The 143,876-nt window shown below is 33.5% G+C and overlaps 4 protein-coding genes and 2 long non-coding RNA genes across 14 annotated transcripts; 3 read left to right on the top strand and 3 right to left on the bottom strand.

Moving 5' to 3' along the window:
• Window positions 1-2,749: 2,749 nt before the first annotated feature.
• On the bottom strand, window positions 2,750-4,208 carry LOC135130323 (uncharacterized). 2 transcript variants are annotated; one of them, XR_010280729.1, is made up of 5 exons: window positions 3,725-4,208; window positions 3,581-3,669; window positions 3,475-3,497; window positions 3,349-3,417; window positions 2,750-3,297 (listed from the first exon to the last, which is right to left on the bottom strand). It is a non-coding gene; the product is annotated as an uncharacterized LOC135130323 (long non-coding RNA). The 2 variants fall into 2 exon arrangements; XR_010280728.1 differs by having other exon boundaries at window positions 3,354-3,417.
• A 628-nt stretch (window positions 4,209-4,836) lies between these two features.
• On the top strand, window positions 4,837-8,503 carry LOC135130111 (uncharacterized). Of its 3 annotated transcripts, none has more exons than XM_064057438.1 (6): window positions 4,837-5,098; window positions 5,199-5,790; window positions 5,841-6,085; window positions 6,737-6,925; window positions 6,975-7,227; window positions 7,280-8,503. In XM_064057438.1, exons 2-6 carry the CDS (start codon window positions 5,274-5,276, stop codon window positions 7,438-7,440), a joined length of 1,365 nt encoding a protein of 454 aa, XP_063913508.1. In that variant the 5' UTR covers window positions 4,837-5,098; window positions 5,199-5,273; the 3' UTR covers window positions 7,441-8,503. The 3 variants fall into 3 exon arrangements, with proteins under 3 accessions (XP_063913508.1, XP_063913507.1, XP_063913509.1); XM_064057437.1 differs by having other exon boundaries at window positions 4,838-5,098; window positions 7,274-8,503; XM_064057439.1 differs by lacking the exons at window positions 4,837-5,098; window positions 5,199-5,790 and having other exon boundaries at window positions 5,798-6,085; window positions 7,274-8,503.
• A 19,523-nt stretch (window positions 8,504-28,026) lies between these two features.
• Window positions 28,027-118,817, bottom strand: LOC135130174 (uncharacterized). Of its 5 annotated transcripts, none has more exons than XM_064057525.1 (12): window positions 118,724-118,806; window positions 118,546-118,658; window positions 89,579-90,000; window positions 76,655-76,738; window positions 63,110-63,285; window positions 55,607-55,816; window positions 48,778-49,195; window positions 48,611-48,725; window positions 45,136-45,351; window positions 36,602-36,665; window positions 32,082-33,203; window positions 28,027-28,182 (listed from the first exon to the last, which is right to left on the bottom strand). In XM_064057525.1, the coding sequence occupies exons 2-12, from the start codon at window positions 118,656-118,658 to the stop codon at window positions 28,084-28,086; spliced, it is 3,039 nt and encodes a 1,012-aa protein (XP_063913595.1). In that variant the 5' UTR covers window positions 118,724-118,806; the 3' UTR covers window positions 28,027-28,083. The 5 variants fall into 5 exon arrangements, with proteins under 5 accessions (XP_063913595.1, XP_063913594.1, XP_063913598.1 ...); XM_064057524.1 differs by having other exon boundaries at window positions 118,720-118,801; XM_064057528.1 differs by lacking the exon at window positions 32,082-33,203 and having other exon boundaries at window positions 118,546-118,817.
• On the top strand, window positions 77,304-78,097 carry LOC135130187 (uncharacterized). Its single transcript, XR_010280699.1, has 2 exons — window positions 77,304-77,880; window positions 77,943-78,097. It is a non-coding gene; the product is annotated as an uncharacterized LOC135130187 (long non-coding RNA).
• On the top strand, window positions 86,303-88,540 carry LOC135130221 (uncharacterized). The gene is made up of 4 exons (XM_064057575.1): window positions 86,303-86,457; window positions 86,521-86,855; window positions 86,910-87,274; window positions 87,325-88,540. Exons 2-4 carry the CDS (start codon window positions 86,578-86,580, stop codon window positions 88,212-88,214), a joined length of 1,533 nt encoding a protein of 510 aa, XP_063913645.1. The 5' UTR covers window positions 86,303-86,457; window positions 86,521-86,577; the 3' UTR covers window positions 88,215-88,540.
• A 6,355-nt stretch (window positions 118,818-125,172) lies between the features above and the next one.
• LOC135130071 (zinc finger protein 501-like) lies at window positions 125,173-138,750 on the bottom strand. 2 transcript variants are annotated; one of them, XM_064057385.1, is made up of 9 exons: window positions 138,512-138,750; window positions 138,241-138,456; window positions 132,175-132,309; window positions 131,970-132,122; window positions 131,776-131,916; window positions 130,154-130,492; window positions 126,432-126,589; window positions 125,532-125,867; window positions 125,173-125,410 (listed from the first exon to the last, which is right to left on the bottom strand). In XM_064057385.1, the coding sequence occupies exons 2-9, from the start codon at window positions 138,376-138,378 to the stop codon at window positions 125,218-125,220; spliced, it is 1,593 nt and encodes a 530-aa protein (XP_063913455.1). In that variant the 5' UTR covers window positions 138,379-138,456; window positions 138,512-138,750; the 3' UTR covers window positions 125,173-125,217. The 2 variants fall into 2 exon arrangements, with proteins under 2 accessions (XP_063913455.1, XP_063913456.1); XM_064057386.1 differs by lacking the exon at window positions 138,512-138,750 and adding an exon at window positions 133,358-133,518 and having other exon boundaries at window positions 138,241-138,304.
• Between the last annotated feature and the right edge of the window lie 5,126 nt (window positions 138,751-143,876).

The following is a 143,876-nucleotide window of genomic DNA, read 5'->3' as shown; positions in this document are numbered from 1 at the left end:
TTAACAAAAGAAAGTCGATGACAAATTAATGTATTTATTTGTCAGTAACATTAAATGTACAATTTGAAAAGGTTACATTCGTACAGTTTTGGAATAAACAAGAAGCTCCACTTATAGTTTTATCATTTACAGTATTGTTTACTTGATTAACTGAATTATTTCGTATTTTATTAATAATTGATTTGTGATGTTCATCGTCGAGTTGCAAATAAGGTTTAATTGAGTTAACGTTCTGGTGTCCTGTGATTTTCATCAACTGCTGTTCTTCGACTCCAGCTTTAGCCAAAGCAGACACCGCTGATGAGCGCACAGAATGATTTGATATTTTCCTTCTTTTAATATCTAAACCAGTCACTATTGCTAACGACTTTACCCATTTACCAATTTCATTAACTCCAACGGGACTATTTTTGTACCACACTGCATTTTGTATTTTGTTCCAAAAAGGATTGGGTGTTAAAAACATTCTGTCGGTGTTTATGTTATTTCCTCTTTTCATCATTAGTAGATGATACAGCCTATAAAATGGAACAGTTTAATACATGACATAAAATGGGAAAGAAAAATACCTAACGGGGCAGAGGTTGGGGTTGTCTTTATTTTTCGTCAACCATTTACTACTTGTTAGTGGTTTTGAACCACCTTGTGCTGTTTTAGAAAACACAGGATTATATTCAATCCGGCCTATAATAAGTCCTTTATTGTCAATTTCTGGCTTAAAATAGTATGTGAAACAACTGGCTCCTTCACCACCACGCCAAGCTAATTCAAAAGATGCTATTAAAAAAAACTTCTTTTGCAAACCGTCGGGTGTATTTTCATTTAAAATTTGTACCATATTTAAGAATTCATTTTCAGTTAGCGCAGCTGAGTTTACTGTCCTTTTTCCTGGTAGTGTTTGAAGTTTTCTTCGGGTAGCGTCTCTGGCGTCTCGTGCTGCCTTGAAACATGGATCCGTAAATGGATTTATTTTAATATTCCACTCATTGAAATATTTTTCTTGAACTAGCTTCGCTGTTGTATTAAACATGTGTTTAATTACATTTTCCTTATAATCAGTACCATCTTTTTTTTCATGTTAGAGGCCCAACTTTTCAAAATAGTATTTAAACTCTCAGGAGAAGTAGATTGCTCTAAATTATAGCCATTTTCTTTTAAAAAGCTGGAAAATTGCCGCCATACCGAGTCGCGTGATTTTTTTGTGTTCCATGGTGTGCTTTTGGATATCTCGGCATCTATTTCTTCTTCTGATTTTGACCCAAATCTCTTTTCTTGCATTTGCATGTTGAAATCACAGAATAACATCAAAAAGTGCATCAAATGTCACGGAAGTTTTATTAAAAAAAAATGTTTATTATCTGTTGATATGGAAATGAAGGCATGTGTAACTTAATTTTTCTTACTTTTTGGTTGAATTTTAATCTGAAAAATTGTTGATTCATGGAATAGTCCCTCGAATACCATGCGTAGTCAAAGTTAAGTCGTATATTTTTGCGGTGGTTCCACTTATGGGCATTTCGCTTGGAAATGAAAAAATCCAAGCGTAATGCCCATTCGTGACACCACTGCAAAAATAATCGACATAACTTTGACTACTTATGGTATTATAAGTGATAATTCAGACGATTTATTAGCTAAACGAATTTTGTGTTGCGATGGAAATATCACGAGTTGCGCAGCAACGAGTGGTATTTCTTGAGCGCAACACAAAATGAGTTTGCTAATAAAAGTCTGAATTATAAAAATATTCATCCTACGAATTGTATTTTGCAAGACGATTCCATGCAGCTAGTACCAAAGCGCAATAATTATAAACAATTTTCTTCTGTATTTTTAATTCACTTTCTACGAAAGAATTGTTGGCAAATGAACCCATTTTTTAATAATGTCAAAAAATTAATTAGTTTACATGATCGTAACTATGGTTTGCTAGGTTGAAAACACCGTTTTTTGACCCAGTGGGGATGCCGAGCTACTGCGGGTCCCCGCGAAAAGCCCACGCTACATACCAATCAGATTGGTTCTTAACCGATATGCATGGAATAGTCACAAGAATTTTGAAATTCGACGAATTTTCTCAAAAAAGTAATTTTTACTGCAACAAGTTTTTCTACAACATAAAATTTTGCGATCGTTTACTTCCTTATGTTTGTAACCCATCGACTTGAGACTTTTGTACCCCTTTAAATTCCAAATATTTTTGCTTATAAGCCAAAAGTGTATCTATTGTAAAATATTGAGTTTTTTCGTTGTATTGCCAAATTAGTTGTTGCAGGTCTTTTTAACACATAATTTGAAAAAGTGTCAGTGTGTTTTCGTTTGAAGTTTTCAAATTTTCATTTTTAGTGACAATTTTCTCTCCAGTTACGCGACTGACCTAATTTTTTTTTTAATTAACAAATAAATATTTAAAAACTTTGAAAGTCACAGAAAACATGTTAATTATTTTCATCATTAACTCTTCACGCTTGGGTTAGGAACTATCTTTTTTCATTTGCTGATAGCATCTTTTTATTGAAATTTTTTGTTGTAATAAAATAATTTCCCCAGTAACATTTTATATGTAATCAATATTGAAGTTCTAACATTTAAATAATATGGGTAACGACAGATTTTTTTTTTTTAAATCAATATTGGTTTTAAATATTGAATATATATTTACTTTCAATGTTTAATACTTATTTAGTTCAGAACATTTAATAAATGTTCTTCATATGAAAGGGGGTATGGATATAAAAAAAACTTGTATGGAATACAATATAATATTTATTAAATACAAAAATACATTGTCACTGGAAATAACAGTGTATTTGAAACGTTGCGGCAATATTTATACATTTAAAAATTATTTGTCCTAGAACCAATTCGTTGAAAATTTGTACCGGGTGATTTTTTTTTAATTTCTGCTTTTTTTTCAGTTTCACTGCATATGTCAGCAGTGAAACTGAAACTGCTGGCATAAGCTTCATGGGCAGAAATTTAAAAAATCACCTGATGTGAAACACAATATAAATTTTTTAAACATAAAAATACACTGCCAACTTACAATGAAATAAAAATACATTGTCAATGGAAATAACAATGTTCTGCTACATTTCAATCATTATACAGAAATATTTATTTAATAATTATTTGCTCTATAACCGATTCATTGAAAAGCGATATAATTAATTAAAATAAAAAAAATCATACCTCCTGTTTTTTTCGATGAGAATTCACTCTTGCTTTTGTCTGCGCTTAATGAGGTCCTACCATTTTTTAAATTTCAGCAGTTTTTGTGACGTTTCCGTGTGGTACCTACAATTAAATTAACTTACAAATTTCATAATTTTTAAGAAATCACATAACTTTACATATTGTAGCCTTGTTAATTGTGAGTTCACTAAAAGAGAGCTTATTTTTTCCTTGCCCTGAAAACTTGAAAGCAATTTGGTTCATTATTAATAATTTCTTCAAAATTGCATAGGTACCTACATGTTTTTTTACATCTTCTCTTCCTGGAAAATAAACATTATTATCAGTCTGAAACTAACTAGTTTATAAATACTAGGAGTTAATAATAAGAATAATAAATGCTTACCAATTCATTCAATTTCTGCGTATCTCCCGCAATTTCTAACTGGATTTCTTCTTTTTTTTGGTTGCGCCCGGACATTCATCATTTTGTTTCTACATTCATAATGTGCTTATATTCAGGAATATTAAACCTCTTAAATATACTTACGTGTTGAGAAATTGCATTTTCTCCATTGCTTGTAGAAGTGAGGTTATGTAGAATTAGTACTGTTTTCTTGACAAAACGGTATTTACTACACTATTCTGAATTTATCGCAGTACCGATAATCACAATTCACAATAGAACAAACACCATGAACTTACAGAAAATACTTTTTGAACCACCAACAACAACAGAAAATATGTATATGTTGCACATTGCGCAAACGCGTTCCAGCAGAGCAAGCGCAAATTTAAGTAAGTTTTACAAAAATGATGAATAAAATTATTATTTTTTGTTCGCAAAAATAAAAAAAATATTACTTTTTAATGAGCAATTAATAGTGTGCAACACGATATTTCGAATAGTGTCAATTTCACAATAGCTGGTATTTTTTCAAATCAATTTTTAATATTGCTCCGATAAAAACCCTATGACATAAATTACCTACAAGTTGTCCCAACATGGTACTTTTTTTTCATTTTTGTTGTTCGGTATCTTGATAAAAAGACATTTCATAAATATAATATATGTTGAAATTCATATATAAATTTATAAATATAAAATGAATATTATATAAATATTTGTAATATCTAATCAACATTTAATATTATATCAATCTTATATAAATATTAGAAAAATATTGCTTGCTACTGGGGTTTCGACATTTTAAATTTTAGTGACAGGAATCAGAAATGTTGCAACTTGATAATATTATTTGAAAGAACAATACCTACATGTGGCAAATCAGCCTCAAGTGAACGTCGGTCTCACGCACGGATAGACAAACCGTTTTGTCAATGAATCAGTTTATCCAACGTGAAGAAAAAATTTCATGGCTCACTTTTGTTTAAAAACATCCTGAACGGTTTATAGTTAGTAATTTACATGGCGTTACATACAAAAAAAAATAAATAAATAAATAAAAATACTGCGCAGTTGGAATTCATCCTATTGATTTTTTTCTAAACATTTTTACCCAACTTTAACAAGGAAAGTCAAAATAACGTGATATATATGTGTGTTTTTATTAATTGGCAGAACAGCAGAACTTCCTAGTCCATTAGCTAAAAAACTGATTTTAAGGTCACGTTGTATTGATTTTCACTCATTCATTTTAATACATCTTGATCCAGTGATACCGCTACAGTCGGTCGGTGACGTCAATACAGCCTGGCCTGACCTTAGTTGATAGATTCTCACTTTTTTGTTTGAATAATTGAATTAAACAATCTTATAGTGTCCTTTTGTTTATGGCTTAGGCTCTCTGTTTCCAGATGACCGTGTCGAGTCTTTTGAATATTGTCTTCAATTTTAAAAACATCAAATGCCAGCGTTATCCAAATGTTAAGTGTTATGTGATTTGCTAAGAGTATACCTAATGTAAGTACAAAGTTAAAGAATAAAGTTTAATATCAGGTTTAATAACATTCATGGAGGTTATGTTAGAATAGAAATACACATGGAATTGATATGATTGCAGTGAAGCTACGGTTATCATGCAGTCATGACCAGTAGGTGGTAATGGACATTATAACAAGTTTTTCAAAATAAAATAATGGATAATGATGAAGCTGGATTAATGCCGATTACCGATGATGAGTCAATATCAGAAATTGAAGAACAATGTCTTCCAGTCAACAAGTCCGTTAATCGAAATAACCACAATTTCACATATGTGGAACATACTAAGACCGAATTTGTTATATTCAAATTAACATTAATTTTTTCTACATTAGCGGTGGTTATTTTATTTCCACTTTATTTAAAAAATGTTAGTCTTGCTGGAAATGTTTACAGCTTATTACTAACAAATACCGTACTTTCTGCAGGAGTATTTATTTTAGGATCGGTTTTTTTAAAATTATTATTTTTTAAATTTGAATATACTGGAATTTTAAAATTACCGTTCTCAAAATTAAAATTATTTAAAATCACTTTAATATATTTTTCATGTGCTGCTGCATTAGCATATGCATTAGATCAAAAAAGAGTTGATTGCCACTTTCAGGATCCTATGAAAGCTCTTGTACTTCTCTTCGCATTTTTATATTATTTTTTCGTTTGTGAGAGATGTAAGTATTGTACATTATGTGTTTTTCAATTGCTATTCCTGGTTTTGTAGTTATGTGCCTTCGGCGGATATTTTCTACAACTATAATCATCACTGGACTATTTGTTGCTTTAGATTATAGCTTGTGTAATAAATTTAAATGCAGGGGATATGAAATTCAACATACGTCCGATGACTCAGGCAACTGGTCAAAGCAAACTCATGCAGTATGGACATCAGTTTATATTATAGGGCTAGCACTGTTCGCAGCGTTCTTTACTGTTCTAGAACAAATTCTTTTTAAAGTTAAGAAAGCGGTATGTTTTATCCTATTTGTTTATAAATATATACATGTATATTTGTGCTGACTCTAAAGTGAAATGTGTAGAAAATCTCATTCCAACTAAATATTACTTCTTCTTAACTTGTTAAATAAGTTTTGACTAATTTTGTGACCAACTTGACAGATTTAGAATTGGGCATACTTGAAATACAATATTTACAATGTAGAAGTATTGCAGGTATATACATATATATAACAAAAGTAAAATATGTAATAATTTTGGAAGCTCAAATTTTACTGTAAATTGTAGTTACTGTTTTTATAATAATCAATCGCAGTTAATCACCTTATGTAAATTATTATTAATAAGTCAGTGTCAGATACAGTGAAATTGAAATAATCGTAATAAATTGAGAAAATCTAAATTACATCGACAATAATTTCGGGATATTTGAACAATATTCTTTTTATTTCAAACATACTCAGGATGTGAAATGAAATAAAAAAGATGGTGCTGTTCGATACACGGTATTACTGTAGCCATCGCCTTAAATGAATACTCAAACAATATCAACTGACGGTGTAATGAAAGTCGTTTTTTAGAATTGCACCTTTTGTTAGTAACATTATTAAAAAAATAATGTATATAAATTGTGGTCCTAAAACATTTATTTTTGAATTGCAGATACCAGGTCTCTGTACAGTTTCTTCTTCAGTTTCTACAATGAGCGTTTCCTCTTCAGTTACAGAACTTGAACAAATAAATGTTTGTAAAAAGATCAGTTCAGTTCAGTTAGTAATGTGGTTGCACATTTTTGGCATACTGATAGTGGGGAGTTTGTTTTGGATCGAGTTTATTCCACAAATAGGAAAGGTGGTAAGTTCAATAAAAGTTTTTTATCGTTAGCACATTTTATTTGCAGGGATCTAACGCGAAAGAAGTTGTAAACAATACATTTAACGGAATCCATTGTCACTTTTCAAATGAAGTAGACTGTAGAAATACAACAATAATTTCATGGTTATTTTTGTTCTCATACACGGGATTTGTTGCTGCATCAATTCATTTTTTAATATTGACACAGTCTGCTGTATACACTGTAGCCACAATGTCGACAGCTCTACCTTTAGCTGCAGTGTGGTGGTCATTTGTTCAGATGGTGCCAACAGAAAATGGTAAATTACAAATCCCGTAAATATTTACTTTTAATGCATTTAACAGATTTAGTGATATGGAAACCTTCCATTACCGGAGATTTAATTTCATCGCTTCTCGGCCTCCCGATAGTAACATTGGGACTATACTTTTGGTATAAAGCACATATGAAAGATTGCCAGCAGTTTTCAAGGATAAGTCATCTTTCTATACGAGGAAATCTAATTACTTAATTCGTCGTATGCTATATGGCTTTCGGCTAGTTATTTCAACAGAACTACAACTATGCCGACATTAAATAAAATAGTATATTACATTATAAGGGAAGTAAACAGGATTTACTATGTCGAGCGAGAGATTTTCAATCTCGCGAGACAGTGTTAATCCGTTACTTCCCGCATAATGTATATTATTTTTTTCCCGACCCAATCACTAACCAACAAATAATTAATTCAATATTGCCAAAATGCATAATACTGAATGAAAATAGGTGGTCTCCTTTGTGTTGCTAAGGGTATCAATTAAAGATAATTTCAAAAACACATTTTGTTCATTTTTGTTACAAAAAATCGTAAAATTAAACGGTGTTGTTGTATTGAGTCCTGTCATTTCATTTACTTCCCTAGCGAGGTAAGTAGCCCTAGGCCACCACAACACGGTTAGTAATTTGAACTTACCTTCGTCAAATGTGACTTGGTAAAAGCGACTTACGAGAAGGGTCGGGAAAAAATATTTTTATTTATGACGCTGAAGCAGATTTCACTTATCTCACTCATCAAACTTGGTGAATTACATTATCACACTAGTGGGGTAATATTAAAAATAGTACCCACGTAAAATAGTATATTATTAGCCAAGATTGCAAAGCCAAGCATTCTAGAGCAAGCGCAAATTAGAAGCAAGAGGTCTAGAAATGGCTTTGCAACCGTGGTTAATATAGGTACTATTTTTTTCACTAATAGAAACCATAAGACAATAAATTGAAAAAATAAACGTTCAATTTTTTGACGCAATATGATTTTGTTTTGATTTCTAATCAAACTTAATCTAAATCTTCAACACAAAGAAAACCGTTTACACTTGTCGCTGAATTAATCATTTTATCTGCTGCCGTCTACCAACTACCATGCGTATACCTACTCAAGTAATGTTAGTAGCACACATTCATTCATTTTTTAAGAAATAATCACATCAAATATTGCGTACATAACCTCAATCTTCTTTTTGAACCCGTGGTCGCAAAAGTTGAATTTGCTACCTCTAAATGAGTCGACATTTGCATGCTTCATGGCTGCTCTGTGAAAAATAGTATATTATTAGCCAAGGTTGCAGAGCCAAGCATTCTAGACCGAGCGCAAATTAGAACCCGAGACGCGCAGCGTCGAGGGCTCTGAAGCGCGAGGTCTAGAAGTGGCTTTGCAACCGTGGTTAATATACTATTTTTTTCACTAGTAGAAACCATAAGACAATAAACTGAAAAAATAAACGTACAATTTTTTGACGCAACATGATTTTGTTTTGATTTCTAATCAAAGTTAATCTAAATCTTCAACACAAAGAAAACCGTTTATACTTGTCGCTGAGTTAATCATTTTATTTTCTACCGTCTACCAACTACAATGCGTATACTCAAGTAATTGTAGCACACATTTGTTAATTTTTTAAGAAATAATCACATCAAACGTTGCGTACATAACCTCAATTTTTCTTTTTGAACCGGTGGTCGCAAAAGTTGAATTTGCTACCACTAAATGAGTCGACATTTGCATGCGTCATGGCTGCTAGTGAAAAAAAATACATTATCGCATTCATTCACACAAAAAGAAGTAAATATTTTCACTTCCTGAGCGTACGCTGTCTGTCTCTATGGCGTCTGTGTCCATTTTTATTAGACACGTAATCTCCGAAACTAGTGGGCTGATTGTTATCAAATGTTGTACGTATATTTTGAATATAATAGTTAACGTCATGATTAAACCTTTACCAAAATTTGCTTAATCATTCCTACCTACAACTGGATGACGTCATTTCAAAGATTTCTGTTTTATAATAATTTAAATGTTATACAATAATAAGCTCGGATGTTTGTGGTGTACGAATCTACTTCCTTTGAGTTTTTTCTCTGTAACAGCCAAAAGTTCATAAAAAAATTAACACACTATAATAGCATGTTACCACTGACTCAGGATATAAGCGATAATGGCACAGCATAGATAACAATCAGTAGAGACAGCTCGTGTCGGCGCCTTTGTTCTTTCTGACCCGAATTTTAAGCCGTCATGGGTGGTCGTTGCCTAAACTATTCCTAGATGTCGCCACCCAATTTAAAAAGTATCACTTCATTTACAATTTCAAAAATTGATTCGTGTACGCAATTTATTGCAAACTGTCTAGTTTGCTCAAATCGTATAATCGTGAATCGCAATAAGAAAAAAGAAAAGTCCATATTTAATTTATAAACACGATGATTTGTTACAGTTTTTATTTTATTCATAACCACCGTTGTTGTTCGTTTGCGACGACTTTTTAAACAAAAAATGTGTTATGTTTACTATCTTTTCCAAGAATTCCAAACACGAGGGAGAGAATAAGACGCACAACAGGGATCCGGTATGAAAATTCATCGGACAAAGATTTTACCTTTTATTGTGAAAATTACATTTTTATACTATTTGTACAATTCTACCGGAAAAGCAGTCTTAAACAAGCAAAACTGGCAAAAATATTGTAACAAAACTGCCAAATTTCAAATATTTTAGACGTCAGTTGGGCGCCCTCATTCGGTCATAATGCGAACGACCACCAACGAAAACGGGTCACGAAAAACGGCGAGCCGTCTCTACTGATTGATATCTATGCTGTGATAATGGTCAAGTGGTTAAGCCATCAGCATGCAGTCCGGAGGTCGCAAGTTCGATGCCAAAGTTCGCCGTTTCTTTTTTTCTCGTTCTCTTGCGCTGAGTAGGTATTATCTATATTTAATAACAAATTTTTTATTGATCAAGTTAAGAACGAGTTACCGCATTTTCTCGGAAAGGTGAGAATACGCACGTCTTTATTTAACAGGTATTGTAATAATAACGTTCAGGGCGTTGTGTTCGACTGTGGCTTAATTAATAATTTTAGTCTTCTGCTTTGAGGCGACAAACACATTCATATCAAACAAATTTCTACGTGACAAAAAAAAACACTTGAAGCTAAAGCTTATTATTGCTGAAAAGCCTTTTTTCCCGTTGCTTATCTGCGTTAAATGCCTTTTACGTTGTCCATACTTGTACAATTTGCATTCCCTTGTAATATGCACCCCAGTTATCACAAAACAAATATGAGAAAATCTGATTTTACAATTTTTCAAAAAAGCGGGATTTGTGTACTTGTATTTCAGGAACGAGGGAAGTTCTGTCGAAATAAACTTCGACCAATTTTATTTATTGTGCTTGTTTTTTAGAAATCCTGTGGTCGCAAATAAAACTTTGTATAACAAATATTTGGGCCACATCATAGTGCAAGAAGACATGGTATGCTACTCCGGTGGATAAAGTTTAGTCTGCTTTGCGCCAGCCACGTGACGTCATATTGCCTTGAAAACCGTGCTCTTCTTATCACTTATCAGTAACATGTGAGGATATCACGGAGGCTGAGATTCGCTTCAGTTTTTAATCATGGGTTAACTTATCTTCGAAGGTGTTAAATTGAAATCAATAATAACATGTGTTCAAAATTTGGCATTGTCCGTTGATAGTGATAATATATATGAACATGTAACAAGCCAGAATTTAAAGTTGGCGGTCATGACAGCCACATGACGTCACCCAGAATGCGCAATATATCATACCATGTCTTGTTGTACCATGGGCCACATGTTATCCTACTCGTGTGATTAGCCAATGCCTCATTGTGAGCAGATTTCATATAACATAAGTAATGATCCTTGCAGTCCACTGTTAATGCAAATATGATGTAGGTCCCGATTAACCTATATTTTAAACTGAAAATAATATTTTATTTGTTGTTCATATTTTGAGTGAGCGGAATTATTTGCTTGCCGTGGTATCGATGTACGAGTATGTGTATTTACTGATTTATGTTAGATATTGTATTTGAATGTTAATTATTGCTAAGTGTTAACGTCCTGGGGTCCAGTATATTTCTGAGTTGTCAAAGCATCTCCGTTGAATTAATGAATATGGCCACAAGGAATTTGTTAGACATATTTTTTAAATCTAAATTAAAGTGAACGCAGCAGAACATATTGAATGTTGTAAATTAATTGATGTAAATATCCAAATATATAATTCGTTAGAAATTATTAAGGCGATATTTATTAATTCAAAACGGTATCATTATCCATCACTCCAAGATACAGAACAGTAACTATTTTTTTATAGACATTGTGATTCAGCCATTTTCGAAAACACCTGTATAGGGGAAGTGTTATTTTTGGTCACAATATTTTTTTTTTGTATACGCTCCCAAAAACAGCTATTTTACGGACTCGAAAGTGTCCGTAAAATGAGTCTTTTTCGGACTCAAACCCAAAAAGTTACCATGGCAACTATTTGCTTTGGTCAATCTGGTTACTATGATTTGCAGCCCACTATGTATTTTCGCGAAATCTTTGCTTCGGTCACATTTAGTCGTATTAAGAGATTTATGGAGGTGTTTTTAGGAGCTTTAACAAAAAAATGTTGTTTGTGACACGTATCTAAAACGTTTTCTGGGACTCATTTGTTATTCCGGACTCGGCTTCGTCTCGTCCGAAAACAGCAAAATTCATCCCAAAAAACTATGTTTTACATACTTGTAACAAAAATAACTATTATTTTTAAGATTATTACAACTAGAAGACTGGATGCAAATATATAGTGTCAAATTTTTAATACGGTGATATAATCAGTGTCAAATATTTTGTATATTTGTTAATGTTTACATTAGAAACCTGTCTATATTTAGCTAACATGTACTTAAGTGATGTAAGAATACTTATAAATACACAAATGAATATTTATTTTTCTTTTTTTAATAGCTATTTATGTAACAAGTACATAAACAAAGGTTTATACTGAACGAGCAACGTTTATGGACGTGCAAGGAACGAGTGAGTCTAAAAAAGGGTGGGTACAGTAACGCCTGATCATGTCCGAGTTGCATACGTAGCTTTACGTTTGACTCAACACAATCGTTTTTTCTGCAACTCTTTCACCTCCAGTTCAATATTATTATTAATGATTTTCAGTAGGCGTTGTCGCTGTTCCAGTCAAATGAATTGTTTGTTAAATGATTTTTTTTTATTTGTGAATTAGCTGCTTAAATCGTAAAATATTGTTGAATTTTCAAGGATTTTCATTCGAAATGAGTTTAATTGGACTCCCCAAGGTTTCCTAGGAGATCCCAAACATTGTGTCATAGGCAAGTTGAATTGGAGTCCAAACAACTTTTCGTATGCGACTGTCCAATAAAGTACCTAGTAGTTTATAAACTGTTGTAAATTAAGTATGTCGTAATAAATCACATGTTTTGATAATTGAGTTGAATATAAAATGTTTAACTGTTTTATCACGAAATTTCCAGCAGCTAGAGGCATAAAATGGAGCCACAAAATTTTGCATACGCTAAAAATAATGAAGAAGAACATGTAATTAATGTTAGAATTGTTATTGGTAATGGTACTCCCGCCATTTAGTTGTAAAAATTTAATTTAACTTTGACAATGGTCAAGATGTGTCAACAGCAGTAGACGTACAACAAAGGAATGTAATACGTTTAGTCTGTATTATTATAATCAGGGCCTAAATTAATGTGCACTTCTACACATTTTGTGCAGTTCAAAAATGCATTTGTGCAGCTGGAAATTGCAATTTGTGCAGTAACTTTTTCACATTATTAACATTTTTACTTCCCGAGCGTAAGTTACTATTACTGACGCCGGTTCATCCCTTCACCGAAAAGAATCGAGGAATTTTTATGATTTTATTTGTCAAGTTGGAAACTCAAGAAACCCCAGATGTGCTATTTTCGCTCTGTCACGTACCTGCTTAACAATAACACTTGTCTCAGTGATTTCGAAAAATTGCACAACAAAAATTTTATCAGTCGTACTTGCGGAGTCGTACTGCCTTCACAGCTCTTATCACTTTGGTTTTTTCTTGCATTGGTAATGCGCTGTTTCTAATTTTCTTTTGTGCTATGACAAGTATTATTTACATTATTATTGGCGTCATCACAAATTTTTTATTGATCCAATTAAGAACGTGTCACCCCATTTTCTTAAAAATATGAGAATACGCAAGTCTTTATTTAAAAATGACAAAATAAGAATTATAATAATAAAATTCAGAACATTTTTTTCGATTGTGGCTTAATTAATTATTTTAGTCTTCTGTTTTGGGAAGACAACACACAAACTTTTGTGATGTACCTTTAAATAGTGATATATGTATGTATTAATCGTGTCGGTATTATGCCTTTTTTAGATTTTTGTTTATATCTTTACAATATATTTATTTTGAATTTGCGTTTTGCTATTATTTATTTATTATTAATGTTGTAGGTATTCTCACAAAATCGACAAAATCATACTGCACTTTAATGGGGGGGAAGGGGGAGAGGTGTAAAAATACTATTAAGAACACAAGGGGGATTATTGCGATTGTGCAGTTGGAAATTTTCCTTAATTTAGGCGCAGATTATAATTAAAGTCATTTCAACTGTAATCCTCTTTTACTTAACAAACAAAACATGGTGTCAGAAGTGGGATGTTCGGAAAACGATCAGCCACTCAAATAACCACAACGGATGGATACATTGCAAGTTTCCGAATAGAGGTTAGAACTACCACGTGCAAATTCAAATACTGCAAATTCACAAAAATTGATCGAAAGTTGTTACGACAGAACTTCCCTCACTCGTATATCACTTGGATTGGTGCAGTGTAATACTAAAAATAACAGTATTGTATTCCCAACATTTTCTGGGAAAATGTAGTGAGCCGTTCCTGATTTAATAATTAAATAAATTGACTCATTTATTAATTTTTTTGAGCTACCTGTTTAAGCAAATGTAAAAAATATGAATGCAGTGATAAATTACAAGTGTAGAGCGATCATATTTTGTACATTTTTGATAGGATTTATTCGGCAAATTTTTTTGGGATTGATAAAGAAATATGTATACTCGTATTTTGATTAAAAAGTTATCATGCTTACAATAACTTCAAAACGTCTGCAAGATTTCAAAGTATTTAATTTTGCAATTCTTGATTTAATCAACAAAAAAAATTTGAGTCAGTCATTATTTTTTGTGAGACATCCCGTATAAGCAAATCTAAAAAATATTAATGCAGTGATGTTATAATGTTGTCGACCGAGTTTCTGATCCGGTAAATGACACATGTACCCCTAATGTGAATAATTGTACCTACCTCTGATAGAACTTTATTCCCACCATTGATTAAATACATACCGTCGCCTGCGTTGACAGTTGCGCTGATAAAGCCTGCCGAATAGCCACCTTTGACAGATAATCCAGTAGTTACTTTCGACGCCATTTTCCTTCTGAGGGCGCTAGTTATCCTTGAATGACAGTTCAAATTTGAATTTGACGCATTTGTTTGTAATGTAATTTTCGTAATTTTGAACTAATAAAATACGATTAAAAATGCATTGTTGTATACCATCCTGTTCAAACAGTGATTCAAATGTTACCTACCACGAGTTTCCAACGCAGAAGCAGAGGTTTTGTGCGTGGATAAAAAGTATCACTCTTGGGGAAAATTTGAAAGGTTTGCATTCATTAACTATTAAAAATAAATAAAATTCTTGATATAACGTAATAATGAACGTTAATTTCATTTAAGAAAACTTTGAACCTCCTTCGGAGAGGCCAAAAATCTGTATTCTTCATTTTAATAAAAATTATTTTTTCTACGATTCTGTGGGTAGATGCAGGCTAAAAAGCCATGCAGTTCCCCAGTTTAACAAAGGTGTAAGAGAGAGGTGTAAGAAGGTGTGTAACTAATTAACCGAAACCATTTTCATCAATCAACAATAATCAATGAAAAACTTCACCAACAATCCTAAAGCTACACGGAACATCATAAACCAACAATTTCTTCTGTACATTCAAATTGGTCAACTGTCAACGAAGGATAGCTAGCGCCCTCAGCAAAATGTGTCCAAATTTTGCATATCGTCCAATTTCGCTATTCGGCAGGCTTTATCAGCGCAACTGTCAACGCAGGCGACGATACATACAGACCCATCCTATTGTTTGGAGCGAACATGCCAAAGGCCGGCGAATAAGAGATGGAGCACCAACATTTGACTGTCAAACGCCGTCGTATAGTTTGGACCCCAAACGCGCATAGACTACCCCCATACATCCCCATAACAACAACAAAACTATTGTTAAATCTACCACTATAGAGGGTGACGGAAAAAAAATTGTAAGAATCTCATAGTAGGCATTAAGATAATTTACAACTTTGCCAGATGAGCCTAACACAACTTTGCCGATATTTCTAGTCAATTAGATTTTATTTCGTTTAGAAGTTTCTGATAAATAAATGTGATTATTGAATGAATGAATGAATGAATAAATAATACAAACAAATTATTACTTGTTGTTTTAAATACTCGTTAGTGCTATTGTGTTAGTGCTATTGAAAACGTAAAAATAAATATAAATAACACATTAATTTTTTTGCGCTTTTGTGAGCTCGCTTTGGTTACTAATAAATATATAATTGTGTTCGAACGTGTAACACAGTACAGACGCACATTTATTGACCGTGATTTTATTAACTATTACCGTTTGAAATTGGCCCAAAATGGGCCCAAAGCCTAAAAAAGCAGTGCCAAATGCTCAAAGTGACATCCAAAGTATCATTAACCAATGTTTAGTTGATTTTTTTGATCAATCTACAGTGGACTGTGGTTGTGCTGCTGATTATGCGGTTTTGCACGAAGAAATTGGCAGCTGCAAAACACTTATTGTGGCCCAAACGGCCCTAATTCAACAACTCCAAAGCGTCGTAAGTACTCTACAATCCGAAATTCTACAGTTAAAGTCGGCTGCAACAAGGATCTCTAATGAACCTAACCATACCATTGAAAATCGCAGAATATCGGCACCTCAACAGCCGTATAATGTAAAAAATAATGATAGGAAATCATTATCGACAATAAAAGATAATGTTTTTACTGTCCAGCCAGCTGAGTTGTTAAATATGAAGAATCATCGCCAAGGTAATCCCTGCCGACGTTCGGATTTGCACTTATTTCCCGAAGTACAAATCGTGGAGCAACCGGAGGACTCATCTCAATCCGATGAGGAATCCCAATTTGAAACTTATAAAAAGTCACAAATAAAGATGGATGATGCCCACTCCCACTCAATTCTTAAAGATGACGGTTTTGTACAGGGTAAATCAAAAAACCTGCACAAGAAGATGACTCACAACAAGAAAAAAAATTATGTAATTGGTACGAGCCAGTCAGACCAAAGTAATATGCTGAAAGCTGCCCCTAAAAAAGCTCTTCTATACGTATCAAGACTTCGTCCAGGAACCACTGAGGACCAAATTCTAAATTTCTTAAAAAATGATTTTCCGGAAGTGAAAGTTCAGCCTCTTGTCGCCAAGTATCCGGAATACTACAGTTCGTTTAAAATAATCGTGGATTTAGTCAACAAAGAGAAAGCCATGGACGGGAATAGGTGGCCTCAGGGTACCTATATATCGCGTTTTTTTCACAGAAGATCCAAGGCAATAGAGGAAAAGTAGAGTCCCAAAAAATGAACCTAAAAATACTATACGCCAATGTTCAGTGCTTACGTAATAAGATTAATTTAATAGATGCTCAACTAGTAGCATCTGGTGTTAGTGTTCTGTGCCTCAGTGAACACTGGCTAGATGCTCCTGAGCTGGAACTTGTTCGCATCGGTGATCTTAAACCTGCTGACTATTTTGCCAGAGTACAACATATTCACGGAGGAGTCGTCCAACTCATTAACTCCAATATTCCCTATAAAAATCTTCCTTACTTAAAAAAAATATCTATTGAAATACACTGTGAAATGACAGGCATCTTCATCGCACATCTAAATTTGATACTGGTATTAATATATAGAGCCCCTACTGGTGACATGCAGATATTTCTCGATAAAACTACAGCTCTAATGAATATCATTGATTATAGACAAAAGCGTGTGTTATAATAGGAGGCGACTTCAATTTACTCTTTAATCTAGAATATGACGCAAAAGCAACTTCCTTTTGTGAACTACTCCTAAGTTATGGATTTCGTCCCTTTGTCGACTTTCCAACCCGCAACAACAATCGCTTAGATAATGTATTTGCAAACAACCTATGCACAAACATTGAAGTCTCACGCTTAGATTTGAATCTCTCTGATCATGTAAGTATACTAGTCGATTTATCAATAATTTGTGATGAAACAGACAAGGTAACGAAACTTAAACTATGTAGACCTTTAACTGCTTATGGAAAGCTAATGTTTTTTGAATTCATTAGCACCATCAACTGGGATTTTATTCATGGAGACATAGATGTTGACAACAAATTCTCAATGTTTTTAAACAACATGCTCTATATGTACTATATTGCTTTTCCTGAAAAAAAAAAATTGCATACAATCTTAAATCAAATAGTCCTCACAATGGCTGGTTTACTACAGAATTAAAATCCATGAGAGAAACTTTAGGTTTATTAACTGAGTGTTACAAGTTGAATCGTTCAGCTGAATCAAAAAAGCTAGTAATAAATTTTAAAAAGAAATATAATTTAGCTATAAAAAGAGCAAAAGTTAAATACAATGAAAGGTACATAATACGTAATAAAAATAATCCCAAGGCTTTGTGGAAAATTATTAATAATTCTAAAGAAGCAAAAATAATAAAGAATTGTAGGATAATCCCTGACCATTTTAATCACTTCTTTAGTACAATTCCCAATACCATAATAACCAGTGGCGGCTCGTGACTGTCTGATGTGGTGAGGCGATGATAGAAGTTTGACAATAATAGTAATATTACTTGGTCTTACTAGTTAGTAATAATAGAAGTCTTGCCTGAATACCTGTCATTCCCGGGTCAGTGGTAGGTCCCAATAATAATAATAATAATAACACCCATAACACATTAAATCAACAATGTTTTTACAAGTCAAAATTTTGTTGAAAGTAGCACTTTTTTGGAGGGATCCGGGAATAGTTGTTGTGTTCATTTCTAAACGTTTTAAGCCCATAAAATTTTTAATGTGTACTTTGGAACTTTCATGTAATTTTGCACTTCGGATGAAATTCTTTAAATCGTTATATCCCGGGATGTTGTGTAAATATTACGGCAGAGCCATTTATATGTTTCGTAGGTACTAAGTTGATTTAAAAAACTTGGAGTACTGACGATTCTGTCGCTTATCAATGGAATTTAAATGAATTAACGGTTTTGACTGCTCGATATTTAGCAAAATTTGCCGACGTTCTAGCTCGGTTCGCCGTGAAAACGGCGTTTCAAGAAGCAACATGACGATATCGTACTCGGGGTTCATTTTTCACTCACCTTTACCTATGAAAGAGACAATAACACAAAACACCAACACGTGGGTTTTTATTCACGTTCATGCTAATTACCCACGCACCCCGCAACCCTACCGTTCTGTAAAATAAATGGAAAAATGGTTTTCTGAGTACGCCGAAATTGGCCGAGAAGCACCGAAGATATCGCCTCAGTTCCGAGCGAACGCATGTATAGGAGTATAGAAGCTGAGCCATGGAAATCCGTGTCTGTGATTGGGCTTCGCTGGTTCAAGTGAACCGACGTTCTGGCCGCTTCAGTTAAAGAACTAGGGGCATAAATCGTACGGTATTCAACGAAAAATGTCAGCAGGAAGCGTACAAAATAAAAAATCATGTACAGATTTCCCATTTCAACATATTTTTGTAACTAAAAATGCATTGAAAACTCTTTTTTAATTATAAATTAAGTCAATCTGTTCTTAAGATATATGCTGTGAGGCGCCGCCTCACTTGCCTCATCTGACGAGCCGCCACTGATAATAACATCTCTACCTAAACCAAAATTTGATCCTATGTTGGTATTAACTCACTTGAAAGTCAGTACTCATTACTTCTTATTCCAGCCAGTGTCTCAAATAGAAGTACGTGCAGTTTTAGAAAGTCTACGTAATACTAATACGAGGGACATATATGGATTTAACGTCAGTCTTATTAAAGGTATAAAGAATAATATCATAGCACCGTTAACAAAATTGATCAATCATTGTATTGAATCAAATATATTGCAAAATAAATTGTTATCATCTAAACAATTTGGATTTCGAAAAGGTCATTCTATTACTTCTGCTATTTCTACCTTACTGGACAAAATTACACAATGTTTTGAAATGAAGGAAATTTACACTACAGCTTTTTTAGATCTAAACAAAGCGTTTGACTGCGTTTCACCTGATATACTAATGCGCAAATTGTACTTTTATAACTTCCATCCTAGTAGTATTAATCTTATTATGAGTTACTTAAGTAATCGGACGCAAAATGTTTATTTTAAAGAGTCAATGTCGGATGAATGCCGAATTGTTTATGGGGTGCCCCAGGGATCCATTCCTGGCCCTATCTTATTTCTCCTATACATTAATGATCTCCCTCAATTCATACCGTCTGCGGATATTACGCTATATGCCGATGATACCTCCTTGGGCAATGCAGCGCCATCGACTGATCTTTCCTTGCATGTAAATAATAGGCTAAAAGTTCAGGCAGGAGACTGGTTCTGCCCTAATCGTCTGTGCTTGAACAATGATAAAACGGTTACCATGCAGTTTAGCTTAAAACGTGATAAGTATTGTCCACCTGTAACTACAAAATATCTAGGCCTGTTTATAGACTCAGAGTTACGCTGGACCAAACATGGTGACTACGTAGCCACCAAAATATCTAAAGGCATACATATATCTACTTCGTAACTTAAGTAACAATCTTTCATCCAAATATATCAGAATCGCTTATTTTTCATTGTTACATTGTCATTTTGACCATGGTATTCTAAATTGGGGTCATTCAACTTCATTACAAAGACTTTTTAAACTCCAAAGAAGAGCTGTTAGAATTGTGGCTGGTATTGGTTACCGAGACGAATGCAAACCACATTTTACTAAACTAAAAATTTTTAGCTTACCTTGTTTGTTTATATTTCGTTGCCTTGAGCATTTAATTAAAAATTTTGGGAACTATTTTCCACTAAAGTCGTTTCATCAATATGAAACTAGAACGGGTGAAATCGCCTTTAAATTACTAAGACTGAGCAAATCTAAGTCTGGCACTTCATACTATGCCATCAAGTTTTTTAATAAATTACCGAATTCCTTTAAAAAAATGACTCCTAAACTTTTCTTAATGAAAATTAAACAGCACCTCCTTGACCACGCATATTATTCCTTCGAGGAATATCTGCATAACAATTTGTTTGAAATATAAAATCTAGTCTTATTGATTTCTGTTATCAAATATATTAGTCTTATTGTTATAAATGTTACATATTATTTTTTTCCCTATTAGGTACTGACTTGTGTAAACACTATTGTGTATTAACATGAATAAAGACATACATACATACATACATACATAGGAAAATAATTTTAAATGCGTTTTCTCAAAATTATTTTTTTTTTTTTTTAGAAAACTTATTAGATTAGAGACAGGCAGATATGCACTAAAGGCAAGATATATGCATTAATTTAATTATGTCTTAAAAAACGGGCCAAATTTTCCGCATAAACTCGAAAATAAGTCATTTTCTTTGGCATTTTATGATATAAGTACAATTAAGTATATCGATAACTCGTTACTGAAAATTTATTGAAATATAATTTGTGTTAAAAAAAGATTTTTGTGATTTTATGGTTTATTTAGATAATTTACTCATTTACAATGAATGTTTTAATACATAGTACAAGTTCTTGATATTATTTATTTTTATTTAAAATAATAACCGTGTTTTGTTTAATTTTAATCAAGAAAAATTTTCGCTTATTATCTAACATATTTTTGTACATTTGAGAGCACTCTACAATGGTTAGTAGTTATAATAGCATTATTCCATTGATAGACATCGTCCGATCAAAGAATGACTTGTTGAGTACTGTCCTGACACTTATCTACCAGATGCAATCGCCCAGGTATTGTGTGGCACTCTCCGCGCGCAGTAATGTCGACCACTCGATGCGGTCAGCTACATCGAGTGCAGTAGCGGGACCTGATACTCGCGTGATTGCAAATTATAAAAAACGTTTCTAGTTAATACGACCTGCCAAATGACCACTCTGCACGTGGATGTAAACACTGAGGGCCTTATGCAAGTAATAAACATCGACCATTGGGGTATCGCTGCTACCCCGATACCTGACCGTCCGACACGTTTATGCCAAGGCATCCTCTCTCTCGCGCGCGCCACTGTTACGTACTTGGTAGATAGTTGTCAGGACTTTAGTCATCACTCATCACAGGCTGGGTACACAAGCAGGTGGGGAAAGCCGCCAGTGGCGTAGTCACCGTTATTTTGTGTGTATTATGTTCCATAATTTTGTTCATCCCTTTAAAAATAAACCATAACAGAAATAAGATTTCGCTCTTTCGCCAGATCTCCTAGATTTAATTGGTTGTCTGGTATACTTTATTAGTATTTAACAATGATTTAAATTAATATTAGAACACAGGTCTGGTGAAACACGTGAATTACAAAACGAACTGCAGCAGACGCCACTGAGGAACTGCCTTCCCTCCTTTTTGAAAATGGACTCGTCCTGTTTCAGTTTCATTCTTTGCGCGATTCTTTTACGCCTAATTTCATTCCACTCTAGCTACAAATAAAAGTTCGATGTCAACAGCAACAACTTTTAAACAAAAATTTGCATTGGGGGGAGATCTCAAAATATCATATTGGCTACCTGTAAAATGGTTAAAGTTTGTTTGACCACAAATTTTAAATATTCTGCACCTGTTTACTCAAGTATTTATTAATATATTTTATTTCTGTAAGGCGCAATTGATTTTTTAATACAATTTCTACTAATGTACCTTCTCGAAAAATTAAAATTGATCCATAAATAGCGAAAACTAGATAATTTCATACTCATTAGTCATTACAATTTAACGCGTTGTAGTTTTTTTTACAACAAAATTTAAAAAACGGAAAAGCAGTCTGGGTAGGGTTTTTTACACTCATTTCAACGGTGTAAAGTTAATTACAATCAGCCGTATACTCTTGGCAAAAGTTTATATGTATTTATCTACAACTGCTTTATAAAGGTCATATTACACAACTCATTCGGCACTGTTTGAGTTGAGTAATAAACCCTCTTATTCCACTAGTGGTGTAATAGAAAGATTACACCACTAGTGGTGTAATGAAGGTCTCCAATTCTTAGTTGAATTTTATTAACATGTAAATTACAACAAATTACATTGATTAATTCTTAACTTATTTGTTATACACGTCGATAATACATTCCTTACAATTACTGATATTAATACCAGATGAAATGAAATGATTTGTATCTTTGTCCATAATGCTTAGGTTTTGTTGACAAAATGTTTGTTACAGCTCCAGTATTTAAGATTTCTCTTCTAACAATGCTTGAATCTCGGTTGTAGCTACTGGCAGTATTTGTTCTGGCTCCAGGATCACCTCCAAGAATATCAGAAGCGGTCTTTTTCTTGTTTTCAATCGAAGTGTCGATATAACCTTCACATGCAGCCCAAAGTCTGCTGCATTTATAACTTTTCGACAAATCTTCAAAAAATGGCAACAGTACCTTCTATCTTGCTTCATGATTTATTTTCTTGCATGCACACCAGTCAGTGAACCGTTTTTCGTATTTAGTTTTTGATTTATCAGGGAACAATGAAGACACTAGGTTTGTAGCAGCTTCTTCTGTTTCGAAAGGCAAGCTTTCTGCTTCAGAATCACTCATTTCTCGATTGAACAACATTTTTTTTTCTAAAAACTGACGCGTTGTTTACAACAAATTTGAGCGGTTGTCATAACACTGCAAAAATCCTCTTGATTCTTGATTTTTAATTAATAAAAAAATTTAATCGGCTTTTTTTCTTTTTCATTTTTGGGCAGTTGTAGATAAAGTTTTGTATGTCATACGTGGGCTAGAGCATATTACAGCAACTCGTGTGATTACAGATGACTGGGTCTAACGACCTCGTCTTCTGCAATCTTCACACTCGTAGTGCTGTAATAATGGCTCTATCCCACTAATAAGATAAATAACTATTTCCTATGTTAGAATATGGTTTAGCTCACCCTTAAAATGATAATGTACATTATGGTTACCTGGATTCTTCACAAGTTTTGTACTAAACTCTTTTTAGATTTTAACTCCCTACTGGGTTAATCTTCTCTTGTGGGGACGAACCAGGTATTAAGTGTAATTTCTATGACACCGTGTTTGAGCGGCGTATAAGTACTACTTATACTCCGCCGGCGTATAAATAAAACATTTATGCTCCGCCGGAGTATAAAATGTGAAAATCATAGTGGTTGTCAACCATAGTAACCATGGTAAGTGAAATCAAGGCAATTCCTTAATTAATCAATGAATGGTGCTGAACTGCCAACCGGAGATATAGCCCATCAAACCAAAATTTTATCTTCAAACTTTGCCTTCGACTTAAATTTTATTTGTAATTTCTTCTATATTGTTTGTATAAAATCCATCGTTACCTTCCATCTCTGAATAGGCAAACGTAAAATATTTTTTTCACTAGCAGCCTGGACGCATGCAAATGTCAACTCATTTAGTGGTAGCAAATTCAACTTTTGCTACCACGGGTTCAAAAAGAAAAATTGAGGTTATGTACGCAATGTTTGATGTGATTATTTCTTAAAAAATAAACAAATGTGTGCTACAAACATTACTTGAATATACGCATGGTAGTTGGTAGACGGTAGAAGATAAAATGATTAACTCAGCGACAAGTATAAACGGTTTTCTTTGTGTTGAAGATTTAGATCAAGTTTGATTAGAAATCAAAACAAAATCATGTTGCGTCAAAAAATTGAACGTTTATTTTTCAGTTTATTGTCTTATGGTTTCTACTAGTGAAAAAAATAGTATATTAACCACGGTTGCAAAGCCACTTCTAGACCTCGCACTTAGAGCCCTCGACACTGCGCGTCTCGGGTTCTAATTTGCGCTCGGTCTAGAATGCTTGGCTCTGCAACCTTGGCTAATAATATACTATTTCATCGCCCAGCACAAGCACACGATTGTCCAAAAAATGATGAATTCTCAATAGCCGGCAACATCTGACAATTCTCTCTATCTGCAATGCTGTATGTTATGTACATTTAGCTCTTTTACTGTATTTTAAGTTGTTTTTGTCTATTTCTCTAGAAACTGTTATATGGGAACTCTAAACAATCGAGCCAATCTTCTTGTTGATGTTCCAGGCTGTTGTCTTTCTTCTTAATCTTTCTAAACTTTCTAAATTGAAAATTCGTGGCCGATCACTTTTTGGCAAATTAATACCAGGTGGTATTGCTACTTCGCAGTCTTTAATTGTTCTGTATATAGTTACGAATGTAATATATTTGGTCCAAAATATATGCACAATTTCACTTTTATATACTTGGGTAACTAACTAATATATGGCAATTCTATTTTGTATGACATTGTTTAAGCGTTAATTGACATAAATCTATGACATAAATTGTATAAAATGGGAAACAAAAAAGGTTGCTTGGTTATGCTGTTGCAAATGTAACTTGATTCGATTGCATTTTAAGTTAAAAAAAAGATATATGTAAATTTTTCTCAAATTTTTTTTACGTACTAGCTGTGAACGTGAATTGGAAAATCTTAGTAAAAGTAAAGACTACTACAGTTAATATTAATCTAGTTGAGTGCATGTATTTATGGAAATTTTAGTTGTATTGATAAATTAAATTCTTAGACGGAAATAACGATATAGATGTGAAAATTCAAGAAAAAAAAATAGAATTTGAAAATATACATGATCTTAATTTTTCCAATGGCACTACATACTTTACTTATAAAGCTGTACCAATGTACCCTTGAATACTAAAATATATACCCACCAATTTTGGAAATAAAAACTACCATTTGACTCCAGCAAAAGTATATTTAGGAGTTTTGTTTCGGTAGAAAAAATTAACAGAAAATGGGTTTCATATTGTTTGTTTTGAAAAAATATTTTGTTTTAATTCGAGGAATCTTGATGCAAAAGTTTTAGCCCATTCGGAGAAACCCTCAAAAATCACCCCCAAAACAATCTTGCAGACTGAGGGTTAAAAATGTTCCAATCAAGTCAAAACTCAATAATGTTAAATTTAGTTAATGTCACCTTTTCAGAGCACCTATCTGTGACTCGATTAATATCAATTAATATCGCAGGTCTTACACTTAGTACAAGATGATTTCAGATGTAAGTCCATAATCTTTGTTGCCGCTCTGTCAAGTTGTGAACAGATTTTAAAACCAATTAATAAAGTAGAATAGCTAAATTCCTACCTCTAATTTGGAGCTTGATTATATTATAAAATTTTGGTAACAAAAACTTGCTACTTAGGTTGTGTATTATAAATAAAAGCAAGTTGTTAGAATAAATTAATTTATAAATTACTTTTTTTAACAAGTTTATATGCAAAGTACAACTAAAAAACAAAAATAAAGATTCAACGCTTTTGTAAAATATAATTATGAATAAGTATGAGAATGATTACTAAAAATACACTGACCGGCAAAAAAACCGGCCACCCTGAAAAATTTCGCAAAACCACTTTAAAAATTATTAAATTATAACTAGTGATCGTTATTTTATTAAAGAACCATTCAGTATTGACACATGATGTACAAATTAACAAAAAAAAAAAGAAGACAAACGCAAAATTTAATTTAATTTAACAAAATAACAGAAACAGACCAAGTAGGATATTTTCTTAATTAAAACAATAAAGGAGGCTGTTGTTATAAACAGTGTTTTTCATCATTTGATTATAAGTTTGGCAGTTAGTAAACGTTTACACGCGAAAACAATGCCGTTAACTCTTACAGACGTCTCTCAAATTGTCGCTCTGTTTCTGTTATTTTGTTAAATTAAATTTAATTCTGCGTTTATTTATCTTCTTTTTTTTTGCTAATTTATACATCATGTGTCAACAGTGAATGGTTCTTTAATAAAATAACGATCACTAGTTAAATTAATAATGTTTAAAGTCGGGTTTTCGAAATTTTTCAGGGTGGCTGGTTTTTTGCCGGTCAGTGTATATGCATTAAAATAAAGTTACAAAAGGTAACAAAACAATATTTTTCATAATTAACAATGCATATTAAGATCATTAGGTGATTAGTTGTTATAGGAATTAGCTCAGTTTGCGCGAAGGTGGAGATAACACGACGACCGTAGCAACGAATCTTAACCAATTAAAAACTCAACTAAATTTGCTGCTGGTGCTTTTATATGCTTTCTTATGAAATTATTTTTGTTTTATGCCTAGTATCCCGCAAACGCTTTCGAGCACGCCACTGGAAAAACCAGTTTCTCGGAGGACCTGGAAGGACCATTTATGACCCTAGTAGAAAGCGCGGTACCAGGCATTTTTTCAAGCTATTTTCCCTCCTCTCATTCTACCTCTATGGTACTTTAAACATATGTACTGTCTCTTTATATGTGTCTGAAATTTTTCTGCTACTTGTACTTTAAATGAATGTGAACTATCAATCATTTTTATAAGTTGTTTCAAGGTGACTAAAATTTAACATGATAATTTTTTGTGTAAAGAACTCAGCAAGTGGTAACTTTCGACTCAAATGGAGTATTTTTAAGCTCCCGTATGAAAGATTGCTGGGGTACTTGTTGAGAGCAGCTTAAAAAAGGTTGTTTTTTTTGCATTATCACTTCTCGTATAGATAAAAACTAAACACCAAGTTTCGATTTGGTAATAATATTTTTAAGGCCCAGTCTACAAAGTTGTTTTGGGGGTAGTTTTTGACGGTTTCTCCGACAGGTTGAAATTTTGCATCAACAATATTCGTATTGAGAAATAAGCAAATCTCAAAATCTCGAGTTTTGACTTAATTTGAGCATTTTTAACCCCCAGTCTGCAAGGTTGTTTTGGGGGTGATTCTTGAGGGTTTTTTCTAATTGGCTGAAATTTTGTATCGATAACCGTCGTATTGTGAAACTAGCGAATATCAAATTTTGACTTGATTGGAGTATTTTTAAGCCCCAGTCTGCAAGGTTGTTATGGGGGTGGTTTTTAAGGGTTTCTCCGAACGGGTTGAAATTTTGTATCAACAATCTTCGTATTGAGAAATAAGCAAATGTCGAATCTTGACTTGATTGCAGCATTTTTAACCCCCAAGATGCAAGATAAACTGTGGTCTGCAAATTAGACAGGCCCCTTCCTCCGTCCAACGTCCACGGTACAGGTGTATGAATGTATGATCAAACAGTTTACCTGTACTGAATTTCGTTTGTTTATTCGTAATCGTTCAAAAACTAATTCAGCACCAAAATTCTATTTTGCAGAGAAATTTGTAGAATGAATTTATTAAAATTATAATTATTTTATTTTCCATTTTTGAACATCGTAAAAGTTTATTAATAATAATAATCTAGACTATCTTCATAAGATGACGTTTAATTCTTTTGGAAATTCAACAACAGTATTTAAATAAGGAATCAAATTATTACAAACGTCATATTATGAATGCAAATGGACTATAAATAACAAGCACAAAGAAATAACAATTGTTTTGATAACAAGGTGATTGATTGTTGTATGTACATTTTAAAATTATCACATGATTAATTGTTATCGTAATTACTTAATTTTTGTTTTACTTCCTTTGAAATACTCCTTGCTGTTAGACTATGCACTGGTTTATTCTTGTTCTGCTGAACAATCTGTAAAAAATAGAACTCAATTTAGTATATATGTATTTCTTATTTTTTATTAATGTAAAAAGTATATTTTAAACTATTGTTCTCTAATATTTTTGTAACATAACATGTTTGATTAGTGAGAGATGTTTATTATCTAAAGTCGCAGATAAAACTTACCAACAAAGAAACGTCATTAATTTGTGTGAACGTGTTCAGAAGATTTATATATTATAAGATAAGCTATACACAGACCTCGACTTAGCCCCAGTTCCATGTGGTAAAAATTTAGTTTAACGCTAATGTCACTCATTGTCAAGTGAACGTTCAAATTCACATCATATAGTTCATTGATTCAATGCAGACAGATAGTTCCATCCTATAGTTTCAAGCATGCAACCTGACGGCCGGGGAATAAGACATGGTGCACCAACGTTTCGCCGTCAAAGGCCAGCAAATAGCTTGGGCTGCAGTCGCACCTCTAGACTACTTGCACACAACAAAAGTGCTTTTGAATCTACCACTCAATAGAGATCGATGGAACAATTACCACCCAGTGAAGATGTCATAATAACTAGGTACTCCCTCTGTCCCAAAACAAGTGTCCAATTTGTGTACCTACTTTACTAAATATTACCTTCATTTTCAAAGATTAAGATGTTTTGTTTAAAACTTTGTTGGGTTTTAACGTCAAATACATCATTTTAATTAAAAAAACTTGGCAGGTGTTTGTTTTGGCAACAATAATTCTTTATTTCTAAATGAATTTAAAGAGATTTTGTTTATATAAAATACCGGTGTGGAGAAAATATAGCTCTGAAAATAAGCATTTGCCCCAATTCAAAGAGAAAAGCTTAACAGAAAAAACTCGTCAGGGCCTTTATCATTTCCTTCTTGAAGTAAGCGTAAATGGGAAGATTAAGCACGGTCTCGTGCAATCTACAGGATTTTAAATTTCAACAAACACTGTTGCTCGCATTTGGCATCAAGGACGGTAGTCCTTGCGACGTTTAATAAATGTAGATGTGAAGTCAACAAAAGTTGAAAAAATCCATTATGAACAGTCCTTTTCGCGATTTTTTTTTCATTGTTGTACACATGTTTCAGTAGGGTTTCTTAGTTTTACTCCAGAACCAAGTTAATGTTGCCTTACTTGCAGTTACGTAAATTAATATAAATTAATTAATCCTATAACGAAAGTTCAATATTTTATGTGAAAGCCTATAAGATTTTATACTTATGTATTATAGTAGTAATAATTATTTTTCAATAAAAAATTTGGTCGAAGGTTATTTCGACAGACATTCCCCCCCCTGAAGTACAAAAAACATATCTAGCCTTTGCGAAAAGTTATGAAATTGGTTTTGTGTATTTTATTACTTCTGAGCAAGCAAGTTTAGTAATCGAGTTCATCGGACAAATTGCCACTTTTATACATATTTTTTTGATGTTTCATGACCCCTAGACTACGAAAAAAGTGAACTCCCGTTTCGTCTATCTGTTTGTCTGGTGATTATATCCATATTTATTGGACAAGTAATCTCTAAAACTACTGGACCGACTGTAGTCAAATTTTGTTTGTATATTAGAAATATCGTGTAGAAGGTTAAATATTAACCAAAATTTTTCTAATCATCCCCACCAACAACGTGATGACGTCCCCTCAAAATTTTTCATAATAACCAGGGTTTAAATATTAAAATATAACATACTTGTGCACTTGTTCTTTATGACTTTGTCTTCAAATTTTTTCCTAGGCATTTTAATTTTCGCAAAACAAATCGAAATTGTAGATCAACCTTTTCTGCGAGTGTAAACGAACTTACAGTATTGTTATTATTTGTATTGCACTGCATATTGTAAATTAAAAACTCATTTGAAACATAGGCGTAGCACGTTCCTTTATATTTACTTTAACATTACACACAAACGTTTATTTTAAAATAAAATTCGCAAAGTCAAATTTGATAATTTTTCGAAACTGGTGGAGGTTTCATTGTACTACAGCGGCGAGGGAACTTCTGTCGAAACAACCTTCGAATAATTTTTTTAATCGTACATATGTTTTACTCTATGCGTCACTTGACACAAAAAAAAGTATCTCCAAAGTCAGTGAAAAGTAAGTAAAAAAGATCTTTATACGTATGTTGTTTGCACCAACATATTGAAATTTTCAAAATGCGAATTTTTTTCAATCTTTATGTTTGAGGAAAAAGTATTTAAACAAGAGAGAGAGATATGCCGTATTTATATACTGTTTGATCCAGAGTTTGTCGCAGATTAATTCCAAAATTCTCAGTAATAAAAAATCATTACTTAATGAAAATTTCGAAATACGTGTCATGATGGTAACAACAATATTTTTTATATAAATTTAAAGACATGGAGTACAATCATATTTGCACTGTTAGAATCAATACTATTCACGTGAACTACCGTTAAAAAACAAAATTTGAAGTAGATTTTAAAATATGTGATAAATAGCAGAAAAATGAAAATACGAAAATTTGAAAATTCATGAAAATAATTGACTGACAACACAATTTTAACAAACAAAAATCGATTTAATACAATGAAACGTTTTGACGTATTTTTGAACACACGCACTAAAATACAAAACTTATTTTATTCCTAGTATTTCAGTTATTACTAAAAAAATATAGTTTGCTGCTTAAATACGAGAAAAGAGCAAAAAATTGAGAGTAAGAATTAAAAAAATTGATCGAAAGTTAATTCAACAGAACTTCCCTCGCCCATAAAATACAATAAAACATATCCGGCTTTTTCGAAACATTATAAAATTTTATTTTATGAATTTTTAATTTTTTTAAGAGAACCCCTATAAGTTAAAATAAAACATGTAATGTTAAAGTAAATGTAGAGAACCGTGTTACGCGAATTCTTCAAATGAGTTTTTTTCTTTACAAAATTTTGTGGTGACGTGATCAATATTTTTGCAAGGATACGTATATCAATTTGGATAGATGCAATGTAATACTAATAATATTGTATTCCTAATTTTCGGGAAAATTGAGTGAACTCTTCCTTAATTCAATTAATAAAATTAATTGACTCATTCATTAATTTTTTGAGTCACCCTGTATAACCAATTCTAAAAAATATGAATTCATTGATAAATCACAAGTAAAGATTCATCACAGTTTGTGCATTTTAAATCGCATTTTTTCGTCAAAATTTTGAGATGACGTCATACATTTTTTGGGGGATCAACAGATATATTTTGATTAAAAATTTACCATGCTTATGATAACTTTGAGAACTTTGAATTTCAAACAATTTAGTTGTGCAGTTACTGATTTAATCCACAAAATTAATTGACTCTTTCATCAATTTTCTTAACGATTTACCATAGTTACGATAACCTTAAAATGTTTACAAGATTTCATAGCTTGTAAACATTTGTGTAGTTTCAAAGTTAAATTGTAAAATATTGTTATAAAATTTTGATTTTTTTTGCTAGGATGAAAATTCGACACTGATTCACACACCACAAATGCAAGTGTTTCTGATTTTATAAAATTATAAAAAAGCTATTATAAATTTTGGATATGACGTCATTCCATTGGTTGTGGGAATGATTAGTAAAATTTTAGTTAGCGTTAACATGATGTTCGGATATTCCTAATATACTTACAAAATTTGACTTACAAACAATCGGGCCGGTAGTTTCTAGATTACGCTTTTAATAAAAATGGATACAGATAGACGGAAACGGGAGACCACTGTTTTCGTACTCTAGAGGTCATGACACGTCGAGAAAATATGAAAATGGCAATTCGTCCGATGGAGTCGACTACTGTACTTAATTAGCTTAAGCTCGGGGAATAAAAATCAGAAATAAAATTACTAAAATCAATTCCCAGCTCATCATCGTCATACGCAATTTAAGGCAATCTACTTACTTCATTTTTTTCAAAAAGTTTCTTTAGGTCTTTAACAGAAATCAATCCTTCATATGACTCTGTGCTTTCCACTTGTTTTTGTTCTATATCTTCACTTAAAAGAGTTCTCACGTTTCGTTTGAGCTGATGAGTACTAACTGAACGTGTCTTCATTAAGTTTGGAAACGCTTTTGAAAATTCACCCAACCTGTTAGCAACAAGACGTCTCTCTTTTAACTCATTACAGTCATTATCGTATGTCGTCACGGATTCTTCTTTACCCCAGTCACTATCAGAAAACTCCAGGCTAAAATTATGTGTCGCCGATAATTCCTCCTTGTCATGATTATTTGTATCTTTTTCCAAGTTATTACTTTCAGAAAGATCTACAGAATTATCCGTTATAGACTCTACGATCTTTACTCCTGAACTTGATGCTACTGTGTTATTTCTTTCATCTTCTGGGGATTTATTTTTTGTTTTGCTGCCTCCTTCGTCCGTTATCCATGGAACATGGTCTCGATTTGTTAGTGCAAAATTACGAACGACTGGATTTGAGTAAATTTTCTTTATCCAAGTATTGTCCGATTTTTTAGAAGAAACAAATAAAGTTCGGTTGTCTTGATTTTCTTCATTTTTTCTTGGAGCGCTGGGTAAATTGTTGCTAATTTTTGGGGAAGAAATAACTTTAGCTTCATATTCTTTTTCACTTTCTTTGTCCATGTTACCATTAAATGCGGCAATTGGTTCTTTTACTAAATTCTTCCCAAAATCTACGTTAGAATTTGTATTACTATAAGTAATAAAGTCTAACTCAGCAGCAACAATTTCTTTTTTATTAACCTGAATTTCTAAAGTACGTTCATTATCTTGAAAATTATCTAATTCAGGAGACACAATTTCCTTTTTATTAACCTGAACTTCATATTTTGTTTTATTATCATGAGAGGGTTCATAATATATTTTAGAATTTTGGACATTATAACATTGAACAATGCTTAAATCGGAGCTATCTTCAGGTTGTTGATCATTTACGTTCCAGTCGAGATTGTTTTTCATGGTTTCTTCTTCATCGTCTGTTATTGCTACTGGATCAGCACGGTGTAATGAGCCTTCATAAGGTGTCCAAGAAAAGTTGTCATTCTGTGAATAAAGAATGAGAAACAATAATTAAGTTTCTGATATTTTTGGGCGAAGGAATTTGAGACAAAATGAAGTTGTTACAAGTCAAATATTGTGACAGACAATAACATTAATAATTAAATTATTTACAAAAAGTACGGTATAAATTACATATTCACCTCCAGTCATATATTGTTGTTTCAGTGCTATGTTTACAGTAATGTGAACGTCCGGTAAGTGTAACTAATTTTTAATGTAACAAATATAAAAATTGGGTGATTTTATTAGTATAGAAGTCCACCAAAAACGTAACGTCCAGGTATGATTGCACGAATTGTATCATGATAAATGTTACACGAATTCCACATATTTGTTTTTATACTAATTTAATTTTTATTACTTTCCAAATGTTGTATTTAGCATGCGGTTGATATAAAAGTAATCAAATTGTGACATTCTGAACATTAGTGGTCATTTTGTCTCACCTTCCTTGTGTTTGTGAGAAACTGAATCATATAAAGACAACAACAGTAAGTTGTTTTAAAAGCTGGGAAGTATTGTTAGTAGGTATGTAGTACATAGAAATTTGTTTTTAAGAAGAAGAGTGTATATGTATTAGTAAACTCATTTTAACTAATTCCACACCAGAACTATTTGTTAATAAAAATAAATGAGTTTGTTCTAATTTTTAATGTGTATCCTTAATTTACAAAATAAATAAATCCACATATGCTCCGAAAGTAGTCACCCTAATTTCCAAAACGATATAGTCCCGAAAGTTTAGTAAATTAGAATATCAGTGTAATTAAAAATGATTTATGATTTGTGTTTTCACGATGATATAACAAAGTTAATATTCAACTGCGTAAAATGATGAAAAAGTACCTGTAATCGACAAAAATATGCATATGAATCTTAACGAGAATCACATTTGTTAGATAAAATTAAACTACAGCATTATTATAGAAGAAAAAATTTGTAGGTAGGTAACTAAACAACTTTTATAAAAATTTACGAATGACAAAAATGTAACGTATCCTAGCGCTAACGTTGCTTTTACCTCTTTCGTGTGAACAACCGTTCAAATTTCCATAGGTTTTTGTTTCTTGCATGTTCGTGGAGCAAAGTTGATTTAAACAAAACTTTTCATGTCGTACCTGTGTTTGATATATTTAGTTATAAAGTTTTCAAAACTGGTACAAATTGCGGTACCAATAATTTTATGTTATGTAATGTTAATATTGTATGGAGTATTGAACGTGTTCAGTAATACCAATTTAAACTGTTTTGCAACAAAGAAAAACAGAGAGGACAGTTCATGTGCAAAACTATTTTCCCACAGAATTTACCTCGCTCCTGAAGTATACCTAAAACATACCCAGATTTCTCGAAAAATTATAAAATTTGATCTGAATGCACTGATAAATTACAAGTATAGACTGATCATATTTTGCACATTTTAGCTATGGTTTATTCGGCAAAATTTTCAGATGACGTCATCAATTTTTTGGGGTTGATAAACAGATATATTTTACTTAAAAAGTTACCATACTTAAGATAAGTTCAAAACGTCAGCAAGATTTCAAAGTTTTCAGTTTTGCAGTTCTTGATTTAATCAATAAAATCAATTGACTGATTAATTAATTTTTTTGCACCCTGTATAAACAAATCTAAAAAATTTTAATGTAGTGATAAATCGCACGAATATTTTGAGGTGTCGTGTTCAATTTGTTAGGGAGGAGGAGCAAATACATTTTGATCAAAAATGTATCCTGCTTATGATAACTTTAAGACATCTCTAAGATTTCAAAGTATTCGGTTTTGCCCGTATAAGCAAATCCAAAAAAATATCAATAGAATGATAAATCACAAATTACAATTATAGACTGATCATATTTTATACATTTTAGATAGGATTTATTCGGTAAAATTTTGAGCTGACCTGATCAATTTTGTGGAGGGGATAAGTGAATATATTATTAAAAATTTGCCATGCTTATCATAATTTTGCAAGATTTCAAAGCGTTCGGTTTTGTAGATTCAAAATTAAATTGCAACTGTTGTTTTATAATTTTAATTTTTTTTCCAAAAATTTTGACGTTTCGGGTAAAAACTCAACATGTATTTTACATACATATCTTTATTTTAGCGTACTTATAGGGGTTCTCTTAAAAAAAATAAAATTGGCAAAATCAGATTTGATCATTTCTGCTGGATATGTTTTATTGTATTTCAGGGACGAAGGAAGTTCTGTCGAAATAACTTTCCACTAATTTTTCTACTTAAGTCTTTCGTAACACGTCCCTTCTTCAATGTTGATAAAATATTATTGTTTTACTCCCTAGCCTTTTTGTATATAACATGTCTTCTTTTCTCATACCCTCTTCCTCCTGCCCCTACCACTTCTAGTCATTGGTGACACCTTGAAGGAAATATTTCCTCTAAATTTGTCAAACAGAAAAAAGAACAAAATATAATGTAGTGTTACATTATATTCATAAAACGAGCAAGAATCGAGAAACTTTAATAAAGAGGTTGTCTTAAAAAATGCAAAGGAGATATAAATACTTAGATGTTAACACAAATATAATTTATTCTATTTTAGAACCATAATCTTATTTGTAGGCACCCAAATGCGGGCTTAAATTGGCCTTTTTAGCACTAATCAATTAATTATTCAAACATGCTTCAAAATTCAACGTTTTTCTTAAGTTGGAAAAATAATATTTTATCAAATCATTACCTGACCGACTTCGAATTCTTCTAAACTTTCGTTTGAATAAAGGTTTTCCGCTTCTTTAATTTACATTTTGAAAAACGAATTATCAAATAATCAACGTGGTATCCATAACAACACCAAAATAATAGCCAGCTATGTATTAAAATTCGCATCGGCACAATTCACACAGTCTTGCCGAAAATACTCAATATTCCGTTAAAAATAGTTTAGAAACTAAAATAGAATAAAACGTTGTATGTACCACGTGCCACAATCTCCCTAATTATGCTCTTAATACATAAATAACTATTACTTCACGTTTCAAAGCTGTTGTTTAATTTTTTTAGGTACTGCAGATTACAGTGCTACACTTACCATCGCAATATGATAATAAAATAAAAATAAAAATAAAAATAGAACACGATCATAAATCAGTTGGAAATATAAAATATGTTTTATTTCGAATTACCAAGCTATCACAAGAACAATAACAACAGCAACAAAACTAACTAATCGATAACTAGAAAACAAAACAAATATAACTTATAAATCAAAAATTTAAATTGACATTGTCGTTAAAATTAAGTAACGGATTTTTTACAAAATTTTTTGTAGAATTTCTTGGTGTGTACAAACTTCTCGGTAGGCTGAAATATGTGTATCTTGCTTCCAACTGATCAATGCGGTTCGATAAACTTACCTCATCAGGTTTTGTTCTTCCTGACGGTAAACCAGCTTGCTTGGTATAATAGTCTCTTCCATATCTGCAATTGTTAAAGAAATTTAAATAATTGGGATTTTAACTAAAGTTTCTAGTGTGCTTTATGGTTATGATAATAATTGATAGTATGGTCGAACTAATCGAATTTGATGGCGTAATGATCCAGACAATGAGCATATACTTTTTAAACAGGTTGCTATCAATATGTGTGGGTAGATAATTGTGCCAAAAGTAACTAACCAAAAAAAAAAACATAATTATCATTATTGTAAAATATTTTTGCATTACCGTTATCACATTTTTATCAAATTATGCATGCAGTTGTTAAAATTTTTGTTTTTTTTTCCATAATGAATTTTTCTAAACGAATTAATAATTTTAAATCCATTTGCTCATAAAGCTTTATACTATTGACCGGAATGTTAATTATATTTCTCGTCAATCGGTGAAAAAGCACCACCTCTTTGCACCCCCGTTTCTGACTATCTGTCTGCCGTCTATCCGAATTTTTATTCTTGACCCATAGAATATGAAAAATTAGATCTCCCGTTTCAGTCTGTCTGCGCCTGTCCAGGTTTTTGTTAGACAGATAATCTCCAAAACAACTTATGACCTATCGTTGTCAAATTTTGTATGTATGTTATGAATGTCTTGTAGATGGTAAAACGCTAACCAAAATTTGCCCAATCTCCCTATCAATATGATGACACCTTCTCAAAATTTTTCATTGTAAGCAAGATTTAAATTTTACAAAATAACATACCCCTATACTTGTTTTATTGATCAAATCTCTAGAACGGTACACCTCAGTGTTTTATTCTTAGTATTACACTGCATGTGTCGGAATTGATATTATACATGCCTTTGGTGAAATAATCTTGACCCAAACATTTTCAAATGGGAAACCTCACCAATACATTAAAAATATAGTTTTGCCAATTTTTTTTTATGAGGACTCCTCTAAGTTAAAATAAAGATATGCATGTAATGTTAAAGTAGATGTAAAGAAGTGTGTTATGCGTATGTTTTAAATGAGTTTTACCGTTAAAAAATTTTGGATGACGTCATCATCATTTTTGCCAGGAGACGTGTATCAGTTTAGATAGTTGCAGTGTAATAGTAACAATAACAATATATAGTTTGCAAATTTTCGGGAATATGGAGTAAGCCGTTCTAATACATAAAAATAAATTGACTCACTATTTTTTTTGAGTCACCCTGTATAAGAAATCCGAAAAAAATATGAATGCAATGATAAATCACAAGTATAGACTTGTACATTTTTGAAAGAAGGATCGACGGACTCAATTACAATACTTCCTTCGCTAGAACAAGAATATTTCCTGCAACGATGAACGAATTTAGTTTCGTTATGAATACATATACAATTTTATCTTCAGTTATCTAAAATCTAAGAGATCCCCTTTGATTGATTGTTTTCGAAGTAACCTATTTGTTGATGAGATAATTTTCACTGACGTTATTTCAATAGCGAATGAAAATATTTAATGGTTATATTGACCAATGTATTGGGTTTAAAAGTACCTCAGTATTTTTGTTTTCAATCTGATGTTGTTAATCCATCCTATAAATAAGTTTTACACCGTTAAGTACGCAAGTGTAGTCGGTTATATAAGTAACATGTAATTACAATATTAAAATATAGTACTGATGTCTATATCTCCACAACTCACCTGTGATTGCGATATCTTTGTCTGTCTGCGTCTAAAATATCCACAATTCTGCTCATGTTCTTAGATGTAAATATATATTTTGCACGAACTGTAACGACACAATCTAATGTACTCAATTTATTGTTTTGTGAACATTCAGTTGTTATCAACTTAAAATTATTATTTTTGATAACTGTGTGATAAAATAGTTAATTTCAAAATATTTCACAAGTATCTCTTTATCAATATAAAATGTTATGAAATTTAATTTACAGGGATAGGTATAGAGTGTGTATCTTATCTTTTGGTTCATCGATTAAGAAAAAAAAACGTATTATTTGTTGTACATCATTTGTATTAGTATATTAAGTATTAAGAACGGTAAGGGGTGTAGTAAACCCCCTTAACGTTCGTGATGCTTATACTATTTTTTGTACGACCATCAAAAGATTTGCGTCTTTTTATCAAATTCATAAATTGAAAGAATTTATATCAAACATCAACAATGTCGTTTTTTAATTTAAAATTTGTTACTATGGTTTCGATTAACATAAACAACAATTTTAAAAATCAGTTTCCATTTTGACCGCTGTCGATTTAGATTTGATCTGGCTTGATTTCGAGTTAATTTTCTTTCCGCGACTATTAGTGAGTGCTTTATTTGCTTAAAATATCAATCATGAGTGATTCTGAAAGCGAAAATGTCGAAGTCGAACACGCATGGAATTTAAAATAAAAAAAATCTTGAATGCATGATTACTTACCGTTCAGCTGAACAGTAAGTAATTTACTTACCGTTCGCCTCTTATAGTTGTTAGTCGTAGCAACCCGTAAACTGAACTTACTGCTATGGAAACCTATACGGTAAACGATCGAAAAAGCAATGGTCGTACAAAAACTTATATTACCTTCCTGTGTTTGTGGAGTGAGATTTTATTACTCTAAATTGTGGGGAATAATGAAGACAATACAGTTTTGTAGTATGTTTTCAAAAGTTTTAGATCTGATATCAGTTTTTGCTTCCCGAGTGTAAACTAAGGAGGTAAGTATTGTAGTCGAGTCCATCAAACGACTGTCTGTCTGTTTGTCTGTCTCTCTTTCTGTCGGTCTGTCTGTCTTTCTGTCTATCTGTCTGTATGTCTCTCCGGCTAGCTGTCCTCCCAACAATATGATGATCTCAGGTGAAAATTGTACGTAGTAAATGAGTTTTAAATAGTATAAAATAATTTAGTTCTACAAGTATAGTCTATGAATAAGTGTTGTTTTACCCGAGACATCCAGATTTTTGAAAAAAATATAATTAATTCGTATAAATGACTTATTTTTAATGATTTTCTGGTTATATCATGGAGGTAGAGTAAGAGGAGGGAAGATAGTTTGAAAAAGGGCCTGACACTGGGCTTTCGACTGGGATCATAAATGGCCCTTCCAGCTCCTCCGAGAAACTGGTTGTTCCAATGGCGTACTCGAACACGCTTGTTGAGAGCCTGGACATACGATACAAAAATTAACATGTAGCAAGTTAATGGTATCGATTAAGTATATATATGTAGGGTCGCTGGAATGTATGGAAACGATCAAATATTTTGATAACCAATTGTACAAATCAACTGAAATTAGGTACAGGGGTACAAGAAGTAGTAGGGGCAAGTGGTACATAGTGGGACGCGGTACATAGTGAGATTTCTTGTATAACACAAAATTTAATCGAAGCAGTGCAACTAGAATTTTAAGATTCAGTTCTACAACATCCTAGTAAACGTGGGTGATAACGCAGTGGTTGCCATTTAAAAGTATTTTTGTGATACACCAACTGATTTCGGTAAGAACTGTTCTGTGTGTGGTTACGAGAAACATGTTGATGGGCGTATTTTTGTTCAATATACATGAAATTCTTGCAATTTTTCGCCATAGCTTCAAAAACATGAATCTAAGCTAGTGCATGTGTTGCAATTCATAAGAGCCCTATCACTTTAATAAAATCGTACCTGATTTACATTTATGCATGACAGTATTTACTGGGACAGTCTGGTATATAGTGGGACAATTATACTTAACTTAAGCGTTGTATCATATATAACTCTGAAAAAAAAAATGTTGGTAGGAGTCCAATATGCCCAAATATCCAAGGAGAAGTATGGCAAAAAGGTTTCTCGAAAGTCAATTGAGAAAATACGTAATGCCGTCCATGAGGTATTTCAAGAAATATGACTATACGACAAGCAGCAAACCAGTATGAAGTTAGTAAATCTGCTCTTCATAGGAAAATTACGAAATATAAAAGTTTGGAAGATGAAGACAAGGAGAGATTTAATTTTTCCCGAGAACATGGTTTGAAATGCGTTTTTACTACGGAGGAAGAAACTCTTCTAAGACAATATTTGATTGAAGGTGCGCAAATGTGCTATGGTTTGACACTCAAATCAACTCGGGAATTGGCCTATAGATTTGCCATAGCAAATGGAAAAAATGTGCCACAATCATGGGAAAAAAATAAAATGGCTGGAGTGGAATGGGCTCACTGTTTTCGAAAACGAAATCCCGATCTTGCACTTCGTACTCCAGAGGCGACTAGTTTGAGTAGAGCGACTAGTTTCAATAAACATAATATTGGGCAATTTTTTACCAATTTACGGGAAGTGTTGGGCAAATTTAATTTTCAACCAACACAAATCTTCAATTGTGATGAAACAGGTATTACAACTGTACACAGACCCCCTAAAATACTAGCATCATCTGCCCAACGACAAGTTGGGAAAGTTACTAGAAAGAATACAAGAAAAGGGCAGAAAGAAAGCGCAGTCAACAATTATTTTAACTGATACACCAGTTAAAAAGAAAATTGAAGAGGAACATCGAATAAGATTATTAAAACAAACGAAGAAGTTGCAACCTAATAAGGTAAAGAAGAAGGTATTTGAGGAAAGTTCAGATTCTGAAGACGTGAATGAATAGGAGTTTGCGAATGATTCTACAGACATGGAGAGTTTTACAGAAGAAGAAGATTTCAATAACAATTTAGATGAAGTTTTGGTAGAAGATTACATTTTGGTTAAATATGCTACAAAAAAGACTGTTCGGCACTACGTTGGACAAGTAAAGGCAATACGAAATGAGGAGTTTGAAGTAAGATTTAAAAAAAAATTACTTGGTTCTAAATTTGTTTTTCCTGACAAAGATGACGAAGACTTCGTTGACAAGGAAAACATAATTCTAAAATTGCCCAAACCATTTGTGTCCGGTGCGACGCAGAGTTCGATCCGACAACTTTCGTTCAATTTAGATCTTAGTCAATACAACCTTTTGTAACTTATATGTTCCTTGTACATTACTAAAAATATATATTATTCTTATAAACTTTTTGTGTGAGTAGATTTGTTCATAATGAGTTGCGTTTGAATAGTCCCAGTATATACACTGTCGTTTCCCACTGTATACCACCCGGTGGTTTATTATGGGACAAATGGTACATAGTGGTATAACTTTTTTTTTACGTTAAAAAATTTGTTTTTTAAATTTTGGGGGTTGATTACATTACCCGACACCGTTTACCTAACAGTAAAACAATATATGATTTGAAAAAATCTAAATTTGCCAAAATTATGAAGAAAAGTTTTTTTACGTCCCATCTCGTACCACTTGCCCCTACTCTAATTACTTGTTAAAAAAAATTTTTTTTGTTTCACTTATTTTCGAGATTCAAGGCCAACTTGATTTTTTTTTAACGGTGCTATCGTATAATTAATGCATTTCTGAATACAGCTTTATTTTCTGAATTCATTGATATAGCACAATCATACTTTTAATTGAAATGGCTAAATCAATTAGGCTGCCGAAGAACCGACGTTCTACAACCGAGCCCGACCAGATGCACTAGGTGATGTCCTGGACGTTGCTCTTGTCAAGAATCTCCGACACGAAGTGGACGTCACCGTCGTCACCGAGCTCCACTCTGACCACCTCCCGGTGATTATGCGCATCGGGAACGAACCCAGCGATCCCGCGGCCAACATAATCACGACCACGGACTGGACGAAATTCGCCGAACACATCAAGGACAACTTTGGTGAATTCGTAACGAATTTCCAAGACAGCGAGCAAGTCAAAAGAGCAACTCTGGAACACGAGAATCGTATCCGGGCCTCCATCGACGCCCTGTGCGAACATTCACACGGCCCGCGATACACAGCGTATCGCGAACCTCATCAGGGAAAAAAACAGAGCCAGACGAACTGCAGGACGAACCGGAGAACAAGCCGACCGAACTGCAGCGAACCACCTCCAATGGGAAGTCCGGCAAGCACTGCTCAATCTTAGGAACGAGCAGTGGGAACAAAGACTAGAATCCCTCAACACCGTGACCAGAGACCACTTCCACCGATTCACAGCGCCAACAACGGCATCGTCTTCACAGATGAGGACAAAGCCGCCGCCTTCGCTCACAGTCTGGAAAACCAATGCCTGACGAACATCGACCCTGCCAGGCCAGATGGCATCCCGAACAAAGCATTGAAGAACCTCTCCGACGAAGCCATCGTCGCACTACCAGGTATCATTAGTGCAATGTTCAAATTTCGATTCTTTCCAGTTAGGTGGAAAGAAGCCCACGTCATCTTCATCCCGAAACCCGGTAAAAACCACATTTTTCCGGAAAACCACCGCCCCATCAGCCTCCTCTCGTCCGTGGGGAAAATCGCTGAGCGAGTGATTCGGAAACGACTAGCCGAGATCGTCAACGATCTCATCATCCCCATCATCCCCAATGAACAGTTCGGCTTTCGCCCCCAACACTCCACCTCCGATCAACTCCTCCGAGTAGTAGAATTCGCCGCAAAATCAACTGAATGGAAACAATTGACTGGCGCGGTCTTTCTCGACGTTGCCAAAGCCTTCGATATCGTTTGGCATGATGTATTTGTTTACAAGCTTCATCTGGCAGGCGTGCCGCTGGCGATGGTGCAGCTCATTCAATCCTTTTTGGATGACCGCACGTTTAAAGCACGCATTGGTCACGCTTTATCTGCGGAACATCCAATTAGCGCCGGAGTCCCCCAGGGCTCGGCGCTTTCCCCGCTCCTGTATGCGGTTTTTACCGCGGACATACCCAAACCCCCTCGAACTAGCCTTGCCATCTACGCAGACGACACGGTTATCCTTGCACGCTCCAAATCGCCGCATCTCGTAACCTCCTACTTACAGGGAGCCGTCGAAGTGCTGGAGGAGTGGTGCAAATGTTGGCTCAATACAGTCAATCCAGAAAAGAGCACAGCGCTTCTTATCTCGAAAAGACGTATTGGGCCAGCAGGAAATGTCACGATGTTTAAACGGGTTATTCCTTGGCGGGGCCAAGCAAAATACCTAGGTGTCATCATTGACAAAAGCCTGACTTTTATCCCTCATATTGACTACATCGTAGCCAATACGAACAAGATAAAGGGTTCGTTGTCTGCGCTAATCGGCAGGCGCAGTAAATTGTCGATCAGGAACAAGTTGTTGCTGTATCGCAAAATCATTCGCCCCACCATGTCCTATGCTTCAGTGGCCTGGAGCTACCAACCGTCCAAATCACAGTTCCACCGTCTGGAAGTCGTCCAGACAAAAACCTTCCGACAGGTTTTCAAAGCCCTGGTTCGTCAGAAACGCCCAACTGCTCCGAGAGGACAGCCTCCCGCCGCTGAAGGAGTTCCTGCACGAAATCGCCCTGCGATCCTTCAGAAAAGCTGAAAAACACCCCAACTCCCTGGTGCGAGAAGCCGTCGACTACGAGATTCTGTTGACAGAGGCTACATTAACACCTACTAGGGCGGCCACTGTTTTTCGACTCATGTGAGGGTCCTTTTCCACCATTCCTAAGACTTGGTTTTTTAATTGGTGTCCAACTCTCTCGTAACGACATTTACAGCTTTTTTAAAGATTTTCTTGGTAGGTGCTCTTTTCTGCGGATAATGTTCCGCATACATTCTAGCTGCCAAAGAAGCGTTCTTCCTACATTCCCCATAAATGAGAATCAGATCCGTTTTATCGTTATTTGAATACATTTCAAATGCTGACAAACAGTGACAAATTTCTAACGCACGGATAACTATGTTTAGCGCTATTTGAAATTTAAAAGAGGCATCCAAGTAAATTTTGATACACAGAAAAGATATGAAAGAAGCTATTCACGTGTTTATTTTCTACATAAATACCCACACTTTTAAATAAAATGCAAAAATGTTAACATTGTCCTAATGGAGTTTCACGGCGCTTGTCAAACGCTGGGTTCCCGCCACAGCGTGACGTCACGTGTTAGTGGCTAATTACAGATCAAGCAAGTACGAGTGTATACGCAATATAATTTGGTTCCACAGAGAGACAGAGAGGTCCGATATATTGCTCTGCCGTAGTGTTTTCGAACTCTTTTGAGGTCAGTTAGTAATATAGTATTATTAGATATATGGACAAATTGCTAATTTTTGCACTTCGTACTAATTTTTAAGGTTTGACCATTTTAACTATTTTTTTTTATGCGTAAAAAATATACGCATATCATATCATAAGCTACACTGGTAAAAATTTCGTTTGAGAAAACATGTAAAGTTTAGTGAAGTAAAAAGTTATTGGTTAACATTTGTTCATCTAGATCTGAGCTTAAGAAAAACTACTTACAAAATTTTAGTGTATAATATGAATAATCGAAAAATACGTAAAACTCAAATAACTCTACTTTTATGAATTTCGTAAAAAATAGTACTAATCCCTTCTGAGTCGAAGTCTAAGTTAAATTTGCTTAACAAAAATGGTTTAGTATTCAGTAGATATGCACTTATTTATTCAAATTCATTATTAGCAAATACTTACCTCTGATTTGTTTCAATCCTTTTTTGAATATTCTCTGATGAATATGGATTGTTTGGAATGGTAACAGGATGATTCCATTTTTCTTTGTCTTTTTGGCTGTAACTTCCTTGAAAAACTGACAAATCAGTTTTATTCCTGCTTGGATCTTTCAGCGGTTCTTGTGCAATTTGATTATCGATATGAGAGTGTTCCAGCCCCAGTGACGATGGTACCTGCCTGAAAAAACAAGTTCTTACATTATGAAAAATGGTATAAGTATCTCTTTTCACCAATACATACATACACATCAGTTACATTTTTTTCTATCAGTGTTAAGACAAATATCATACATACTGTAATATCCCGATTCGAATTTAAATTGCGCGCAAAAAAATTGACAACGTCGCGAAATCACCTCACCAAAAACGCCAAACTTGGACATTCCGACCGCATTTTCTGTTTATTTCTCATGTGTTTGTTTTTGTTGTGTAAGGGAAATCGATTCACGATATAAGTTCCTGAATTAGATTTGGAATGTCCAGCAATTTGAATTACTGCATAATTTAATCTAATCTAAATTCTTTGTTGATTGAATTGTTGATAAAGTGTGGCATAATTTAATCTCACGTAAATTCTTTGTTTGAATTGTTGATAAAGTGTGGCATAATTTAATATCACCTAAATTCTTTGTTTGAATCGTTAATAAAGTGTGGCATAATTTAATCTAACGTACATTCTTTGTTTGAATTTATTGATAGTGTGACATATGTAAATTCTTTGTTTGAATTACTGTTAAAGTGTCGCATAATTTAATCTCATGTAAATTCTCTGTTTAAACTGTTAATAAAGTGTCGCATAATTTAACCTCCTGTAAATTCTTTGTTGATTGAAATTCCTGACTATGACGTAATTAGTCCGCATGGCGAGAGCGAAATACGTTTCTGCGATTTTAGCATTATCCAAAAATGTTGGAAGTAAATGTCAGGGAAGACTCAGGTCCGCGTGAATCGCGTAGCTTGTTAATAGCTTTTTGCGAAGAATGAGTAGAGAGTATCGTCATGCTCATGCTCAAAAAAAATTGATGAAAACGCGGAGTATGCTTTGTCTGTGTTTCAGAGTAGAATCACCGTGGGGGGGGTGAGAAAACGAAGGGTTTAAATTCCGCTCTCGTTACGGCCTCCTTACAGCACGCCCGTCGTTCCACGACTACTCATTTTGTTTAATTTGTTTTCTGCGTCTTTTAATTTGTTATTTCATCATTTTAATTTGTTGTTGCGTCATTTTTAATTCAATTTATCTGTCCGTCTGTCTGTAAGTATTGTAATCGAGTTCGTCAACCGACTCTCTATTTTTACGTTTTCTCGACCTGTCATAACCTCTACAGAACGAAGAAATAGGTCTCCCGTTCCAGTCTATCTGAACGTCTGTCTGCCGTCTTGGATTTTTATTAGACAGATCATGTCCGAAAGTACTGGGCCAATTGTTGTCAAATTTTGTATTTATATCAGAGATGTCATGTAGATGGTAAAACGCTAACCAAAATTGATCTAATCATCCCCACGAATATTGTGATAACGTCACTTCAAAATTCTACATAGTAAATGGGTATAAAATAACATAGACCTACACATCTAGTTTATCACGCCGTGTTGAGTTTTTATTCGAAACGTCCATATTTTTGGAAAAAAAATCATAATTATAAAACATTTTGCAATTTAATTTTGAATTTGTAAAACCTAATTCTTTGAAATCTTCCAGAAGTTTTAAAGTTATGATAACCATGATAATTTTTTAATCAAAATATATTTACTTATCCCCTCCAAAAAAATTGATGACGTCAGCTCAATCATCTAAAATGTACAAAATATGATGAGTCTGTACTTGTGATTTATCATTCCATTCAGATTTTTTGGATTTGCTTATACAAGGTGACTCAAAAAAAATTAATGAATGTTTGAATTTAGTTTATTGATTTAATAAAGAACTACAACACCGAATCCTTTGAAACCTTGGAGATGGGTTAAGGTTATCATAAGCATGGTAAATTTTTTATCACAATGTATTTGCTCATTAATTAAAAAAATTGATTACGGCATTTCAAAATTTTGCCTAATAAATCCTATCTAAAATGTGCAAACTATGATCAATCTATATTTAGAATTTATCACTGCATTCATATTTTTTAGATTTGCTTATACAGGGTTGATTTTATTTATTTTATTGTAAACATGGTAAATTGTTGTTGTTTATTCCCTTTAAAAAATTGATGACGTTATCTCAAAATTTTGCTGAATAAATTCTACCCAAAATGTGCAAAATATATATGATGAATTTTTACTTGTGGTTCATCATTGCATTGATATTTTTTCTTAATCAAATTAAAAACGAGTCACCCGATTTTCCCGAAAATGTGAAAATACAAATGTCTTTAAAAAATTATAGTAATGATATTCAGAACATTTTGTCGATTGTAGCTCACTACTTAATAGTTTTGATCCTCTATTTTGAGGGGACGAACTCATTCAAATCAAACTAATTTCTACGTGACATTCTTCCGATGTATAAACATAAACACTTTCAATTTTTTTTTATCGAGGATAACCTAAGGACGTACAGTAAGGGAGTCCGTCGGGCAATTTAGTACTTTCATATTTTCTCGATATTTCATAACCCCTAGACAAGGCTGTAGTTAGGAGGAGGCTAAGGGATGCTGAGCCTCCCCTAGATCTAGACAAGTTATAATTAACCAGATGTAAAATACTACTTCGAAAATCAAAATAAAATGTAATAAGCGGAAGTCAGAGCAATAAAATAGTCTGGACCGTCGGCATTGTGAACCGGTTATTGCAATTTGTAGAAAATATGTTTTAGTTTAGTTTAATGTGGATGACATTAACACAACACAACAAAACTCAAATTTTGTAATAGAAAAACTCACTTGTAACACACGGTTAGCACGTTTCTTTACCTTTACTCAAACATTGGATACATATTTTTATTTTAGCCATAAAATGGTTGCCATAAAAAACAAAATTCTCAAAATCAAATCTTTTAATTTTTCGAAAGAGTTGGATTTGACAGTTGTACTTTATGGGCGAGGGAAATTCTGTCGAAGTAATCTTCGACCAATTTTTTAAAATCATGTTTGTAGTTTTATCTTTTTTTATATAAGTATCAAACTGTTAGGAGCGTTTAATTATCACCTCTTCCCCCACATGCAGTTTAGTTCTTCCATTTCCAAGAGAATAAACAAACTGGGCAAGACAATATTCGCAAAAACCTAGTTTCTGGCACTATGATATATATAACTAATTTTGAAGAAGTTTAAAGATATTAATACAAAAAAAATGAGAATATTAGATTTTTTTTATATTTTGTTTTTAAACAATAAAGACAACATTTCAAATAAATGGATAAGGGAGCGTTCTTCCTAAATTTAGGTTTAATTTTGTGTTTTGTGAAATAAAACTTATTTTATATGAATTGAAATACTTACTGTGAGTTTGTTACTGATCTTCTGTACAGTGTGGTTGGGAGAGACGAAAATTTTTCTAAATATTCTGCATCTTTTTCGGCACTGAATGCAGAAATTAACGAAACGTCCTCTAAATCTATAAGATAATCATTTACAACATTTATAAAACAATATTAAACATTTCATACTTTCACTGATATCATCCCAATTAATGGTAATGATTTCATTATAGTCGTCTCTATCTTCTCGAACACCTGAATCAAAGGATGTTTCTTCTTCTGAGAGGATTTTTTTTACTGCTGAATCAACTATCAATTCTTGAATTTGAGAATTTACATTGACGTCATCAGAGTTTGCATCAGATAAATCTGAGGTATCATCGACTTCTTTATCACCTATCAAAACTTTAGCAGACGTTAATGAGTTCGGTACCAACATAGGTACAGGCACGGGTGAATTTGTCTCATAAATTTGAGGTTTCTGTAAATACCAGTTATGTTGATCGTTATTTAATCCAGAAGAGTAATTTTCATAGGAATAATCCACCTCATCATCCTCAACCTCACGTTCCACTTTAGACGGAATTTCTTCAATTCGTTGTTTAATCTAGAAAATTAACAAAAAACTAAATAAATATAAAGCAGCTGTCACTGGAAGTCTAAAATCATATTAATACGTTACTAAAAGTATATTGCGTCGGGATACAGAGATTGATAATAATAGTATATTAGGTATACGCCAAGGTAGTGAAGACAATCATTACATACCGAACGCAGATTAGAGCCCGAGACGCGAAGCGTGAGGTCTATAACGGTCTTCACTACCGTGGTGCATATAGTTTTTTTTTTCACTAGTAGCGCACTATAAAACACTGATTTGAAAAATTTTCAATTTATTAAAAGTATCATCAATCCAAACTGAAATACGTGTCCTTGACTATTTGTAAAAATGTTGATGGCGTCATCACAAAATTTTGAAATTGAAAAACTGAAAAAATTAACATTGAAAGCTAGAAAAGTTACATCTTGACAATTCGAATAAACGAAAAATCGAAAAAAATTTAATTGAAAAAACAAAAAATTATAAAATCGGAACATTGAAAAATTGAAAGATTGTAAAAATAAAGAAAATTAATGAAAACTCAAAACGAAAAATGGCAAATCGAAAATTTGAAGAAATAAAAAATTAAAGAATCGAAAAATTAAAAATGAAAACTCTAGAAATTTTAAATCGAAAAATTGCACAACTAAAATCAAAAGTTGGAAAGTTGAAAAACTGAAAAATTTACACTTGAAAACACCAAAATTTGCAAATCAAAAAACTGAAAGAACAAAAAATATCAAACATGAAGAATTGAAAAATTCAAGTCAAAAAACTGCGGAAGTGTTATTTACGCCATTATAGAGGTGATCAGAAAACAATAATCTCATTTTATTTTTATAATTTTTCAAAGAAGCGGGCTGTACTTCAGAGGCGAGGGAAGTTCTATCGAGATAACCTTCGACTAATTTTTACTTCCCCAGGGTAAGCAAAGCAAGTATTGTAATCAAGTCCGTCGGCCGACTCTCTACTTTTGCATTTTCTCGACCTATCATGACCCCTAGAGAGCGAAAAAATAGGTCTCTCGTTTCCGTCTGTTTGTCCGTCTGTCTGTCCATCTGTCCGTCTGTCTGCCGTCCCGGAATTTTATTAGACAGATAATCTCCGAAAGTACTGGACCGATTGTTGTGAAATTTTGTATTTATATTAGGAATATCATGTAGATGGTCAAACGCTAACCAAAATTTGTCTAATCATCCGCGCCACTAATGTGATGACGTCATTTCAAAATTGTACATAGTATATGGGTTTTAAATTGTATCAAATAACATAGTCTTACACATGTAGATTATGACTCCGAATTGAGATTTTACCCGAAACGTCCAGATTTTTGGAAAAAAAATCAAAATTAGGAAACAACATTTTGACATTTAATTTGGAATCTACAAAACCGAATGCTTTGAAATCTTGCAGATGGTTTACAGTTATGATAAGCATGATAAGTTTTTATTCAAAATATATTTACTTGTCCCCTCCAAAAAATTTATTACGTCACCGCAAATGTTTTCCGAATAAATCCTATCCAAAATGTAGAAAATATGATGAGTCTGTACTTGTAATTTATCATTCCATTGATATTTTTTGGAATTGCATATACAGGGTGACTAAAAAAAATAATGATTGCGTGAATATATTTTATTTATTTAATCAGGAACTACAAAACCGAATGCTTTGAAATCTTGCAGATGGTTTACAGTTATGATAAGCATGATAAGTTTTTATGCAAAATATATTCACTTGTCCCCTCCAAAAAATTGATTACGTCACCGCAAATGTTTTCCGAATAAATCCTATCCAAAATGTAGAAAATATGATGAGTCTGTACTTGTGATTTATCATTCGATTGATATTTTTTGGATTTGCATATACAGGGTGACTCAAAAAAATTAATGATTGCGTGAATATATTTTATTTATTTAATCAGGAACTACACAACCGATTGCTTTGAAATCCTGGAGATGTTTTACATTTATCATAGGCATGGCAAATTTTTGATCAAAATATATTTGCTCAACCCCTCCCTCCCCCCTAAAAAATTGGTCACGCCACCTCAAAATTTTTCTTAAATGTGCATTGGGCAAAGTATGATGAGTCTATAATTATGATTTATCACTGCATAAATATTTTTACTTCCCGAGCGTAAGCAAAGGAAGTATTGTAATCGAGTCCGTCGGCCGACTCTTTACTTTTACGTTTTCTCGATCTTTCAAGACCCCTAGAAGACGAAGAAATAGGTCTCTCATTTCCGTCTGTCTGTCCGTCTATCCGTCTGTCTGCCGTCCCGGATTTTTATTAGACAGATAATCTTCGAAAGTACTGGACCGATTGTTGTGAAATTTTGTACTTATATTAGGAATATCATGTAGATGGTAAAACGCTAACCAAAATTTGTCTAATCATCCCCACCACTAATGCGATGACGTCAGTTCAAAATTGTACATAGCAAATGGATTTTAAATTGTATAAAATAACATAGTCCTACACATATAGTTTACGACTCCGAATTGAGTTTTTATCTTAGATCATATAATAAATAGATACCAATACTCAAACTGAAAGCTGTGACTAGACATGAAGGCGGTGCGGTGGGACACTCAGTCAGTGAACAGATTAGCCAACCCCTCGTAATGACATTGTAAAATTTTATTGTATGCAACAGAAACGTTTCCACTATAATTTTCTTCACGATGCGTAACGTCGGTTGCGAGCCATTGGTCTGCCGTGGTCCATACGCAGCGCATAAATTTCAACCGCCTAGCCCTATTTTTTTTAGTATTACACTACAGCTATCCAAACTGACATACGTGTCCTTGCAAAAATGTGGATGACGTCATCGCAATTTTTTTTTAAAATGCTCCGCTACAAAAATGTAATGAGAAAAAAACCTAATAGGCATGCCGTCGTCACGTTTCCGACAGCGAGGGAAGTACTGTCTAAACTCTTTAGACTAATTATTTGTTTGATAGGGAACACAAACATAAATTTTAATTAATGTTCTATAATTACTAAATCAATTATGGGATTTTAAAAATGTAGAGATATGTTCACTACTGGATACCATCCCATTTATATATAACACAAATTTGATTTTTTAAACATATCTTTTGAGTGACCCGTAGACAAATCTTTACAAATATGAAAGGACGGTTAGCCTTTATACATTGTGCTCTAAACTGAATTCCAAATACGAAGAAAAGTCCTAATAATTTAACAAAAAAAAAAAAAAAACAAATACATATACATACAGGGTTAGTCACGAGAGAATTACTTCTGAAAATAATTTTTACGCAACCCAAAATACTAATACCCTGTACCACTTGATATTATCTAGATTTAAAATGAAATGCCTAATCCATGATTGCTTTGACTTTGGCAGTGTCACTTTGACGTTAATTAATTTTTAACTTTTTTTTTCATCGTTGACTCGCCTCTAGAGCCCCATTGGATCGACGACATACAGTCAGATCAATCTGGGCTATACTGAAGCCGTAAGTGCTCTACCAATGTTGTTCGCCGCCAATGTGCATCTGTTAATTCGCCATTTCTGCGTCACCTAGAGCCTCTTCGAAGTGCAAATCTGCAACCTCTGGACTTCTTCGGCCATCCATTTACAAAAAAGCCGTAGCATCCCCCCAAAATGCCCAACATTTTCAACAGATTAGTAGTTAAATTATTTACTTACTTGTTTGAGTTTGTGTTGTAACCTTTGAATAAAATGCCGTAAAAGGAATTTTTAGAAATAATTTTCTCGTGATTAATCGGTTGTAAAAGATCAAGAGGCACACTGACAAATTTATTAGCGGCGCCGGAGGAGGTTTCCGACTGGCTGCGGTACCACCATGGACACTCGCGTAACCTCATTTTCCACAATTGTCAAAATGAGATTGCCAAACTCAAACCAATCATGGATTAAGCATTTCATTTTAAATTCAGTTAGTATCAAATGGTACATGGTATTCGTATTTTGGGTTGCGTAAAAATAATTTTCAGAAGTAATTCTCTTGTGACTAACCCTGTATGTGTATAACAGACTGATGTTGGAATTAATTTTTTAAGAGGTATAACGATATACCAACACTAATTTGATGTTCGTATCTGAATGAAACATTTTTTTTGTAGTATTTTGGATAAAATATGTATAATTTTATTGTTGTATGTAACTTTTTAGAAAGAACACATGTACCAATTTGGAAAGGATAATACTAATAATAAAAGTACTGTATGCCCAAAATTTTTAGAAAAATGGGCATACAGTACTCAAAAAAGTTATGAATGAAATAATTTATTTTGTTGATTTGATCAACAAAATAAATGTTATATTTCATTCATAACTTTTTTGAGTCACCTTGAATAAGCCATTTATTCGCCAAACTTTTGAGATGACGTCATAATTTTTTTAGCGGAAAAACGAATACATTTTTTAACGACTTACCATGTTTACGATAACCTTAAAATGTATGCAAGATTTCAAAGCATTCGGTTTCGAGGTTTGAAAGTTAAATTCTAAAATGTTATACAATTTGGATATTTTTCTGCGAAAATCTGGATATCTAGAGTAGAAAATCAATACAGATTCATAAATCACATATTTTGAGAATATGTTATTGTTGGTGGAGATACTTGAATGAATTTTACCGTCTACACGACATTTTTAAGTAGTTTCGGATATTACCTGTGTAACAAAAATCGACACAGACAGATAGACTTCATGTAGACAGAAAATTTGATTGATATTGTCTCATTAAGACAGAGGAGAGGAATGTTTAATTAAGCTACAATAGAGCAAAACGATCCGAATATTATTGTGGGTGAGGAGCTATTATTGTAATATTATAAAATACAGGGGGTGCTACTTATTGTCATTTTCGAAAAAAAAACGTCATTGACTTAATAAAAAAAATTGGTCGAAGGCTATTTCGACAGCACTTCCCTCGCCGACAAATCCAATTCGTTTTGAAATAACCTTTGTAAAGTAAAAACCAGCGACATAAATAACACCATCACACCCACTTAACTAACAGGATAAAATGTCCTTCAGCACTAGGTAACAGCAATCTGAAGCTCAAGTGTTTATTTATGTTTATACATGGAAAGAATGCCACGTAGAAATTAGTGCGATTTGAGTGAGTTTATCTTCTCAAAACATAACAAGTATTTGAATTTTTTTTGGGGTTATCGTAGATTGATTGCTCAACATTGTCTATGTAGGCTCAATAACAAAGAGAATTTTCAATCTTACAGTGCGTGCGTAGTCGTTAAATTCATTGGACATTTTTGGAGGATAACCGTTTCTTTCTATAAAATAGCTTAGTCTTTAGTCTAGCGATTAAAGTCGATGTAAACCAAAGCGGATAGTAGTGTTGACGCTGAGTAATATACAGTGCCACAGACTTTTTAATTACCATGTTCATAAATTGCTCTCAGGGTTTGACTGACATCAACAAAATGTTCTAAGGTCTTCGCGAAAGTTATAAGCAGGGGTACATATAGTAGGGAATGGCACGGTTTCAGGTTGAATTAAAAACTCCACAGTAATTGAAAGTGTCGGATGATGTAGATCTTCGGGTACAAATAGATTTTCTTCACGTTTTACTTGAATTCACCGAAAGTTGTAGAAAATAAGATCCAACGATCTATTAAATTACCGATACTATTATGTTGAGTAAGTTGAAGCGGGTCACAAAATGTACGGAGTGAGTTTACTTTAAAGCAGGTAACAGAGAGAGTGTTGAACGTTGATAGGTTGAAATCACCAATCAGTAGTGTAGCTTGATCAACAAGAAAGATTTTTAAAGCTTCGGAAAATATCCGATGTGATTAAGACACCTATAAATCCTCTTCGTGCTTTAAATCTATTGTCGCAAGAATGTTTTATCTAATTAATTATACAGGGTGTTATTGAAAGATACATACAACAAAATTGACACTTATCCGTGAAGTCTAAGAAGTCTGAAAAACTTATTTTGTGTTATCAAAATTATAAGGGAAAAATTAACCCTTATCCAACCTTTTTAGACGCTACTGAAGAATAAATAGGTAAAATTAATTTATTTAAGTAAATCCTAGCAACTGTAACAATAAAACTTTTGTCAAGACTAAATGTTGCTATATAAACGAGAGATGATCTTTTTATCAGAGGCATACAACGAATAAGTTTTGTCTCTAAAAGGAGAACACTTTTACCTGAATATCTTTTTACTTTTAGCACCCATACTTCGAGACCAATTGCCGATTTTATTTTGTACGTACCTTTACACGCTGTATATAATAATGTTTTTGCATATTATTACTTTTGCAGAGTTGAATTTCTTATTCAAGATACAGTTTGCCTTAAAGAAATACAAATTTACAAGTCAAGTTTATATGAGAAAATGTTTAGAAAATCGGTAAAAACAAAAAAATTAATTATTACTTTACCGTCAAAGATATGCGATCAACGTATTTAGATGAACCATGACTAGAATCACTGTATAAGTAGTCGTCTATACTTGAAATGGAAGTTGAATCTAGCTGTCTCCATTTACTGTCTTCTGTTGTGTCTTCCACATACTTTTGCTTACTGATTTTATCGTCTGAGGTACTGGCTTCGGACGACCAGGACAGATAATTTTCTTGTTTATTAATTATCTAAAAAAGCTGGGTGTTACTTCATAGAAATTTAATGTCGCAGATTTTGATTTCCAAGTAACATAATTAGGTCTGTAAAATATGAGAGGGTTCTGGGTTCACATACAGAAACTACTTGATAAATTCAATAAAATTTACAAAAAAGGTATGTTGATTGTCAGTTGTACAAAATTTTGCAGATACGACTTTGTAATTATTCTAGTCTTCGTTCCATGCGTTTGTCAATTGTTATCAAAAATCTAGCGATTTTTGAAGACGTTGATACAGGAATCTTACACAACTTATCATAATAGTATATTAAGTATTAAGAACGGTAAGGGGTGTTTACTGGTCGAAGGCAAAAGTTTGGAGACGGAGAGAAGCGACGTCTCCAATTTGTCTGAGACCAGTAAACCCCCTTAACGTTCGTGATGCTTATACTATTTTTTGTACGACCATCAAAAGATTTGCGTCTTTTTATCAAATTCATAAATTGAAAGGATTTATATCAAACATCAACAAGGTCGTTTTTTAATTTAAAATTTGTTACTATGGTTTCGAGTAGTACAAACAACAATTTTAAAAATCAGTTTCCATTTTGACCGTTGTCGATTTAGATTTCATCTGGCTTGATTTCGAGTTAATTTTCTTTCCGCGACTATTAGTGAGTGATTTATTTGCTTAAAATATCAATCATGAGTGATTCTGAAAGCGAAAATGTCGAAGTCGAACACGCATGGAATTTAAAATAAAAAAAATCTTGAATGCATGATTACTTATCGTTCAGCTGAACAGTAAGTAATTTGCTTACCGTTCGCCTCTTAGTTGTTAGTCGTAGCAACTCGTAAACTGAACTTACTGCTATGGAAACCTATACGGTAAATGATCGAAAAAGCAATGGTTGTACAAAAAATTTGTTTACGCATTGTTTGAGGGACGATTTGATTTCAAACATACTTAACTGGAAGAAAATACGTCTCATTGATTGTCTTCAGTTTTTAAAAGTAATTTGAATGTATTAACTACTTAGGTACTATTTTGTAGCACACACTGAACATTTCGCAACACGTTTCGTGTATGTAACAAAAAATAGTATAATACATCACCACGAATGACAATGGAACTTTGCAGACGAGGGGACTTGTTAATGAATACGAGAACACCAAGCGGTTTACTGTCGGTTTACTGTTTTTATTAAATTCAAATTTGGATATCGCATTATAGCATGGGTGGTGAACGTGCTTTGCCTAATCTATGAATACACAACACAGAATTAGTATAAATTTTAGTACTTAGTTAGTTCCTTCAATGGATCATGACGTCTAGACCACGAAAAAAAGATTTCCGGTTTCCGTCTATCTGTCTGTCTGTCCGCCGTTCGTGTGGATTTTTGTTATACAGATAATCTCTGAAACTACTGGATCGATTGTTGTCAAATTTTATACGTGTATTATGAATACCATGTTGATCGTAAAAGACTAACCAAACTTTGACGTCATCTCTAAATTATACACAGTAAATGGGTTTTAAATTGTATAAAATAACATACTGCTACACGTATGTTTATGAAAACGTGTTGAGTTTTTGCTCAAGCCATCTAGATTTTTGAAAAAAAAAAATCAAAACCGTATAACAACATTTTGCAATTTAATTTTGAATGTGGAAATGAAATGAAATTTTACAGACGTTTTAAACTTATCATAAATTTTTGATCAAAATAGATCTGTTTATTATGTATAAACATAAACACTTAAAGCTGTTGTTCTTGCTAAGGGGCTATTTTTTCTTATTGAGCGTAAGCTAAGGAACTATAGTAATCGAGTGCATTGGGCGATTTGGTATTTTCATATTTTCTCGACGTTTCATGACCCCTAGACAGGGCTGCAGCTATGGAGAATCTAGAGAAATTTTTACCTCCTCTAGACCTAGATAAGTTATAATTAACCAAATGTGACTACAACATCGAAAATCAAAATCAAATGCAATGTTTTATTTAATAAGTGCAAGTCGAAGCAATAAAAAAGCCTGGACCATCGCATTGTGATCCCGTGAAAATGTCGATTAGTTTAGTTTCCCTGTTTTACTTTCACGTGTACAATCTCGACAAGTGTTATCGCAGTTTGTCTTAAATTCCAAGTATTTATGAATGCTTTTCAGTTCAGTTGCACCTCTGGTACTACACATGGCGGTCGTGATTACATTTTTTCGTTATTTTATTGATTAAATCAAGATTCAATGACGACTCCCACCATTTTCCCGAAAAATTTTGAATACAGCAACTGTTATTATTAATTAGTATGTACCGTCGCGAGCACAAAATTCTGATCGTCAGTTTCAGTGTCTGCCACTTAATTCTGTATAGCGACGGTACTATTACACTGCATCTATCCAAACTGATGTGTCCTTGCAAAAATGTTGAAGATGTTATTACCAAATTCGGAAAAACTTACTTGAAACAAACGCGTAGGACGCTTCTTTAGCCTTATTTGAACATTACATACATATTATTTTAACTTATAAGGGTTATCATAAAAAAAAATCGCAAAATCGAATCTTACAATTTTTCGAAATAGCTAGATTTGAGGTACTGGACTTTATGGATGAGGGAAGTTCTGTAGAAATAATTTTCGACCAATTTTTACGAGTGGTGTTCATGTGTATTTAAAAAGTTTTTTATTTTTCTTGTATGGAAACTTTTGGTAATTTTTTATTTTCCTTTAAGTATCGTAAATAAAATCATTGTAAAACAACGATTCCCGTCAATTACCTACTTGTTAAGTTAAATTGCCTAGTCACTGCAAGATCTTTGCAAGCATTGTCACAGAAAAGTGACACCTTCGAGTTAAACTTAGTGTTGATATGACCGGCTTTCTAGACAATTTTAGAAAAAGATTTTTACTTCTCGAGTGTAACCGAAGGAACTATTGTAATCGAGTCCGTCGGTTGACTATCTACTTTTACTTTTTCTCTACCTTTCATGATTCCTCGAGTACGAAGAAATAGGTCTCCCGTTTCCGTCTGTCTGTCTGCCGTCTCGATTTTACAGATAATCTCCGAAAGTACTGGGTCGATTGTTGTCAAATTTTACATATATATTAGGAATAGATAAACTCTGTTTAAACGAAAGAGTCAGTGATCACGTGAAACCTGCATGATGGATCCAAGTACGCGTAAGACTACTGCCCGTGTTACACTCTAGAGAAATTTTAAGTTCTGATTTTGACAAAATAATGCTTACAACATCTGACATGATAGCGCTTACAAGTATAAAAACAAGCAAAAGCACAAAGGACGATCACGCGTCTTTATTGCTGACTCATTTACTTGAATATACTATAAAAAAACACAAACCAAAATTTGTCTAATCATCCTCACCGTTAATGTGATGACGTCAACTCAAAGTTGTACGTAGTAAATGGGTTTTAAATTGTATAAAATAACATAGTCCTACACATGTAGTTTCTTCGTACTGTAGGGGTCATGAAAGATCGAGAAAACGTAAAAGTAAAGAGTCGGTCGACGGACTCGACTATAATACTTTCTTCGCTTACCCTCGGGAAGTAAAAACTAATAATGGAATAATTTCAAGTTGAGTTAGTGACGTTGCAAAACGGCATTGCTATGGATGCATCGCAAACATCTTACAGAATTTTTGTTTTATTTTATTTTTTTATTTTATTTATTTTATTTTATTACGTTCCCCTACAGGCCGGTGGCCCAATTACAGGGGAACGGGGGACATACACAACACCCAGAGCTGGGCGGGAATCGAACCCACGACCCAAGGTGTAGCAGGCATGCACGAAGCTACCTAACCCACCCGGGTCCTCTTGAAATTACGCTATAAAGAACCAAAAAACGCAATATGAAAATTATGAAAATTCAATAAATAATTCGATTTACTATGAAATTTTAATATACAAAGAAAAATTATGATAATTGATAAATTGTTTAAGATTCATGTATCAATTTTTTCAGAAACGGGTAGATTTTTGATAACTGACAACACCGCCGCGAATTCTTCCATATAAAGTGTATTGCTTATAGGTTTTGTACGCTGCCAACTCAAAGTGGAACGGACGATAGAACGAAATTTTTTGGCAGATACAACTTTATAGTTTTTGCTTTCTAAGATGTAAAATATTACCGGCTGGTCATGACTTGATTATTATGGGTATTTTAGGGCTCAGCAATTCTATCTGCTTTTATCTCAATTTTTCAAATTTATCTGACTTCGTCATTCTCAATGAACAATACCACTTTTCACTGTACATAAGATTACTTGGATACGTGAAATTGTCAATAGTAATATTTCCAACACATGGCAATTGACGATGTCGAAAATTTTAGAGAGTTTGCCATACACGTGGGGTATTTTGGCAGACTATTTTCCGAAAAAAAATTGTACATTTATCATTCCATTCCAATAAAATTGAAAGATTAACGTAACTTTACCCAAAAATTATGAACAGTCAAATATTTCTGTATCTGTAAATATACAAATTTTTGGATGATTGATAACGTAAACAGTGAAAATTAAAATTGCATTTCGGCCGGTTTGGCGAAATATGCACATTTCAAAATTCCAAGTTAAATGCCTTTTTGAAAAGGAAAAACGATGACTACAAATTAAAATAATCCAGTGTTTTTGTCAAACCAGAAATGGACAGGTACTTTGGGGGCTTTCGACGATTCCTACTTACATCTTAATACATACAACTAGTACATTTTATAATTTGAAAATGTAATTAATGCATTTTTGTGGGTATGACAATAGATGTTGCCGGGGCATGCCGCACCTACGAATTATGCAAAATGAAAATATAAGATACTGAAAATAAAGATTCACATTCTTGTGCAATACTGTTATTAATAGTATTACACTGTACCTATTCAAATTGATATACGTGTGTTCTTGCTAAAAATGTTGATGACGCTATCAAAAGATTTTTGTATGGAAAAGCTCACTAGAAATATTTGCAAATGATGCTTCTTTACCTGTATTTTAACAGTTTACACATATATTAATTTTAGCTCATATGGATTATCATAAAAAAAAATCTCAAAGCTAAATTTTGTAATTTTTAGGAGCTATATTTGTTCGATTGTCCTTTAAAGGTCAAGGAAGAACCAGAGCAACATTCACAATTGTATTTCCTTACACTTTTTGATTTAATTCCGGTGAGCTGATTTATAACCAAAGGAGGATTTAACTGAAAATTTAGTAAATACTACATTACTGTACTGTACTGCAGGTACACATCAATTTATTATCAATTGTAAACGGAATTTTTAGTGTAGCTCTCAAAGGCGATATAGTCAATGAGCTTTAATTATTAACCCTCATTTAAGACACAATCACATCTCTCGCTATGGAGTACGCATTTTAGGGCAAGCAGTGGTAAAAGAAGTACATGGGCGTGAGGACCCATCGGTGGTGTAATGGTCTTTCACAGTGTCGTATTCGGCCTAAGTGAAACATAATAGTTCAGTGAAGGTGTTGACAAGAGAAGATCGCAAGTTGAGGTGAATCGGCCATAGGGTAGTGTTGACGTGTATAATTTCCTGGCAGATACCTTGGTACATATGCACCTGGGCACTGAGGGCGTCCTCAGGTGGGGTGCTTTTGGCCCATGACACAGCAGGTTAGTGAAAGCTGTGGAAGGGGTGTACTGGGTGTCGACCTACCGGTGGTGGTGGTGATGACAACTGAATGTAACATGGAATACGTTGACTGGTTAGGTGGAGAAATTAACTCGGTTTCGGAAGAAAATAGTGACATGGAGGTGTCCTCTTCACTTTGATCGAGATAGTGCTCCTTCTGAGAGGGCTGTAGGCCGGCATTACATTCAAAACTGTACAGCTAGGACCTTCTCAAATGTGTAGATCAACGTCATCAGGCGCATCGAAGACAACGCTATGAGTTGGAATTGCTAGTCAACAAGGAATGGGGAAGGGGGTGGCGACCCCCCAATGTGTGACCTCATTCTCATTAGCGACAGATAAGTGAGGTGTATCTATTTTCATATCCATTATTGTGGCCGAATTGTCGCGAAGCGGGACCTGTATTAGAGCATCACATTTAAGAATGAGTGAATCTGTCCGTCACTGATAATGAATATTTCTTGATAATTTACGCTAAAGACCTTATTTGGCCAAGAATCATCTTACACACTACGATTTGCTATTATACTTATAATACTTACTACTGAAAGAAAACTGGTCGAAGGTTATTTCGACAGAACTTCTCTTGCCTATAAAGTATTGCTGATTTTTTCAAAAATTATAAAATTCAATTTGCAAATTTTATTTTCTAATGATTAACCCTGTAAGTTAAAACAGAGATATGTGTTGCGCTGTTAAATTATAGGTAAAAATGCTAGACGTATGTTTCAAATTAGTTTTTCTGTAAGAAAATTTTGTGATGACGTTATTAACAACATTTTATCAAGGACATGTATAACAACTCGCATATGTGCAGTGTAATTCTGATAATAACAGTACTATAGTAAATTAACATTTTCAGGAAAATAAGGTGAGGCGTTCTTGATTTGATAAAAAGATCAAATTCATAATTCATTAGTTGATTTGTGTCATCCTGTATAAGTAATGTTAAAAACTATGAAACCATTGATAAACCACAAATAAAGGGTTGTAATATTTTACGTATTTTAGATAGGATTTATTCAGTAAAATTTTGATATGTTTTAATTAACGACTTACCATGCTTACGAAAACTTTAAAACGTTTGCAAAATTTCAGAGCATTCAGTTTTGTAATTTCAAAATGAAATTGCAAAATGTTATACAATGTTGATTTGTTAGTTAAGATTTGACACACATGTACTATGTAAAATTTTGAAGTGACGCCATCACATTGCTGGTGAGGATGATTGGTTAGCGTTTGATGATATTTATAACACACATGTCAAATTTGACAACAATCGGTTCGGTCGTTTGGAGATTATCTGTCTAACAACAATAGGCACAGACAGGCAGGCACGTAAACAGACAGGTAGACGGAAACGGGAGATCTAATTTTTTGTACTCTAAAGTCCACGACATATCGAGAAAATATAATACTTTCATGTCTTCTCGATCGAGTCCATCGGGCTACTGCCAGGTGCCCGATAAACTTGCCTACAATACTTCCTTAGCTTACGCTCGAAAAAAAAAAAGTAAAAACGCCAAAATGTATAAAACATGTCCGAAAGTTGATTTTCAATAAATGTGTGTGCTCCAAAAACTTTAAAGCAATAAATCAAACAAAAAACTGTTTTCATGAAATATGGGACATATTTTAAAAATATCAAACCTTATTTAAAATGGCAGTTGCCAATAGATCTTCATACGTTCGTTCTTCTGTCGCTACAGTATGATTTACTGGCTTACGAAAGCGAGGCAGCCGTGTCGCTTCACGTAAAATTTTTTCAATTAAAAGCTTTAAACTGGTGTGGGCTGAAGATGGTGTCTGTTCTGTAAACGATGCATCTGAAATAAACAGTGTATATAATTAGATAGTGAAAGTGTGAAATCCGCTATAATATATAATTAGGTATAATTTGTAACACAGAAAATTCAAGAAGATTTTTTGGGGATATTATATGGTGGGCCAATTTGGAATGATATAAAATGCACAGACTATTAATAACATATTTAAATCGGTTCATGCACTTCATGCATTAATTATTTTTGGATATCCTCTGGCGCATATATTAAAGTCATATTACTAAAATATGTTTTTCTTTTAAGATAATAACCCTGATAAAAGTAAGGACATTCTTAAAGTATTAGATCTAAAATTTCCCGAAACTCAATCCAATACTTTTACAATTACGGCCTGTAGAGAAAATAAAGTTTGCTATTTGCAAATTGTCAAAAAATATATCAATATTAGATCCAAAATTGTAAATGTACGTTTTTTCATGCATTATCAGGGAGGGAGATGGTTAATCAACCCGTCGGCAAAAATAAAATCGCTGAAATCTCCTGTAAGATAGCAACATATTTGAATTTAGACAACCCTAAAACCTATACAGGCCATTCGTTCAGAAGAACGTCAACAACTTTGTTAGCAAATACGGGAGCAGAAGTTCTCATACTAAAGAGACATGGGGGTTGGAAGTTCGGTAGTATTGCGGAAACCTACGTTGCTGAGTCTATTACTAATAAAAAAGCAATTGCTAATAAAGTTTTATATGATAATCAGGATACAAATTCTACTGAAGCCTCCTCGGCGATGATAGTGTCAAATGAAACCACAGAATTACATTTTGCTGATAAAAATGATGATAACAACATTGAAGTATCCTCGGCGATGATAGTGTCAAATGAAACTACGGAACTAATTGTTGCGGATAAAGAAGGTGATAATAACATTGAATTATCAAAAAATGTAATATATAAATAATATAAAAATAAATATCCCAATTTTGTTAACAATGTTAGTAATTGTACAAACTGTAACATTACCATAAATATAAATTAACAGAGCACGTGTCCTGATGCACTTTTTTCCCAAATGAATGTGGAAAACTAGAACAATTAACAACCGAATTTTACAAAATGTATATTTTTTCTAATTCTTTTGAAAATGTGATCCTAAACGAGGATGATTTTTTAAATAAGTTATCAGCTTCAAAACGTGTACCCTGTATCGGATCGGATGTATAAGATTATTTGTACTTAATGTTAAAAAAATGGACTACTGAAATTATAAAGCTGTTGCTTCACATAATGAAAAGGTGGTTGATCGAATCATTTTGGATTGAAGCAAAGGGTCTGTTGCAGCTATTTTTAAGATACGTGACAAAATATTAGTTTCAAATTACCGTCCCATACGTCTCACATCTACGTGTTATAAAATTCTTGAAATAGTGTTTTGTGGACAACTGAGAGAGTGGGTTCTTGACCACAACTTATTTCCAGATACTCAGCGCGCCTTTATTCCAGGACAGTCAGTCATTTCATGTTTGTTAAAATCATAGAAATAATATTATATGGAAGTAACTTAGAGAGAGACACGCGTTGTCAACACAGTGGGGCAGAGATAGGGCTCTCTGGGTGACAAAACATTGACGCGAAACTGCAGAGCACTGTGTTTCTGGAGGTTTCTTTCCTGCTGTCGCATGGTGTTTGAAGGTGTATTTTTGCAAATTTACGTTTTTTAGGCTCCAGTTACCTTATTTAAGTGTCTACAGTCTTCTTAAATTGTATTTTACTTCCTCTTGTCTTGTTAAAGCTCGTTTACTGTCGTCTGAATTAACTCGGTAAATTAGCCTTTACACGCACCCTGCCTGTAAAGCGTTACCGTGGCAGCTTTACAGGCACCGTGCCTGTAAAACGTTGTCATGACAGCACCGGAATCAAACACACATTCGCTGCGTCGGCCTTTTTCTTAATCTCACTAATACTGTGCTAATACTAACGTTAAAATCACCTTCAAACTCTTCATCTTCATCGAATTCCACAATTAACAGAGCTCAGAAACAAAATTAAACTATTTAAATTATTAATCGAATTTACAAATTGACAATCCCGTTATTTTCAAACAATTCAATTTTCCATAGTTACCGGAGCAAACTATGAAAAATGACTATAATTTCTATGACTGTAATTTCAAGTAAAATTTCTAGAGATGCCAAAGTTGTTCATTTTCAGGATTTTCAGCAAGAGGAAGTAAAACGTTGTACGCGGCTCGCTTGCAACTAGCCTTTACTGGGGCTCACCGGATTACAGAGCTCGCTCCTACGTCGCTCGCCCTGCAAACATTCCGGCTCGCCCGTAAAGGCTAATTTACTAAGCCTGCCACGTAAATAACTATTATTGGACTATTTGTTAAACATCGTGAAATCGTGTTGTGCCTATAATTGCATAGAACGTGCAAAGAAAGCAATCCTGTTTCATTTCATAGGTAAATAATCACATACACAGACGAAGGATTTCGCAAATAATTTAAAAATTTTGTTAGATTCCCTAAACATTCCAAGTTACGAAAAAAAAACGGATTATTGCTACAAAAAGAGGGAATTTATATCTATTGATTATTGTTTTAGTTATTTGTACGTGGATTTAGAAAATAGATTTTAGTAGAAAATTCCACACAATTTAATATGTTTAATTTAATTGGGCACCCTGTCACTTTTATCGAAAGTTTAATTACTTTTATTCTAAAAATTTCAGAATTATCAATGAACATATACTACAAGATTAGTTAACGTGTAGAAGATTATTGTACTAACTGAATTCGTAATAAGTATATTGTAGATTCTGTATACATTTCATTTTATTAAAAGACTATCTCCACCACTTAACATGATTTTTGTGATTTCACGTTACATATAATTTTAATGTAAACTGTAAAAATATAGTTTTCATTAACAGACGTTTGTTATAATTGACTGTTTGAACAAATTCGTAAGAAAACGTATCCATTCCCGTTCAAATGAAGCGTTTCTTGCCACCCAGCACGTGATACGTCAGCCGTCCTTTCCCCACTGATGCATAACCGCTCTAGCTATTTCTTTCTTATGTTGATTACAATGGTTAAAATGTTTAGACCAGTGGTTCACTAACTGATAATACTGTTAAGTTTGTCTGGTATTTAAAGTCGGCGTGGGTAAAACTAAAGAATTTATTTCTCCCCTGATCAGAAACGTCCGGGGTGTCTTTCATGAAGTGATCTGGGTGAACAATCTTTATTTTCATGTTCAGTTCTTGCTGAATCCTGTAAACGACATCGTTGATCCTCGTCACGACAGTACATATGGACCTTCCCAATCTGGTGACGACTTCGGGCAACGACCTTTCCTTCTTCGGGGGTTATAAAGCCATACCAAATCTCCTGCCTGGAACTCTACTGAATTGTCCTTAAGCTCGTAACGTGTCTTCATTCTATCGCACGTAACCCATTCTTGTGGCTCAGCATTTCGTGAACGCTGGACAGCTTTTCCTGTAAGCAATTGCCGTAGCCTTTAACCTTCATCCTGTACTTGTTTCCTTCTTCGATCAGTCGGAGTGGACCTGCTATGTCTACTGCAGTCCTTCCAAAAGGCGAGCCGGCGTTGTGTGGTTGCATCATCCCTGTCGCTCTAATCTTCGGCTTTGACCGCTGCACAGCTCGTACACTTTTTGCCCCAGCTCTCGACGTCTTCTCGACAATTGACCCAGTAAAATCTCTCCCTAACTTTAGAAAGCGTCTTGTTGATTCGAGAATGAACACCAGAACCTCCGTTGAGCATTTCTGGAAGTACTTCCTTGGTTCTCAGGACCGGAACTAGCAACTGCATTGTGACATGCCTCCCATCCGAACTTTGGCAAGCCGGCTTAAGCAATCCACTCTCGGCACGTAGCCCATAACGCATTGAAAGAAGGTGACTCGTGTGATAGCCAGGCCGTTCCTTCCCATCTTCTTTCCATCTAAGGAGAGGCTCAATATCCACGTCTTCTTTTCGGTCTTTTTTATACCGAGCCGTAGTTCATTCATCATCTTCTACGATTGCTTTCTTCCTGTGGTTGACCCGTGTTTTGCACTGATAAACCTCGTCGCAGTGTTTGCAGTTTTGAGAAGCCATCAATCTTATAGGCTTTGCTTCAATACTACACTGATTCAGCATGAACTCTTCTTTTCCAAGACGTAAGACTTCCATCTCTGAGTCAATTGTCAACCCATGGCGGGTAATCGGATCCATTCCCAAAATGAAGTCATCTTCCACGCTAGCCACGAGAGTCCGATGTCTTATTCTTAACAGACCGATGTAGATTTCTGACGATGGTTCGCCTATGATCGGCGTCGACTCTCCAGTACGATTTACAACGTCATTTTTTAGTGTTGACAGATGCCATTTTTAATAATTTTTATAGGAATTTTTCAATTATTATTAAATTCGCATCAAAATATATCTCAAAATTACGAAGTTAATTCTTAAATTTTGAAGTTTAATATTTTCAAAAACTTGGTTCACAGATTTTTTTGACTATTTTTTTTAGAGTTTTGCAGAGCCTCCTTAACAATGTACCGTCAAAAACAAGCACGTAGATAATTTTTTTGACCACCCTGTATGTGGATTACCTAAATTTAAACAGCTATTTCCTTAAACAAAAAGATGCAGAGGAACGTAAAATATTAGGAGTAATTGTTATAATTTCACTGAAATCTCGTTATAGATAATCATTAGCCTTTGAAGTGTGTCAATCTTCATTTTAAAATTAAATTTAATCACACTCACTACATTATCAACACTTATAGTCACTATATTATCAAAAGCAAAGTTCTTATTCTTAGTATAATTTTGTAAATGCAAAATCCTCTTACAGGACGTTTGATTATATTTATGGCGCTGTTATGAAAGTGTCATAAAGTGTAAATTTTGTCATAATATTACGATTTGACTTTGAAACTAAATTAAATGGAAAATAACATGTAACTTACTTACCGAAATAAAACTCCAGTAGATAATAATAACAATATAATCCTACACAGAATATTATCCATAGGGTAAGAAGGACACTAGTTAATACAGAAATAATCATTTTTTCCACTAGAACCTATACATATCTGAGAAGTTTTAAACTGTATTCAATACTACACCTAAATATCACAGCAATATAAAAAGTATGTACCTACTACACTTAGTTTAAGATAATTGATTTTATCGTAGATATTAGTTGTTATCATTTGACGTCCTTATAGATGTTATTTCCATAAATACTTAACTCACACCGATCTTTGCTCGAACATTTTGTGTACGATTAGCATTTTACCACTTCTAACACTTCTCAAACATCATTCAGCATTCAGTATTACATTGCTTATAACCTATAAGCTCTAAGTATAATGCATGTATTGCTATAAGAATAAGTACATCGTCACGCTAAAATATTAATGAAATCATTTACGTAGACAGTTGTGAAGGTTAAATAGGTAGGTACATCTATTTATGCATTAAATAACCAAAGAAGTCAATTAAACATTTATCATTTTAATGGATGTTAGCAAAAAAGATACCAATTATTTACGTATGGATTTACGTAAGAAATATTTATAATGGATGAACTTGATGTAACAAACGTGTTTCCAGATATAAAGGAAGCCCCGTGTCCAACAATTTTAAGATAACAGCAAATTACTGGGTTTTATATTCTATTTATGGAAGATTCTAGAACTTTCGTCTTTCTGAAATATTTACAGAAAAATTTACACAGGCTAATTTCGTTTTTAAAATAAAATAAACTGAGGGTAATATTGTAAAAAAAGCCTAACATTGATAATTTAAAATTTCTAAGTCATTACACAAAATTTATCTATTTATGTTCCCCCATCCTCCAAAAACTTGATGACGTCTCCCAAAATTTTGTTGAATAAATCATTTCTAAAATATGCATAATGTTATGAGTCTCTACATACTTGTGCTTTATCAATGCATTCATACTTTCTAAAATAGCATATGCAGGGTGATTAAAAAAAATTAATGGAGCAATTTATTTTATTCATTAAATCAAGAACGGTTCACCCCATTTTCTCGAAAATTTGAAAATGCAATATTGTTATTAGTACTTAATATACGTGTCCTTGCTAAAATGTTGATGACGTATCACATAATTTTGTCATGCAAACCCTTTGAGTTTTTTTTGACAAATGACGTAAATAAAATCAACAATTACATAAAACGCTGAATAAACGACCTAAAGACTAAAACTGACAATACATTACGTGACAATCATAGCCGTTAATTCGTCAACGAAACGCGATAAAAATCATAGAGTACGGTAAATAGAAACTTGCGCAGTAATAACTCAAAGACACCAAGCCTTCTTTCTGTCTTGGGAGATTACAAATAACTATTTTTCCATCATTTTGAGCCCGTGGTTAACACTCTTCCAACATATGATTTTACGCATCCACGTCAGTCTTATCATATATTATCAAAGTGAAAACTGCACTTGACACATACTCATAACATGCTTCTTTACCTGCAGTTTAAGAGTCCATACATATCTTTACTTTAACTTGTAGGGGTTGTCATAAAAATAAATGCAATTCGCAAAATAAAATTTTATTTTTGTATGAAACTGGTTTTGTTTGATTGTACTTCAAGGATGAGGAAGGTTCTCTCTAAATTAATTTTTATTTAACAAAATTCTAAACATTCACATGTTATTAAGCGCAACCTTGTAAGTGATATTTAGTTCAATTATACCAAATGATCAACAGATGCCGATGGCTGTGAAATTCGAAATATAGTTGGCAGTATATCGTGTATAGTAATTTTGAAAATATGAAATTCTTTGTTGATATTACAATTGACTTGTGACATACACGTGTCAAGTCATGGTGCAACATTCGTCGTTTTCAATTTGCTTATTGGAACGAAGTTCCTTACGGCAGGCTTGGAGGAGATAGGAATTTTGCTGCACGACCGAACTGAAACAAATGTGATCCTAAAACCGTAACGAAAACTCCGTGGAATAAAACCGTTAAATGATACGTGTGCAGGCGCGACCAGAGGTGGTGCGAGCCGCACTTCAGACGGCGGCCGCCTTACAAGTGTAGGTAAGCAGAGAAAAAATGTTGTGCCTCGGTGGGATTCGATCCCAAGTCTCGTTGCTCTCCGAGCAGGTATGCTGACCACTACACCACGAAACGACTTATTTATTCTCTGCTTACCGACGTGTTATTGTGCCGCCACACAAGGTTGAAGGTCCGCACACGTGCAGACCGTCTTACAAAGACACCGCCAACACGTGGAGACCGCACCGACAAAATATAAAAAATGTCCTAAACACTTTTCGTTCTCTCATCCCTTCTCTCTCTATTACCACTCCACCCCGCCAATGCATAGTATATACTCATGAATTCATGGACAAGCACGTGGCGAATACGCACATTATAGATACATTTTACTCGTGAGTAGCCACGTTTATTTTCATACAATTTCAAACCGTCAAAACAATAATAAATATATAGAAGATGATTTATTGCCAACCGGTAAGCTTAGTGCGAACCACACAAAGGGGGTATTTATTTGCGGTCAACTAATTTTATGATGGCCATATAACCTTATACCTCTTGGTTCACTATAGTAACAATGGCAAAGCAGAGTATCAAAAAGCGTATAGGGAACGCGAAAAGCTAAAAAAAATGAAAATAAGCAAGAAAGTTACGATATAAAGCAAAGATATCCTCTAAACTAGTGACAATATTTAAAAAGTTTATTGATTATTTTTTTAAATAATTAAAACAAATTCTCCCTTCAATTCCAAACATTTAAATATATATATATTTTGATAATTCTACCTATTTTACGTAATTTATTATTTCCTAAAATACTGAATTTTCTAAATATTTTCCTGTACTTAAATAAAAACTAATCAGCAAAATTTAAGAGAAAAATCAAGAAAACCTACATAAAATTGAGCACGTTTTTTTTTGCAAATTGTGTCGATTCTACATTAGCCGAAGGAACTTCGTTCCTACCTGGTGTCCCACGACACCACATTTCTTTTTTTCCTAATTTTTATATCTAATAAAAACAATATCGTTTTTAAATGAAAGATGAAAGGGAAAGTGAGTCAGTTTGTCATTGTTAACACGAACTCTTTTCTGTGTGTTCTTTTTTCTAAATCGTAAACTCAAACTGTTAAAATTGTGATCTAGTTACTTTTTTGTAACTAAATACAGGATGATTTCGAAATATACGCTATAATTGTAACATTTGTAACCGCGGCATCACATACCATAGTAAAGTGGAAATATAGAAAAAACAAATTAAAAGTCGAATAGAACAAAACCCCCAAGCACCACCCTCGATGTGATGCCACTGATCCACCTTTCAATTAAAAGTAAAACCGACTTTTTGTTGCTTACCATTCGTTCATGTATTCATTCATCGTTAAAGGTCAGTGCGAAAAATTATTAGTTGTAGAAACAACTGGTGGTTTTTTACTTCCCGAGTGTAAGCGAAGGAAGTATTGTAATCGAGTCCATCGGATGAATGGCCACTTTCAGGTTTTCTCGACGTTTCATGACGCCTACAGTACGAAAAAAGTAGTCTCCCGTTTCCGTCTACCTGTCTGCAAAAACTCCGGGTGTTCCACGAACTGTAGCGGCTGCTACTTCCACTCATTGTTGAAACTCTTCGATAGTTTTTGGACACTGTTAACCCCACAGACAAAAATCACACGGATTGAGATCGGGTGAACGTGGAAGCCAAGTTACTGGGCCGTTTCCACTGGCTAGGAAAATGGTTATTTAACCATCCACTTAGTGGCCTAGCAAAATGTAGTGGTGGTCCATCATGCAAGTGCCACATGCAAAGTCATTCACCTAGAGGTACTTCCACATCCGTTTGCTCATCCAACACATTGTTTAAAAACTCGAGGTAATGTGCCGCGTTTACTCTGTTTAGTAAAACATAAAGTCCAATTAAGTGCTCATGTATGATACCAGCTCACACATTTATGGAAAACCGTCGTTGAGATCGCATTTTTTTTGACGAGCACGTGGATTTTCATCGGACCAAATGTGAGTGTTGTGGTTGCTGAAGACAGCATTGCGAGTGAATCCTGCTTCATACGTAAACAGAATGCAATTTAGAAAGTTAGAGCGTTCACAACATTGCTGTAATAATCAGGGGCGGCTTGTCCTATGAGGCAGGTGAGGCAGTGCCTCACCAATGAATTTTACGCCTTATTAGAATTTTTACTATTTTTTAACGACACATTTCGGCCAATAATTTGTCTTTTTTCTAAAATTTTAAAAATAAATATGGAAAATTATATTCTTATTTTTATCTCAGTAGGTACTCGTTGCTCCCTTAATTAAACAGCGCGCTGAAACACTCGACACATCATATATTTTGTGACGCGAATGAGGCAAACTCGAAGCTTGCCTCTACAGCAAATATAGAAATCATATCGTTAATAGGCAAGCAACCTGCAATACACTCATAAGCGGTATGAGTTGAAAAAAGACAAAATTGAGGCTAGCCTCATTTCCGTGCTTGCAAAAGAGATGGACAACAATATTTGCGCGCGGAGAACGTGCGATTACAATGCAGTCTGCATTTGCAAAAGTATTCAAAATTAGGCCGTTGATTGTTTTGCCACAACTCTGTGTGTGTATAAATTGATTCAAAATTTCGGTAACAGAATTTTGTCTTAAAAGTGCCTACGTTTGCGTGTGTCGCGTTAGTGCTTTGTGCTTGTCATAATTTGATTTCGGTAATCGTTATTTAAGATTACGAGTAAATCGGAATTTTTCTCTACTAACGTTAAATGACAATAGCAGTTCTGTTTTTTGTACTTTTACGTATGATGATAAATTGTATGTAGTTAAGGAATTAAAACGGCCGGTTCTTGATTTGAGTAAATCGTTAATTGATCTATAAAAAAGTTTAAAATAAATCCAGAGTATTTATGTTTTATATGTTTTTCGTTTTGTTTTTTGTTATAAATCAAATTAGGTTTATTTTATGTTGTATTTGATTTTTTTCGATGTTTTCTTTAAAGTTTATTTTAATTTTGTTTTTTTTTTAAGTTATATTAGTTTTTTCTGACCACGTTTCCCTTTCCTTTTGTCCTGTCATTCCCATCCTTTCCTTACAAGAGTTCCTTACACCTTCACGTTGATTCTTGGTGGACAGTTAAATGAGTTTACAAATTTGTTTATTTGACTAAGTAGAAAATATTTAAGTAATCTTGATTTATTTATATTTTGGAGCGTTTTGTGCTTTGCCTCATCAACTTTTCAAGTCATGAGCCGCCCCTGGTAATAATCATTCGCACTAAATTACACGACGTGGAAAATCAGCGAGCTCCAAAGTTTGCACTTTTTGAACGTGGAATGGATGTAGACCTTCTTCTTTTAATGTACGATGCAATACAAACTGTGAAACTCCAACTTCAGCTGCAAGTTGGCGAGTCCTGATGTCGGGCCTCGACGCATTCCAAAATTTTTCCTTCAACTTGCAGTATTCTTTCGCTCCTATGACGGCCACGATCGTAAGTTTGAAGCTTGAAGGTATCATGATCTCGGAAATGCTGTACCACTGATGTAAATATTCGCGCACACGAAATGGTGCGATTTGGAAAGCGCTCGATCCACAATCCACGGGCCAACCTGGCGTTTCCATCAACCTCACCATAAAGCATTATCATATCGATACGTTCTGAATTGTAAAAATTCAAGACGTTAACCGAACACACGATGGCAACCAACTGATACATGACTGAGCCTTATCGTGTTTTTGCATGTTGCTTATTAGTGCACCAGTGGGCCGCTTTTGTGGTTCTTAATCCTAGCAGTTCTCTGTCATTCATTGAAAGTAGTTATAGTAGGTCAGGTCACACTACCAGTATAACAATTTATACTTAATTTTAATTTTTTTTTTGATGTTACTACCACTTAGAAGCGTGAACTTTACACAGTGCAGTAAATCTTACTGTGAGCTATTCCTCTTTTTTTTATTGTACACATTTGGAAATCACCGTGTGAGCATTTTTAAATGTCATATACAGTCGAACCTCTTTATCTGGAACCTCGATTAGTCGAAGTTTTCTATATTTGGAAGAATTTTTAGTCAACTATAACAAATTTAGTCTCTATAATTCGAACTTTTCTCAACATTGTCACATTCTGTAAACTAATATACATCTGCTAGTGGCGAAATTGTTTTAGTTCAGTTCTTGCTTTCGTGATATGAAATGGAGCACGGGTCTAAGCAAAAATTAAAAACTTTTAGCATCCGCGAAAAACGTCGTTTGATTGAGCAAGATCACAAAGGTGTGAAGAAGAAAAAAGACATTGCACGAAATTTCGTCATACCAGCGAATACTTTATCGACAATTTTGAAACGTAATGGATCTATTAAAAGGGCCTGCGAAGGAAATATTTTACAAACTGAGACTCATGAAAAAAGTGACGATGAAGCAAGCAGTGATGAATCGATATCTATTCCTGATATGGAAGCAGTACATGAAGCTATTGATAAAATTGCTGTTTTTCTAAATTCTCAAGAAAATTTGCCACCCGAACTATTTACTGCCTTTCAAGACATCGGTATAGATATATTGCGAAAAAATTCAGCCGACCATCAAAAAGCAGCAAAGTATATTACAATATTTTAAAAAATTATAAAAAATACGTCTTGTCTATAGATTTACTTAAAACTTTCCAATTAACATAATTACATATTAATTCATACATAATTATAATTAATTAATAAAAATTCATTAACTCAAATTTTTGAAAACTCGAATGTCTTTTCCTCTTCCTTGGTGCTTCGAATTATAGAGGTTCGACTGTGCCTACAAGGGCAACTGAATTGGATAGTGGATTAATTCATGCTACTACAATACAGGATCTTCAGTTTCCAAATTAATGTCATAGATGTGATAAGAAAATTATTTTACCTTAAAAAAAAGTTTTCTTTAATAAATGTTAATCATAACAATACCATGGGCTTAGGCGACTAAATTTGTTCAGTTAAATCAAACCATTTGTCTAAAGCTATTTAATCGGAACTTCCCCGGAGGCACAATCACTCAAATTCATTTTCATAGACAAAGTATAACATTTTTTTCTCCGAATTTTATTTATGTTTGTGATAACTCTTATAACTTACACAATTAGTCTAGAGTCTTCCTGACTGAACCGGATTTCAAACAAAAGAAACCGCATTGAAATCGGTGCATCCGTTTGGGAACTACGGTGCCACAGATAGACAGACACTCAGCGCCTTATAGGACTCCTCTTTTTCAGTCTGGGGATAAAAAGGCATTAACTGCATATGTACATTTCAAGTTTCCTACAGATGACGTTTCTACAATATCAGTAATTTTTCGTTTAGGAATTAATAACTAATTAAATACTAGTGTGTCGACTTGTCGAGCGATTTTTATTTAAAAGAGAATAAAATTGCAAAATTCGTGTGACACAGTTCTTTTTTTTAGGAGGAAAATCTGCGAAAAAATCAAGCATTTTTCCTACATTCGGCATACTCTTACTTCTTACTTCCTATGAAGTTATTCGCCTTTGAGTTAATAAGTTCAAGATAAAGATGCATCATATTCTGGAGGAACAAAAACTGCCGTCATACGAGAAATCATAAGCGGGTTTTGACCGAAAGATGAACAAAGGTGCGTGAGTTAGCCAAAGCTGTCTCAATTGAGAGAACTCATTTTATTAACACACAACGTAATGGTGCAGAAATCAGCCCTTTAATCAATTTCAGACTTTTTAAGGATTATTTTTTTCACTTAAAAAATTTAGACATAATTCGCAAAATTAAATTTTATAATTTTTCCAAGAAGCTGTATTTGTTCGCCTATATTTCAGGGCGAGGGAAGTTCTGTCTAAAATTTTTTGTTTAGATATCCCTTATAAGCAGTTTAAACAATATCATTCCTCCAATGTTTAATGTTGTTTTGTTAACAACGGATCTTAGCAGTATAATTAGTAATTACTATTATGGAAAGACGTTCCTTTTAGGAATACACGTTTGAACGCTGCTCATGGCAACAGTGGGGAGGTAGTTTTATAGGACTGATTTTTTTATTTACTTTAGAGTTGTACTCCTTCACAACATGTTATCGTCTTTTGCTATTTAAGTAAAACATAAATCATACTTGTTAAAAAATTGCTACAGTTTACCTATTTTGACTCGAAACAAAAATCGTGAAAAATAACTTGTTAAACATCTGTACTAAAGAATAATTCATTGGACCGTGTGCTATGCTATATTTTTATCACGTTGTTATAAGCAAAGGTATAAAAAGATCCTTACTAGAAATGTTGTATTTTGACTAAATACTGACCCAAAAAATTACTATTTTTAAAGTTGTAATATTTCAAAATACTTACTTTTCATAGAAATTTGTAAAACTGAACTCAGATTAGTAATGGCTTCGCTTAAATCTCTGTGGAATTTTTCGATGAAGGAATCATCTGAAAATTGAAAACATTGAATAAATATACACGTTTCAGCGAATTCATTTTTCAAATTTAGGTAAGGGTATGCATACTACGATATCAACACAATTTGTCGTAGAAAATTAGAACTGAATATTTGAACTAAACAAAACCGTTTATTGTCAAGTTAACTTGTTAAATGTCACTCCACATCAATATAACGACCGTTGTACGTACAACTAATTCTAGATAAATATTGTAAGAGGCAAAAAATGTATACAGGGTTAGATAAAGTAATGCACAAAATTCCTAAAAAGCGCAGCATTTGTTTTTGAAAAAAAAATGCAATTTACTTTTGGCAAGGTTAATATTTAATTTTATACTTTGCCGCACAGTGAAAAGTGCGTGGAAGTGAGAAGACTCGCAAGCGAGAAGATACTGTCACGAATCAACGGGAACGTACCGTTTTGTAAAACTCGTATAAGTTAGAATCAAATATAATCGATTTGTAAAAAATCAAGTTAACAACCGACCCCAAAACTTTCCATCTTTTGACATTGTGTGTTAATAGTAAATTAAAGCATAAGTGCAGAAGGTAAGTTATTAGCCAAATACACTGACGTCATCCGAGGTCACCAAGATGGCAGCGTTTGACAACTAGCCGGTTTTCTCATAAGAGTCAATGCTAATATTTTCGGAATTCATGTAAATTTGAGAGTGTGACAACTGTGTTTTTATGGTTTGGTAAGTTTGTTACAGTTTCTACACTGTGTAGATATCTGTAAAACGCACCATAACGTTTGAATAGGCTTAAAAAATAATGTTTTCCAATGTGATGTACAGGTTAACTTCGCTGCATCTTATATCATTTGTTTTGCAAATTAATTCTTTGTTAATGTACATCAATGTTTTTTAAATACACTAGCATCTTAATATTATAATATTTTGTATTTTAGGAGAAAATGCCTAAATTTTGTGCTGTTGTGGGTTGCGCGAATCGAAGCACCAGAAATGCGGACAAATTTTATTTTCCTTTCCCAGCAATTAGCAACAATGAAGGTAAATATATACAGGATGGGAAAAAAAAGCGGAAGCTTTGGTTAAAAGCCTTGAAACGAGTGGATTTAACGAAGCCAAAGTAAAGTATTCCTATGTTTGTTCGGATCATTTTATTTTAGGTACAGTAACTACCTATTAGATTTACAGTTTCTAATAAATTACTACATTGGTGCACTTTTAGGTAAACCTGCAGATTTGTCGGATGTGGACCATCCTGATTATGTTCCATCACAAAATTTAGGATATCAAAATAAATCCACTCATAATACTTGTAATTTTGAAAGACACAGTTGTTTAAAAAAGAGAAAACTGAATAAATGCCTCTAGACTTTTGAATGCACGAATTTCATTGTGGGTTATTTTACTTATTCCAAAAATAAAAAGTTTAGAATGGTATTCATTGTTATGGTAGGGACATGGTCTAAACACAAATTAAAATCACTTGCACTCATTGTATAAGGATCTCCGCCGTTTAAATTGTTTAACTTTTGTACATATCTGTTTTTCTCTTTGAAAGAAACGTCGTGCATAATCACTTAAATTATCCATACTTTAAAAACAAATCACACACCTTCACTTAAACCCGTCACATTAACCTCAAACGAAAATATTAATTTCCGATTTACCGTTTAAAACACACGGATGTATTTTGGGTGACGAGGAATTCAGACCAAAACAGCGTTCTCTATTTTTATTTTTATTATGTATTTTTAAACTCAAATCGCCAAAAAAAGCACCTTGATACACAGAAAATATATGAAAGAAGCTATTCATGTGTTTATTTTCTAGATAAATACCTACACTTTTAAATGAAATGCGAAAATGTTAACATTGCCACTTCTGGAGTTTCACGGCGCTTGTCAAACGCTGAGTTCCCGCCACAGCGTGACGTCACGTGTTATTGGCTAATTTCAACGCAAGTTCAAGTTTCAAACACGAGCTGCCTTAGCGGCGAGTGTTTGAATGAACAAGAGTTGGAAGAGATTAATATAGATTCGACATACAGGCTGATTTTGCAAAACCACCTTTATTGACATTCGAGTCCTCAACCGCCAAAGACAATTTAAATAGTCGATGCCAATAAAAAAACTTGTTTCACTACACTCGTCGCCTGAGAACTTGTTTGATCTACAGGACAGAGCGCGCTCAGGCCAATGTCGACTTTAAGTGTTCAGAAACGATTTGGTTGGTTTGGACTATAATTTCTGCGGGAAATAGTTGTTTGACCAGTTTTTATAACTAAACGACTAAGTGAATATTTTTGGTACATATTTAGATGATTTTACATATTTTGTTTAACTAAGAATTAATTCTTTATTTGTGTTTTATACTAGCAAAACGTCTTAAACTAAGAATATTGTTGAAATCGTAATAACCCAATGGATTGACACTGTGTTCTATTTTGTATGAATTTTTAAACGTTTTTAGTGAAAATTTTTGTGGTTATTTTCGATACACTCTATGATATTAACAGTGAGAAAAAAAAATGAAGAATTAAAATAATCGAAAATTCGAAAACTCGAGAAATCTAATAATCGAAAAATCGAAACCTTAAAAAATCGTAAAACTGAAACATTAAAAAATCGAAATATGGAAGAACTGAAAATCGAAAAATGAAACATCAGAAAATCGAAAAAATGTAAAATTCAAAAATCTAAAATTTAAAAACCGAATAACGAATAACGAAAAATCGAGAAATCGAAACTCCCAAATTTAAAAAATCGGATAACTGAAAAATCGAAACATCGATAATCTAGAAAATCGAAAAACCCAGAAATCGAAAAATCAAAAGATCAAGAAATCGTGGAGTCGAAAAGTCGAACAATTGAGAAACCGAAATAGGCCAAAATCGAAAAATCGAAAAGTTAAAAATTGAACAATTTAAAAATTAGGAAATTGACAATCAAAATATGGAAAAATCCAAATCTCGATAAATCGAGAAATCGAAAAACCTAAAAATTCGAAAAATTTTAAAATTGAGAGAATGAAAGATCAAAAGAACGAGAAATCGAAAAGTGATGAAGTCGAAAAATCGAAAAATAGAGAAATCGACAAACAAAAAGTTAAAAATTGAAAAACTGGAAAAGCGGAAAAATCAAAAAACGAAAAAATGGGAAACTGGAAAACCTGAGAAACCGAAATAGGCCAAAATAAAAAATTGAAAAACTGATAAATCGAAAATCTGAACAATCAAATCTCGATAAATCGGGAATGAAAAATTAACAAATCGAAAAACTGAAAAACAGAACATCTAAAACCAGGAAGTCGAAAAATCGAAAGATTAAGAAATATTGAAAAATTGAAATATCAAAAGATTGAAAAATCTAAAATTTGAAAATGCAAAAATTGAAAAATCGAAAAAGTCAAAAGGTTGACAATAGAAAAGCCGAAGAATTGAAATATTGAAAAATCCTAAAACTGAATTTTCTAAAAACTGAAAAATCGAAAACTCAAAAGATTAAGAAATCGAAACATTTGAAAAATTCGAAAACTTGAAAAATTCAAATATCGAAGAACTGAACTGAAAAATCGAGAAATCGAAAAATCTAAAATTTTAAAAATTAAAAAATCTAAAATTTAAAAATCGAAAAATTGAAAAATCGAAAAAGTAAAATAATCGACACATCAAAAAATCCAGGAGCCAAAAATCGGAAAGTCGAAGAATCGAAATATTGAAAAATCCCAAAACTGAAATATCGAAAAACTGAAAAATGAAAGAAAAACTGAATAATCCAAATATCCAAAAACTGAGAACTTAAAGAATCGAAAAATTGAGAAATCGAAAAATCAAAATAGTGAAGTCGCAATATCGAAACCTTAAAAAAATTGAAAAATTGAAAAAAAAACCCTGCAAAATCGTAAGATCGAAAAATTGAATAAGAAGTAAACTGAAAAATCCCAAAACTGAAATGTCCAAAAACTGAGAAATTAAAAAACTGAAAAATTGAGAAATCGAAAAATCAAAAAAGTGAAGTTGAAAAATCAAAACCTGAAAAAATAGAAAAATAGAAAAACCAAAAAACCTGAAAAATGGGAAAATCAAAACATCGATTAATTGAAAAATCGACAAATAAAGAGTTTATAAAAGTCAAAAGTTGAAAAATCGAAATATTTAAAAATCGTAAAATTGAAGAGAAAAACTGAAAACCGAGAAATTGAAAAATTGAGAAATTGTAAAATCCAAAAATTGAATAATAAATAGGAGTAAACTGAAAACTCCTCAAACTAAACTTTCGAAAAACTGAGAATTCGAAAATTGAAACAGCAAGAAATTATGGTCGAAACCGTTTAGGATGTGTATCAGATCACGGATCATGGCTTATAAATCAAATCGTTTCCGAACGCTTAGAGTCGACATTGGCCTGAGTGCGCTCTGGTCTGTAGATCAAACAAGTTCTCAGAAGACGAACTGTAATTCGTGTGACCTGAATTAAAGTAAAGGAAACAGTAAGCAGCTTGTAATATTCTGGTAAATCTAGTGTCAATTTGTCGAAAGAAAAACGCGTCGTTAAAAATGTTATGACATTTTTTCTATTATACATAGTTTCATTCCTAGTTAGAAACAAACACTGTTGCCAACATAAGTCCTCAACCGTCATTTAATTTGAACTATGACGCTTCTTTATGTTCTCTGGAAGAGCTACTTATACTATTTTCTCGATTTTGACCCTTATTTACATTATTTTAGCTTTTTTACAATAAAAACTGCAAACATTAATTTCGCCTTGGAGATTTTTTTTGGTAAAGTCACTGGTAAAATAGTTATCGTTGGTGTCACTGCCCATCGTCATGGCGTCCAATTTAAACAAATGAATAATTGTTTATTGTCAGCGGTTATGGCAATTTTTTGGCAGAAAATGGAAATTTTTGTGCGATATAGGTAAAAACAAACAAAATTTTACTAATAACATGAACTGTAGGTCTTAAATGAAAACAGGCCAGAGACGCCCCCTGAGCTGCGCGATTTGGCTGCATCGGCAACAAACGATTTGGTGCCAGCCATAGATGTTAAATTAAGTTACGTTAAGTAGAGTATAAGGTTAAAATCTATGGTGCCAGCCAGCGGCGAAGAAAGGCTGTCGTACCAATTCCTTAAACAAAATGTCACCAAAAATTGAATTGGAAGAGAATCTCTTATTGCATGATTTTGCGTGCTGGAAAGTGCCATTCCAATGTCAAAACAGAGAAAAAAAATTCACGCCAAATTTGTAAAAGTTATGACGTCATCAATGATTTTTTTAAATGAGACGCTATAATTTTGATCGGATTATTTAATAAAGCTTATTTTTCTACATATGACAATGTGGCTTGCATAACAAAAAAAGAATGGTGGAAATTAATAACAGACAAAATAAACATGATATGAACATGAAACAAAATGAAATCCAAATAACTAAAAATTAAAACAATAATCTGTCAAAGAGAATCGCTTTTGTCAGTTTCTTAAGTGGGTTTAATAAAATAATAAATACTTTTTGGCTGTATGTAATCCGGTAGTTTGCGACTTGTAAACAAATATGTTTTTTGTTTGTCTATGCTTCTGTCTGTTCAACGAAGTACATTTTGAACGACCTCCCATCGATAGAAGCACAGTTAGTAGAACTGTTACAAAATTTAATCAAACAGGAAACGTGTTCCAAGATGTGGAAGACCACAAATAAACGATAACACCAAATTGAATCTTTTGTTATCATTGGAACACAACCCCCATGTAAGAACGACGGAAATTGCTTTATAAAAAAATGTCAGCCAGTCGTTTCTGGTAAAGTTAAAAAAAAAGAAACTGCAATACTGCATGCATATAAAGTTCAACTCAGCCATGAACTATCAGAAGATGATCTTGACAGACGATTGGAATTTTGTGAAAGCTTCATGAGACATTGTAACGACAATCCCAATTTTTAAATAGCGTCGTATTTTCGGATGAAGCAACATTTTACTTAAATAATACCGTAAACGATACAATTCTTGTTACTGGGCTGGAGAACAACCTCATTGAGTTCAAGCGGCACACACCGGACGTCCCCAAAAAATTAATGTTTGGGTGAGAATAATAAACAAAAGATTCCTTGGCCCATACCTTTTTCACGGAAATTTCCCAGCAGATCAATATTTAGATCATCTTAGAACAGCAATGTTGCCTGATCTAGATAATCCACAAAATGTAGATCGCAGGATGTGGTTTTAACAGGATCGGGCACCACCACATCATGACGTAAATGTAAGGGTTTTTTAGATAATTAATTTGAGGGAAGGTGGATTGGAAGGCGTGAATCAATAGAATGGCCACCCAGGTCTCCGGATCTGACACCCCTTGATTTTTTATGGGGACATTTAAAAAGTCGTGTTTACATGAACAGACCCGATCATTTAGATGACTTGAAAGCACGAATTCGTCATGAAATGACACCTATAAGTCCCCAGAGTATTGAAAATTCCATCAATGAGTTCTACCATCGTTTGGGTGAATACGGAACAGTTTAAACAATTTCTATAGCATAAATTTTAATTCCAACGTATTGTTTTTATTTATTTAATATTTATCATTAAAATCAAGTTTATTTTCTTTGTTATTATTTTTCTCAATTTTTTTTTGGTTATGCGATCCCTACATCAAACTACATTTTCATATACAGAAAAATAAGCTTTATCAAATAATGAAATCAAAATTATACCTTCATGTTTAAGAAAATCATTGATTCGTCATAACTTTTACAAATTTGACGTAAATTTTTTGTGACATATGTCAAAAGATGGAGAGTAAAATAAAAGGCTTGACATGTTTCTGCATTTTCCTCAAAAACAAATGCTGCGCTTTTTATGAATTTTGTGTATTACTTTATCATAACATACATGGTGGTATAAAAAGGGATGGACTCTGGTGGATTAGTTTTCGTCTGCTTTGCGCACCAGCCATATGACGTCACATTGCCTTGAAAACCGTGCTTGAAACGCTCTTCTGACCATTTCGAAAGCTGTCAAATGTCAATTTATCAGTAACATGTGAGGCTATAACTGAGGTTGAGATTCGATTCAGTTTTTAACCATGGGTTAACTTATCTTCGAAGGTGCTAAAGTTGAAATCAGATGCTAATAACATATGATTATGTATGATTTGCAGTTCTGCTGTGTCACTCGTTACGTCCCTTGCTGTACATAATCATAATAATCAGTTAATGCAATTTAATTCGATTTTCGTCGCATTTATTCGGATCATTTCGGCACAATAGCCACCTCTATTGGTCGAACGTAAGCACCGCAAGAAACTTCCGTCGCTTACGGACCCGCTTCCGGATACGGAGTTGTTATAAATGCATGTTAGCAAAACCTGATGTTGAACTTTCTTCCGTTACGTTATCCGGGCCCGTTTGCGTATGCGGAATAGCTATAAATCAGCCTTAAGGATCCGTCAAATTTATTTTGTAGTTTCATTAAATAGCACTGGTTTAAACGGAAACAAATCGTGCGACGGCAACGGCACAGTTCCTCTCTCACAATTGTAATTAATTAAAAGGTTTTTATAATCGAAAATGTTTGAATTTTTGGAAATGTTAACATGTAACATCATTTTTTTTATTGTTTGTAAAGACACAGGTTCATGTTAAATTTTTTAACTGTTTCTGGTTCTAAAAGAGTCATGAATTTGTTCAAATAAACCACTTGCTAGGTAATTCACTTATTTAGGGTTCATTCTTTTCTTTATCAAGTTGTAACTAAGGTTTCTGGATGTTTTTACTTAAGTATTACAATATAGCACACTTCTTCATTTCTCACTCAAGAACGCTAAAATTTCATTTATGGTATTTTAAACTGATCTAAACGTTGGGCCATTTTGAGAGAAAAGGCCTTGAAAATTACGGTTAAATTCATACCCTCGTGGACGACTGGAAAAACAGGTTCAATAATATTTTTGCGACTTGAATTAATTAAACATCTATTTCCGAGACCAGCTGATTTTGATTTTGATCCTATTGAGTATGTGATTTTTTTTTTGTATGTGAATTGGGGTTTTCGATCCACGAGATAATCTGTGAATGCGATCTGATATTATCAATAACTTGAAATAACAATAACTTGACATTGTGTAAATTCTTTGTTGTTTTAAGCTGTTGACAAAGTGTGTCATAATTTAACTTCATGTAACTTATTTCTTGTTTAAAGATCTTGATACAATGTGTCATGATAGAAATTCGTAGCTTTGCAGTCCAGTAATTTATTTAATCATCGCTAGAACTTGGAGAGTACAAATTTCAAATTGATGCTGTAACTTGTGGAAGATATTTTCTGATTTGTTGTTTCGAAATTTAACTAAATACATTTCTTGTAGACTTCGGGCCGCAGAAGCCACTTCTGACCTCATTTCTTAGAAAACTAATACCGTTTTTCCAGAATCGTCCACTGCAATATCGCAATTTTTAAAAATATCAAAAATTCGATACAACACGTACAGAAAGAAGATCTTGCGTCATTCTTCCATGTCGGTGCATGTTTTCAAGTTCAGTTCGGATTGCAGAGTTTTTGTTTGGATTAAAGAGACATCGACTTCAACTAGCCTCTGTTCGGATTACTGGATTTTCGGATTATAGAGTTATTCTGTATTGTATTCCCAAAATTTTCTGGGAAAATGGAGTGAGCTGTTCCTGATTTAATCAATAAAATAAATTGGCTTATTTATTCATTTTTTTGAGCCACCTATATAAGCAAATCTAAAAAATATCAATGCAATCATAAATCACAAGTAAAACTCATCATATTTTGCACATTTTAGGTAGAATGTATTCGGCAAAATTTTGAGATGACGTCATCAATTTTTTGGGCGGAATAAACAGATACATTTCGCTTAATAATTTATCATACTTACAATAACTTTAAAACGTCTGCAATACTTCAAAGTATTTGGTTTTGCATTTCCTGATTTAATCAATATAATCAGTTGACTCACATGGACCAAAAATGATATTTTAAGGTTGTTTATTAGCAGAAATTTCTACATAGTTCAGAATGAAATGAAGCTTAGAAAATAAGTAGAATTGAGTCGAAAGACATTACTTTTAACAAATATTTTTCTTATAATTTTTGTTTCAAATTTTAAATATGTGTAGCTCCAACGTTGTAAAATGTATATAGAACAAATGAGCACTGAATCGATGATGTCACCAAATTCACAGATCTTTCAATGTAATATTGATGCTTAGCAAAACAGCTTTTGCGTGTCAATTCTTCTTTTATACAACAAAGAATATGCTAAATCTCAAATAAAAAAAAAACTCTATAAATTGAGACATAAATAACGTCAATTCTGTAACACGAATTTCAATATTCCATGCCATGCCGAATGACAAATTGAGTATTTTCAATTAATAGGACCTATCTACTGAATAGTCGTAAACACGAACCGACCGAGGCTTACTACATGTTAGTAAGAGATAGAAGTTTGCGCATGATATGTTGGGTACACAACCAAGATCTTTACCGCAGTTTTTAAAACAGCGAATCAACATCGTGTAATTTAAAACAACCGCCGTTCTGACCACGTGCGGCGTAAACCTGCCATCGGTGGCAACTGAGTCATATCGGTTTGTCATTCATTATTCATTGTGTTTTTTCAAATTGTTGGTGTGATTTGCGTTTGTTTGAGTGTTTTTTGTAAAATCTCGATCTTCAAGACAACAGCAGCTTGCTGTAGTGTGTAAAAGGTATGACATTTGAATAAAGGTTATGTCGATGTTTTTATTAAATACATTTTAATAAACTTTTAGTGGACGGTTATTCAGTAACGATCTCTTTGGGAAGACGTAACGGGCATTTTTTTAAATATGTGGACCACGGACCTGCTTGCGTTCAGCACCTTTAACTTTGACTGCTGCAAAACATTCTTCGAGAAGCAAGGATGGACGTCAAAGCAGATGTCAAAAGGCTATAAATTCTTTGCTGAAGGTTATGTTCACAACCTGAAAGTTTCTGGCTTGCATTTGTGTGCACAGTGTTATCGAAGTCAAAAAAAAAATGAAAAACCCCATACAATGAATATGGTTTTTGAAAAGACTGAGGAAGATTTAATTTTAACTGATTCACACTGTACATGTGAGGCCGGGTTGGTTGTCTAAAATATTGTTTTTGCTGTAATGATTTATAAATTATGTTACAGAAAGAGCAGGTCATGCAATCATTTAGTTGGACTTGGATATCATCTCCAAGATTTGATTTGTAGAGGGATCACTCAAATGGAAAATGTTACATGCACCTCACAACCCATGATATGGAACAAACCTAGAGGGAAAAAAATTTTGCCGGAAAAAGTCATTGACATACCATTTTACAATCCGTTGAACTGTAGGAGGAAGAAGTCACCGATTCACTGTAAGCGATTCAATCCACTTAGACATGATGATGCATTTCTAAACAAGAGGGAAATACTGAATCTTACTGAGGCTGTCAAGTCATCCGTCTTGAAGATTGGGTTTAGTTATTTAATAGGCAACCCTTCCACAGAAACTGTTACATTATTTGATAGTAAGATTCATGTTAGTAATAAAACTAAGGTACTAATCACATTGTTATAGATGTATCAGTCCCTTCTAATTCAGTATTGGGAAACCAGTACAACCCAGAAAGGCAAAGGAACAATCTAGACATTTGGAGGATACAAGATGAGATGCCTATAAAGCTACCACTTGATAATGCTGAAGCAAAAAATGTTTTATTGAGTGAACCACCCATAGATGCCATTGAAGAAATTTCTTTTGACAAATCTTATGAAATAGAACGATTAACAAGACAACAAGCTTCTTCAGCACCATGGTATAATGAGCGAAAATTTCGTTTAACAAGTTCAAAATTTGGGGAAATTTGCAAAAGAAGAAGCTTCAATGCAGAATATGTAAAGAGCATTTTTGGGAATAATGATTTGTCGAATGTAAAGGCAATCAGGCATGGGGTGGAAAATGAAGATGTGGCAAAAAAAATGTATTTGGAGGAAACACGAAGGACAATGTATAAGTGTGGCTTTGTAGTGCATCCATTTGCTAGTCATCTAGGTGCAAGTCCTGACGGCGTTGTATTTGATGAAGTTCATGGATATGGACTTTGTGAAATTAAGTGCCCTTACAGCAAAAAGTGGGAGACGATTAAGGAGGCGGCAAAAATGAAAATTTTCTGCTTAGCGTTAGAAAATGGCCAGACATATCTAAAAAGGACCCATAATTATTACTATCAGATACAAGGGCAAATGTTAATTACAGGACTCACTTGGTGTGATTTTGTTATTTTTTTAAAAAATACAAGAGAATTATACAGGGTTAGTCACGAGAGAATTACTTCTGAAAATAATTTTTACGCAACCCAAAATACTAATACCCTGTACCACTTGATATTATCTAGATTTAAAATGAAATGCCTAATCCATGATTGCTTTGACTTTGGCAGTGTCACTTTGACGTTAATTAATTTTTAACATTTTTTTTCATCGTTGACTCGCCTCTAGAGCCCCATTGGATCGACGACATACAGTCAGATCAATCTGGGCTATACTGAAGCCGTAAGTGCTCTACCAATGTTGTCCGCCGCTAATGTGCATGTGTTAATTCGCCATCTCTGCGTCACCTAGAGCCTCTTCGAAGTGCAAATCTGCAACCTCTGGACTTCTTCGGCCATCCATTTACAAAAAAGCCGTAGCATCCCCCCAAAATGCCCAACATTTTCAACAGATTATTAGTTAAATTATTTACTTACTTGTTTGAGTTTGTGTTGTAACCTTTGAATAAAATGCCGTAAAAGGAATTTTTAGAAATAATTTTCTCGTGATTAATCGGTTGCACAAGATCAAGAGGCACACTGACAAATTATTAGCGGCGCCGGAGGAGATTTCCGACTGGCTGCGGTACCAGCATGGACACTCGCGTAACCTCCTTTTCCACAATTGTCAAAATGAGATTGCCAAACTCAAAGCAATCATGGATTAAGCATTTCATTTTAAATTCAGTTAGTATCAAATGGTACATGGTATTCGTATTTTGGGTTGCGTAAAAATAATTTTCAGAAGTAATTCTCTCGTGACTAACCCTGTATATTGAAAGAATTTAGTTTGATTCTCAGTTTTGTTTGAATATGTACAACAAATTAACAAATTATTATAATAGTCATTTTAAAATGGATGTTAGATGAAAATAAAGTTATATTTAAAATTTAAGAATAATTTAGTTACATAAAATACATATGTCTACTTCCGAAGGGGGAGTCTAAGATTGGTAAGTATGCAACTAATCGCGCACCTACGTCATCTGTCATGTTATATTTTTCCTCATTGCCAGATTTTAAATTACGCGGTAACTTTGTACGTGGTGACTGCGCATGCTGTATAGGGGTGTATCTTTTACGACTATTCAGTAGATAGGTCGAAATGATGTTCCGTACAACGTATTTTAAACAGAGCGACAATTTGAGAGACGTCTGTAAGAGTTAATGGAATTGTTTTCGCGTGAAAACGTTTATTAATTGCCGAACTTATAATCAAATGATGAAAAACACTGTTTACAACAACAGCCTCCTTTTTGTTTTTCTTTTTTTTAAGAAAATATCGTACTTGGCCTGTTTCTGTTATTTTGTTAAATTAAATTTAATTCTGCGTTTATTTGTCTTCTTTTTTTTTTGCTAATTTGTACATCATGTGTCAATAGTGAATGGTTCTTTAATAAAATAACGATCACTAGTTAAATTAATAATTTTTAAAGTGGTTTTGCGAAATTTTTCAGGGTGGCCGGTTTTTTTTTACGGTCAGTGTAACATAAAACAAACGAAAATAAAGTTATTAGTACTCACAACTTTTGTCATTATAAACTCTGGATATACTGGCTTCATCTACACTCCCTCCTATAATAGTAGAAATTAACTTCTCTATAAAGTCCCGCACATATTCTTTTTCGTGATAAGAGTGTGCATGGGCATTTTCTAATTTATTTTCAGTTTGCCCACTTTGATTAGAAACCATATTCTTCATCCAGTTCAAATTTTTATAAGGTAAGCAGAAAACGTTACGAATATTTTGCACTATCGAGGGTCGTTTCAGACAAGTGTAACATATCCACTCTTGTTTGGCATAATTTCTTTTTGAGCAACGTTGTTTGCACACTCTTTCTTCGCATGCTGAACATATCACAATTTTGACTTTTTCTTCATTTAACCTTGAACGAAGATAACTTCCACAAACAGCACAATACCACTGCAACGACGGTTTTCGACTTCTAAAACAAAAACATACATAATATTAGAAATCAACTTACTGTTAAGAGTTTACACGTTTATTATTAATCGATAATTTAGTTGTTGTGTTATGTTGCAAAGTTAATATGGAGTACAAAGATTTAAACATCTAAAAAACACGGCATTTAGCTGATAGAAACAGTAATTAAATCGATGCGTCCAGCTTAAGAAAATATTACGGCGAAAAGCACTATGACAAAACGATTTGTAAAATAAAAAACAAATTATTATCTGATAATTATATTTGGGTAAGCGCGGATGAAACAATAGACATTAAAGGTAGGTGTGTTGTTAATGTTATTGTTGGTATTTTGCAACCAGACATACCATACGAGCCTTTTTTAATTTCAACACAAGTTCGCTCTAGTGTTAACGCTGAAGAAATTGCCCAAATCGTAAAACAAGCTGTGGTAAACATTATCAACGCAGACGTTTCAAAAATATTACTTTTTGTTTCCGATGCTGCTGTCACAATGTTAAAAGTAGGACAACTTCTCAAGGAAGCTTTTCCAAATGTCTTGCATCTAACGTGTTTTGCACACGCATTTCACAGAATTTGTCAATTCTTTCGGAAAGAGTTTCCAGACGTAAATAAGTTAATATGCAGTTGTAAAAAATTTTTATTGCAAGCTCCATCTAGGGCAACGTTATATAAACAACATTGCTCTGGCTTACCCTTGCCTCCTCAACCAATTATAACAAGATGGGGACGTGGTTGGAAGCAGCGTTGTTTTATGCTCAAAATTTTCTTTTAATAAAATCTTTTGTTTTACAGTAGCCTGATGAGGCGGTCATTATAAAAGAATGTAAACAAACCTTACTAGTACACGATTTGCAAGAACGAGTGGAATTCATAAGCACCAATTTTAACGACATTTTACCTACAATAAAAATTTTCGAAAAACAAAATATTGCAGTTCAGTCTAGTTTTAAGAAAATTGAGGGTTTATTTGAATAGCTGAAAGGAATTGATGCACCAATAAGTACAAAACTAACAAAAAAAATTCATTCTATTGTGGCTTGCAACCCAGATTACAAAAATTTGAGGGGCATAGCTTTTAATGCATTTACTTGTGATGCATTGTGTGATCGGATTTGATTAACATTTTCTCTAATGCATCACAATAAGTTGTGATGTGGAAAGATCGTTTTCCATGTTTAAAGATGTTTTAACGGCAAAAAGAAATTATTTTAGAGAAGATCATTTAGAAGCGTATGTGGTGATACAACATTTTAATACAGCTAGAAACTCTCAAAATAACAAGAATTCTTCAGAAGTTAGCGCATAACCTTATTTTGTGTATCATTATTTAATTATTTGTTATTATTTATTTATTTTTATATTTATTTGTTACATCACTTTGCAAACACGCGAGTACCAGGGGCCTATTCCACCATTCACTTTGCAACTTTGCAGTTTACACTTTACACTTTTCAAACGTACTTTGCGTTCCACCACACCCATCATAATTTATTAAGGTAAAGTAAAATGAAAAGTGAAAAGTATAAACTTTACGTTATATTTTCTAATTTTCTGTTCCACCATTATAAAATTTTAGAAAGTAAAAGTGCAAAATTTACTCATTTTGCAATTTAGACGCAAAGTGGTCTATAAACCTTGCGTTGTCAAAGTGATTGCAAAATGATAAGAAGAATATTGTTTTCAAGCGATGAATCTAGTGAAAATGAAGATGAAAGACCACCAAGACGAAAAATATATAAAGAAAGGGTACATTTTACCACTGAAAACGACTTTGATTTTAAAGAAGCATTCAGGTTAAATAAGGTACACGTGAAGTATGTCTTAGGCAAAATCGGAGCTAGGTTAGCCCCTGCAAATAGAAGAAACCATGCTCTAACAGCGGAGCAGCAACTATTGTTGACACTACATTGGCTAGGGAATGATGCCTAGATGCATGGGATAGCCATCATGCACGGCGTAAGAAAATCGACAGTTTGTCGAAGTATTAAGAAAGTTGTCAACATCATCATTGATACAATGTTTCAAGAGGAAGTTAGATGGCCAGAAAATACACAAGACATTGCCATGGAATTTTTGCGCAAAGGTGGATTCCCATGTGTCTGTGGATGTGTTGATGGCACCTTAATAAACATCGATAGCCCTTCTAATCATGAAGAAGTCTACGTTGATCGCTATGGCGATCATTCATTAAATGTCATGATGATATGCGGCCCAAATAATTATTTTTATGCAGTTAACGCAAATTGGCCTGGAAGCGTCCACGATTCCAGAGTCTTTCGAAACACCGCAATTTATAGAAGGTTTGAACAAGGATGGAGGCTTTTTCCAGGAGCAGTCATTTTGGGTGACTCAGCTTACGCAACACGACCGTGGTTGATGACTCCTCTCCACAGCAACCCTGGTGCCGAAGATGAAAGGCGGTACAACAACGCCCATAAATTGACACGGAAAAAAGTTGCAAAGTGAATGGTGGAATAGGCCCCAGATAACTTGATTATCAATAAACTTTGCAAATTTTAAATTTTGAACGACTTTCCGCAAAGTACTTTTCAAGTCTTGGTGGAACACAAAAACTTTGCACTTTTCAATTTCTGAAAAGTGAAAAGCGCAAAGTGCAAAGTTTTCAGAAATGTTGGTGGAATAGGGCCCAGGTCTCGCCACTGCACTCGATGTAACTGACCGCATCGAGTGGTCGACATTACTGCGCGCGGAGAGTGCCACACAATACCTGGGCGTTTGCATCTGGTAGATAAATGTCAGGACCACGGTGGTAGAAGTAAGGTGTGGAAACAAGCCGCTCCAATTTGTTGAATAAAACACGCATCCCAGTAGGCTTATTTACTACGAAATAGTATGCAGCACAGTATGTCCATCTATGTATTAACATTTCAACTTGTCAGTGTATTTATGAATGAATTAAGTGACAGATTCGTTGGAGGGAAAATAAATCACAGCACAACGGTTTGTGGTTGGTCCTTGGTGTGAATCGTGTGATTGGTGGATGATTCGACATTTGTGATTGGGTAATAAATGACATTGGCATAAATGTCAAAGATTTAATGCAGTTTTCTATTACTTAATTTCAACTGATCTCTCTAGACGTCGCTGCGGTGTGGACAGCGAATGACATATAATCCAAACCACGCGATTTGTGTTTTCTACCAATGATTTTGAGGAAAGTTATGAATGAGGTTTCCACACCTTACTTCTACCACCGTGGTCAGGACAGTATAGATAAGTGTCAGGCCAGTGTTAATGACATTTGTAACCTGTCATTTAAAGTCGTCGTTTTTATTGTTTTAAGATTTTTCAAGTGTGAATTACAGTAATTCTCGTTGATCGAAGCTCAAAACAACAAAACAGTCGTTTTCAAAACTCCTGGTGGTTGCGTACGAAAATTTTGTTTTGGTGGTAGGAAGCGAAGACTGTGAAAATGGTTTATTCTGTTGAACAAGACATTTTCATTGTTATGTCTTGTATCGCAATGGGACTTCGTAAACGAAGAGTGTGTGTATACTGTAACCGCTTGTAAGCAAAAATATCTGGCCAAATACCGTCATGTAATAATTCAAGAAACATCATTAGAGGCGCACATTAAAGATGCAATCAACAGATTTGTTCGAACTTGCGCTGTCAACAAAGAGAAATCTCGGGGAAGACGTAGTAGGTATCTGAGGAAGTTGATGATTTGAGACGACTTGAGCAGAATCCGTAAACATCTTTGACAAAATTGCCTCTGCAGTCAGGAGTTTCTGTTGCAACATGAAATTGAACAGTGGGCCTTGAACAAAAATGGTGAACATTTGCAGCATTTACTGTGATGTTTAACCACATTAAATTTGTTTCTTTTTATTGTAATGAATTAGTTTAATTTTTAAAAAATTGGTCTAAAGAGTTTAGACAGTACTTCCCTCGCTGTCGGAAACGTGACGACTGCATGTCTATTATGTTTTTTTTCGCAGTAGATTTCATTATTTTTTTTGAGTCACCCGGTATATGCAAATTCAAAAAATATGAATGGAATGATAAATTACAAGTACAGACTCATCATATTTTGTATATTCTAGATAGGATTTATTCGGCAAACTTTTGTAGAAGATAACCAAATATACTTTGACTAAAAATTTATTATGCTCTTTATAACCTTAAAACATTTGCAAGATTTCAAAACATTCGGTTCTGGAGTTCCTGATTAAATCAATAAAATACATTTACCCATTCATTAATCTTTTTGGGTCACCCTGTATATGCAAATCCAAAAATTATGAACGGAATGATAAATCACAAGAAAAGACTCATCATATTTTGTACATTTTAGATACGATTTATTTAGCAAAATTTTGTGGTGACGTCATAAATTTTTTAGGGGGGACGAGCAAATACATTTTGATCAAAAACTTACCATGCTTATGATAACTTTAAAACACCTTCAAGATTTCAAAGCATTCGGTTTTGTAGTTCCTGAGTAACTCAATAAAATAAATTTACGCATTCATTAATTTTTTTGAGTCACCCTGTATATGCAAATCCAAAAAATATGAATGAAGTGATAAATTACAAGTACAGACTCATCATATTTTGTACAGTTTAGATAGGATTTATTCGGCAAACTTTCGAGCTGACGTCATCAATTTTTTGGAGGGGATAAGCAAAAATATTTTGACTAAACATTTATTATGCTCTTTATAACCTTAAAACATCTGCAAGATTTTAAAGCATTCGGTTTTGTAGTTCCTGATTAACTCAATAAAATAAATGCACGCATTTGTTAATTTTTTTGGGTCACCCTGTATATGGAAATCGAAGAAATTTGAATGGAATGATAAATGACAAAAGAGATTCACCATATTTTGTACATTTTAGATAGGATTTATTCGGAAAAATTTTGTGGTGACGTGATAAATTTTTTAGGGGGGATGAACAAATACATTTTGATCAAAAACTTACCATGCTTATGATAACTTTAAAACACCTTCAAGATTTCAAAGCATTCGGTTTTGTAGTTCCTGAGTAAATCAGTAAAATAAATTTACGCATTCATTAATTTTTTTTTTAGGCACCCTGTATATGCAAATCCAATAAATATGAATGGAGTGATATATCACAAGCAGAGACTCATCATATTTTGTACATTTTACATAGGATTTATTTGGCAAGCTTTTGAGCTGACGTCATCAAGTTTTTGGAGGGGATAACCAAATATATTTTGAGTAAAGATTTATGATGCTCTTTATAGTCTTAAAACATCTGCAACATTTCAAAACATTCGGATTAGCAGATTCAAAATTAAATTGCAAAATGTTGTTTTATAATTTTGATTTTTTTCCAAAAATCTGGACGTTTCGGGTAAAAACTCAATTCGGAGTCGTAAACTACATGTTTAGGACTATACTATTTTATACAATTTAAAACCCATTTACTATGTACAATTTTGAAGTGACGTCATCACATTAGTGGTGGGGATGATTAGACAAATTTTGGTTAGCGTTTTACCATCTACATGATATTCCTAATATAACTACAAAATTTCACAACAATCGGTCGAGTACTTTCGGAGATTATCTGTCTAATAAAAATCCGGGACGGCAGACGGACAGACGGACGGACAGACGGACGGACAGACGGACGGACAGACGGACGGACAGACAGACGGAAATGGGAAACCTATTTCTTCGTCTTCTAGGGGTCATGAAAGATCGAGAAAACGTAAAAGTAGAGAGTCGGCCGACGGACTCGATTACAATACTTCCTTTGCTTACACTCGGGAAGTAAAAAGATATGAAGTATTTAGGCAACCAATTATACATATGCGTGTGGTCTTCGTCATGCGTCCTTGGGCATTTAATACAGTTCAAATCGAAAAGGAGGCATGTTTACATGACCTACTGCGACCCTGTAATCATTTATAGAAACCCTGTATATTACTAAAATGTGTTAGTTAATATACGAAGACTCTCTCAAAGAGTATCGGTAAAGAAGATGTCGAAAGAATAAAAGGTAGAGAAAAAAAACGAAAAACCAAAAACGTTGGTTTTGAAAATAAGAAAGAAACGTTTTCAGTACTTCGTAAGTGCGCATTATTAACCCTTTCCATGGGATAAATATTGTTATCAAATAAACCCATACACCGCCCCAGTATGACGCCTATGGGTTTTCTATTATGAAAGGTGATGAGCGGTAGTAACTTATCATCGCCGACGGCGGCGCTCGACTAAAGGAAAACCTGGAAGCTGAAGTCACGATGGGCACTCCAGAAGAACCTCGATCCCGAAATATGTGGAAAGGTTTTTCTCTATGTATAAAATTGGATATTTTTGAAAACTTCTACAGCAAAAACTAAAATATCTTAAAATCTACCGTCCTTTGACCATCGGAGTCAATTTACCTAGACACACTTTTCAGCAGAGGGTCAGAGGCCGACCTCAGGAGCTACCAATGTACCCATAAAAATAAGTGCTAGATCAACGAATTATTAAATGATTTTATTCTATTTGAGAATCCTAATCTTGTTTATAAGCACCCAAATACGGGCATCGATTGGTCTTTATGGCACAAATCAGTTAAAAATTGCTAAGCAACGATTGATTATTATTTAGTTGTATTAAGGTAATTAATTATTATCTAAACAAGCTTCCATATTCAACATTTTTATTAAAGTTGGTAAAATAATATTTCATCAAATCATTCCCTGAACGACTACAAATTCTTCTAAAATTTCTTTTGAATAAACGTTTACCGCTTCTTCAGTTGGCATTTTGAAAAACGAATTATTTAACAAACAATCAACGTGGTATCAATAATAACATCAAAATACTAGCCAGCTATGTATTAAAGTTCGCATCGGCACAGTTCAGACAATCTTGCCGGAAATAACTCAATATTTCGTTAAAAATATTTTAGAAATCAAAATAAAATAAAATAATAATAATAACCTATAATGATAATAATCTTTATTTCCTTTTGGGACAAAAAAAAATTGTATAAGGACGTCAAAAATATAAAAAAATAAGTAAAATGAGACATCATCAAATACAAAAAATACACTCCAAAAAATTAGTACAAAGAGGACACAAAAGAAAAAAAAATCACGCAGCGAAACAACTGAAAATAGCCAGTAACATATGGATTTCGAATAAGACTACTAATGCACAATTCTAAAATACTCGTCAACTGTGTAAAAGCATTCAGACATCAAGTACTGCTTCAACAATCTTTGGAATGATTGAATTATTGTCACATTCTTTATATACTCAGGGAGCAGATTGTATGCTCTAGGTCCCATCAGATGTGGTGATCTAAAAGTGCATTCATACCACCTACTGCTATCAATGTAAAAATTGTGACAATATCTTGTATTTAAGCCATGGCGTTCATGTGATGATGAAAAAGATTTTTTGTTATGAAACGTGAATACACATAATTCATAAATACATATAGGTACCTGGAAGTGTCATAATTTGATACTTCCTAAACAGTTCTTTACAGCCGTTCTATGTACCGGGTACATACCACGGGCATAATTGTCGATTGTGGCCCTTAAGACATTTAACATTCTTTCGTGCTATAATCTCCCTAATTAAGCCCTTAATACATAAATAACTATTACGTTAATCAGAATTATCATCATCCGAATATCATTGTACCTACTTATAAGTAAGTACCTATATCATAATTTTTAGGTCAAATAAACTTATGCAATAAGCTGAAAACCTGTTAGACCTAGATTGCGTTCTGTTTGTTAAACCACATTACCTACTTATTCGAGAAAGTATTGTGTAATAGTTAACTTTTACTTTCGTTTAGTTCACACGATACCTCAAATTAAACGAAGTTCTTTTTTGTGCAGGTGGTTAACGATGAAAAATATACAAAATCACTGATTGTTATTATGACCATCAGCCAAGTGATATTTGATAAATACACTGTGAAATCTAAAAAATATACTTGTGAACGTACACTTTTTATAATGCTTTTTGCTTTAACCTGTGTGCAAAACTTGAGTACTAAAAGTGATTATCCTCCAGACATGTACCTACAATACAGTACAGCACATGTGGATATTTTTTTGGCTCTGTTTGTGATGTGCGCTATCGAGGTGGTGGTATTAAAAATTCTTACATTTGAAGAAGAATAATATAAAATCCGTGACAGTGAGTTTTTTTGCTGAATTTTACTTTTTTTATACGTGAGAGAAAATAAATATTTATTAGATAAAATGAGCTGTATTTTTTATTTGTCTATAGGTGTGGTGCAGTTTTATTATAATGTAAGGTAAGGTGGTAATAATTTATTGAAAAGTAGATCTAGATATATATAGAAGCCATTTTCTATTAAAACATTTTTTCACGATCGGGCGATAAATAACGACTACTGGCCTTGTTTTTAGGACGCGAAGGTGGTAAGTAAATTATATATTAAATAACAAGAAAATAATTTTATTTATTAATAAAAATATTAAATACACAACCACTGTACATGCCAATATTCATTGGCATATTTTCTTTTTCTAAATTGTCCATCGCAACACAACCTGCCCAAGTTGGTTCCTAAACATTCTTTTTTTCCGCATAATGCATTATAGTGTTCTTTGGACTTTTTTACAAAAGTCCTTCACAAATTGTGTTGACAGTTTCCTTTATAGGGTAAACGCGTACAAGAGTACGCACTTTTTAATTTTTTTGGATAGACAAATTTTATGATATGGGTTCGTCATATACATGTTTAGAAATCAGATATGTTTAATTGTACGTCCCAAGACCACTATATTTTAAGAGTAATTTCAATTTTTGTCAAGATGTGCAAATGCCCACTCTTAGATACAGTGGCGGCTCCTCAGAGGAGGCAGGGGAGGCTGAGCCTCCTCTATTTTTTGGAGCTGAGCTTCCTCTAATTTTTTTCGATGAAAGAATTTATATTTTTGTAGACATTTGTTATTTTTCAGAATATTTTCTTGGATTTCATTTACTTTCATCATATATCAGGTTAAAATGTCGGAAAAATTTATATTTGCGCCCTCACAATCATAATTCACATTCACACCACTCCGCGTTTGGTTTCAGCGGCAGAGGCTTGCTAACCGCTAGCCTCCGAACGACGATACGTTAATAATGAGACCATAACCTTGACGCACCGTCAGTGGGTATTGCATTGGCTAAAACGTTCATCGGCTGCCGCTCCAAGCCGCTAGCCTCCGGCTAGTTCATCTCTTTTCAGATCAAGTCGTACAGATAACTTTATCTCTTTCTTATTAGTTGGAGCAATCGGGTGTAAGTAGGAAAAACATTGAGGTGGTTTCGCGAGCTCCCTATTCAGTGGTGGTGGTGTTTAGGCTTTACGTAGGTAAGAGTATAAAAGGGAAGACCAACACCATCACTCCCATTAATGGTATTGACAGTTACAATTAGAAACAAAACAGAGCATTTCATGAAAATAATTATAATAAAACTAAATAGTTAACGGCTTCGGTTTTAAGAAACAAATTATACTGCTGGAATTGTGTATTATTTATAAGTGATAAACTGATAAATCTTCCGCTTGGGGTAAAACAGGCTATAATAATTTACAAAATTTGTCACGAGCTATAGAAAGGCATGAAAAATCACAGGAACACATATTTTCTTCGATTAAATTAGAAATGGTTGGTAAGCAAAACATTGCCAATAATTTAGATTCGGCTCATAAAAGGGAGAACTATTACGAGAAAGTTGGTGAAAATTGGGCAATTTTGAAAAGACTAATCGATGCAATATAATTTATCTGTCAACGCAAGAGTGTTCTTTTCGTGGGCATGACGAAAAAAATTATTCAGATAATAAAAGATATAAAAAGTAGTGCTTTTCAAATTTGAGCCTCCTCTGAAGAAAACTTCACGAGCCGCCACTGCTTAGATAGTACACTGCACAAGAGTGCGCATTTGAACGCTTAAGAGTGCGCATTACATTTTATGAAAAAATCTTTGTTTCTAAGGTCACAATAAATGGGAATAAGTGACTGCAGATTACACATAAAACGGGAGACCTATTTCTTCGTACGCTAGGGGTCTTGAAAAGTCGAAAAAACGTAAAAGTAGATACACCACCACACAACTTGAGAAGCAGTACAAAGTAATAGGGTTAAATAATTCTTTATCGTCTGATATGTGTATGTACTACGATATATATAACATAATAGTATAAAACTGTTACTGTATAACGACACCTTAAAAGTTACAACTAATAAAAATTATTACTGTAAAATAAAAGAACTGGTCAACTAAAAAAACTAAAACTATGAGCGGTAAAAATTACATCAACACAACGTGTGAATCGTCAGTACGACCAAACTATAAACTATATACAGGTCACTTTTGCACCTTTATCTAAGGTTTAGCATTAGTTTCTGAATGGTATAACTTCATCTTACCCAGATGGCACTAATAAGCAGAAATCATCAGTGCGTACCTACTCTTATAGATATTCGCACTCTTGTACACATTTACCCTATTTACTGCAAAATAGTAAACAGCGCAGTATGTCCACTTCTGTGTATTTAGGAATGACTTAAATGCATGGAGGAAAGAGTATCTTCTTTCCTCCATGCTTAAATGAGAGATTCGTTGGAGGGAGAATAAATCACAGCAGTACGCTTTGTGGTTGCTGTTTCGTACAAATCGTTTGATTGGTGGATAATTCGACATCTGTGATTGGGTAATAAATGAATTTGTCTTAAATGTCAAATGTTAAAGAATTAATGCAGTTTTCTATTATCTAATTTTAACCGATATACTAGACGTCTCTGTGGTCTGCAAAGTTAGTGACCACGCGATTGTATTTTGTATCGGCGATTTTGAGGAAAGTTATGAACATCTTAGCATCTTACTTTTTCTACCACTGTGATCCGATTTAATAAGAAAGTTTCATTGATACTTTGGTGGCTTTGGAATTTAAATGGAAAACTCACAATTTCGTGACACCAGCGCAGTAAGTTTTTGGCTTTATTTTTAATTCATGAACATTTTATAGGTGGGAAAGTAAAAACTAAATCTTAATTATTAATGTTTACTATAATTTGCAGTCACCAAACAGTCTCATCTGTGGTCATGTATTCACCGTCGTTGGGAAGGCCAAAGCACATTAAGTAACATCAAAGTAGCCATTCGAAATGTCACGTTTGAAAGTCTACTAATTCAAAACGCGATGTTCCAGCCGAAATGGAGCACTGTAAACATCTAATAAAAATGACGGAATCCCACAATAGTTATTTAAGCATTCAGGGATGCAACAGCGGTTCACTAGTTGAAGGTATTATTTGGAGATCGAGGGCCGAAACTTGTCGCTATTACGCCCGTGGTGCTTATTACGTTTTTCGTAAGATCGGAACCGCGGAGGAAGAAGATCGAAGCAATAAAAATTACAATTAAAATAATAATGTATGTACAGTGGAAAAATAGCAATGCCCTTGGCTTTGGCGTCATGAAGCATTAGTAAACAACAATTATTCAGAATCAGTCAATAACTACAGCTTCTCTAACCCGTGAAAGTTTGAAAACGGTCAGTAGTAAACGTAATCGGTCAGAAATGAAACCATTTCCGACCCTTGGGGGCGCCACTGTCAACTTAATCTATAAATGTCAAATTAAAGTACCTAGCATGAATTTAATAAAATGTCTATCCTACGGCACCCAGAGACTTTAATATGAATAGACCGGCTATGTGGCCTAAAACTTGAAGCCGGCAGTCGCCATATTGCTTAGTCCCAAAATCGCGCCAAATTTAAAATCTGGACAATTTCAAAGTTATAAAAACACGAATCTTAACAAGTTTATTTGGGATAGTAAGGTTGCGAAAAAGAGGTTTTTATATAGTAATACACAATATAAAGTAAAAACATATATATGTTATATTTATTATTGGCCTTTGAACAAAATTAATTTATTATATTTTTGCCGAACATTTTCTCCTCTAATCACTTCTGTTTTTAATGGACATAAATGCCTCATTCGCAATTTTAAATATCTGCTTAAAATTAATTTCATTAATTTATTAAAATGTGACTCACTCATGTTTTTATCTATTTCCGTCGCGTCAAAAAAAAAAGGTCAAATTTATGAAAGAAATGTAAGCCTATACTTCTCAAAGTCAATATGAATAATTTTGTTAAGATTTTTTTTGCATTGACCAAGTCGAATTGACAGAAAGGGACCAGCAATGGCGGCGTTTCCTGTGTACACAACTGCTTCAAGAAAATACACTAGAATTTAGGGTGATAGCCGGTCTATACATATTAAAGTCTCTGACGGCACCTACTAAGCGTTAATATTTTACCAAAATAAACAATATTACTGAGGTAGGTTTTTTATTATTATTATGATGGTGTTTGTTTTATTACATGATTGAAAATAGAGTAAGTAGTAAGCAAATCTCGGCAAAAGTACCATTCCTGTCTTGAGAACCAGTTCACCCTGAGGCTATGCCTCTCGGTAAACTATAGTTCTCTCGACAGGAATGGAATACTTTCCGCCTCGGTATGTAATAAACTATTATGGTTTTTCCAATTTGCGATTTTGTGTGTTTTTTTTTTTTCATTTAAAACTGAATTTAGAATTAAAATTTTGTGGAAATGAGTGTAGATTCAGACAGGTAAGGTACAGATAGGCTATGGGAAGGCAAAATTTAATTCTTTTTTACGCTTACGTCATATAAACCCGATTAAAATACATAAATAACATTTTTATAGTATTATAGTTTGTAGTTCTATAATCTTAGGGATAGTTCTATGTAAAAGGTCACAGCAATGTCTAGGTATCATTACTTGGCCTTTGTGTTTGTAATGATATAAGTCTTGCCTAAATGCCGGTCAATTTTCCTGGTCAATGGTGGGTATGATCATAATAATAATAACCCGATATGTACTCATAGCTAAATAGTTCGTTTGTAATTTTGTGTAATTTTATAAATACGTAAACACGAAAAGTTTGTCAAGAGCAGCAATACCTACGACAAAAATAAATGTAGTCTATACTCTACAATCAAACTCTTTGACGAACAGTTCAACAGAATACCTAGTAAGAAGTAACGTGACACAGAATGATGTTTCAGATTGCATAATAATGTTCACTGTTCACTAGACAAAATTTTTCTCAAGTCACGTACTTCATTACGCGCCGTTGTAGGTAACTTTGCTACTTTATTAACTGTAGGCAACCGACTTCTCATTACATATTTCAGTTTTTTGTTTATATTCAAGTCGTTGGCTAACACAGTGACAAATGCTGGTTCTCTCCAATTATTATAGGTGCAGGTTCTCTTCCAATCACCTTATTTAACTCAACTGTACCTAAATACTTATGTTTAGATATTTCTCATTTTTAAGAAACTTTATTTGACAACGATTTATATCTTCACTGCAATCTGCATTTGCTTTTATAATTTAAAAATCAGATTGATGTATATATGTGGGACTACTCTAATTAAACCGGTCAGAAAACATATGTTATGATTGTTATGCCGAATGAGTCGTCTTCAAAATCTTATATTTTCTCCAAAAATGGTTTCAAAAGATGAGAATTTATTAAATGCCGTGCCTTAAAGATGCTTAAATATAATCATCTTAGCCATTTAGTCAACAGAAAAAAACGCCACAAGTTTTTATGCACATGAGTAAAATAACCAACACTATAAACTATAAACTAACGACAGCTCAATAATGTGATGATTTCGTTTCATAAATTTTTTAAATATAAACAAGAGTGTATTTATTTTACTTACCAACGTTAACGCAAAACGTAATCAAAACATCTCACTTCCTAAACAGGTACATTATAGCATTAAAAATTCACAACTTATAAGACGATTATTATAAAATTTGTGCAGCAAGAATAGAATATGTGGACATTCACACATTTCGTATACTGACATTCTGAGCCGGAATTACGGTGTGGAAAAACTGCCACTCAACCGGAACTTCCATATATTACGCTATGTTTCGATTGTGAATAATTTATTGTTGTAAATAGATAGGAACACAGACAGCAAAGTAATAAAATATAAGATCCCTTTACGAAATGTTAAATACGACCTTAAGTTGTAGTGAATTTTGCAGGTAGAATTGTGGTATTGTATTAATGTACACATTATTAGTAAATTTATAATATTTTTGTCAACAGACATTTGAAAAATACATAGGTTGATTTATGAAAATTATTTCGCAATTACTGTCATCACTGATTTGTCTTGAGTGATCTGTGTATCTAATCGGTTATTCGAATCATTTATCACTACTTGTTCAAATATGACATTGTAATCTGAAATGTGGACTCTAAAAGCAATCAGTATAGTAGCACATCGTGTTTATAATGCGTATTTATCATGTATAACCACAAACTTGCAATTACCTCTTGCGTGAAATATCTACATAATGTCAAAATGTGCTAATGAAAATAAAATCGCAATCGTTAACAAATGCAGTTTTTATAGTCCTCATTTATTATTCTCGAATTTTTTTATTACATATTTTTAATTTTATTTATAGATAGATATACCTAGTACAATTTGTTTTGATTACATCAATTTTTCGATGTCAATTACCTATTTCACACGGGCACGGGTGATTGCTAAAATGCAACTTATGAACTTTTACAGATTCCAATATTTCGATTCAACGCAGGCACGTAACCAGTCTTTTATTTTGGAGGGGCCCAACCCGGGCACTAATTTCAAATAAGGCGGCCTTTAAAAAAGTCTTCATTAGTATAAATCAACATTTTACTTGGATCACAACCAGTACCTATATAAATTTAATGGGGTGAAAATAGTTGAAATTGCCTAACACCATGAGAATTCATTTAAAGCCTGCGTGCTAATCTGCATAGTTGTATGGGCTAATTGCTTAAAAAAGTTATCGACAAAACTGTTCAGAGCAGCATCGCTTTAAAGTTATATTACAAGATAAGAACATAAGACTACTCATAGCTAAAATTTACTGTTGATCTGAAATTTCGAAATTGCTTTACTTTTAAAATTTAAAATTAATTTAAGGGGGCACCAGGGTTGGCACAAGGTTTTGCTGAAGTGGCCTGTGCCCCCCCAGGCCCCCCCTTGGTTACGTGCCTGATTCAACAACTTGATTGACAGTACCTACACATCAGTCTCCATTCAGTCAGTATATCGCACTGTGAGAGCAATACTCACGTAAGTCAAAATTTGCCGAATTCTTAAATTTATCATCAATGCATAAAAAAGTTAATGTAGTTTTAGTACATGTAAGTAGGTATTAACGGTTTTTAATTTTAAGTTCATGCGAGTCATATAAACTCGCATGAACAGTTAAATTCCGAATGAAATACAATATTTTATTTTCAAACGATTATTTTTGCATTGACTTACTATGGTTAGTGATGGTTATACTATGGTTGATAAGCAAGATATGCTTATCAGAAAATGGCGGATTAACTCTTCAGTACGTTATATACGAAGGTTTTAGGAGTCCCAAAAAAAATAATAAAAAAATTCTTTATGATGTAGATTACAAGAAAAACGTAATTTTATAAAAGTAAAATTGGCAACACTGCACACACCTAATGCGTGAACACCTCCGGCTTACTTTTTGGTTTCTTAGTAACGATGGAACTGAAATCCACCTTCGCTTTAAATCAGGCAAACAGTGTTGTCAAATGGAATTTTATCAAATTATTACAAACACAGCATAACCACATCTTTGTGTATTCTAACTGAAATGGTAATTAAACATGGTCATGAGCGAGAAAAATATTAACTAAAAGTTTTGTTAGGTACTATAGTTATTGTGATAATGAATGAGTTGTTCAGTTGTTAAACGTAGCAAAAGAACCAATTTTAAAATCATTATAACTCCAACAAAATATTAGAAGGATTTTTTTACTATTTTTCCCAGACACACCAGTTGATTGTTAAGAGCGTAATGGAGAGTTAATCCTTCATTTTCCAGACACCCGGTATAATATTCCAAAATGGTTGCCGACACAGTAGGCCATGATTGTGCAAACCCACCTTTATAATTATGTATAGTTACAAAAAATTGGTTGAAATTTATTTCGACAGAACTTCCGTCGCTCCTGATGCACGGTCGTGGACAGTGAATTTCGTCCATCTAATTTCTTTGACAGAAAAAAACTCTAAATTAGCCCTTAGATCTTTCTAACCTTTTTTTGTCATTTTGACATAAAGGGGCAAACGTTTTTTTATACGATAACTAACACTAGTCCGCGATAAGCCCAAAAGTGTAGCGACATCCCGACTTGGAAAAGAGATATTAGTTTACCTTCATTAAAATAGCTAATCGATGGCAGGTTCGAAGCTAAATTAAATTTGACAATACTTACGTCAGTCATCATGACAATAAAGCACCGACTACAGTGAATTTTTGTGAATTCGCGTGAATTGTGTGGACGAAATTCACTGTCCGCGACTGTACACAGAGATCAAAAATGATTGAGAGAGTTGGTACCTATTGCTTTTTTTCTTCAAGTTGTCAACCTGATGACAAATCATTGCAAACTAAACTTTTATTCAGGGGAGGATTTCGTTTGAGGAAATTGACTAGTAATTCAACGCAGATGCTGAAGAAATTTTCCATGGAACATCTAGAAAAACCCATTGTATTTTCTCCATTTGAATATCCCGTTGTAAAAATTTTGGATCCCGTCTCTGATTCATTTACATATCACGTGCAAGCATTTGAAGCAAATCAATTCTTTCGTATATATAAATATATCGTCGTACATGGACATGAGAGAGGTGTATGGCCGGCGAGACCACAGAACAATCAGATAAATCTGAAAATTGTCTGATTGTTCTATGGCGAGACGTAGAACAAGAGGTGAGTATCCAATCGTTCATATCGGATAGGCGTAATAAATAACTGGCTTTGATCTCACTTTCTCACTCTATATGCGTCACTTCCGTTGATCGTCAAGGAAATATTTTAAATAAAAGAAAATCGAGTTTGTTTATTTCTCGATACATGTCATTTTTGAAATTCGTAAATGTTAAATAATGACATGGATTGTGATTCTACATCGGGTTCTGAAGAAATACACTGTACTCCTCCGGGGATTGCATAGGCCGCAAATGCTGCAGTAAAGGAACTGCTTCCCGTAAAATCAAAGGATCGTTATGAGATGGTCCAGAGACAGTTCCAGTCATGGTACCAAAAAAATAATAATACAATAATAAAAAAAACTAAAAAATGTAAACTTGAAAACTCGAACAATTTTAAATCGAAACACTGTAGAAACAAAAAATTGAAAAATTGAAGAATTAAAAAATTCAAGTCAAAAAAGCAGCAAGAGTGTTATTAAAAAACAAAAATCGGATTTTTTTTAAATAATTTTTCATAAAAGCGCGATTTGTTAAGCTGCACTTCAGGGGCGAGGGAAGTACTGTCGAAATAACCATCGACCAATTTTTTTTGGTTGTTTTCATTTTCGGTCTCGCTGGTACGTGCCGAAGAGTGGAGCTTACAAACATATTGATTGACGATGTTGAAGAGAAAGGCACTGTTCTTATGATAAAGATTCCCGATACAAAAACTAAAATTTGCGGTACAGTTACCATTGTTTCTGGAAATGCAGAAGGGGTCAATTTATAGGTATTTATCAACGAAAATATGCTATTGTTCAACCCCCTCATCACTAACAAGGTTGACTGTCCATATACATATTATGCGTTATGTGAACTTTCATGTCCCGAAACACATCACGTTATGGGGAAACGTTTCATTTGGTAACACCAAGAACTAATGAAGAAGTCGCCAATGAGTAGAATATCATATTTTGCTAACATCTACTATGATAATATATTTCATATTGCACACTAACTGTAAATTCTTTTGTATGTGTTTCACTCATAATTAAGTTTTTTCACAATTTTCACACATTTTGTTTAAAAACCAATATTTTTTGTTTTTGGAACGAAGTTCCTTACGGCAGGCTTGGAGGAGATAGGAATTTTGCTGCACGACCGAACTGAAACAAATGTGATCCTAAAACCGTAACGGAAACTCCGTGGAATAAAACCGTTAAATGATACGTGCGCAGGCGCGACCAGAGGTGGTGCGAGCCGCACTTCAGACGGCGCCGGCGGCCGCCTTACAAGTGTAGGTAAGCAGAGAAAAAATGTTGTGCGCCTCTGTGGGATTCGAACCCACGTCCCTTTGCTCTCAGGGCAGGTATGCTGACCACTACACCAGGAAACGACTTATTTATTCTCTGCTTACCGACGTGTTATTGTGCCGCTAGACAAGGTTGAAGGTCCGCACACGTGCAGCTGCCTTACAAAGACACCGCCAACACGTGGAGACCGCACCGACAAAATATAAAAAATGTCCTAAACACTTTTCGTTCTCTCATCCCTTCTCTCTCTATTACCACTCCACCCCGCCAATGCATAGTATATACTCATTAATTCATGGACAAGCACGTGGCGAATACGCACATTATAGATACATTTTACTCGTGAGTAGCCATGTTTATTTTCATATAATTTCAAATCGTCAAAACAACAATAAATATAGTAACAATGGCAAAGCAGAGTATCAAAAAGCGTATAGGGAACGCGAAAAAGCTAAAAAAAATGAAAATAAGCAAGAAAGGTACGATATAAAGCAAAGATATCCTCTAAACTAGTGACAATATTTAAAAAGTTTATTGATTATTTTTTTAAATAATTAAAACAAATTCTCCCTTCAATTCCAAACATTTAAATATATATATATTTTGATAATTCTACCTATTTTACGTAATTTATTATTTCCTAAAATACTGAATTTCCTAAATATTTTCCTGTACTTAAATAAAAACTAATCAGCATAATTTAAGAGAAAAATCAAGAAAACCTACATAAAATTGAGCACGTTTTTTTTTGCAAATTGTGTCGATTCTACATTAGCCGAAGGAACTTCGTTCCTACCCGGTGTCCCACGACACCACATTTCTTTTTTTTACTTGAAATTGACCCTTTTCCTGTAAGATCGTAAAACTTTCATAGTGACTTTCCGTGCGCACGCATCTTCAAAACCACGTTGGAAATAGTATCTATCCGGCACTCCGGCAGCAGAGCAAAGGCCTGTGACAACAAACCGCTTTGACAGAGTGCAACCGGAAACACATGCGTAATCTGTCCCTCATTGGTTAATTTTAATTTGGCGCTCCAAAAATCTGACTTCGCCTGCGCGATGTTGTCTCACTCTGTATCATTGGAGTTTATATAATGTCTACTCACTTTGCTTACAGGAAAAGGGTCAATTGTATGAAATTGAAACTCGTCAGCCACTGTACTGCAGTACAGTAAACCTCTCGCGCCGCACTCCTCTCACCCGGGAGATGTTGGTCACACTTTGATATGTAGCCTGCATAGATATTGTAGCCGTCCATAGAGTCGAAATTTGCGAATAAAAATAAAATAAAACCGGTTCAAACGGAGCCGACGGTGGCTTACAAATTCTGACGTCACTCTGGCACACGTTGCACAGAGACGTATTTAATATTAAATGTCATCTTTTCCGTTATGATATAATCTGTTTCATTTCTGAGCTCAATCTCGTCAATAAAAACGAAGCTCTGTTCACTGCACATAAGTTTTGGTATGGTATATTCATCGTTGTGGTAGTAGGTGGAGCGAAAAACCTGGTCATCTTAGCAGCAAACACGGCTATAAACTAGTCCACGTGGACTGTTTGTTTTCTGTCATATTTTACTTTGCTTGAACCAATTGCGTTGCACCAAACGGTTATTACACTTGTTGAAATACATTTTCAAACTTCCATCTTTCTCTAGATCGTCGGTTTCGTAGCTGTGTGACAAATCGTTTGTCGTAGACAGAAAATAGTACGATTACAGTGACCCTAAGATTTTGTGCAATCGGCCTTAAATACACCCCTGTGTGATGTCACGCGTGCCGTAGTGACAGAACTTGCAAACCGTCGTCGGCTCCGTTTGAGCCGGTTTTATTTTATTTTTATTCGCAAATTTCGACTCTATGGACGGCTACAATATCTCTGCAGGCTACTATACATGGAAGGTACACGGCATACTCTGTCTATACATTTAAACCTCCTTGGTCGCCTCTATTTAAACCCATACTTCTCCGATCGAGATCTTTCACGAACATCCATCGCGACTCCGCTTCGAGACTTCCCTGGACGTCGCTTGGAGACTTCCGGTAACCGGCTCCAAGCTTGTCTTTATGCGCCCGCCGCTCGGTCGTCGATGAGTCACCGTTCATCGACACACATACTAGAAAAACTCATAGGCGTCGCACCGGGGAGTTTATGCGTAGGTATATTTCGTAACAATACTATGTAGTATTATACAACGTGTTGTCCTATAAATGGTGTGTACTGTTGGGCAATAAATGCTATTATTATTGTTATTAATATTATTAACCCCCCTCATACTGGTCATAAGCGTTTCTTCTTAAACTACAGACATGGAAAGTGTTCAAAACAAGTGGTCGGAATTATGTCGGAAAAATTTCTCGTTTAATAGCCGAATACCTTTATTTACAAAATTCTGGAGAATATATAGGCCATAGGGCCGTGCAATCATGCATTCAGGAGATCGTCTGCCACATTTTTAGTCCAAGCTGGAACAGATATTCTGCACTTAAACTGACACGAGGGCTGTAAATCAACAAGCACTGCAGAAAGTACGTGGAGAATTTAATCGAAATTAATTATTTTTGCACTCATGACCTTTTTTGATGACTTTCGCGCATTCACCAGGATGCGGGAGCTCGAATTTCCCGCACACGTGCATTTTAACTTTCCGTAGCCATGGTAACTTTAAAATAGTCGGGTAGTGTCAACATTGTGAGGTGTTTACGCCGTTGTTTAGAAATAACTCACAGTTAATCTCTTCAGTTTAAAGGTTTATTCGTTGCAAAAAATATTGTACACAACACGTTCGTGATGCCTGCTTCCCGCATTCACGCAAATGCGGCACGACCGAAGGGAGTGCCGCAAACAAGCGTTCATGCGGGAAGCAGGCTATCCCGAACTAGTTGTGTAAATTACTATTCCAAAATTAATTTAATTTTTAAAAAGAAAAAAACGAGGGGTGCAGACCAAAAAAATTTTAAATAACTATTTACTATGTACTCAGGCTGAAGTTTCCAAATTTTTAAAAAAGGCAAAAGACAAGAAATAGTCCATAATCAAGGTAGAATCTCAAATTTTATTATATTCTTAAAGAATTGAATAACGGTATTTTTACCGTTGTTATGATTTTCGAGATATCTAGAGCTTGAGTTGACAAATATGACAACTATATTTATTACAACTATGTATTTTTTATATATACCGCCTGTCTGGAAAATGGCGGATTAACTCTTCAGTACGTTATACACAGGGGTTTCGGGAGTCCCGAAAAAATAATAAAAAAATTCTTTATGATGTAGATTACGAAAAAAAAAGTAATTTTATAAAAGTAAAATTGGCAACACAGCATACACCTAATGCGTGAATACCTCCGGCCTATTTTCTGGTTTCTTAGTAACGATGGTGACTGAAATCCACCTTCGCTTTATATCAGGCAAACATTGTTGTCAAATGGAGTTTTATCAAATTATTACAAAAACAACACAGCCATATCTTTGTGCATTCTAACTGAAATGGTAATTAAACATGGTCATGGGCGAGAGAAATACTAACTATTAAAAGTTTTATTACTAGTTATTGTGATCATGAATGTGTTGTTTAGTTGTTAACTGTAGCAAAAGAACCAATTTTAAAATCATTATAACTCCGTCAAAATGTGAGAAGGAATTTTTTTACTATTTTTCCCAGGATCACCAGTTGATTGTTAAGGGCGTAGCGGAGAGTTAATCCGCCATTTTCCAGACACCCGGTATATATAACAGATAACATTAATGATAAAGAAAGTGCTTTAGTAATAATTCCTGACGCAAAAACGAAAATCCAGCTTACATTTATAGTAACAGCCGGTAATTTGAATGACATCGATTTACTGGAGATTTACCGTAAATATACAGCTCTATGTTCAAAGAACGTTAGACACCAACGTTTTTTTGTGTTTTATAAAGCAGGAAAACGCGTCTTGCGAAAATGTTAATGAACGTCATCACAAAATTTTGTAATTGAAAAACTCACTTGAAACAAATGCGTAGCACGTTTCTTTATCTTTACTTGACCATTACATATTTTACATACATATCTTTATTTTAACTTATGATAATGGTTGTCATAAAAAAATAAAATTTGCAAAATCAAATCTTTTAACTTTTCGAAAGAGCTGGATTTGTTATACTGTACTGTAACCTCATTTGACATGCACCTGTTAAAACTTTTATGACTTAAGCGGCTTAAGCCAAAGCACCCTTATAAGTCAAACTGGCTATTGTAAGCTTTGTGGACCCGAACCGCAAGATTATTACTTTCCATTGTTGGCATAATGTAGCTGTGAACTGAGTTAAGTAATACAATCGCCAGTTTGACCTATAAGGGTGGTTTGGCTTAAGTCGGTTAAGTCATAAAAGTTTTAGCAGGTGTATGTCAAATGAGGTTACTTTACTTTATGAGCGAGGGAAGTTTTGTCGAAGTAATCTTCACCAATTTTTTTGTTCCTTAACAGGATCATTTTGTAGGGTAAGCTCCATGTTTTTTTTTTAAACTCCTTTTAACTTTGAAGCATGTGAATGTGTCCGTGGCACCGTAGACCCTAAACCTAAACGGATCGACCGATTTCGATGCAATGTTTTTTAGTTGAAAGCTGGTTTACTCTGGATGGTTCTTAGCTATGTTTCACGATAATCACTTCAATCATTTCAACATCATCAGCTAATTTCTCTGCACCGTACTATCCAAACGGATGAACCGATTTCAATGCGGTTTCTTTTGTTTGAAAGTCGGTTCACTAGACCATATGTAGACTTCAAGCAGGCTTCCAATAGATGATGTTTCTATAATGTCAAATCATTCTGTCAGTAATTCTTGTGTCAAATGATTTTTATTAAAAAAAGGAGAAAACTGCAATTCGTAGTGTGATTCAGTTCTTCTTTTAGAAGTGAAAACTGGGAAAGAAATCCTTATAAAGATTTTTCCTATACATTGGGCAATTCATATTCTTCTTATGAGTCCATTCGCTTTGAGTTAATGAGTTCAAGCGCAGGAAAACATCCCTTGAAGGCGCACCACGCTCTGGAGGACCAAAAACTTCCGTCATACCAGAAGTCTTTGACAAATTTTCGGACGATAGATGTACGAAAGTGCGTGAATTAGCCGAAGATAGAGGCATTTCAACTACTAGAGAGTTCTTCTTATTGACCCCAAATGCATTGGTGAAGAAATCAGCTTTTCTAATCAATTTCAGACCTTTTAAGTGTTAATTTTTTTGTCAGGGCAGGACTTCTTAAGAATTACACTTGTTTTCACCTATCGTCTATTGTCTCTCATCTATTGGCGATTTTATTAAACACACATACCTAATACCTCAAATTGCTGAACTGATCACTGTGCTTTAAGAATATCACATACTCGTAGATGGTAAAACGCTATTCAAAGTTGTCGGTTCACCATCAAAACTTCAAAATATTATCTCAAAATTCTGTTACATAATTTTACTTATTATAATCTAAAATGGAATTTTGCAGTTTGCTCCCTAAATTTTGTAAAGAGACTAACATTATAGTTACAGAACATCGATTCAAATTTATTTACACATAAAGTCGATGATCAATATATTTGTCCTACGAAAAATTTGAGGGTGTTACAAAATTTTAATTTAACATAGAGGATCATCTGTACGTGTTAAAAACTAATTAATGTGCGAATTGATTTAATTCAGTTTCGTCAGAAAAACAATATAGACTTAACAGATACGTTATTCCACTTAAAAAAATAATAATAAAAAAGTCAATTTCGAAAAACTGGTAGTTACTCGTATTCTTTTCGTCAGAGTAAACGTAAATTTTCAAATAATTTCATTTGATATGCTAAACAAGTGATATGTTCACAGATTAATGACAACAAATACTCAACTAAAAAATAATACGGTATATAAAGACAAACATAAAATGATTACAGCGACATGAATTTGTGCGATCCGTTGTAACAGGTGAGAACCGGAATACTAAAATGTACAACACGACGTGGCTAGTCATAACCACTGTTCAAAAAGTACCGACTATGCGGGGAAGCAGAGTTTACGAACTGAAAAATTACATATGCAAATAGTTTGTGTAGTTAAGCCTAACTTTTAAAACTTTACAAAGCGAAAGATAATTTCTGGATTACGTTTATGTATGAAAATCAACAACTAAGGTATAACAGGAAAGAGGTAAAGATCGTAAAATTGATCAAGAAACAACAGTTTTTGATAAGATTTGCAATGCAACATAATTTTCGAATGTTACAAAATTGTGTCTCAATGTAATTAATATGTTGTGCAATTTTAACATTCCTTTGTATTTTCCTTGGGTTAGACTACTACCGATTGCACAGAAAATAATTCTTAATAGTTTTGTTAGTAACTGACAATAGATCAGTGGTTGGAAGTAATTCAATTACAGGTAATTCATTACTGTAATTCAATTCCTTTTCAAGTAATGAGTAATTGTAACGTTTTTTTTTTTGAGTAATTCAGTCACTTTTACAATTACTTTTTGCAATTACTTCTAACCCAAATACTCAAAAATATTGTTTTGTTTTTCTCTACTAATCGTTTACCTGACCTGCTGGGAATATTATAATTATAATTGGTTCGTCCCCACAAATAGTACATTATGGAACTAGTGGATGAAGTTGAATTTCAACGGCGAGAGTGATTTTTTCACACGAGCGGGTGCAACGAGCGAGTGCGAAAAAGAAACTCGAGCCGTTGAAATTTCTTCATCCGCGAGTTGCATATACTATTTTTTCTAAGAAATTAGGAAATAAATGTTTGTTTATGGTAGGTATTTTATTTTTGAAATACATTAACTGTAATAGAACAATTTGTGCAATTATCACCAATAATATTTACACTTTTATCGTAAGTATTATTTGAACTTGTATCTTTGTTTAAACTTAGTTGGCTGCTTCCTGTATCAATAACTGCACTTGTATCAGATTCGAAAATGCCGCATTGGCAGCATTCAAAATTTCTTCAGAAACTTCGTCAGTCTCACTCATGTTCATTGTTTTCACTTGTGTAAACTAGCAGTATTAAACGTCAAACACTAACGGGTCGTCCAGCCTAGGCGTCATGATTTTCGAAGCGCGCGAAGCGGACGGTGCGGTCGGTGCAGGCGATACGCGACACATTTCGCTAGCTGCGAAACGCTCAGGCTGGACGACCCGTTAAAATCGTAGACGGCCGAGTATTTTTCCACTAGAGGGTGAAATGAAATTTCATCCACTGCCAGCGATGGGAAAATGACAAACTTCAACCTTAATGAGTAGAAAAAAGAAGATTAACCCAGTAGGGAGTTAAAATCTAAATAGAGTTTAGCAGAGAATTTGTTAAGAAAGCAGGTAACCATAATATTATTTTCATTAGTAGTTGCACACATGTTTGAGTAGCATAATATACATAAGCTCGTCATCATTTTAAGGGTGAGCTAAAGTATATTCCAACATAGGAAAATACATATAAACTTCTGTCCAAGTTTTTGCCAAAAGTATACATCCGATTGTAATAAACTTCACACCGTTGAAATGGGCGTAAAAAAACCCTACCCAGACTGCTTTTCCGTTTTTTAAATCTTGTTGTCAAAAAAAACTACAAAGCGTTAAAATTGTAATGATCTGGTTTTCGCTATTTATGGATCAATTTTAAATTTTCAAAAAAGTACATTAGTAGAAATTGTATTAAAAAATACATTGCACATTACAGAAATAAAATATCACATCTCAAATAACTGAGAAAACGGGCAAAATATTTAAAATTTGTGGTCAAACAAACCTTAGGCATTTTTCTGGTCCACTCAAATCTATAACAGGTATACTATCCTCAAAGATATTTGGCGTTTATGACTTCACACCAATTTGACTCCCATTATAATTCAATAGGCCGTCACAACCGGATGTCTTAAACCCGCTCACCGATACCTACCTGAAAAGACCTTTTCTGGTAAAAGCACAGGGCAGGACTGAGTTTTGCATTTACCGACAACTGCGCCTTTCGAGTTTTTTATTTTAAGTAAAAACAAAGTAACTTTGTACTCAATCATTTTTTATTACAGCACAACTATTTACTTATTAACTACTACTGCTTATTTATTGATCGAAATAGTCACTGTCATCATCACTCGACTCTTCTAAATTAATAATTAACGGTGTTATCAACCGTGCCCTGTACTGGTCTTCTTCTTTTGTGGAATGTCGTACACAATTGGCCCACATTTCGGCAGTTATTTTGGAAGCTTCTTCCCTAATTATGTCAATTGTTGCACTACTAAATTTTGGTGCCGTATTATTCCTTCTTATATTATTTTTCATTTGCGACCAGATTAGTTCGATGGGGTTAAATATACAATGGTACGGCGGAAGTGTGATGTAGAGAGCGGATTTCGGTCGGGCTAGACAAGGCCAAACTCGGTACGGCTCGTACGGGATGGGAATTCATTGCAGTTACGGGCTGCACTTCGTTTATTTGAGATTAGAATACCGCTGCTTCGTTGCACTCTGCTGTTAATTCCAGTTCTCATTTACTTAGCCGTTTGATTAATAAATCGTTAATTGTACTTATGGAATAAGTGATATTCAAATTCAGTGATTATCTATCACCCGCTACTGAGTCCCGGCGAACCGGCGATCCAGCGCGTCCCCACCTATAATCGTGACGTAGCCCGACAGAAATCCGCTGTCTACTAATCACCCTAAATCCACGATCTCGCGCCATAGCATCTATTTTATATTGTTTCTCAAATTTTCGAGTGTGTAACACTTCTAATAATTGTGTCTTTGTGTAATTTTCTTCAAAGTATAAATCATGTTCCGTAAGGAAATTTTGAAATTTGAAAATTTTAACAAACAAAATTACTCTGAGTCCGGTCCTTCGCGTCTCGACCGTCCCTGGCACGTCGAAAAGGTCTTTTCAGGTAGGTATCGGTGAGCGGGTTTAAGACATCCGGTTGTGACGGCCTATTGAATTATAATGGAAGTCAAATTGGTGTGAAGTCATAAACGCCAAATATCTTTGAGGATAGTATAACCGATAGAGACCGTCTTTTTAAACCCCTCATAATCCGCCAATAAAATTTTATGAGAGTGTCCACCCTCTAAGATTTTCTAAATTTAATCTGTATGTCACAAAGTCAAGTAAGAGGCAATTAAAAATTAAAGACAGACTTTGAAGTTTACATTATCTGGTATTTTTAATAGTTCCATTCTAAGTATTTAGGAACATCCTTTTTATGATGTGGACTAAGTGCTCATTCACAATGGGCATAAAGCATAAGGATGTCCTAAGCATTATCCTCATTGTGAACGAATACAAGCATAGAGCACTAAACATAAATTTTTATGTATTAATGCTTAGGACATCCTTATGCTTTATGCCCATTGTGAATGAGCACAAATATTTACGATACATTTACACGTAGCCAATAAGATATTTTGAAATCTTCCACCAATGCAAATTTTGGTTTAAAAGTTGTTGCAGTTGGCATCGAACTTTTATTTGAAGCTAGAGTGGAGTAAAATTAGGCGCAAAAGAATCGGCTCTTCAATTGACCCTTTTCCTGTAAGATCGTAAAACTTCCATAGTGACTTTCCGTGCGCACGCATCTTCAAAACCACGTTGGAAATAGTATCCAGCACTCCGGCAGCAGAGCAAACGCCTGTGACAACAAACCGCTTTGACAGAATGCAACCGGCTACACACGCGTAATCTGTCGCTCATTGGTTAATTTTAACTTGGCGCTCCAAAATCTGACTTCGCCTGCGCGATGTTGTCTCACTCTGTAACATTGGAATTTATATAATGTCTACTCACTTTGCTTACAGGAAAAGGGTCAATTTTTGATAAAATATGTCACATGTTACATGTTGCCCCCCAACCATTCCATCTTGCGCCGCTGTGGAAAGGATGATTAGTGTTGGCACGGACGTTTTTAAGACAAAACGTCATGTCTTAGCTGCGAAAATTTTGAATGTCAGTTGTTATTGAATTTAAATTATAGTCCTCTTGCGTGAAGTATTTATTTGTTTTATTGTATTTACTGATGTGAATATGTAACAAATGCGTTAGGAAAATAAATCACTCACTGCCTTTTTCATTCTAACGCGTTTTTTCTTGACCCTTTGAGCCCATACAACAAAAAATATCTAAAATTGTGTCTTCATCCAATTTTTCAAAGTGCAAACAGTAATTGTTAAAGTAATGCATTACTTTTTAAAAGTAATGAGTAATTGTTATGAATATCTTAAAAAAAAGTAATTTGTAATTGTAATGAATTACTATTGTTACTGAATAATGAGTAATTGTAATGCATTACTTTATAAAATAATTGTTTCAATCACTGCAAAATAGATATACCGTTTCAAAGCGAGTTGATCCTACTAATAGCATCGTAGTTAACTACATTCTTACCTTTTTCGTGCAAAGCCTTGGACCAGCACATAGCAAACACCAGAAAGTACTCCTGCAATTACACTTACTCCGATTCCTGTCGATACAGCGATAGTTACAACGTCCGATGGCATCTTCGTATTTATTAATTATTTTAGTTTGACCAATAGTTAACAGGTATCGAATTAATCACACTTACATTCGTTTCAAGATAAGATTTATTTACATTTTTCTATGTACTCATAAGACTGTCACGAGATTTCTAATGTAATTTAACAGCACCTCATTTCGATGACGTACCTACCTCGACCTTGTGAAGGTAAATAAATACTTATAAGCGGAATCCTACTCACAGTGTAACGAAATAATCAACGAAGCAACTTTCGACAGTTTCTCTTGTCTCACACAGTTAATTAAAGCTTTCATACTGCACCTATGCATATGGCTTAAGATTTTTAATTTCGCCATGTCAAATACGACTCTCAGTAAATGATTGACCCTGTAATCAACAAAAACAAACTAACAAAAAAAATCACAATTTTAATAGTAGGCACTAATAAAGTTGCAGGAGTCATCAAAATTTGGTTATCATTGTTATTCTTCATCTCAAGTATTTTCAAAAAATTTAAGCTCATCTTTAATATACAGAATAAGTCACTAAGCGCGCGTTCCGGGATATCTCCTTAAATATTAGTAACACAGAAAAAAATCAAGGACCAATTTTTTGCGATTCTTTGAGGACTATACTCCAAAAATTATTATTAACCATACAGAGTGTTCTGTTTTTAAGGGGTAATACACAACTTAATTTTTTAAATGAAATACGCTATACATTTTTGCGTATTTTGATTAATCTCTTCCTAGATTTTACAATCACAATCACAGTTTATTTTTTAAATTCCAATACGACGTTGCTAGGTTATTCCAATTTTATTGCTATTTTTTAGGAGTGGAAGGGATCACAGGAACATCACAGTAGTCACAGTACGGTTATTTTTAAAATCTGTATTACAATATTTTGTGGAGAGATAAATAAAAGTACACCCTTTGTTGTGGTATACTTAACTGAAATTAAATTTTGGATATACAAAGTGTTTATATAAAAAAATATTTGTTAGAATTTTCAAACATGAATATTTCAGTTTTCTCAAATCAATCAACAAATACTCATTTTTTACTGCATCTTATTCAATTTTTTGTTCGTTCTTTGTATTTTCTATATTTAAAGTTGATAGTTACTGGTATTTTTTACTTTTTTAAGACACACATCGACATATTACACTCACCGGCACGAAAACAGACCACCTAATATTTACAGTACAGTGCTTCATCGTTTTTAGTGTGCTTATTTATGAAGTTGTTTCTTGATCAGCATAATAATTGAGTGTACCTGCAAACAGTAGTTTAGATGAGTTTCGGAATATGCTTTTAGAGGAATGGGAGTATTGTCAAACTAAAATAAATACACAATTTAATTCGTGGGATGTCCTAGAGCATGGTAGCAGTCTTATAGGCTCGTTATTGACGTTCCTAAACAGTAAGCCAATGATCATTGTTTTTGCTTTTTTTAATCTTTTTTTTTAGCTTTGTTTGATTGTTGAATTTTGATCTTTTTCTATTAAAATATGTTTTTTTAGTTCTTTCGGGATGAAAATATTACAATAGAATTTGCGAATTTTATTTTCGTTAAGAGTCACCCTGTATTCAATTCTAAAAAAATATAAATGTTCTTGATAAATCAAGTATATACTCATTATAGTTTGCACAATTTAAATACGACTTTTTCAGGAAAATTTTGGGAAGACGTTATCAATTTTCTGGGTGGATAAAGAGGTATTTTTTGATTAAATATTTACCATGCTTACGATAACTTTAAAACGTCTGCAGGATTTCAAACCGTTCGGTACTGCAGTAACCAATAAAATAAATTGACACATTCATTAATTTTTTTGAGTCACCTTGTATAAGCAATTCAAAAAATATGAGTGGAATGATAAATCACAAGTAGAGACTCATCATATTTTGCATTTTAAATAGATTTTATCCGGCAAAATTTTTAGATGACGTCATCAATTTTTCGGAGGGTATAAACAAAAATATTTTGATTACAAATTTGCCATACTTGTAAAACGTCTACAAGATTTCAAAGCATTCGGTTTTGCAGATCCAAAATTCACAGTTGTTATATAAATTTGATTTTTTTTTCACAAAAATCTGGAGGTCTCGGCTAAAATCTCAACACAAATTTAAAACCCGTTTACTACATACAGTTTTGCGGTGACGTCATTATATTGTTGGTGGCGATTAGACAAAATTTGGTTAGTGTTTTACCATGTAGGTACATGATATTTGTAATACACATATGAAATTTGACAACAGTCGGTCCAGCAGTTTCAGAAATTATGTGTCTAACTTCTAACACAAATTGACGCACACGGAGGACAAACAGACAGACAGACGGAAACCGGAGACCTATATTTTGTACTCTAGGGGTCATGACATGAGCCAGAGCGCGGACATTTTTCGGAATAATTATGTAGGTCTCGTACATAGGAGTGGGGACTGCAGCAGCAGCACGCACTATTCCAACTACCACACGAATACGAGATGACTTCCCCACCACTCTTGTGCACTTTTTAACTTGTATTCAAAAGAGCTGGAGTTTCATTTCCGTTTGTTTAATTTTATTTTCAATTCATTTAATCAGCCATTGTGGTTACGAATTTCAGTAATTTCTTAAAATAGTTTCATTTCATTTCATTTATTATAATTTTTCGTTTTATTTCTGTTCAATTAGTAGGTATTTACTTTTTATTACTTCCCGAGCGTAAGCTGAGGAAGTATAGCACTTTTCATTCAATTACATTTGGAGTTACATTTTTATCTACTTTTTTAATAAAATATGGAACGTCTATTAAAAGAATTTGACAATTTTCCATATGTAAATGATAAACAAGTTTATTGCAGTTCAAAAAGACTTGCATTCACAGATAAAAATAGTTTGCAAAAACACGTGCATATTGAAAGACATAAGCAAAATTTGGCTGGAACATGAAAAGAAACATTTTATGAAGACCTTTGTAATGCTTTTATATCTGCCAATATTCCTTTAAAAAAATTACACAAATGTTTTAAATAAATGTTATGAAACGTGATATTCCCGAGGAATCTACGATTAAAAAAAATTATGTTCCAAAAATTTACAATCAAACCATATTAGCGATAAAATCAATCATATTAGAAAATTACGTATGGGTTAGTGCAGGCGAAACAACTGACGTTAAGGGTAGATGTGCTGTTAATATGTTGATGGGAATATTAAAAGTCGAAAAACTGTCGAAACCATGTTTGGTTTCTACAATAGTCAGAGACAGTAAATGCAGCAAAAATTTGTAATGGGAATGCATCAAAATTATTTTTAATTGTTTCAGATGCTGATAAAAGAACATTTTCCCATGTTGCATACTACTTGTTTAGTTCATGACTTATATCGTGTGTCTGAATTTATTCGAGACCGTTTTTCCGATGTTAACAGAAAATATGCATCACAATTAAATGTCATAGACAATAGTTTATCAACAATACCTGAATCAGTAAAATTTTTAGAAACACAAGATTTCGATGGAAAAATCTGAATCAACATTATCTCATTTAACAGATTAATAAACTGGCCATTTCAAGATGAATTTAAAACAAAATTGACGCAATACTGGCAAAAAAATCGGATTTCTTACTATCAAAAGCAATATCCTTCAACACTGTTACAGATTGTACTTTTTTAAAATGGTCCAAATTTATATCTAATTTTTTGTTAGATTCAGTAACAAGGTGTGATGTGGAGAGATCTTTTTCTAGATTCAAAGACAGGTTAACACCGAAGCGAAACTCATTTTCAGAGGAAAATTTGGAAAAATACGCAGTTGTACAAGCTTATTTTTTAGATGAAAAGGACTGACCTTGTTAACTTGTTATATTAGTGATAGTTTATTTTAACAAACACTTGAAATTTACATCAAAGAATAACTCCATGCCCTGTGTATAGGGGAAAGTGGGGGAATGGCGGCCGCCTAAGCCATTTCGTCAATATTATCTTTATTGTTCATATAAAATTGATGTGAATCGGGTAATTCAAAGCTATTGAACATAAAATATATATTTTTTTAAATACTGTTAACAAAAATAAAAAGTTCTGTATTTTTTGGTTAACCTGTCCAGTGGCCGCTAATACCCGCCACAAAAGAGTAGGGTAGGGTAATGACGGCCACGGTTAGCTGTATCTTCTTTATTGGCAGAAATCACATACAAATTGTCCACAGTGGCAGCACTGCAGCCATAGTTCTCTATGTTTGCCAATGTCACCGCGTATGACACATATGTCTTTATTCACTTTTTTGTGACTATCATCTTCCGAAACTTTCTTCTGCAACTGGTACGTCTTTTTTGCACATTCTTTTACTCATAATAAATAATTAAATGCGCAAAAAATAAATATGTATTACATGCCGGTAATAATGGTCGGCCGGAATTCCCCGCACACCACTGGCCGGGAGTACCCGAAAATCACCGTTTAAATTTTTTTATCCCTATCAAGTAAAATTGGCGGTTGTAACCCCAAATGATTCTATTGACGTTTAGTACATGAAATTTTGATGATATGAAACGTTTGTCAATGTTGTTAAAACTTAAAAATACTTGTTATACATACCTTCGAAACTTCGTTACAACTAGATGGTTTTAACGTCAAATTATGTTTAGCCATGTACCAAACCTCTGTAATAGTTAATGGATCTCAACTTTTTGCCGATGACTAAAAAATGCTTTCCTAGATTGAGGTGCACTTTTCCGCGGCAAAAGATTGGTTTATAACAGAAAAATTCAATGGCCGGTATTATCATGTGAAACAATTGATGTAATTATGTAGGTAGCGTTCTCTTACGAAAATAAAACATACTAGTACAACCAATATCTACTGTTTTACACAAAAGTAGTAATGCATGTCAAGGTAAACATATCATTGATAGCAAATCAAAACAATCCGATTTCGTATTGAAATTTATTTAAAAATGCCGTACACATTAATGCGCCACGTGCAAAGTCGGATTGCCTATTGCACAGAGCGCATATATATTTTACCAAAATTAAAAAACCACCAACACTGCATTCTGTCTTGAAAATATCACCGACAACATCCGTTGTCTCAAATTAAGTGTCCGATTTGGAAATACATTTTGTTCCAAAATAAGTGTCCGATTTCTAACAGATTGGATTTTTTGAAATAATGGGAACATGTATTTTTTAATGAAGAATTATTATTATTATTATTATTTATATATACCGGGTGTACGAGAGTTTCGGGAGTCCCAAAAAAATAATAAAAAATTCTTTATGGTGTACATTACGAAAAAAACCGTCATTTTATAAAAGTAAAATTGCCAACACTGCCTCGGCTTACTTTCTGATTTCTTAGTATAGTTTAGGAAATATCGTTGTACCCTATAAAATTTTATTGACAATAACGAGGCGGACAGTAGTACAATGGTAAGAAATATTTATGGTTCACACCAGTTCAACCCGAATTTGTCGGAGAACATTTAGCAGGTAGTTGTACTCGTAAAAAATGCTCATTTTCGTTCGTGCGTAACGATGATCCCTGTTCGGATTATTCTGCTTTCGAACATCTGCGGATTAGGTACCGCCACGCAACAGCTTTAAGTTGTAAATATCTCTTGCTATTGTAGTTACTACTGTCCCGTCTCGTTATTGTTAATAAAAGTTTATAGGGTACTACGATATTTCCTAAACTATAACCAAGGTGACTGAAATCCACTTTTTATTTTTACTTCCCGTGCGTAAGCTAAATTAACAGTAATATAATAATAATAATTATTAATTTTAGGGCACTTTTCCATATTTTGGGGTTCACTGTTTTAGATCTGAACGCAGTCTATCACACTTCAAATCAAAACACAACGTTGGGTTCCATTTTGTTGACGGTCACATTTTATGGCAAAATTGTAAATTTCACAGGTTTTCAAATTTTTGTGCGCATTTTTCAGTTTAGGTTTTATAAATTTTCTTTATTTTTCTTAAGTTGTGCTTCACCTGTATGTTTTAAATTTATTGCTTTTTTTTTCATTACGTTTGACATTTTATAAACGGCATCGGTTTTCTGAAAGTGTGGAAAAATAATTACATTGTTTTATTTACAATGGTATATTCTCCTTCCACGGAATTTCTTTGTCAATGATTACCGCGAACATATGGAGGTGTGGGTCGTTGCCTACATTATTATTGTTTCTCTCCAAGCAGGAAATGTACTTTTGAGAAACAATGCCAAACTGTACTTTATATGTTAATATACTTAACTTACCTAATTAACTAAGTTGATGTAGACATTTTTTTTTATTTTCGTACTAATGAAGTGATGAGGTCTTAATTATAGCTTTTCCATTAAAACGTAACTACGAAAAATATTTAAATAGTACTTAATAATTAACAGCATAACCTTTTCAACTGATACGTCATCGAATTTGTTCCAACCTCAGATTTTAAACAGAATAATCTCTTCAAGGATTTGACCCACGATTAAACCCACCATTAAAGATTCAACTTGCTTATTAGATATTACAATTACAACGCCAGCAGCAAGGAAAATAAATATTTTTTCCTTATTTTATATTCACATAACATTAACTACATTAGATCTCTAATTTGTACTGTTTCTACTTTTGATATATTGGTCTTGTCTTCAACATTACTATGGGTGGTTAAGTGTTGCTGAAATAAAATAGACTGGGTAAATCCTTTGCCACACAATTTACAAATGAATGGTTTATCTACGGAGTGACTTCTCATGTGAACTTTTAAACTACTGGATCCAGCAAACCTAAAAAGAAATTATTTTAATTAAATACATGGATGGTTAATTGAAAATCAGAAAGTTAATAACAAAAAAATAAATCTCGTTATTCTTCACTGTATATATAGGTACTTCATGAAAAACTTACTTTTTGCCACATATGTTACAAGCATGAGGTTTTTCTCCTGTATGCGTACGCATGTGGCCAGAAAGATGCCCAGAAGAGGTAAATCCTTTCTTACATACGCTACACACATGCGGTTTATGACCCGTATGTGAACGAGTATGTATTATCAAAGTTTCATGACGACTAAATGCTTTACCACACATGTTACAGGTATATGGTTTTTCACCAGTATGGATGCGTTGGTGAATGGTGAGAGTATTAGAACCTGCAAACGCTTTACCGCAAGTCTGACATACATACGGTCGCGCACCAGTATGGGTTCTCATGTGAATACCAACATAACCAGATTGGGTAAATCTGAAAAAAAATCGCATTTTTTTGGGGCTTTAATATAATTATACAAAAAATAACATTTTATATTGTAATACAATTATTTTGTTCACTTAATTTTTCTGCAAGAAAATACATATTTAATTTACGTTTAAAACTCGTCCAAAAGCTCAAATAAAGCAAAAGCAGAAATTTCATCAGTTACCAAAAATTGCAATGTAGGACCTTATAGTATTTAAAACAGATAATAAAAATTGATCTAAAAATATTTAGACAAAATTTTCCTTCCCACTGAAGCACACTCAACTTTGTATGCATGTTGGAGGTTATTCTTTATTACTACGATTCGATTTCTAGTCCCCACTGAGATCTAAATATTGTATAAGTTTTAAGTAGCGGCACTGAAACTAGTGCACATAGAATACTTCAAAAGGTACTAGTTGGACTTTTAAGTCCACCTACATTTAGTAAGTGGAAACAAAAAAAAAATAGTTCCGCCAGATAATTCAACCAGCTTTTTTAAATATTATTAATGTTAGTACAGACGCTACGATGCCTCCTAGAAAAAAAAGTGACCAGTAGTTTACTTACCCTTTTCCACAAATCGGGCACAGAAAAGGTTTTTCTCCAGTATGAACCCGTAAATGTTTTTCTAAATTGCAAATCTGCGTAAAAGTTTTTTGACATACTTCACATGTATATGGTCGTTCGCCAGTGTGTGATCGAATATGGATACGTAGACTTCTAGCCTGTTAACAAATAAATTAAAAACCTGTTGTTGGTCATGTACAGTTAACAATTCTTTCAAAAACTAGCTTCATTCTTTCTCTCCATTAAAGTACATACTGTAATACAAGCCTTATTTTGAATGAAGGAACTATTATAAAATCAATCCGTCATTGCACCTGAGAATTAGCTCCGATTATTATTAAAGGTATCTAGCTATATCTCCATTAAATGATTGTGATAATATAGCAATTAGCATAAATATATTGTTTTGTACTTTGTGGCCAAATCATATGATAAAAGTGTCCCATGAATATTACTTTTTGAATTTAGCTTCAAAACCTCCACTTAATAATATCTAAAGTTATTTTCTTCACTGGAAAAAAATCCTCGTTAATACTTGTTCAATATTACAATTTTGTTTTTCTACGATTACCACCTAGCCAAAACGGGCATCCAGAACATTTGCCTTTGAGCAAATAAATATATATATCTATTAAATTTTCTTTTCACCATAAGGAACAATAGTATTTTTCATTTGATGATTCAGGACTTTAGTGAATGATAAAAGATCTAAAGCCACAAAAGCTAAACACAAATCTAAAATATGTTGATCTAATGAACCGAGAACCGAATGAACTGAGAACCTCAGCCGATTTTGGAAAATCTGCACTTAAAGATTCTAGCTTTAAAGTTAACTTTAGTTAGAAAAACAAATATTCAATAGTACATATTCTGTGACCTCGCACATATATTAAATATAAAGAGCTAAATTTGTAGCAATTATTATTCTTTATTTATATCAAAGAAAAATACGCCAAAGTACCATTTTGCGCATTTATTTCACAAATAGTTTTTTTGGAAATACGCCTTAAAAGTGCATGATCGTGGGAATTAATCGAATTATGTTTCATTCCCAACCTATTTCAACTTGGATTTATGAGTTTTTGAAAAAATCTTGGAATAAGTCCACTTTTTTATTTACTACGTAAGTAAGGAAGTATAATAATCAAGTCCATCAGACGGATGACCACTTATATGTTTCCTCGACGTTTCATAACCTCTACAATATGAAACAAGTGGTCTCCCGTCTGGGGCATATCAGAATCCACAATGTATTATTATTTATCATATTACACTGTTTTTTTTTTCTTTAATCTATACGTCACATTTTTCTAAATAAATAAAAAACTTGGTAATCTTAAACGTTCTGGAAAAACAGCTGAAGGTAGAAATAATCCATATAGCAGAAGCCAAATCGGCGCCCGTTGGCAAGATATTGGTACTATTATAGTCGTTTATTTATGACAGTAGACTACTGTTGGTAACCAATTGCCCAAAAGTGATTATTATTCCGTATTACTAGATTATAACCCTACAGAATTTCGAAAACTATGTATACAAAAAGGTTCTAACATTTGATTTTTCAAACCCACCAAACTTTACATTAGTCATGTTCTTTTTGAACTCTCTAATGACTGACTTTGTTGATCCTCCAATGTACTCGTGTTATATAACAATATGTTTCTAGTTGTTAAAACAGCTACATGATCTCAAAAATTCGTTGGAAAAGTATCGTACACAACAGCAATTGTGTCTGATTCCTCATTGACATAAAGTTAGAAATTTCCACACTCATGACCTCATGAGTGTGGAGAACAACGATAATATGGGCGCTCTGGAATGTATTATTTCCTACAGCCTTTTAAAAAAATGCTCATTGCACAGCCATGACAAAAACTCATCGTCCGGTCAAAATAGACATACCAATAGTGATCAAATAACAAAAACTCCGACAGAGCTAAATTTTGGTAGAGACCTTGGGTACACCAGTAGAAATAAAGTGCCAAAAGTCCCCATAGATCCCATGTGTGCTAAAAAAGTTATTCAAGGTCAAAGGTCAAATTTTTTGTTTTTTTTTGGATTTTTCTCGAAAACGGTAAGTTTCATCAAAAATAAAGTTCAGACAAAAATTATAGAGCATAAAATTATCTACAAAAATGGTCGTTATACTTTTTTCCGAAGAATCACCATTCCTAAGATATCGCCGTTCTAAAAGTTGAAGGAGTTACATTCTACATGATATGTACACGTTTCCACACCACCTGTGAGGTAGTGTACTTGGCGCGTTTTTTTTTAACGTGGTTTCCCCAGTAGGCCTACGATCTGTTATGAGTTATGACGGAGTTTTATGGGAAAATACTGTATTTACTGCATGATGATTATTGATTTTGATATTGACATAGTTGATTGATTTAAACTATAGTTCCAATTTCTGTTAACATTTTAATCTGATTCATACTCTTCGACTTCAACAGTCATGTCTTCTTCAATTTCTTCTTCTTCCTCCTCTTCTTCCTGCTGGATGTTCATAAATTGTTCAACTGAAGATCAATCAGCTGTCTCTCCATCGATATCACATGAATCTTCGTCTGTTGGATTCAGTTGAACATTCGAGCAAGTAGCACATGTGGGATCTATGGGCACTTTTGCACTTTATTTCTACTGGTCTACCCAAGATTTCTACCAAAATTCAGCTCTGTCAGAGTTGTTATTTGAAATGTCTATTTTGACCGGACTATCAGGCAGAACTGTGTAAGTATTACATCTATATTACTACTCGCATATAGCATATTTAAATGAAAAGAAACCTCCCTAAACAACTCATAAATGTTTGGAGAAAAATCCAAGAACAGGTCAACTTTTATTTTTAGGGGGACATATTTTAATCTCAAAAAAATTTAACGTTGTTGCATCGCCTCCTCTTGTCCCTACTGCTCTCAATTAAAAATTTTAAATGGTATGGGGAAGAGGGGATCTAGTGACCCCTCAATTGAAAAGTATTTTAATACTCTAATACTAATTTGAATTTATTATTTTATTTACTTAAAAAAATCGATGAAATTTTTTCACATTTAAATTAAAAAACATTTTTAGTTCATTATAATACATTAATTACACTAATTAATTTCCTATAATTTTAGAAGATATTCAAAATGAGGTCCACTGCCTTACATTAAAGCTGCCACAATTACTTGCTGGCAATCCCAAATAATTATTTCCCTTAATTCTTTCAAATGTTCAGGTCTAGTTATGTCAACCACTGACTAAGTTATCCCAAAAAAATCAAGTGATATGAGATCCAGTAACCTGGCTATCCATTCTACAGGACGTTTTCTTAAAAAAATCAATCGTTTTTTAAATCTAGAAATGTCTAGCAAAGTTGGCACCTTTCGTCACATCTTGAGAACATCAAAACACTAAAAATAAATTTATTTGTATGAACACTATGATGCGCATAAGTAATGAATATGCCAATAACAGGGTTTTTAACATTTTCAGTACAGACAACAGTGTTATAAATCATAATTAGGCTTTGTAGCAATAAGAAATGTTATCGGTTTTTTATCAAATGATAAACTTCAAAAAAAAATTATGCAATTGCAAATAGTCTCAAAATACCTTTCAAATGAGGTGACCCATTTATTTGTTTGTGTTTTTTTTAAGAGAAGTTATTTAGCGTGGCTCGTTTTCATTGAAATTCTCTGTATACATTTATACATACTACTGATCACATTACTACTTACCTCGACATATTGTTTTCCGCAGTAATCACAAGATAATAGTTTATGACCTGTGTGGTATTTCATATGTTTTGACAGACTAGACGCCCATTTAAATGCTCGTCCACAAACTGAACATAAATGAGGTTTCCCAGTGATATTACGCAGTTCACCTGTATGCTTTTTTTTATGTTTACTTAGATTGGAACTTTCCGCGAAAGACATATGGCACTGATCACACTGATGAGGCTTTTTATCAAGATGGATTTTTAAATGCCTTTTAAGAATACGAGACTCAGGAAAACCTTTATTACAAACGTGACACACATGATCCAAATCTTTAGGATGTGACATCATGTGGACCTGAAAAATACGATAGAATACAATGATTTTGGATACACAGACATTTAGGAGGGTGACACTTCGTTAATAGCCGAATAAAATTTTTATCAAACATTGCTATCGCTCAATATTTTACGCTATTTATATATGAGAGGCGTGGCGGCGGTAATAGTAATCTTAATAAAACACAGTGTCTGCATTTAGTAAACGTTAGAAATAAAGCAAACCCGACTGAAGTTTGTCTTTAAAAAATAATAGCCAAATATGACTACAGCCTTAATGTATCAATTACGTCAAGATTTGAACTTGTTTGTTAACATTACTTAATACACAATTAAATTAAAATTAATTAAACACTAGATATATTCTTCGCGGAGCTCGAACTCAACCACCATTACAATTTTCACCTTTTGAAATTTTAGACCATAAAAAATTCAGCATAAAATAAATTGAACAATCAAATTTTATTACAAATACTTGTTACAATAAAAATTTCTGCAACTTTGTTTGTAGTTGCAGCCGTCAGTTTTTATATGAAATCGCCGACAAAATTTAACAAAGTGGATTCGCTTACACTTGATTTGTCAAAATTTTGAAGATTTACTCACTGCATTTAAGTGTCAAAACAGAATGACACAAGTGATAGATATAATGTGAATATGGACGTTCACTTGTCGTATAAGGGTGTTAACCTAAATTTTTAAAACATTGAATTGTGGATAACCCATGTCTATACCTTAGAATAGACGAATCTCCTGAAAATTTTACCCAAATGACGTTTGTTTCGTGTTAAGTTTTGTCTGCGACTTTATAATCAAGACTAACTAAATAGATACATGATTACGTATTAAACCTCGAGTTTTTATATGTTACCGATTTCGAACACGTGATACTTCAAATTTTTAAATTTACCAAGTTTTCGTTGACCAACTATGCAACAAACATTCATCAGTCTTGCGACAACAAAAATTCATAAGTCTAATGGTAACAATCACGTGGACCAAACACACATAGCTTATTTTTTGGAATTCTTACTGCAGATCAGGTTGATGTGTAGTCGATCAACTGTTACAAATCTAGCGGTTTTTTGACAAGATATATCCCACTGTTTTGGACTTACACACTGCAGTAGACGGTGTATATACTGATTTTTAAAAGGCATTCGATAGGATTGATCATGACATTCTGCATCAGAAAATGTAACTTGGACTTAGCCAGTCGTCAATACATTTATTCGAATTTTACATTTTAGTCGCACACAGTTTGTGGAATTTTTAAACGATTTTTAAAACAAAAATGTTTACCTTTAAGTCAACCTTTAGGGCGAAAGATTCGTCACATTTTGTGCAAAGGTATTTTAATTTATTTTGTAAGTCGTCATTTTTTTCAGCCTCAATAGGTTCCACCTCTGTGGGTGCTTCCAAAGGATATAAGTCTTGTTTTACCTTAAAATAATTAATATGAAAGCTTAAATTTTCTATTCAAACATAAAATATACCTCTACCACGCTACCAACGCTTTCATTGTACCCAACAAATTCAGCAGTTATTCCTTCTTCTATAACAACATTGGCTATATTATCCGGAAATTGTAATTGTCCTTGAAGTTCTTCTTTTGTTTGTTGTTCATTTAAAGTTTCCGACAATTGTTGCTAAAACATTTCTTTTAAATAATTGTATCATTATCTTAGCGGAATAATTTACCTGAAAATCTGCACTAATATACTGCCGTAAGATATTATCTGATTTTTCACATTGCTGTTTAAAAGTGTATGCTCTACTGCACTGGAGAACACACTGTACACACATCAAATTTGGGAGACCATCACCTTCTTCCACCTCAAAATACAAAAGTCTGTGTTAATAGAGGAAAAGAGTTGGGTAACAGTTTCATATGATTAACAGTTTTTAATTTTTTATAGTCCAATTAAATTGAATTAAATTACCACAAGCAAAAAATTGGTCTAAAGATATTTAGACAGAACTTCTTCGCTCCTGAAGTATAGGCGAACAAATACAGCTCTTTCGAAAAATTATAAAATTTAATTTTTCAAATTATATTTCTTTATGATAAGCCCTATCAGTTAAAATAAAGATATAAAAGCATGCCATGCGTAAGTGAATTTTCCTATAATAAGATATTGTGATGACGTCATCAACATTGTAACAAGATTATATATACAGTACATCTTTTTTAAAAGTGGCCATAGGGATTCCCATGTTAAATTTTAGACCCCACGTTAACTTTTGCTTAGAAAGCAAGTCTCTACGTCTTACACCCATAACGCTTAGTTTACGCAGTCTATGTGGCAAATGAGAAGGAAACATAAATACTTTTACTCGCCCTATAAAAGCAAATCTAAAAAATATGAATGCAATGATAAATTGTCAGTATAGACTGATCATATTTTGCACATTTTAGATAGGATTTATTCGGCAAAATTTTGAGATGACGTAATCAATTTTGTAGGTTTGATTAACAGATACATTTTGATTAAACAGTTACCATGCCTACAGTAACTTCAAAACTTCTGCAAGAATTCAAAATATTCAGTTTTGCAATTCTTGATTTACCTAATCAATAAAATAAATTGACTCAGTCATTAATTTTTTGAGACACCCCGTATAAGCAAATCTAAAAAATATTAATGCAGTGACAAATCACAACTATAGAGTCATCATACTTTACACATTTAAGATAGGATTTATTCAGTAAAATTTTGAGGTGACGTCATTAATTTTTTATGGGAGATGAGCAAAAAATACATTTTGATCAAAAATTTATGATAGATTTAAAACATCTCCAAGATTTCAAAGCATTCGGTTTTGTAGTTCCTGATTAAATCAATAAAACAAATTCACGCATTCATCAATTTTTTTGAGTCACCTGTATAAGCAAATCCAATAAATTGGTCGAAAGTTGTTTCAACAGAACTTCCCTCGCTCCTGAAGTACAATGAAACATATCCAGCATTTTCGAGTTGAGTTTTTTCTTTACACAATTTTTGCAAGGACACGGATATCAACTTGGATTGGTGCAGTGTAATACTAAAAATAACAGTAATGTATTCCCAAAACTTTCTGGGAAAATGGAGTGAGCCGTTCCTAATGTAATCAATAAAATCAATTGACTTATTCATTAATTTTCTTGAGCCACCTGTTTAAGCAAATCTAAAAAATCTGGACCGACAGACAGACAGACGGACGGACAGACAGACAGACAGATACAAGGACAGACAGATAGAAACGGGAGACCTATTTCTTCGTACTCTGGGGGTCATGAAAGATAAAGAAAACGCAAAAGTAGAGTCGGCCGATGGACTCGATTACAATACTTCCTTCGCTTACGCTCGGGAAGTAAAAATAAAATTCGCAAAATCAAATGATTTTCGAAAAAGCTGGAGATGTACTCAAGGGCGAGGGAAGTTCTGTCGAAATAACCTTCGACTAATTTTTACTTCCCAAGCGTAAGCCAAGGAAGTATAGTAATCGAGTCCATCGGGCAAATTGCCACTTTAATGTTTTCTCGACGTTTCATAGCCCCTACAGTACGAAAAAAGTAGTCTGCCGTTTCCGTCTGTCTGGTGTCTGTATCCACCTAATCTCCGAAACTGCTGGACCTATTGTTGTCAAATTTTGAATGTAGGAATTATCATGTAGATGGTTAAATACTAACCAAAATTTGGCTGATCATCCCGATTAACAATTTGATGACGTCATTTCAATGAACCGTATTTTAAAATGACTTTAATGTTATACAAAAATATACATACTTCTATAATTGTAGGATACGAATCCGCTTTCAGTTTTATCGCTAAACATTCAAATTTTCGCAAAAACAATTGCACGGTATAATAACGTTATATTACCCCCACGGAATAGAACTCCTCGTGGCTCAGCAGGTCAGCGGCTTGGTCGGCAAAGCGGCGATATTCTGCCGTGGGTTCGATGTCGAATTTGGCCCTTTCGTTTTTTTTTTCTTGCTGTGGTTACTTCTCTTTTGTGCTGTGACTAGTATTGTCCACGTTGATGATATCACAAATTTTTTTATTGGTCAAATTAAGAACGAGTCAGTCATCCCATTTTCTCGAAAATGTGAGAATACGGTCTTTTGTATAATAATGGTAAAATAAGAATTATAATATTCAGAACATTTTGTTCGATTGTGGTTTAATTAATAATAATTTTAGTCCTCTGTTTTGAGAAGACAAACTCATTCAAAACGAACTAATTTCTACGTGACATTCTTTCTACGTATAAATATAAATAAACACTTAAATCCTGAAGGACAATTTATCCCATTAGTTCTGTGCTTTAAATATATTTTACATTGTCCGTACGCCGCAGGGGCTGCGGGGGTGTTATTTATGGCGCTGGCTTTTACTTTACAGCGGTTATCACAAGACGAAAATCGTACAATTAAGTTTTATAATTTTTTTTAAAGAGCTGGATCGGATTGTATTTAACAGCCTTGGACCAATTTTTTATTGATCAAAATAAGAACCTCATTTTCTAGAAAATGTGAGAATACCCACGTCTTCATTTAATTACGATCAAATAATAATAATCATATTTAAAACGTTTTATTCCATCGTGGCTAAATTAATAAAATAATTTTAGTCCTGTTTTGAGGAGGCAACTCATTGAAATTAAACAAATTTATATGTGACATTCTTTCGATGTATAAACGTAAACAATCGAAGTTAAGCATGTACCCTGATAATAATACACTCTTTTCCGTTGGTTATTTGCTTCGAATATATTTCATATTGTCCGCGGCGCAGGGGGTTCAAAGTGTCAGTCACACCACTGGTTTTTAATATACATATAAAGTATAAAGGTTATGTTATCACTTATCAAGAAACAAAATTTTTTATAATTTTTCAAAGGCGCGGAATTTTACACGCTTAAGTAAAAAAATGTGGTAAAACGACGAAACCAGGGTAAGATGTTTTATACGATACACAGATAGCTTTGGTAGTATGAGTTTTCTACGATCTACTTTAGTCAGCAGGGTAACAGTAATTCCATCATGGAACGCACTAATTAAAGCTGTTCTATACCAAGCTTATATTGGATTTGAGTAGTTTATAAAAAATATCATTTAAAATAGTACTTTGTGTAACAAGTGCGTGAAGTCGAATTTTTTACACAAGCGTGGAGTTTGCGACACGAGCCGTAGGCAACTGTTGCAAACCTCGCGAGGGTAAAAAATTCTTGACGAATGTGTTGCACACTATACTTTTTCTACGACTTCACACAGAAAAAAATTAAAAAAGTTGAATACATTAATTTGTTTTACACAATAAACTTCAAATAACAGTTAAATAAAATAAAAATAAAATATGTGTAAATATTCGTATCTTAATTTAGTTAATAAAAATTTCACATGAGGCGCCTCTTTTACAAATTCGAAGATTTGTTCTTTTTCCAAAACATTTTTTCTATTATGTTCTCATACATATTCAATGATTTTTGTGGCAGTAGGGAAGTGCTTGCTTCATTTGCTGCCGGTGTAATTTCTAGCGGAGTACTCAGCAAATCTGAATCTGAATCCGAACTCATCGTGTAGATTCTAAATTTGACAAATTAAGTGATAAAAATACCATAAAAAAAAACACGAATTGAACTTACGATTGACAGTTGTTGACGACGCCACGTCGTATAATACAAATTTAGTCATAGCACGTTTTTCATAACGATACCGGTGCCGAAAAGTGTATATGCTTTTATGGCCACAGTGCGTGAAATAAAGGCCATAAAGTATATAACGATACAAGGCCGAAAACGAGCAAATAACGGACGCGGTTGAAGTTTGTAAACCGAGGTTTTATAATCAACCGAGTTTTTTGATCAAATGATTTTTTTTGTACTGTCATAACTGAAAATGACAAATAGCATATGACATTAGCGAACTGCAGTTTTTCTTACAAGATCTAGGGCTGCACAGTACAAACTTCAATTATTATAAAATACATTAGCCTGTCAAAATCAATTATTGATAAAAAAAAAATTGGTCTAAAGAGCTCAGACAGTACTTCCCTCGCTGTCGGAAACGTCACATGCATGCCTATTATGTTTTTATTCGTATTACATTTTTGTAGCGGAGTATTTTAAAATAAAATAACTATTCATTTTTTCAATTTTGTCATTGTTTGGCATTGACATCTTTGTCATTTTTTTTGTGATTGCTATGATTGCGTATTAAAAAAAATAAATTGGACGAAGTCGTCTCTGGGGTGTATAATATGTTGCCTATGCAAAAATTGTCAGGCGTAAAGAGATAAAAGGAACACTCTGTATAGTACTTGTAATTTAAGACAAATACGTCTGCAAAATATCAAAGTATTCAGTTTTGCAATTCTTGATTTAATCAATAAAATTAATCGACTCAGTCATTAATTTTTTTCAGACACCCCGTACAAGCAAATCTAAAAAATATTAATGCAGTGATAAATCACAAATATAGGCTCATCATTCTTTACACATTCAAGATTTTTTAGGGGGGATGAGCAAATACATTTAGATAAAAATTTTACCATGCTTATAAATTTTAAACATCTCCAAGATTCCAAAGCATTCGGTTTTGCAATTCCTGATTAAATCAATAAAATAAATTCACGCATTCATTAATTTTTTGAGTCACCCTGTATATGCAAATCCAAAAAATTGGTCTAAATAGTTTAGACAGTACTTCCCTCGCTGTCGGAAACGTGACGACTGCATGCATATTATGTTTTTACTTCCCGAGCGTAAGCAAAGGAAGTATTGTAATCGAGTCCGTCGGCCGACTCTCTACTTTTACTCTACATTTCCGTCTGTCTGTCCGTCTGTCTGCCGTCCCGGATTTTTATTAGACAGATAATCTCCGAAAGTACTGGACCGACAACATTTTGCAATTTAATTTTGAATCTGCTAACCCGAATGCTTTGAAATGTTGCAGATGTTTTAAGGCTATAAAGAGCATCATAAATCTTTAGTCAAAATATATTTGGTTATCCCCTCCAAAAACTTGATGACGGCAGCTCAAAAGTTTGCCGAATAAATCCTATCTAAAATGTACAATATATGATGGGTCTGTACTTGTGATATATCACTCCATTCATATTTTTTTGATTTGCATATACAGGGTGACTCAAAAAAATTAATGAATGTCTAAATTTATTTTACTGATTTACTCAGGAAACATACGCGATGAAAAAGAATGGTGATGGTAAATTGTTAAAAAACTGTCCTTATTTAACAATTTCATAATAAGCCTGCTAATAATGGTGATATTACATTCTGAAAATGTTTTGAACACCCCACCAAAGAAAAATGTGTTACTTTTTTTAAATTTCTCCATCCTCCAGAACAGTATTATGAATTGAACTCGAGAAATTCTAGTCAATTTGTTATAATGTTCAGGTATTCAAGTGACCTTACTGCTTTTTACTCGTATTTTACCAAATCCTAGATAACAATTTTTGCACATGAATAGCATATTTCATTTCAGATTAAATTTGACATGGCTGTAGCTTAATATTGGAACCTTCACTCTTACATTCCACATGAAAAAATGAAAATATACTTCAAGAGTATGCCTTCTTACCACTGGTATCTTGAAAATATGGATAGCAGTTTTGGCAAGCAATACCATAATAAGGGCCAAAAATTACAAACACCTTCATGAACTTACAAAAGAAATTGTTAACTTAATATTACAAGTTTTACATAGTTCCAACAAATCTCTTTCTTACATGAAATTAGATGTTCTTGTAAACTACCTACCTGTATTGATGCAAATGAAACTAACATTTCATCAAGGCAAGCTCCGAATAATGGTCTCATATCTCCTTTTTCTGTTAAACAAGCTCTACAAATTTTATCTAAACGTAAGGGAGCTGTTAAATACACACTCATATCCATCGCAGTAAGTTTTTCTCAGACGTTAAAGTTTTGTAGGCAACTTGATCTTCTTCTTATCGTCTACCAGTTAAAATTATTCTAAAAGGAAATGAAACTGATATAAATTTACAGTAGTTAACATGTAACTACATACGTTGCAAGTTGCTCAAGCGAAAGGGATGAATGACTGGAACGAGTTTTCATCCAACACGTTATCAGTTTTTCATTGCTGAAAAAAATGAATCAAAAAAATTAAATACCCAGTTTTTGGGAGTCTGGAAAAACATTAACAATAGCTATCAAAACAGGCCACCACAAATGCTACAACATACATCATAGCATCAAACAACATAACAAATGACAACAACGACCATGAAATGACATGCAGAAGCATTCCAGCGGGCAGCGCTTGCGTCGCATTGGTTGCTCTAACCCAAAAACCATTTTTTCGCGGACAAATGGATATGTGTCTAAGCAACCATCAATACTGATCATTGCTGCTGATAGAATATTATATGAAGTAATTTTTTGCCAACTAAATATCTCTTTCTTTAACTACAAACTGTCTCATAAATGTTGTCAAACTTATTTTAATCACGATATCATGTTTGGAACATGATTTTGTGCTAAGATGATCTCTTGCAAAATATTATTTATAAGTGGTATAATACTCCTGGCCAGGGTGGTCCTGGGAAACAAAAGTGTGAGATCCAACTTTTAAAACCGTCATAGGATTACCACAAAAGTATAAACTTCTATCAAGTAATGTTTATTATCGTTCTATTTACCTGCATAAGAGTTCGATGAAGATGAGTCAAGCGAATCGGTAGGTATTGTAAGTAAGGTCAGGCCACAGTATACATATCAATCAGTAGAGACAACTCGCTATTTTTACTGACCCATTTTCATGGGTGGTCGTTTGTCTTGTGACGGTATGAGGGCGCGCAACGCAAGCTACTTCTCTTTCTTACACATTGGGACATTGAACTGCGGTACTTTGGTTATCTAGTGACTTTAATGTGAAATATTTGAAATTTGGCAGTTTAGTTGCATTGGTTTTGATGATTTAAGGCTGATCTTCCGGTGTAATTATTGCAGTTAAGTGTAGTTTTCACAGAGACATTTTAAAAAGCGTTGTTCAAGTTTTCATAGGACCATTGTTTACTGTTTAATTTTTTTGTAAAAAAATTAAACAGTAGAAAAACTACCCCCACAACAAGCTTGCAGACTGGGGCTTAAAAATACTCTAATGAAGTCAAAATTTGACAATCGCTAGTTTTTCAATACGAGGATTATCGATACAAAATTTCAGCCTATTCGAAAAAACCCTCAAAAATCACCCCCAAAACAACCTTGCAGACTGTACATTATGTCTAAAGTAGGTGCGCACCATAGAGGTAGAATGAGAGGAGGGAAGATTGTTTGAAAAAATGCCTGGTACCGCGCTTTCTACTAGGGTCATAAATGGTTCTTCCAGGTCCTCCGAGAAACTGGTTGTTCCAGAGGCGTGCTCGAAAACGTTTGCGGGATACCAGGCATAAAACAAAAATAATTTCATAAGAAAGCATATAAAATCAGCAGTAGCAAACTTATTTGAGTTTTTAATTGGTTAAGATTCGTTGCTACGGTCTTTGTGTTATCTCCACCTTTGCGCAAACCGAGCTAATTCCTACAATAATTAATCACCTAATGATCTTAATATGCATTGTTAATTATGAAAAATATTGTTTTGTTACCTTTTATAACTGTATTTTAATGCATATACACTGACCGGCAAGAAACCTACCACGCTGTAAAATTTCGCAAAACCAAACTTTAAAAATTGTTAATTTAACTAGTGATCGTTATTTTATTAAAGAACCATTCACTGTTGACACATGATGTATAAATTAGCAACAAAAAAGAAGACAAATAAACGCAGAAATAAATTTAATTTAACAAAATAACAGAAACAGGGCGACAATTTGGGAAGCGTCTGTAAGAGTTAACGGCATTATTTTCGCGTGAAAACGTTTATTAACTGCCAAACTTATAATCAAATGATGAAAAACACTGTTTAGAACAACAGCCTCCTTTATTATTTCAATTAAGAAAATATCCTAATTGGTCTGTTTCTGTTATTTTGTTAAATTAAATTAAATTTTGCGTTTATTTGTCTTCTTTTTTTTGTTAATTTGTACATCATGTGTCAACAGTTTATAAATAAGGTATGTAGTGCCATTGGACAGATTAAAATCATGTATATTTTCAAGTTATTTCCATCTAATAATTTAATTTATGAATACAACTAAAATTTCCCTAAATACATGCACTCAACTAGATTAGTTTTAACTGTAGTCGTCTTTACTTTTACCAAGATTTTCCAATTCTATGTCACTTTCACCGCTAGTACGTAAAAGAGTTTTGAGAAAAATTTACATATACTCCTATCTTTTTTAACTTAAAATGCAATCGAATCAAGTTACATTTGCAACAGCGTAACCAAACAACCTTTCTTATTTCCCATTTTATACAATTTATGTCATAGATTTATGTCAATTAACGCTTAAACAATGTCATACAAAATAGAGTTGCAAATATACCATATACCAGTTAGTTACCCAAGTATCTAAAAGTGAAATTGTGAATATATTTTGGACCAAATATATTACACGCGCAACTATATACAGAACAATTAAAGACTGCGAGGTAGCAATACCACAATAAATTTAGAAAGATTAAGAAGAAAGACAAGAGCCTGGAACATCAACAAGAAGATTGGCTCGATTGTTTAGAGTTCCTATATAACAGTTTCTAGAGAAATAAGCAAAAACAACTTAAAATACAGCAAAAGAGCTAAATGTTCAAAACATACAGCATCGCAGTTAGAGAGAATTCTTAGATGTTGCCGGCTATTGAGAATTCATCATTTTCTGGACAGTCGTGTGGTTGTGTTGGGCGATGAAAAATTACTATTACGTTTGCCCATTCAGAGATGGAAGGTAACGATGGATTTTATACAAACAATATAGAAGAAATTACAAGTAAAATTTAAGTCGAAGGCAAAGTTTGAAGATAAAATTTTGGTTTCATGGGCTATATCTCCGGCCGGCGTTTCAGCACAATTCATTGGCCGTACTAGAGGTGACGCGGTCAATACATAACAATATATGGGAACACCATAATAACGACGATGTACTTAATATTTTGGCCAAATTTACCAAGTTGCCATTATACTAGAATCTGTTTTCCCATTAATTAAGAAATTAGCACATTTCTGGGTTCTTTTTGAAACTCAAATAAAATTAAGTTTGAGCTTCCTATTATTAATTTAAACTTTCTCTCAAAACGTTTTTTTTTACGTTAGGTTTCTCGGAAATTAAAAATGTCTCTAATTTTCTTTAAAATATCTTTAAGATTTTGTTGCCTCTGAATTTTAAATTTTCTCTTCTGGACACCACTAACTTTGTATTTTTTGACTGATGATGAAAGTTTAATTAAGTATATCTCAAAGAACTCAAAACCAGCATATAGTATGTACTGAATGAACCAAGTTAACAGCAAAAATGACGTGTAAAAACGCACAAAAAATGAGAGATTGGACGAAAAAATGCCGAACTTATGCATTCTTACATAGTAGCAACAATTATTATCTAACAGCGATAAACATGAACTCAAATTATCACAATTCACGTATCTGTAACAGATACTCCTATATTCGTAATTTATATATTTTTTAAATTTAAATACATATTAATAAATTAATTAATAATTAACAATAAAATAATAAAAAAATAAATTAATGTCAAATTTTGACTTGATTAGAGTATTTTTAAGCCCTAGTCTGCAAGGTTGTTTTAGGGGTAGTTTTTAACGGTTTCTCCGAACAGGTTGAAATTTTGTATTAACAATCTTCGTATTGAGAAATAAGCAAATATCGAGTTTTAACTAGATTGGAGCATTTTTAACCCCCAGTCTGGAAGGTTGTTTTAGGGGTGATTTTTGAGGGTTTCTCCGAATGGGCTGAAATTTTGCATCAATAATCCTCGTATTAAAAAACTAGGGACTGTCAAAATTTTACTTGAGCAGAGTATTTTTAAGCCCTAGTCTGCAAGGTTGTTTTAGGGGTAGTTTTTTACGGTTTCTCCGATCGGGTTGAAATTTTGTATTAACAATCTTCGTATTGAGAAATAAGCAAATATCGAGTTTTAACTTGATTGGAGCATTTTTAACCCCCAGTCTGCAAGATAAACTGTGGTCTGCAAATTAGAAACGCCTCTCTAGACTTAGGTTTCACTATTCTCTCAAACACTACTTTATCATCTTCATTTATACTCACTTTTCCCACTATTAACTATTTATTATAAGTGTAATTCCAATATTTGGCAAACAATGTTCTCAACACATCATACGGTAATGCCAGCTGTTCAAAAAGTTGAAAACAAATAACTAGGCTTTTACCATTATCGACTACGATTAATTGTGTTGAATTTGGTAGCTATTGCATTCGTGTTAAAAGGATCATTTAAGATGATAATAATACACAATTTATTTTGAAATAATTTTATGTTAATTTTTAACGAAGAAGTTTCCAGTAAGTGAACGCATTTAGCGCATTCTATGAATGTAAACTTTAACTAAGTATTTGACTGGTTCAAAGTCTTCGTACAGTTGCTATTCCCTGACTGTTACTTTTACTTGGATTTAATCAATGTACTTGGTAACTGATTTGTATCAAATGAGTAACGAAAGTGTCAGCGTCATCTGTTCCCATCAGATATACATGAGGAGCTTAGGGAAATGCATAAAGAGGTCACTAGCTGTCTCTAAACGGGCTCCGACTTTGAAGAGCATAATGGTTTTTCACCTGGTTCTCTTGTACGGTTTTGTTAACAAACAACTGTCACATTACTAATTACGGAGTGTTGGGATATGTTGAAAACATTTAAATCTGAATTTAAAATAAAAGAAACATTTATTTTAATAAAATAATAGATATTTACGATGCTGGTAAATACCTGTAAAAAATACTAAAAAATTACAGAGTGAGAATCATAGAATGTGAACTAATTGCAGGTTAAAGGTTATTTAAAATTGTTATTTTCGATGTCTACCTGGCTGAGCGCTGGTGGAATGGTAAAAACCAAATCTTCATTAAAGGTTTTAAAATGCCACAAAATTAAATCTGGATCTACCAATTCACACAAACGTGGCAACAGTGACGCTGTAAAGATTTTTGTATTCGGTATCCACAAGCAGTTTTGTTCTTCCAAGATGAGTTTCACATCGCCTACTGATTGTTTCAGAGTACTACTGGTCAGAACAGTGGGACGATTTGTTGTGGAAAATTTCTTCAAAAGAACAACTTGGCATATTTTTCATTTAAAGTAAAATAGAGTCTAGATCCTAAGCACATTTGGTTCCTGGACTTGTATAGAAATAATCTGTATTAGATAATTTCTGAAACGCTATTTGGAATTGTGTTGGTGTTCCCAAATTGACGCCTCATGGAGTGAAAACTGAAAATTGCAAACAAGTTG

This window comes from Zophobas morio, unplaced genomic scaffold (genome assembly GCF_036711695.1).
Source record: "Zophobas morio isolate AGI-343-1 ecotype UQ-CSIRO unplaced genomic scaffold, CSIRO_AGI_Zmor_V1 ptg000017l, whole genome shotgun sequence".
Taxonomy (NCBI): Eukaryota; Metazoa; Arthropoda; class Insecta; order Coleoptera; family Tenebrionidae; genus Zophobas; species Zophobas morio.
Note: the sequence above shows the minus strand (reverse complement) of the source record. Positions and strands in the feature narration are given on the sequence as shown.

Coding starts and splice junctions, on each gene's coding strand:
- LOC135130111 (XM_064057437.1), top strand. CDS start 5,274: ATGGATAATGATGAAGCTGGATTAATGCCGATTACCGATGATGAGTCA. Junction 6,926..6,974: donor TTATTCCACAAATAGGAAAG/GTGGTAAGTTCA, acceptor TTTTATTTGCAG/GGATCTAACGCGAAAGAAGT. Junction 7,228..7,273: donor GATGGTGCCAACAGAAAATG/GTAAATTACAAA, acceptor TGCATTTAACAG/ATTTAGTGATATGGAAACCT.
- LOC135130221 (XM_064057575.1), top strand. CDS start 86,578: ATGTGGACCACGGACCTGCTTGCGTTCAGCACCTTTAACTTTGACTGC. Junction 86,856..86,909: donor CACTGTACATGTGAGGCCGG/GTTGGTTGTCTA, acceptor ATTATGTTACAG/AAAGAGCAGGTCATGCAATC. Junction 87,275..87,324: donor AACTGTTACATTATTTGATA/GTAAGATTCATG, acceptor ACATTGTTATAG/ATGTATCAGTCCCTTCTAAT.
- LOC135130174 (XM_064057525.1), bottom strand. CDS start 118,658: ATGCCATCGGACGTTGTAACTATCGCTGTATCGACAGGAATCGGAGTA. Junction 90,001..118,545: donor CAAGGCTTTGCACGAAAAAG/GTAAGAATGTAG, acceptor TTTTTGTTTTAG/AAGTCGAAAACCGTCGTTGC. Junction 48,726..48,777: donor TTGGGATGATATCAGTGAAA/GTATGAAATGTT, acceptor ATTATCTTATAG/ATTTAGAGGACGTTTCGTTA.
- LOC135130071 (XM_064057385.1), bottom strand. CDS start 138,378: ATGGATATGAGTGTGTATTTAACAGCTCCCTTACGTTTAGATAAAATT. Junction 131,917..131,969: donor GCGTTGGTAGCGTGGTAGAG/GTATATTTTATG, acceptor AATTATTTTAAG/GTAAAACAAGACTTATATCC. Junction 130,493..131,775: donor CCCTAAAGGTTGACTTAAAG/GTAAACATTTTT, acceptor CGTATTTTTCAG/GTCCACATGATGTCACATCC.